At 44.0% G+C, this 144,179-nt stretch overlaps 6 protein-coding genes across 8 annotated transcripts; 3 read left to right on the plus strand and 3 right to left on the minus strand.

The window, feature by feature from the left end:
* Positions 1-594: 594 nt before the first annotated feature.
* c19h1orf216 (chromosome 19 C1orf216 homolog) lies at positions 595-3,547 on the minus strand. The gene is made up of 2 exons (XM_079175633.1): positions 3,466-3,547; positions 595-2,120 (listed from the first exon to the last, which is right to left on the minus strand). The coding sequence occupies exons 1-2, from the start codon at positions 3,468-3,470 to the stop codon at positions 1,013-1,015; spliced, it is 1,113 nt and encodes a 370-aa protein (XP_079031759.1). The 5' UTR covers positions 3,471-3,547; the 3' UTR covers positions 595-1,012.
* Positions 3,548-8,043: 4,496 nt separating this feature from the next.
* clspn (claspin) lies at positions 8,044-18,756 on the minus strand. Its single transcript, XM_079175725.1, has 24 exons — positions 18,572-18,756; positions 17,590-17,707; positions 16,822-17,249; positions 16,259-16,411; positions 15,992-16,054; positions 15,832-15,904; positions 15,574-15,676; positions 14,700-15,265; positions 14,403-14,591; positions 14,150-14,313; positions 13,884-14,053; positions 13,624-13,679; positions 13,295-13,488; positions 12,336-12,873; positions 12,176-12,209; positions 11,877-11,967; positions 11,642-11,793; positions 11,314-11,475; positions 11,060-11,181; positions 10,693-10,820; positions 10,377-10,497; positions 9,573-9,649; positions 9,230-9,391; positions 8,044-8,570 (listed from the first exon to the last, which is right to left on the minus strand). Exons 1-24 carry the CDS (start codon positions 18,596-18,598, stop codon positions 8,445-8,447), a joined length of 4,017 nt encoding a protein of 1,338 aa, XP_079031851.1. The 5' UTR covers positions 18,599-18,756; the 3' UTR covers positions 8,044-8,444.
* A 1,427-nt stretch (positions 18,757-20,183) lies between these two features.
* On the plus strand, positions 20,184-39,493 carry ago4 (argonaute RISC component 4). Of its 3 annotated transcripts, none has more exons than XM_079176172.1 (19): positions 20,184-20,357; positions 26,773-26,944; positions 27,203-27,323; positions 28,163-28,344; positions 29,376-29,512; positions 30,386-30,520; positions 31,470-31,557; positions 31,753-31,900; positions 32,073-32,192; positions 32,780-32,941; positions 35,045-35,193; positions 36,121-36,305; positions 36,482-36,641; positions 37,120-37,300; positions 37,415-37,585; positions 37,984-38,118; positions 38,215-38,316; positions 38,819-39,018; positions 39,216-39,493. In XM_079176172.1, exons 1-19 carry the CDS (start codon positions 20,339-20,341, stop codon positions 39,322-39,324), a joined length of 2,676 nt encoding a protein of 891 aa, XP_079032298.1. In that variant the 5' UTR covers positions 20,184-20,338; the 3' UTR covers positions 39,325-39,493. The 3 variants fall into 3 exon arrangements, with proteins under 3 accessions (XP_079032298.1, XP_079032299.1, XP_079032300.1); XM_079176173.1 differs by having other exon boundaries at positions 37,120-37,291; XM_079176174.1 differs by having other exon boundaries at positions 35,060-35,193.
* A 5,561-nt stretch (positions 39,494-45,054) lies between these two features.
* Positions 45,055-46,978, plus strand: cldn35 (claudin 35). Its single transcript, XM_079176057.1, has one exon. It carries the CDS (start codon positions 46,280-46,282, stop codon positions 46,967-46,969), a length of 690 nt encoding a protein of 229 aa, XP_079032183.1. The 5' UTR covers positions 45,055-46,279; the 3' UTR covers positions 46,970-46,978.
* Positions 46,979-47,663: 685 nt separating this feature from the next.
* Positions 47,664-49,708, minus strand: airim (AFG2 interacting ribosome maturation factor). The gene is made up of 4 exons (XM_079176058.1): positions 49,259-49,708; positions 48,362-48,541; positions 48,154-48,272; positions 47,664-47,793 (listed from the first exon to the last, which is right to left on the minus strand). Exons 1-4 carry the CDS (start codon positions 49,540-49,542, stop codon positions 47,753-47,755), a joined length of 624 nt encoding a protein of 207 aa, XP_079032184.1. The 5' UTR covers positions 49,543-49,708; the 3' UTR covers positions 47,664-47,752.
* Positions 49,709-49,822: 114 nt separating this feature from the next.
* On the plus strand, positions 49,823-54,219 carry cdca8 (cell division cycle associated 8). The gene is made up of 11 exons (XM_079176740.1): positions 49,823-49,899; positions 50,197-50,289; positions 50,886-51,014; positions 51,129-51,169; positions 51,253-51,328; positions 52,024-52,091; positions 52,220-52,302; positions 52,392-52,490; positions 52,951-53,080; positions 53,257-53,343; positions 53,460-54,219. Exons 2-11 carry the CDS (start codon positions 50,199-50,201, stop codon positions 53,493-53,495), a joined length of 840 nt encoding a protein of 279 aa, XP_079032866.1. The 5' UTR covers positions 49,823-49,899; positions 50,197-50,198; the 3' UTR covers positions 53,496-54,219.
* Positions 54,220-144,179: the final 89,960 nt, after the last annotated feature.

Here is a 144,179-nt window from a genome sequence, read left to right on the forward strand (position 1 = left end):
GGGGCGCAGACAGGCAGGCTCCCCGGGGTGGGAGGGGGGTGGGGGGGGGCACCACGACCCGCTCAGGATGGAGATTATAGGGTGGCAATGCGGCTGGTATCTCTCTGAGACACACACACACACACACACGCATGCACATGGAAGGAGGTGAGATGATCTCGGAGTGCCCGCGGCGGCAGCAGCCAGCCATGCCCATAAAGATTGACGCCCAAGCCTCACACGGCTATCACACTCCCCGCAGAACACACACACACACAAACACTCCCTCCCTCGTGTGATGAGCTGATACAAACCAACTTTGTTCGGCTGACAAAGAGGCAATTGTTCGATGAAAGGTCATTTGCCCGGAGGGCTCCAGAACAGCAAGTACAGCTCCAGAAGATAACAACTGGCCTTCTTTAGTCATATCTGCACTGAGGGAGCTTTGATAGACCTGCTCCTTGAAATCAACATGCTGAGCTGTTATGAAACGAAGGCTCTGGGCTCATAAAGTGCTATACAGCCAACTCATTGGACTTCCCCTCAGATCTAAATCTGACTTTCATTAGGTCAGATCTTATGAACGTGCAAACAAACAGACAACACAAACAAATCTGATATATCATATAACTTTATTCTTTGAATTTACCTATCATCATCTCTATATATACACACAGCATGGTCTCAAGAGTACAAATCATCTCCAACAGTTACATCTACACAATGTTCTTTTTTTGTTCTACTTTTTTCCACGCACAGGTCAAGACAAACAAGAACAGCGTACGGACAGAACAGTTTTGATAAAAACATATTCTCACATTAAAGTGTTCTGGTTTTGGTGTTGATACATGTATGTATTGATGCTCCGGGTGGGACACCAGTAAAGAAAAACCATTACAATCAGCAACATCAGTGTGAAGTTTAAAGACGTCTGTCAAGACGATGGCGAAATGTCTGAAGGATGGAAGCAAACAGAAGAAAAAAACATTGTTTTTAACCACTTCCTGATCCTCCCATGTCTCTCTCTCTCTCTTTACGACTGGCCGACGGCGGCGGCAGCGGGGGGCGCGGTGTTGGCCATGGCGGCGGCGGCGCCCATGCGCAGCAGCTCCTTCCTCTGCGTGAGGATGACGTCGAAGCTGGACTGCAGGCGGTTCTGCTGCTCCTGGATGCGGCCCTGCAGGGTGCGGACCCAGCGGATCAGCGCCAGCCGGCGGTACATGGTCAGCTGCACCTGGTGCTTCTCCATCTCCTGGGCCTTGAAGCGCTCGCGGTCTCGCAGCGTCCACACGGCGTCCATCAGCTCGGGCATCTCGCCGTCCGAGTCCGAAGACCGGTCGGCGCCTTCCTCCTCGGCTCCTTCCTCCAGAAGATTTCCCAGGTTGCTCGCTGTCAGCGACTTGCGGACGGAGCTTCGGCGTCTCCCGGACGGTTCTCGGTTGCCGTTTGTGGTCGGGTCGCACTCCTGGTGGTTGGATTTTGGTTCCCCGACCCCGATGCGGTCCCAGCCTCCCATGAGCATCCCTTCGCCTCCACTGTCCATGTTGAGGGAGGACATGCTGCCGCCAGACCGGTTGCTGAACTCAGACTCAGAGTCGCTGTCGCCCCATTCGTCTCCATCCTCCAGCAACGCCACGTCTTCCTCTTCCTCCCTTGCCCTGCTGCTTTTCCTCCCCTGCATCTCCATTTCCTCCCGCTGCTTCTCCTCAGCATGGCTCATCATCACCTTCTTCTCCTCCTCCTGCATCCTACCTTCCTCGGCTCCGTCGGGGGGCACACGGCCGTAACCGTCATCCCCGCAATCGATTTCTGGCAGGGGCTCCAGGCGGCTCCAGGGGGGGTGGCGGGAGCGCGGCGACAGGACCCCCGAGTTGTGGTGATAACCGGAGGACGAGGAGTTCGGAGGGTCGCGACCCAGGGGGCCCAAGTTGCGGGGACGCACCGGGTTTCGGTTCTCGTCCCCTCCTCCTCCGGTGCCCTCGTCGTCTTTGCCCGGCAGGAAGTTGAAGTTGCCGTCTTTGTCACACTTCCTGTTTTGCAGCGAGCAGGAGGAGCCATTGCCGGAGCCTCCTTTGCCTCCGTAGGCCGAGTTCAGAGGTTGGTCCCGGTGGTGAAGCATCGCTGACCTCGAATGAGCCTCGCTGGAACGACATGGGACAGAACATTAAAGAGCTTAAAGAACCGCAGATTCACTTTTTGTTATACAAGTTCTTGCATTTTAGCTTGTTTGGCAGAAGTTTGGCTTGTTTTGTTGTATAAAAAAGGTTGTTTTTTTGTCGAAAATAAAGATTTTGATCAGGTCACTCAGGTATCAAACAATGTCCAATGTTACACAGACAACCAATGATATCTAGCAAGCAAGTCTTGCTGTTGTTTGTCTCACAAGTGTAATATCCAGAGACAAAACACAGCTACTACTAATACTAATGCCGTTGCAGAGTAAAGTCTGGAATCTCTGGATGGCGGCACTTTCGGGAAGCTCAAGACTTCCCAAAACAAGCCAAGCCTTCCGCCTCACAATCAGCCAACGATAAAGTGAAGTTGATTTTGTGTACAAGCACGAGTCAAAACCAGCAGCTGCATAGAAGATACGCAAATGTATCATCGCCCCCCCCCCACACACAAAAAAGCTATGACACACGTTTGGAAAATGTAGTAATTGCTAAAAAAGCTGCATTAAAAAAAAAAAAAAAAAACATAAATGGATGAGCGGAAACAATAATAAAACGGAGGACACACACGGGTCGCACTAAAGTCCTTGTTTATAACGTCTAGAAATACAGGCTGGTCTGCACACTCCACTTCTATTAGCATCAAATATTTACATGTCTCCTCCGAATGGAAATTACTCTAATCCTGACTTCAGGCTGCTGTCAATCAATCCCCCTCTCTTCTCCTCTGCTCTATGCACGCGCGTTCACGTGGTGCTGAAGGACAGCGACTGTGGCTTTGTCGGGAGCGCGCGTACAGCAGGCGAGAACTGATGCTTGCCGGTCACGAGGATAAAAAAAAAAAGCTGATAAAAAAATAAAACATTGTCATCGGCACAGAGCTGAATTTTAAATGTAAATTAATCAACAATGTGGTAACAAATAAAGCGTAGTCCTGTTTGGGAAAATATTTTCTTTAATATATCTGTATTTTATACAACAACAACCTCGGCACGCGATGAGAAAGAGGAGAAAATGAATACCAAAGGCGTCCTGCTGCCGGATGGGTGTTTCTTATCTGCGCTAAAAGGAGCACGTCTTTGCACGGACGACGGCAGAAAACACAGAAAAGGCGACCAATGGCGTTCAATGGCTGCATGTTCACGGCTTAGTGATGAATGTACGTACGGTTTAAAAACCACACACACACGAAACACGATAGTGGTTCTAAAAAAAAAACCGACTCGGTATCTCCTCTTAACGGGATACAAATGAGATGAAAACGCAGAGAAAAACAGGAATATTTGATGTGCGCTGGGCGTTATGTAACGCTCACCCCATATCAGTGCTGTCTCCTCGCGCGACTCAAAAAAAGATTTAAAAAACAACCTCCTCACATCTGCTAAAGTCAAATGACTGCCACACAGCCGTGTGACTACATTAGCGCCGCGTTCTGATTTATTCTTACCTTTTCTCTGCCGGTTTGCTTTTAGGTGGAGAAGCTGGACACTGCCCCTCCTCCTCCGACCCTCCTATGTGATGTTTATTTTCCTCTTCCTCTCGCCGCCTCCTCCTCCTCCTCCTCCTCCCATCCTCTCACTGCCTATGTGATTCTGGGGGAAAAAAAAAGAAAAACACAGGAGTGGCTGGTTAATGGCACTTCCTCCGCTGGGCTGGGAATGCAGGAAAAAGGAAGCCGTGGAGAATAGAAACAATGTGAGGACAGAGATGGCTGTCATGTTACTGTGAGGGGTTTTCTTGTTTCACAGGTTTGACTATATAGATATATATATATATATATATATATATATATATATATATATATATATATATATATATATATATATATATATATATATATATCTATATAGATATATAGATCTAGATCTATATATCTATATCTGTCACAACCCTAACAGCCACATGATATCATGGTGATGACCTGATTGCAAAGTTACAGTGAGGTCTTGTTCTATACTTCAGCCCTGTGGCAAAAAACCCCACAGGCAGTTGTATAACCCTTCTAAATTTAGCTATTTAGTGTTTATAGCCTGTCTGTTATGACAACCAAAAGAAAAATGGTTGAAAAGTTTTTTTTGGGGGTGGTAACTCCTTCCCTTTTAGTATTTATTAACAGTATGGGGGTTATAGTTGTGACAAACAGGTTAAAAACACTTGTGTTTAATGCTACATATCGGGGTATTTATAGGTTATAGCCTTTGTTTTAATGGTATTTTAAGTAGCTATGTGAATGTGAAGTACAGCCCAAGCTACATGTTAAAATATTGGTTGAAATGCTGTTCAAACAATACTTATGCATTATATAACCAACCAATTTTCAACCTTAATCCAAACTTAATCCAGTCACTTGTATTGTATGTGAGCATGCGTGGTCGGTTTTAGCACATGTTCAGCGTGGAATGAGCGAAGATACTGATCCGGGCATGCGCAAAACATTCACAGCATGAATGAACTATTATGTACAATAATATGTGCATGTGGGGAGATAGTAGATATGTGCATTATTATGTATCGCTGTCAGTCTGCAATGGGAGCTTCCAACAATCATACGAGAGGAAACAGTGAAAGGCTTTGAAGCTTCAGCAGACTTGTAGGGATGACACTCACTCTCCCCATCTGTTGTTTTTTTACTGGGCTAATGCCATTAATGTTTCTCTCTCCACCATCTTCTTATTGATCTCAACAAGGCGAGCGAGGCCATGCCAGTCCTCTGGTGGTCGCCCAACAGCATTCTGGGAAATGGAGGAGACTTTGAGGTAAACAAATCACAGAAAATGTCAACACTTTCTGGTCGGCGTCGAGTATATCGACATCAAGCTCCGTGTCGGTCGGGGGATGTTTTTTTTTTCTTTTATAAACCTTATCGCAACATATCTACAAGCACAGGTGTGTATGAGGCTTTGAAACGGCTACCCACAATGCAACACTGACGGGGGCAACGTCACATCTGCGAGGGCTGTTGCAGTGTTTCTCCGAACTGGCGGTGCCTGATTGCTTTTGTGGTTGTCAATCTCAGATGTAAGGGCACGGCAGGCGAGTGTGTTTTCTAGAGGTGTGTGTGTGTGTGTGTGTGTGTGTGTGTGTGTGGTATAGAGGGGGCTACATCAGACAGACTTAACAAGTGTTCACTGTCTCCCTCCACCCTGCTCTCATCCCCCTGACATGTCGTCGCTGGCGGCAGAGAAAAAAAAAAAAACTTGCGTCCTCCTCCTTTCCACACACACACACACACACACACACACACGCACACACACACACACACACACACACACACACACACACACACACACACACAGAGTTCTATCCCTATCTACCCCCCTCCTTCAACAACATCCCCATTCAAGTGCATCAGCTCCAGGCATCCTTCCTCCCTCCCTATCCCCCTCTCTCCCCCCCCATCGTTCACCAGTAGCCTAAGCACATAAAAAATACATCAAACACAGCCGTCCGCCCAAGGCCTCGTCACACGCAAAATCATCTCTCCCTCCATCTCTCTCTTAAAAAGAAAAACCCAAGTTACAAAAGACATCTACAGAGGACACTGATAGGAGGAGAGATAGACTGAACTCAGAGGACTGAGGGTCATCTGTGAGGCCTCTTGGGGGGGGGGGGGACATATTATTGTAATGTTAACACTAACCACATCTTACCCCCCTTTCACTCACTCACACACACACACACACACACACAAACGAAAGAGTAAAAAAGACAAAACAGGGAGCATGACTTACCTTGTGCATAATAAGACCTTGTTTGGATTGTACACAGCCTGCAGCACCCTGACCCACTTCCCTCAGCTCAGCTCCACATCTGCTCCGGCACCAGACCCGGCTGTGACAGCGGCCGAGGGCGGCCGGCAGCACCCACGGGCCACGCTGTCAGATCCCCGGTGCTGAGATGCACAGAGACCGTAAAGAGAAAAAGGCCTGCCGGACCTCCAGCTCACAAGCCAACGCTCACAACAACAACAACGGGAAAAAAAAATCACCCAAATCAGCCGAGACGTGCTAAATTGAACCGCCAGTCCAGCACACGGTTAGCTTTGCGGACTAATTATACACTTTTATTTGAGGCATAGATGTGAGCAGACACACGCGTACAGTGCATACGTCACGACACAAAGCCCCACACACACACACACACACACACACACACACACACACACACACACACACACACACACACACACACACACACACACACACACACACACACACACACACACACACACACACACACACACACACACACACACCCCTTAGGTGCTGCGGCTCATGTTTCTCTTCAATTATTCCACCCTCTGCCCTCTCTCCTCCTCATAATCTGAATAAAGCCAGATCCGTGTCCTCTAGATATTTAGAAGCCGGGCCTCGGTGCCAAAACATGTAACCTTCCTCCTCTTTCAAGTGGGGAGAGAATAGGGAGTTCAGAGGAGGAAGGGAGGGGGGCTTGGCTTTACTGCGTTGACCTCGTAATTTCCTCTCAGGGGTTAGACAAAGTTGTGGAATTGAGTTTGGAGAAGTGGGTAAAAAAAAAAGAAAAAAGAAAAACTTGCAGACACTATTCCTATTAAATTCTAATTAGGATTGATTTCTTGACCCGGCAAACAGGCCCTCAGGATTTGGAATCATGTCTTAATCTTGGTTAATTGTGTTGTAATGGCTCAAAAATGAAGACAGAAGCAGCTCCACACCAAATCATATCGCTCATTTGCCCAAAGCTTCTGGGACTTTTTCGACTCTTGAGACAAACAATCAGAGCCGAGGTGGACACACGTCGACAAAAGGTAGACCTTTGACAACACCGGGATTACGCTGGCCTGCCTGCAGGTACGGATGCCCGCTGTGGGCGGGGCCCACCATGGGGTTCATTCCAGAGCCTCGTGGCGTTGGCCCCTAATGATGTGTAATGGGGCCTCCTGCGCCCATTCCTAACCCCGGGACCTCCTCCTAATCACCGTGGCTACTAATGAGATGGAGAGACATGAAAGGGCTCGTTAGAGGACCCTCCCTCTCATGCCGGCCTATTATTAGCCACTTACCAAATCATTAGTCTCTAAACTGCGATTACGCTTTAAAGCTGGAAGACAAAGTGAAAGAACGAGTGAAAGATTTACAGCAAAGGACAGGTGGAGAAGTGGAGCTCTGCGACCCTCGTCAAAACCTGGACGTTCTCCAACGATGAGGCATGAACGCTGTGGAGCCGTTTTCTTCTGTGTATTACGATCTCAATTAGTCGTTCACACTGGTCACCAGCGGCCTTTGGCGTGCAGTCTTTAGAACATGGACTACTGTCGTTTGAAATTCCAGACCATAACAAAATTCTTTCCCTTTGAAAAGTATCGAAAGGGAAAACCCTCCAAAATTATAGTAACAACCTATCGAGTCCCAAACACACAAAAAACTGTCTTTACAGAGGGACCATGTTCGTATTGTACACGTTTACACAATGCAGGAGAGAATGACAAGCAAGACTGAGTCTACAGCCATGCTAGCTGCTGTGAGCCTCTACCAGCATATTAGCATGCTAACATTTGATAATAAGCACAGCTGAGGCTGATGGGAATGTTATTGGTTTTGCGGCAATTCAATCATAAACCAAAGTATTGGATGAATTTTAATGTTTGATGGGATGGAGGCGCTGGATGAAACGCCAAGAGGATCAGCGAATTTATTACAATTCATCCTGATCATCTTGGATCATGGACATCAGGGCCAAATTTAACGTCAGCCCCTCAAGGAGTTGGACATCACACCTGTTGCACACGCACACGCACAAAAAGACCACTCGCATCCAGTCCGACAACAGAAGACAAAAGCAATGTCTTAAAATACACTTTTATTTACAATGTAAAACAAATCCATTTAAATCATCATACAACAAAAACCTCCCTAACCATTAAAAACCAAATCAATCCTATTTACATGATAAAACATTTTTAAAATGGACCTCCGTCATTAAGTCAAGTAAGGTGTGACGGATGATTGCGTCTGTTGGCGGAACAACAAGCCCGACTAGAGAAGTGAGTGCGAGGAAGAAGAGGGGCCTCAGTGGTGTGCTTTAGCTTGCCATTTTAAGGCAATGTAAACATGTAAACGCACATCTGTATTCGTGTTTCACCAGCGATGCAGAGGACGTCTACCGGGCACCATCGGCACGCAACCGTCCTTTTACCACCTACTTCATTTTTGAGGTCCTGCTGGCTTGTGAAATACTGGATGTGGCCGGTCCATTCTGGCCTTTCGTCTGCTGATGAAGAGGATCATCATCATTCAGCCGGTAGTGTTCGCGTCCTCAGTGGTCCAGGAAGTTGAAGATGCTCCTCTGGGGGCCTTTAGTCTGTCCTGTGGGTCTGTTCTCCCGGCACACCCTCTTTGATGCTGGGTTCACCGCTTCCACCGGCCCCCTCTTCTTCATCGTCTGAGGATCAAAACAGAGCCAAAAGGTGAATTGTAAATAAAAACAACTAAATAAAGTGGCGTTAATGATGAATCTTGTGGTAAAACATGCTTGGAAGAAGCATTGTGCTCAATAGGATCAAATAGAAAACAGTGGCCTTTGGCTCCACCTAGTGTCCTGCATCTAGAAGACATCCCAATCTATAAATTCCCCCACCACGCTCATATGACTCTCACACTGAGCAACCTCTGGCCATGATCTTTGGAAACTATTTTGTTTTTGGGCTTATTTTAGAACAGCGAGATCAAAATAACAAAACCAGACCGGATAGGGAAGATCAAAGTGGGTGACGGCCAGGGGCAGTAAATCACTCTTTTCATTCAAAGAAACAGCTGGAAAATAAGACTGAGGATTTTTATTTAATTAGCTACCAAAGTGGCGTTTCCATTAAAAACACTAAGACTTTTTAAAGAGCAGAGGAGAGTTTTATGAGCCTATTGTTTTCAACATCGGTGGTGGGGCAACTTGTTGTCATGTGGCCACGTTTCACCCGTTTCTCAACAACACGAGCTGAGCTTTTGAAGCATTCATCATCCTTTGGACCCATGCACGAGCGTGCCAGAGCATATGGCGCTTCCTTCTGTCCCAGCTCCAACACCTGCGCGAGTGCGAGGACTCACCTGCTTCTTGGGAGCGTCCGACTTGGACTTGTCCTTCTCGGGGGACAGAGTTTGGAACAGGAAGCCTCTGCTGTTTCTGGGCGCCAGAGGATTCCCCTCTGAGATGGAAGCCAGCTTCTGGAGGACGGACTGAGGCTGACTCAGCAGGGACCCTCTCCTCACCTGGAAGCGGATCAATAAAACACAAGTCTCACATTGATCTTTGAGAGACATAAGTGAAATAAAAACTAACGTTTAAGGCTCATCGCCGACATCCACTCGTGTTTTGTTTGTTGAACAGATCTGATGTGCACAAAAGGAAAATGAAATGAAACCAAGAGTCACTATTCTGACGGCGGTGTACCTGTGAGGGCTGCGAGGGTCTCTGGAAGGGGTTGAGAGCCGGTGTCTTCTTCTCTGGCTGTGGTGCCACAGGGGGCTCTGGTATGAAAAGGGGGAAAGTTAGACAGCGAAATATTCACATTCCTCAAATGTTTTCATCATGATACACCGAAAAAATTACTTTATAGGTGCGCTTTGTATTAAAATAAAGACGCTAATTTATATCTTCAGTTGACTGAATGCCCTTTATATCAGACTGATACCCTGTTTATATATCCTTTGTCATTTGGATCTGAGTTAGAGTGGCCAGTCACACAAACTCATAATTAATAATCACCGTATCACATGCAGCCACTCAGTTTTAGTCACATTTCTTTCTTTCCAGGAACTCAAGAATGCCACAGCGGTGTTGAAATGAACGTTCTGAAGTAAGTTGACATTTAGCAATGATGGTATCGGCAGCAGCTTCCCCTCTGTGTCAGGGTTAGTTTAGTTTGCTGGGAGACATGTCAGTGTGTTTTGGTGCAGTCGGTCTGTGTGTGTGTTCTGCTTTATCTCTAAAGCTCTGTAGCACATCAGGTGAAGTTATCGACAGTCTTCTCAACTGACAGCGCTGAGCAGATCAAAAATCATCTCTCCGAGACTCTAAGATTAGACTTCTTCTCTTTGCTAAAAAAATAAATCTGGAAACTGTTAATCACACCCTCGATGATCATCAACCATCCATCTGGTGATTGTGTTGTCTATCTGTTTACTACAGAAGTCAATAACTGGTGTTTTATTTGAGGTCACGGAGTCTTCTTGTGAGGCTTCACAGCAAACAGACCTTTTCTCTGCAGAGTCTTGGCGGTCAGCTTCTTGGCCAGCTTCATAAAGCGACTGTCTTCCTCTCCGATATTCTCGTCCTCCGCATCCAAATCTTCCCCTTTCTTGGCTTTCTGCTCAGACTGTGAGAGGAGACGCAGAGAGAGAGAGAGAGAGAGAGAGAGAGAAAGGTATGAAGACAAAATGACAACATCCCCTTTCGTACGTTTACTGCGTTGACTTTACAAAGAGTTGAATTCTGAAATCAGTCGATACTCCAAACGTATTTTTGTTAACGGCTCCTCACTATTGCCTGCGAGTAAGGACTCTAAAGCTACCTGTTCTCTGAGCCACTGTTCTCTCTCCAGCCTCTCTTTCCTCCTCTGGACCTCGGACAGGTCCACCTCTTCATCGCCCTCCTCTTGCTCGCCCTCCGCTCCCGTCCTGTCCGCGTTAAAACCATCATCTGGGAGAAAGAATACAGAAAGAAACGCGACTTTGAAGGAAGCTATATTTAGAATTTTGGATATCTAAGCTTATTGCCTGATAGTTAGTCTGTTGATCTCGGTGGACTGAGTTCAATTAAAATAAGTAAAACTATGAATCCTGGTGTTCACACACTTGGGTTATGTCTTCTTTTAACAATTACTGTCTCAAACCCAATCAAATTCTAGTTTAAATCACCAGTTTATGATACGAACTCACCGATGTTTTTCCAGCGGAAGCGACGAGCTCGTCCCGGGCCGTCAGAGTGCAGGTCTCCGTCAGCGAGGTAGCGCTCCTGGTAGAACCTCAGTGCTCGCTTGTCATCGTCCATGATCTGCTTCCTGTAGGAACAACACCGGTAGAACAAAAGCTCACATTTTCATCCCTCGGTTCGATTTCTGAGGCAAGACATCCGACTTGCGTTATTACGACAGTCTATTCCCAATACTTCGAGCTCGGGACGCTGCACTCACATGTGGATCTTGTTGACCTGGTCCTGCAGCTCTTGATCGGCGGGAAGCTCCTCGAGAAGCTCCTCCTCCTCGTACTCGTTCTCATCGTCGCCGTCCTCGTCGTCGCTGCCCAGGTCGCTGCCGGACAGCTCAGCCTCCGACTCCATGTAGTCGGTCAAACGCCTGTGAGCAGCAGACAAGAAAACTATTAACATCTGTGGATGCTACAGCGTGGATTATGTGACGAAAATGATTTTCCTATATCGTCAAACGCCAAGAGAAGAGTGTGAAACATTAGCTTTGTGTGCATATGTTGCTACATACGTGCTAGGTTTAATTCTATACTTACATTTTCTTCTTCTTCTTCTTCTTGACCCGCTGAGATGTGAAGACACCCTGCATCTCCTCCTCTTCTACGTCATTGTCTCCGTCCGAACCAGCCTCGTCCTCCTCCTCGTTTCCCTCTGCACCATCCTCATCATCATCATCATCGTCGTCCTCCTACAAACCCCACAATCCACTTGTCATTTCCATCACAAAGACGTACATCCAGCGTGTTATTTATACTACAGAGACAACCTTACCTGTTCACTGGGACTTTCCACATCTGACAGAAGCCGGAATTCGCAGTCCTCTTCCTCCTCCTCCTCTTCTTCTTCATCTGGCTTCTTTTTACTTTATACAGAGAAACCACTATGAGAACCACATATTGATATTACAATTAATATTCACTTAATCCTTTACCAGAAGGGACTGAAGTAATAAATAAAAAAAGTAACAAGGAGAGTAGTTTTGTAAAGAATCATAAACATCATTTGATAATTTACAACTCAATAAATCTAAATCTTTCTGATTTGGATTCTTTCAGGTCTTTGAACTGTACCTGTCTTGTGCTGACGAGGCCGTGTGACCAAAACCTAAAATTGGCAGCAAAAGGAGACAAATCTTAATATTGTGAAACTGGAAGTCAAAACATTTTCAAACCTCAAAATGTGAATGTTTCGCCACAGAGTCTACAGGTGGAGCAGCGAACAGTTGTTTACCTGGACTAGGAAACTTCCCCGAACACAGGCCCAGCAGCTGATCCATGGCATCATCAGACTCCTCGTCCCGTCCTCTCGCCTCCCTCTTGTCCGTCTCCTTCCGCTGGCCTCCCGCCTGTGTCGGCGGAAACGCTCCGGAGCACAACCCGAGCAGCTCGTCCTCCTGCGACGCTCCGAGGCCTTCTCGCCCCGCCCCGCCGGAGCCGCTCTCCGCTGTCCCGAAAACCCCCGAGCACAGCCCAAACAGCTCCCCCATGTTGGCGTCCATGGCATTCTCGTCCAGGCTGTCCAGGATCAGCTGTCTCTTGTGGGAGCGAGGCGCAGCGGACCGCGGCCCCACGTTCAGGAAGCCGTCCGCGTCCAGTAGCTGGGAGTGCGTGTCGTCCTCCAGGGAGAACCGACCTTGGGAGTCTCCTCCGGGGCCAGAGGCCGCTCCGCCCAGGGGCCCCGAATCTGCTCCTGGGGACGGAGGCGCATACAGGTCTTGGGAGTCCTCGGTGGGGAGGCAGAGAGACGGCTCGGAGAGTTTGCCTGAGCTCTGATGGAGGGAAAAGAGATCGACGGGTTACTGTATGCCAACATACTGTATAAATGGAGAATGATTTTTTTCGTTCTGTAGTTGTTTTTCACCATTTTCAATTAAAAAGTCATACAGCTTATGTTGCCACGAGTTATTCTTTAAACTTACAGCTTCCTACCGTTCCTGCACAGGCTCTCGTCTTTTTTAAGTCATGCAAATGTGAATATAAGTCGGTGTAAGTGTGACTGTACACTTACAAGAATGTCTGAGTGTATATCTTATCTTTATTCTGTTTTTAATTAACAAACAGATAACTAAATGAAATAGTGACAGTAAAAGTGGACAGATACGTGGATTTAATCCTATGCAGGTTTGTGAGAACTCAAACCCTTACTGTTAACATTTGGGTACTCTCAAGTGTTACATTTCTATATCTTACCTTGGAGGCAGAGCCGAGGAAGCTGGGCCTGAAGAGGCAGGGAGAAGGGGAGCGGAAAATGGAGGAGTTGGAGATGCTCCTCCCTGCGGAGCGCTGATGACTGATGGGCTGGTAGGAGGTTATCATGGATCCTGCCAGCTCAAAGCTGCTGTTGTGGCTGTTGTCCTTCACCAGGTACAGAGAGTCGTCGTCTTCTGGAGACGGGGAGGACGAGAGAAGACCACAGAGGGGAGTTAAGGCGGATTCAAAACTATTTTTGTCACTCCTTTTAAAGCATCATCTCTCATGAATAACTAATGATAACCGTGCTTTCGTCTCACTCTACCCACCCATCTTATTGCTGCTGCTGTCCTGTCCAGAAGGACCAGACCTTCTTACGCCATCACTGAAAAGGAGAACAGTGCAAGTGAAGCTTTACCGCATGGATACACAGTGCATTCAAATATGAAACTACAAGAATTATAAATTGTTACTTTTTTTTTGTGTGGCTGAGAAACGCCAATACGTCACTATTTCATGTGTTTTACGAGCAGTTTTTCCCCCTAAATAGGACAATACGGCAACGACTATAAACTCAGACTGCACTTACCCGGTACGAGAGCAGGAGTTGCCGGGGAACAGCATGAGCGTACTGTCTGAGGGTTCGTTCCGTGCCACGGGAGACGGACTCCTCATACTCTGGGCGACACTGCCTTCCTCATCGTCATGCTCCTTCTCTTCTTCCTCACCGCCATCACCTCCAAGTAAGTCATCTAAATTCTGGTTTAAAAAAAAAAAAGACCGGGCTTGACGTGAGAACAATGTGCAAAGCAATTTGATTGCTCCAAAGCAGCAAAGCAGTAAACCTCCCCTTACCTCTTCCTCCTCAGACTCATCGGTCATCTCGTCCTCCTCCTCTTCCTCCTCCCCACAGTCTTCGTTGTCGAGGCGATTGAGCTCGGCCCTGCGCACCCTCTCCTCCTGCCTCCTTTGGGCCATGGCGAGCTGCAGGCGCTGCTTCAGAGTCAGCAGCTTCTCTCCTGTGAAACGAGGAGACAGAGGAGGTCAGCGATGCCGCTAACAGAGGTCAACAACCTGGTCTCCCCGAGTCTCACGTGGGCATCCTCACCTGGTTTGGTTGCCGCGGGCTCCTCTGCTCCGTCTTTAACGGTGACGGTGATCGACTCGGTGCGCAGCTCCTCCTGGCCAGACGGGGCGCTGTCTTTGCGGACGATGTTGAGCTGCATGGTTCGCTCTCCCTGAGGGCGTGCGGGTGCCTTGACGTGACGGAGGTAACGCTCCTTTAGGGCCGCCACACCTGGTTGAAGAAGAGAGGCGATAAATGGGATAGTAGACGGGTTCATTCTGATTTACTACGCTTTGTATCCTCTAACTTGGCTGAAATCCTAAAAGAAGCGGCACTCACCGGGGTTGAGCGGCGGAGGCTCGAGCTCAACGAAGGCGCCGTCATCTGAACACAATTTAGCGACGGGCGGGGGGTCCAGTCCGAGCCTCTTCAGTCTGGCCAATTTGTCCTCCCTGGATTTGGTGGGTCGCTGTGCTGAAGGCTGTGCTGAAGGCTCTGCTGCGGCCAGATCGGACACGGGCTCTTTCTGCAGGGCCGCAGAGTCAGACAACACCGCAGTCTGGTTTTGCTCCGAGGGCGCAGGAGGCTTTTCCACTCCAGAATCAGAAGCAGGTTTCAACGCTCCGTCGGCTGAGTTGGACTCCTGCAGACTTTCGGAGAGGTAAAGCATCGGCCCGGATTCCTGGTCGGGATCTGGGCTCGCTGTTGCCCCTCCGGCCTGGTTGAGGCTCTCCTGCTGCGGGGACGAGGTGGCGGCGGGGTGAGGTAGGGGCTGGATCTGAGTGGAAGACAGATCTAGAGAGGGAGAGGAGTCCTGCTCTGCGGGTGGCTGCAGAGGCTCACTGGGTGGAGGAGGAGGAGGAGCCGACGGCGTCTCCAACATCATGGCTGAATACTTTGTGGATCTGAAGGAAATGAGATGATCATTCATTTGTTTATTATTAAGGAAGCCTTGAAACTTGATTGAGAATTGAATGAATGTTGATTGTGTGCGTATATGACAGGAATGAATACAAAACTCAACGTTAACTTAATTAAATGTGAAATTAAACATGTCCAGCAATTAAATAGTGACTTTGGTAGTTCCCTTGTCTTTTATAAAATCAGATTTTTGGGGGTCAAATTGTGATTACAGATGGACATTTTAGGCCTCTGCGGCTAACTGTTGCTCTGACGCATGTGTGTGTGCGTTATCCGTTGTGTTTGTCTTTACTTCAACAGCGCCATGGCAGGACCCTCCGGCCTGGCTCTCTTCCTAAAGAACTGGTCGATGGTCTTCGGCTCAGGGACGTGGTAGGGCAGGCCGAGTGTGGACTCTAAAACAAACAGACGTGTCAAAGATGGCGTCTCAGTAGCACATGAGACTCCCCTTTTTAAGTCTGAATCGCAGGAATCAAATTATAAATAATAAACAGGAAAAATAGTTCACACGTTGCATCAATAAAAGTTGTAAAGTTTGTTGTAAACTGACCTCTGACCAGCCTCTGAGACTCACTGTGGAGCTGCTTCATTGCCTCTTTGCTGGCACGCGCAGCTTTCCTCTCCTGAAAACATCACACGTTGAGAATCGAACAGCTTTTTCTTGGTATGAACGTGAAAGAATTAATGTAAGCATTTTTGCCGCTGCATACCACACGCTGGGGTTTCTCTGCTGGATCTTCGTCTTCCTCCTCTTCCTCATCCAGGAAAGGATCCTGCAGCAATATTTCAAAACACCGATTACAAAAAAGGCCTGCCGGGACAACATCGGTCATCACCACAGCATTTTCCCCAAAGTGTCATTAGCAACATCTGTTCCCAGTATTATGAGCAATGGCATAAATTCCGGCTGAAAGCTTTTACATGTCAACAAAGGGCTTGTTCTGACCCGTAATATTGCAAACAGTCTATTTTTGTACCTTGTGTTTTTTCATCTTTTGTTTGACAGCAGCTCGGATTGCCTCCAGAGACTCTTCCTCCTCCTCCTCCTCATCGCCCAGACCGGTGTCAAACAGGTCTGTGTCGCCCAGCAGACACCCACTGTCATTCAGAGCCCGAGGGAGAGGCGAGTCCTGGGGAAATGTTGTTGTTTTTTTAAATATGGTCCACGTCAAGGATTATTATTCTTTAACAATTATTTGATTCTGCTTCTGCTTAGTTTAACATTTCATTTCCTTTGTGGAGATGTTAAGTGTTTGATTTGATAATTTGGGTTCTCCACTTAAACGCACATTGCCATATCCCTGTTTACATAAAGAATAATTCCAATAGATACAAATATTAGAATGTGAAATATGCAGAAAAATGTACAGTAGTATGTCATTTATATACAAGACAAGGTATATGTGCAGTTTCTAAACTCATGACATAGAAGTCTCAGAATAGTTTTTTTCTCTGGACTAGAATATAATAATAAGAAGAAGAAGAAGAAGAAGAAGAAGAAGAAAACACCACTGAGAGAAAAAGGTCGAGCTTCACTAACCTCATTCATTTCAGAGAGCCTCTCCTTCTTCTTCAGTTTTTCCACAGCTTTGCTTCGCTTCTCCTTCTTCTCCCGGTGCCTCTGGCTCTTCTCTCTCTTCTTCGGTTCCTTCATCGATTTCGCCTCCTTCCTCACCTCCTCCTGTTGCTCCTTTATTCCTCCACTTTGCTCCGGCTCGCTGTCGTCGCTGTCAACGGGAGCGCGGCTTATTCTCTTGCTCTTCTTCGGCGCCCCACTCTCTTTCCTCTCATCCTTCTCTCCCGCCTCCCCGGTCTCCATCTCCTCCCCGCTGGAAGCGGATAAGACCAGCGCTTCGGCCATGTGGGCGCTGTTCTCCGCAGCGGCCTCCTCCTCCTCGCTGTCACTGTCTCTAATGGCGTTGCGGTGAGGCTTTCTGTGAACCGTGACGTCTTCATCCTCGTCAGAATCTGGAAACAAAATAACAATTTAGAGAACAGGGCAAATATGAATTGCCACCAAAACAAATTTCTTTCTTTTTTTTTACACCTTTAGAGAATTTACACAGGAATATTTGTCGTCAGGAGATTATTGTAGATCACTTGATGGCAGTCAAATAGTAATTGGACTGATGCACCTATTGTAAGCTTTGTGATTAAGTGTCCGCTATAAACACAAACTGTGTAATGTAAATGGAATTTCACTGTAAGTGTAGAGACATTAACATTACTGTTATCCCTCATTTACACAGCCAAAGTGTCTCCTGCGCTGCCTCAAGCTGGATTACCATCCATTGTTTTGGTACTTCACCTGGAAGCTCTTCCCTTTTGTCTGCCGTCTCGGTGACCATCTCCTCTGCTGGAGAGCCCATCCCGCTGTCTGAATCACTCCCCGTTGCCGTTTGGGCCCCAGCCGGGAGCCTCTCAACCTGGGTACAATGAACAGATTTCACCCATCATGAAGCACATTTTCTATAGTCTGGACTAACTGCAGTCGGTTTGGGATGATGTCTGTTTATAGGGAAAAGGCACATACTGCTAAATTACAGTGTTCAGGGTGGCTTATCTTGCTTTGTGTAGGCCTACTGTAACCATACTTTAGTGAAATCTAAAAGGAACTGGGTATTAATGGCACGGTTAACGGACTGCAAACATCGATGGCTGCCCAACTCGCTGCATGACCTTCTCTGGGATGCCTAACGTGTGTCTGGATTTGTGAAAAAAAATATACACGAAAAGATAGTTTCTTTGCAAAGTCAACATGAAGCCTGTCAATCGATTGTGAGACTTTAAGCAGCCAGAAGGATGTTAAATTACATTAGTGGCACATTGTAATAAACTAACCAATGAGCACGTAGGTTTGCGACATTGATTTCTTTCAACGATTGTAGGTAACTTATCCAGCTAATGTTACATGCTATACACACAGTATATATAAAAAGTGATTGATTTCCGTGAGTAATCAATCGCCCAAGATCATAATCTACTTAGATATACAATGTTAACAGTGTAGGTTAAGTACAATCACTAACATGTATTTAATAGACGTGACCAGGCCAAGACTACAACCACCATCCCAGCTGGCTAAACCTAACCTAGCAAGCTAGCTAGCTGGCTAACGCTAACTAGATCTGCAACTAGCACACTATTTTAAAGGAATGCTACGGACCGTGGCAGTCGTTGCCCATTAACGTTACTCATAACTAACAACATATATGTCAGACTCATACTTCCCTGTGAAATAACGTTAGATGTCCCAATATAGCGACCGATATGTGAACTCGTTTCCTCACCTGTTGCTGAGAAACGACCAGGCTCATCTTTGTCCGCCGGGCTAGTTTACGCTCTTTAGTAAAATAAACCAGCGGACACAACGCTTCGTCGAATGTCAGCAGACGTCAAAAAGCAAATGTCTGCGTGACAAAGTCTATTTCAGACTGTTAAAGCATATTTAGAAATCCTTAATCTGGGCTGTTGCTCTTCCTCCCGCCTGATCCATACACACCGAATAGAACGTTAAATTTTGATCTTTCGCGCGCCGTGACAGCTGGCCCGCAGTCTTTCCTCACCGAGGTGTCAATCGCCCTCTTCTCGCAATCCTATTGGTCTGTTTGGGACGTTTGTATCCGCCCAGTTTGACGACATTGGCTTGGTGTGAGCTGATTTTAAAGACCGGGACTGCTCGGGCGGGCGGGGCTCAGGGATTTTGCATTGCAAAATTGTTGTGCAGCAGTGGCGATACAAAGTGGGTAAAAGTGCCCATAAAACTAAATATAACCAATAAGAATAATCAGAAAGATGCTAAATCAAATGTACACAATGTCAGAGATGTCAACAGGTCAACGGTATGTGTCACAAATATAACTGGGTAATAGTAAGATGCAATTCAAAATATAAACGTGCCAAAAAAAATATACACATGTGGGTCATGGATATAACAACACAAGATATTAAGAACTTAATTAATACTTATTTCTGTCCCCGGTGTATACATGATCCCTCTGCATAATTCTATAAAAATCGTTTTGAGAGATTCACTAGCTTCAATAGCTATTAATGTGGGAATCAACCACATGGTTATGTGGGGATCCGGGCGTGCACCATTAATTCATTTACCTGTTGGTTAGGATATTTACCAAATGACCAAGGTAAAGACTGAGAAGTACATCTGTGAAGGCCGTAAAACATTGATCTAACATTGACAAAATTATCTTCTTCTCTGAACGTGCACGTTACACGATAAGAATTGCCTCTTGTGTAATATACATTAACAATAGGCTCCTCAACAGATGAACACGTTGTGCACATTCAGTGGGATGTCTGCAACTTGCAAAGCAATAGTCTGAAATAGTCTGTAACAAGTAAAAGTTTACAAGAATAACCTTCAAAATATACTTAAGATACCAAAAGTGAAATGAATCATTACAGAGAATAGCCTAATTTATAAATATATGACCGTATATTATTGGATATACATTGGTATATTATCTATCAATGTGAAAGGGACAATTTAAGTTACTTTATAACCTGCTAGTTAGTTACATTTATAATAATGCGTCATAATTTATTCATAACTAGCATTAAACGGAATCACTGAAGTAGCCTAATTCAGTCGGCTATTTACAAATGTACTCAATTAATTGAGTAATAACTCAACTAGAATCAAAGTACAGTATTTGAGTGAAAGAGCTTTACACTATTTAAATACATGTTTCACTATGTACATATATATACATATATTATATATACTGTATATTGTCTTATATTTATGAGGTTTACTGTATCCTATTATCCCGCATCTGCTATAGCGGTACAGCAAATTACGCATGCGCACAGCAGGCTCTACGACTTCTAACCAGCGCATGCGCACTTACAAATCCCCAGATCCAGCAGTAGCGGCGCTAGCTCAGGTCAGTTAGTTCTGTCAGCAGTCGTCCACGCATCTATCTATATTCCCTTTTCTTAAATTAGCCACTTTAAGCTTCGCGATACCGCCCCCAATAGCAGCCTCGGTACGGAGCCGCCAGGCCGGGACAGAGACGGAGAGAGAGGCCTCGGCCATGGAAGCGCTCGGACCCGGTAAGAAATATGTGAAAATAGAAAGCTAGCAGCGGGGAGAGCGAGCCGTGTGTGGGGCGCGTGTGCACAAATGTCGCATTACTGGGGGCCGCGGCTGCAGCGAGGCCTCGAAGCTCTGACGGGGAAACAAACCGAGGCCCAGCCCGTGTGTGTGTGTGCGTGTGTGTGACTTTATTTACACCGAGTGGGAGCCACGTTTTGTGCCTGTACAAGGAGAGTCCGAGTTTAAAATGGGTTATCCAGAAATGTCTGCGCGGTTTTATTTATCTGAAGCACGCACTGCTCGTCGTGTCGGGGCTGGCATTGTGTGAGTGGGGATTTAACTAGGACCTTCCTTCCTTCCGCGTCGTGGTGTGTTTACGTTGTTTGTTCACGATGTGTTTCGCTTTGACCATATACTACGACCTCGTTCCTACAACGAGGCCACACAATATCGTCGAAATTTGTCAAAAATATCCTACCTGTATTAAAAATGTCCTGCTAAACCATCTACATTTGTAGCATCGCCATCAGGAACAGCGCGTCTCTTCGGGCTGCCCTCCGTCCAAGATGACAGCGACGGGTGGGAAACCAAATAAACGGCAGTAAAACGCATGCTACGGGCGTTAAACGAGCCGACGTGGGTGTTTTGTGACAAGTAACATTAATATACTGATTTTATGCAAGACTGTCATTGGTTGACTTGCCAAGCCACTGTTCCGAGCACAGCAGGGATGGATGGCGCTTTTATCGATCAGATCTGCAGGCCAGCTCCATATTATTCTCCTATATGATAACAAAGGCACTTATTTTGCAGCGATGCAGTGATCCAATGATAAAGTATGCGAAGAGAAATCAGCCATACACCTGTGCATCCAGCGATACAACGCCTTTTTATTAGCCAAAATATGTTTACCTCCATTTTTCTCCCCCACATAGACTAATTTTGTCTGTGAAATGCGTCTTAGCATACATGAAGAAATGAGTGCAGCTTGCAGAGCCCATCACGTTGTCTTGCCACAGTGAAGATATTGTTTATTTTTTTTGGAATCTTTGCATTGTTAACACACACATTGCTCACATGAAGAAAGGTGGTGGCATTAAGAAAACCCAGATGCATTTATTTAAGGAGGAAATTAGCTTAGATACATGTTGAATACAGGCATGGTGCTGTGTGAGCGTCCAGCAGAATGTTTTGGAGGTAACTATATTGTACAATCAATCACAGGTGTGTGTGTGTGTGTGTGTGTGTGTGAGCCACACAATCAGTGAAAGCCATCAAGATCTTATCACTGATAACAGCTGCTGCTGCATTGATAAATTCACCTGGTACTTCTAGGATGTACACGAGCCAGCTACATTTCTCTGGGAGGACTATTATTTAGTGTTTAATTAATGTTTACCTTGTAAAGGGGAGGGTGGATTTAGGCTTTCTATAGCAGACATTATTTCACATAAATTATGATAAATAGGAACACATCAGTATACGTCCGATACCAGTGTCAGACCTTTTACACTCATGTTGGCTGATTCCAGGGTGCATATTTACAGAGAGAAAAAGAGACAGAAGAGGGAATTGATGTGCAAAAACAAGTTAAAGCTTTTCAGAATTCCTAACTTTCTCAACAGTTGTATTAAGTGGTGAACACTTTGCAGAATTGAAACTGATCTTGTCAATTTGCTAAGTGATTCAAGAGTGATGATGCACTGTTTTTTTTTTAAAAGCTGATTGACAACCTACTAATAATATCTGGCACTGCAAAGAATGCGCCACTTGAGAAATTAGTGTTCACGTTGCAGATTTTCATTTGAAACGTTTGGCGCTTCTGGTTCAGTTGTTCAGGGGATTTCTTCAGAAACATTTGTGGCCTTTGCTTCAGTGTGGCTGGAACTCTTTAGGCTTGCATGTACTGATGTGATGTAGGCCTGGTGTGCCTTCACAAAGCAGCTTGTTTAATCTGTTCTTATTGTTTAGGTGCAACTGCTGAAGTGGTGCTCAGAATTGAAGCAGTCGACACAAATGCAGAGGTTGTCACAGGGAAGGCGTAGATTGGGGGTAGACGGACAACAATTCTCTGTGGGTGGCGTGAATTGAGCCAAAGATGAGCCCGTTCCAGTTTAATTTGTAATAACTTGAGCTAGAAATTCCCGATTATCCTGAAATATATATATTTATACGACTCCACTGCGTGCAGAGTCAAAAGCTTTGAGGAAAATGAATGACTTCAATTTGCGGTGAAATGTGGGAACGATTGATGATGATCTCAGCATGATATATTGCACATAGACTAGATCTGTGTTATTTCAGCATTGCTCTGCTGATTGGATCTTAACTCATTAGTTGAAGTCAATATCAGTTGCTCCTGAAGCAACAGCTAAGAATTATACTTCTCTACACTGAGGGAGGAGGGGGTGTATTTCCTGCCTGTGAATGATATCTAGCTCTGCCTTTTTCACAGTGTAGTACCTTAATCCAGGTGATTTGCTGGTGTGGGTGTCTGCGTGCTCCCCGCTCAGTGCTGTCGGTCTCTGACTCATCACCAGGCCACGCCATCATCCTCATGCTTAGCTTAAGCCCAGCTGTCTCTCTGCTTGATAACACTGTGGTTACCAGGGACACGCATAGCATTGCTACGCTCGACAGTGCACAAGTAGTAAAACCCTCTCTCATCAAATGTGAGTACATCACACACACACACAATCTGACGTTAGCTCAGCGTAGATTGACAGGCGGGCGATTATCTTTGCGCCGTGTTGTGTTGCTCCTTGAAGATGTTGTTGGTCAATTTGTAGCCACGCGAAAAGACTTGTTTGGTGCCAGCGTAACTGTCATTTTCTGCACCAGGGAAAGCTAATTTCACTTCCTCTGTGACTCTAAGTAGCTGCAGCTCTGTCTCACTTGGAGCAGATGCATAAAATTACACGAGAAGCTTGATTGACGGGCTGTTTCAGTAGATGACTAAATGCCACTTTGGAATGTCTCTTTATGGGAGTTCTATTTAAAAATGTCTAACGTTATTCTGATAAAAACAAAAAAGGATTTACTTACCTGTTCAGGTTGAATTAGCGTTTTTCAATAGTGCATGACAAGGCTGTTAAAGAAGTATAAAGCACACAATTGGCATAAAAATGTTTACACTTTTATTAGAATATGCTTGTGACAAAGATAGACGGGCGTATTCAGGAAAGAAACCCCGAAAGAGAGGAATGTCTTCTAGATGGATGTAATGTTCTTCTGCATATTTCTAGCTTTAATTGAATTTCTCTGAAATGTTGGATGGTCATGTGATCTTCCTCCTGATTTTTTTTCATATTAGAAGCTGCTATTTTTAAAGCAGAAATTGTGAGAAAATGCCAAACATTCCCTGGTTTCACATTCTCATCTTTTTTTGATTTTTCGTAAACTAAACGGTTAATCGTATTAAATAATCAGCAGATGATTCAACAATCCTAAATTGCAGCCATACATGTATTGTCTTTTCCGCTGCGTGTTCTTTCGGTTGTTTTTGTATCCTTTGCTTTTCACTTGTTACCATTTTGTTTGTGCTCGTAAACTCATCTGAGACGGTTCTGACTGAAGGAAAAACAACAAACCCGATCAATTGCAATTATGTTTGAAACGCATTTAGAGCTGAAACGTATCGTCCGTTTATCCATTGATGGAAAAATAATGGTGACACTGTTTTGATAATCAACTTAATAATTTCAGTCTTTCTTATATTTAAGCCAAAGCAGCCAAACACTTCGTAGCTTCTGCTGCTCAGTTGCGAGAATCTTTTTTTTTTTTTTTTTTTTCGTCATATGAGAGAGTAAACGGAATCTATTTGGACTGTTCGCTCAGACAAACAAGCAATTTGAAGATGTCAATTTGGGCTAACAGACATTTAGACCAACATTTTATCTACCAATCAAGAAATGAGAATATTTTGTTGGTTGCAGCAAAGTGTTCATTGAACACCCTCAGTAGGTGGCGTTGGCTGTGGTCAGTAAGCGGGTTGTGGAGGAAGGATGACTTCAGGCATTTCAATTTGAGACACTCGTATCTAAGTGTGGTAGTGTGGCAGCTGAGGAGGCTATATATAGGCGCATCTCTGGTTTTGGTGAAAGTAGAAGAGGAAGACCTCAAACTCAGTGCGCTGCTCACCACCAGAGTAAACTCCTTTCTGTCGTGCCTGTAAATGCATCCATTGAGCGGAGAGAACCAAAGTCCAATGTCGTATAATTCAACAAGTCTTAAAGGCGTTTCATGTCGTTTCCTTTTTTTAAAAGGCCTGAGAAGAGAATTAAGGAATTGTTAAAGATTGTAGGCGCTACAATAAATTGTATGCCATATCATCACTACTGGCTTTCCATTATATTTTGATAATTTGGATGGTATGATCGAGAGCTGTAATGATTGGACATTTAATCAATTGGTCATTCTTCAGAATATTTAATTAAATGGTTCGTCATTTAAGTTGTTTTTGAGCTACTTTACAACATTTTATTGACTGAAGTGTTAATCCAATATGTCAGATGAATAGATAATGAAAATTAAATTTGAAATAGATGTTAAATTACATTCTATATGGTGTTAAAAAGGTCTTAACGTCTCTGCAGAAACCCTGTGTGCAGCAGTCCTGCAATATGCGCTAGATTTGTGAAAGCTTGAATTTGTGTGAAAGAGCTTTTGACTCCACTGTGTGTTCGATGTTGTGGTCATTGTTTGCATCAAACTACATTTTATTCAAATTGTTTTGTCCACCCCCACGTACCTAAAACCAAAGACGTGTATTCCTGCTTGCCAAGCTTTCTGGAGACGACGTCAACGCTCCAAAATGGAGGCATAAAGGAATGCACTTACATTGAATTACAATGCACTTGGAAAGCGTCCGTGTGCGTTTTGATACATAATGTAGAATTATAGGAGCACTCGATATGCCTTTTGTTGCCATCGGTAACGAGGCCAGCAGGACAAAGTGAATCATCAGATGGTTTTAATCCAAGTCGTGACAAAGAACAGCCGTGCAACAAATAGCTTCTCGTTCGAGACTGTATCATAAGCATAATAATGACGCAGAAAAGCGGATTGATAGCGTAGTATATAATCAAGCTAATGGCTTGTTTTGTGTGACGGGGATGGAGGGGTGGGTCGTGGGGCGCAGGGGAGGAGATTTGAGGCCCAGGCTGGATGAGGGCACGTTGGGAAGCGTGTTTTCAGGAAGCGATGGGGAGGGTCCCGATTGTCCGTGCTCTCGCGCTTCACTTGCTAACTGGAGCGTGTGGGTGCATGGAGTTCAGGAGGATCCCCGCAGTCCCTTAGCTGTCAGTTAACAAAAGCTTTAAGCGGCCCCCTCCAACCTCCTTCAATACCACCAACACAATGTTATTTTAATATCGTCTGTATATATATATTTTGACGATGATTTCAGTCCTGGTTCAGAGTGATGCATGGCCGGCCAAAACGACAGATCAATTTAGATTTTGACAGATGGAGCAGCACTGTTCCACCTTCCGTCCATGTTACTGTAAATATGTAGTGTTGATGCGTCATCAGGTTCACTTTCAGCTACAGGAAGCCTGCCTTCTTAAACCATTGAAGACTTTATGTTCCTCTCTTGCCTGCAGCTTTTTACACAAAGACTCACAGGCGCCACACCTGTGTAAAGCGCCTGTGCATATACTGCATGTAATGTGAATGCGAGAGAGCTGCGTGTGTGTGGTGTAACGGCAATCCCAGACTCTGCGTTGCACCCCCCCCCCCCCCCCCCCCCCCCCCCCCCCCCATATGGCCCTGCTGCTGTCTGTCTGAGAGGAGCTCGCTCTTTGTCTCGGCTTGAGGGGTGGGCGCCCTGTGTGTCTGGGTGGAGCTGGGGGCGGGCCGAAGCATAATTGGAGGTCATTGTTTCGCCAGCCCCTTGTTGACCCATGTAGGTCAGGGGCCGGAGTTACGGATCAATCAAACCGCGTATGTGCACCGCCGGGTCTGCGAGGCCGATTCAGTGCATTCAAGCAGGTGTCACTGATGAGATGGGTTGCAACAAGCTTGGCGTTGCGCCGCCCACGCTCGTCTCTAAAATCGGACATTTAATGCACAGATCAGCGCAACCACTGTCGCCACCTTTGTTAACGTACAAAATAAATGCCAAACGTGGTTTATTTGAGGCGGGGGGGGGGGGGGGGGGGCTCTTTTGTGGCGAGGAATCCATGCATTTCTTTCAAGAGGCTGGTAGATTAAGCCCTCACTGAGAGGAGGAAACTGACGAATGTTGTAGGAATCCAACATTTTATAATTTAAGAAAGTTACTGATATTCTTATGCAAAGTAGAGACTCGCATGTCAATAACAGCCCTTATACTGAACTTAGGATGACCATTAGATATTACTGCACTAACTGTTCCTCCTGGTTTCTTGGATGGCGGTAACTCACAGTCACTTTTCTCTCTGCTCCCTCCAGGCCCGCCCGCCCCTCCCTCTCTGTTCCAGCCTCCGCGGCGTCCCGGCCTCGGCACGGTGGGGAAACCCATCCGGCTCCTTGCCAACCACTTCCAGGTGCAGATTCCCAAGATTGATGTCTATCACTATGATATCGACATCAAGCCTGAGAAACGGCCTCGGAGGGTCAACAGGTAAATCCTCACAAACGGGTTTTTGGGGAGGCGGGAAAGTTTTGTCTTGGATGTTGAACATTTTGCATCTGTAGCTTCAATAAACTCAGAATGCCAGAGGAGAACATTGTCTCCTCGGGAGAACAAGTTTTAGATGCTAATAAATGGGTAAATTGGGAGAAGAAAGTATTTAGATTTTATTGCTGTGAAGTCACCAAAAATGAGTTACCGGTATGCCTGTGTTTTTGGCTCACCGCCCTTTCGTCCTCTGTCTTCTAGGGAAGTGGTGGACACCATGGTGCGGCACTTCAAGATGCAAATCTTTGGAGACCGACAGCCTGGCTACGACGGGAAGAGGAACATGTACACAGCACATCCGCTGCCAATAGGGAGAGATAGGGTTGGTATTTCAAACACTTGACCCTCGTGTCATCAGCTTGTACAGCCATTAACTTGTGCGTCTTTAAAAAACATTGTGGATCCTTTAGAGTCGACTGCTTTTACAACATGACAAAACATTCACAAAGGGAGAAATTGTTTCCATTTATGACACCCAGTGATTTGTTCGTATTACGGTAGAGGTGGCGGGCATGCAACTGGTTTACTGGATTTGTGGTTCTGTAAGTGGAAGGTTGCCAGCTGGATCAGTCTGGACGAGGAATGTGAGACTAGTACTGATCTACTAGGACCTCTAATGGAAGATAGAGACCCAGTCCTGTGAATGGTCTTAGATTTCTTTTTCTGTTCAGTTTATTGCGGTCTAGTCTGGCTTTATATATTTTTTTATATATATATATAGTTATAGTTTATGACCAATTCTAACATCTGTTTTAACTGTGTCAAGTTAGGCTGGTTTATAAAAACCTGCAGTTGTGGTTATAAATGTTTTCTTAAAAACAAATGGTTATGAAGTATTTCATATTTGGGCTCCTGAAACCAGATTTACATCAGAATTAACAACATATTTCACACATTTTGGCTTCTGGTTTACACCTGTGGACTGTGGCTCTACTAGTATGTTTTAATGTGGATCCTTTGTCGTTCCAAAAACCAATTCAAGGATTCTTTGTGCGTTGTCCTCTTTATTTCAATCTACTTTGCCCTTGGGTGTTGATTGCGTTTTTATCTCTCCATGTCAGCTGTTCTTCAATCCATTTCCCTCCGCTTATCTTTTGTTTCATCTGCTCCCTTTGTACCCTTCCCTTCCCTCTGTGTCCTCCTCCCTCCCTCCCTCTTTAGGTGGATCTGGAGGTGACTCTACCTGGCGAGGGGAAAGATCAGACGTTCAAGGTGTCATTGCAGTGGGTGTCTGTGGTCAGTCTTCAGATGCTGCTGGAAGCCCTGACGGGTCACCTCAACGAGGTCCCGGAAGATTCGGTTCAGGCTCTGGATGTCATCACACGTCATTTGCCTTCCATGAGGTACCGACACCCTCTGCCTCGTCACGAACACGCCACCCGCGTCTCTTTCACATCTGTTGACAGAGTTATTGCTTTTCCTCTTTTTTTTTTTTTTTTGTCTGCATTATTTAATTTCCTGCGGCCGTGTGTCTTTGCGCTCAAATCATATTAAAATGATTTTAAACTTCATCCTTCATACAGTATCCTGTAGTGGCACCAGTCGTTCCTTTCATACATCATCCCGATCCTGGTTGTGATCCCGGTGCCGTCATACAGCGACAATTCTATGAGAATTGCTGTCCTGTTCTCTGCCCGCCGCTGAGCAGAAGACTGAACTTTTAGCAACATTTTCCGTCCATCTCTGAAACGCTTCGCCGATATTGTCAGACTCTCTTTTTGATAATGCCGTCTCCCTTTTTTTTTGCATTGCCTTGCTGTGTAGGCAGTTGTGGCCAATGCCGGAATAGCAACTTTACCGGCAGGATATTCCAATGTTGAGCTAGACTTTTGTCACCTGAAGGGGCGTGCACCTGCATCAGCGTTTGTAGAACGGCCAGTAGGAACTCTCTGAAATGACCTGTGATTGGCCAAAGTACCCCGTCAAAATCCCGATTTTCTAAAGCCACTAGGAGGTGCAGAAGTCGTCTCTTCGACCCCTTGACTTACAGTATTCCAAAAGGTTATTATGGATCTTTATTTATTTTTGCCCCATGATCCCAAAAATATACTTCCCAGTACCTACCTCAGTTTTAAGGGCAAATTTATAGACACACTTTATATCTTATCTTATATATTTTATAATTTATATCTTTTTATGTTAATTTGCAAACATACAATGTGTCTCAAAATGTGTTTTTGAGTTATTGCTATATTTCACATCTGTCTGTAAAAGGCTTTACTTTTTAGCCCAAATATTTTCCATGATGAACAAATTTGAAACTTAATCTGACGGATTATTAAAAATTAATCTTGTGAACATTTGATTAATTGAGGTGTGACTCCGTTGATCGATTTTGGTCCGTTATTCAACCTCTCTGTCTTTGTGTGCTCAGGTATACTCCTGTGGGGCGCTCGTTTTTCTCCCCTCCGGAGGGCTATTATCATCCTCTGGGTGGAGGCAGGGAGGTGTGGTTTGGTTTCCATCAGTCTGTCCGTCCTGCCATGTGGAACATGATGCTCAACATCGACGGTAAGACCTGAGTGTGATTTTAAAATGGGCTTTGAGTACATTCATTTCTAAGCGTTCTTCATGGGGCTGACGTTTGATGTGGGTGGTCACTGACAGATTTAAGGAATGTTATGATGTCTTTAGCTTTACCCAGCAAGACTTAATGTATTCGTATGCACACAATCACTGACAATCAGCTACTGATTATCTGGAAAAACCCACAACATTTCAGTTTCATTTCCACCATCAGCTACTGCTTCCTGCTATGCTTAGACTGTAACAGCAGACTTTACAAATGTCCCACTGAATACATCTACTGCCATTGGTTAGAAAATGTTATATCTGCTCAAATAATGGTTACATACAGCCTTAGAGCCTTGAAACGCCGCTAATACTCAAATTTACTTCAGGGATTGTATTCCATTGTGTCTTCTCTAACAATGCCTTTTTGTTGTCACCTGTTAAGTCAGTTGAAATTGTAAAACTCAGTATTTCACAAGGCATTTTGTCACTAAAACCAGTTCCTATATCTATTAAAGGTGAAGCGGGTAGATGAGATGTCCGCTTGACACAAAGACCGTCTTACTCTATGATACAGGGACTTACTGTCATTTATAGTACTTGACTGAGATGGTTTGCTCAATAGATGGTGTTTGTTTGTATCCACTCGGTAACATTGAAGAGACTAAGTCACTCTTGTGTAGAGATACTTAGCGCTGTAATGAGATCAGGACATTCATTAAGGCTGCATGAATGTGTTCTAAAGCTCCCTTTGTTACTCTCCAGTTCTACAGTTTGACCACACTCTACGTGTGATATACATTTGGCTTGCGTGCAGTTATTGGTTTGAGGGACTGATTGGCTGAATGTTGTCGTGTCTGTTCCACCCCTCAGTGTCAGCCACAGCTTTCTACCGCGCTCAGCCTGTGATCGAGTTCATGTGCGAGGTGCTAGACATACAGAACATCAACGAACAGACCAAACCACTGACTGACTCGCAGCGCGTCAAATTCACCAAGGAAATAAGGGGTAAGTACTCGACACACACACAAACGTGTGTGTGTGTGTGTGTGTGTGTGTATATATATGCCGACTGTTACCAACAAGGACAAAAGGGTCGATGTTAACAGACATGCACACGTTGTATGCAGAACTACTGTGACTCACTGTGTATCAAATATTTCCAGGCAGAGATTACAGATGGGCGTGGGCCTGCAGGGCACATGCATGTTTGTTTTTGTGCAGAGTGCAAGAACTAAAGAAGCTGCACCCACTCACACATGATTATGCTGTATACTCACGACACACACACGCACACACAAACACACACACACTCACTCACTCACTCACTCACTCACTCACTCACTCACTCACTCACTCACTCACTCACTCACTCACTCACTACTTAGCCTACACGAATGCTGAACACTCGTTCGTAGCCGCGGGGTGACAAAGAATTGTTTCTCAAATCAGAAAATATGTCCATGAGATTCACACAAGTCCTAGGAACGGGTCTCCTGAATACAGCTTTTGTTCATAACTTGCCGATATGTTTTGAATGCAAGAAAATACTGCTATTTCAAGCAACTCCAGGCTCTGTTTGTCTTCACTCCTCTTTAAATACACAAAGAACCACCAAATAACCTCGCAGGAAATAATGTGATTTTTCAGATAGTGTGGAATTTCAGCTGCATGTTTTCTATGGCAGACGCATGTAATCTTTCTGAATTCTCCTTTTCGGTCTGTGTTTTGGGCCGAGTCGTGACAAATGTGTAAAGGGAAGCTGCAGAGAGCTGAACACTGTTCGCAGTCGGCTGCCATGTCAGCATTTGTCTTTATCATGGCCTGAAAACGACAGAAGAGTACGATTCCAACGTGCTAAATTAAAAGATCTCATAATATTTGAAATTGCAGTTGGTCGATAAAATGGCACCGCCTCTTCACGTGCCTCTGACAGTTCGCTCTTTGAATTCAACAGGCTTGAAAGTTGAGGTCACACACTGTGGTCAAATGAAGAGGAAGTACCGTGTGTGCAATGTGACACGCCGACCTGCCAGCCACCAGACGTAAGTGTCGACACTCGTCAGCTTGTTCACCATCGTATGTAAGCGAAGGCAACGGTGTATGTGTACGGAAATGTCCTAATTAGTCATTGTAAAGAGACAAAGAACCATGTAAAGATACAACGAATGAATCCTTTTTTGTTTTATATACTCGTGGACTTTCTGTGTGCTTCGCTCTCATTTTCCATTCATTCACAGGTTCCCCTTACAACTTGAGAACGGCCAAGCCATGGAGTGCACAGTAGCACAGTATTTCAAGCAGAAGTACAATCTGCAGCTCAAATATCCACATTTACCCTGTCTGCAAGTAGGGCAGGAACAGAAGCACACCTACCTTCCCCTGGAGGTGAGAACGAGGCTGTTTTGATGTTTGATATATGAAGAATCATTATTTTTTGTTCAGGGTTTGGCAATCCTCACCAATGGGAACATTCTCCCTTTTTAATTTCCTGCTGTGGTCCCTCTTATCTGACTGGTATCTTTGTTGAATTCATGAAACGTTCCTTCCTGCTCTGTAGGTCTGTAACATAGTAGCAGGCCAGCGCTGTATCAAGAAGCTGACGGACAACCAGACATCCACCATGATCAAAGCTACAGCTCGCTCAGCCCCCGACAGACAGGAGGAGATCAGCAGACTGGTGAGTGCTGTTTCCCTCTTGGGATGGGAGTAAAACATGACATGCGGTTGATTTGTCTTTCAGGACTTGTAGTTTTTTTAGTTCTAGCCACTCAGGCCTAGTCCACACGCACACAGGTATTTCTTTTTTTTAAACTTAGGCCAAAACACTTTCAAAGGCTTTCGTTTACACCCCGACTGTGCATTAGGTTGACGTTGAGCTTTTTGCGCGTAACGTCAGTGTCAACTGTTATCTTTTGTGACTTGTTGTCCAACGGCAGCATAAATGCATCCATGATCGAAGGAAGTGGCCCAATAACCTGCTAAAATGACTTATTTCATATGTACACATACATGTACAGTTACTCTTCCACTATATTGAGGAACAAATGTGTCACAATGCACTATGGAGGTCACTGCTACGTTATTCAACACTGGAAACGGACCCTTCTGGTTTTACAAAGGTTTACAAAAATACCTCTGTACATGTGGACGAGGCCTCAGTCTTTCCTAAATGCCAAATAAGAGACAAGTCAGCTTACATCTTTTTTTTTATATTTGTTCTTTTTTTATTTCTCAATCCAATTTTTTTTCTTCTCATCTCCCCAGGTCAAAAGTAACAGCATGGTCGGGGGCCCGGACCCTTACCTGAAGGAGTTTGGCATTGTGGTACACAATGACATGACAGAAGTGACAGGGCGTGTGCTCCCAGCGCCCATGCTACAGTATGGGGGCCGGGTGAGTACAGACACAGGGCGAGACTGTGGCAGGGTGAGTACTGGACGGGGGCGGCACTCTGGGGTTGCAAGCATGACTGGGATCGCACAGGGTGGGGGACATCAGAGTGAATGCTGGCTAAATAGGGGGGCGGAGATCCAGGTTTGCAGAAGTTTGATTTATTGAACAGTGGATTTATGTTTACTTATGAACATTAGGTAACCCTTAAGTTAACGACTCCCAAGGTGCATTTCTGTAAGAAACATCCAATCACAGAGCTGTAGATTCTGTTCCGTTTGCCGCTAATGGCAAGCAAAAGCTTCAGATTACAGTGTTGTAGTGACGATACGATCTGCACCTAAAATGAGCTCACTGGCTCAATTTTAGATGAATTGTGCTACATCTCTGATTTGCGCCTCTGATTGCTTCTTCTCCATGGCAACAGCGGCTGAGGCTCGTGGGTATTGTAGTATTAGGAGAGCCGTCCACTATACCAAACAGATGCACAAACAGGATTAGAAAAGAAGCGATTTTCCTTTTTGTTCAATGTGTAAATTTGAAGGAGCCATTAAAAGGAATGTTTCAATTGGGAACACAGATTCTTTGGGAAGGGAAAAAATCAACCTCATGACCAGCGCCTCCTCCTCAATTTTGTATCTCTCTATACAGTATATTTATTCAGGTAGTGACTAGATAACAGTGTTTCACTTAAGTATATGCAGACCTGGAACTTGCCCCGTGCTACACTCCTGTGGTGCATCTCTGCAGTCTGTTAAGTGCACCTCTTTTAAATACTCTTTCCCTTCAGACGGTATATATTGCGGTGCCTGTACAGTAGATAGAGGCTGAGGTTTTCACCTGTTGCATTCAGTAGTGTCTGTAAGTGAAGGAATGGAGAAGAGGAGCAAGTCACTGCAGACTGCTGAGATTCACCCACTGAATCTCAAATCAGCATTTGCATCCAACTTGTCAACAGAAGACAAACAAATCAGCATTTTGTCTGAACGAGAAATGTTCACAACTCTTAACATTTACTGGTTGTTAGATGAGAGAGAGAAGCTGAATTGAGATTCAAGGATTTTGCGTAAATGAATGGATGTGCTGCCAACAGGAGGCCGATGAGACTCTTAGCGACCCAGCATTAAAGTAAAGCCTGTCTGAAAGATTCACTTTTTACAGCCCGTTAGTCCCCCATCTGAAAATGAAAGGGTTCATATAAATACTAACGGTGCTGGAATACAACACCCCGTTCAGAGGCAGCGTTAAATGATTCTTCTAACACGAGATGAAACTTTATGGATCCCTGCAGGGTAATTGATTTAGTGTGTGGGCCAGCATTTCCCTTTATACCCTCTGGGATATCGAGTCTAATCGGCTTCCAGTGAAATGCCCTTAAATGCGGACTGAAAGCTTCTCCCATTTCCGTGATCACTTGCGATGAATGAAATAAACTCCATTTTAAAATGGCGCGCTGATGTTTGTTGGACATATATAGTCAGATCAAAGTATTCAGAAAATGAATACTACCTGAACTGACTATGTACAACATGCGAGATGGGAGAAGCGGCTCTTTCCTGTGTAACATGCACTGTGATGGAGTTTTGATATTATCGACGACAACCCCGTTATCATTTATTAGGTTCAATCCTGTGACTTTGATTATGTTGAAAATATTTGAGACGATCTTGTAATGAGGTGGAGAAGCTCCTGACTTTTCCTGGCACACCACACTCGGGTAGTTCATTGTGGTCGCTTGTTTTGGAGAATAAAAGCTCTTAATGGCCTTTGGCAAATCTTGTTAACTTAATGGAAAGCCTCTGCCCTTTTGAGTTGGTATTCACAATCACTCTCGTAGTAGGAGCACTTAACTAATGAGGTGTCTTCTAATAGAGGCACTACTCTCGTTCGCTGTTCATGTCAGGACTCCTGATATGGGAAGTAAAAAAAACCAGGATATTTATGTGCAATAAAGAAATGAACATTTATCTCTGCTAAATAAGTCTCAGTATGCGATGCATGGACTGTGTCTGTCATGCATAGATTAATACTTGTAATGCGTTAGGTTTGCCCGTATATGATGTGTCAATCAAAGCGGGGGTTGGGCTGTAGTATCTTTTGTATTGGCTCATCCAACCGGGGGGTTGACTAAGAGGTTAGGGACTCTCTCCGCAGAATAAAACCGTGGCCACGCCCAACCAGGGCGTGTGGGACATGAGGGGGAAGCAGTTCTACGCCGGCATCGAGATCAAGGTCTGGGCCGTGGCCTGCTTCGCCCCCCAGAAACAGTGTCGAGAGGACCTGCTCAAGTGAGTCACGGCGTCGACTGTTGTGGTGTCCTGTTTGGCTTTTATAATGAGTCCTTTCTCAGAAATGTACACAAGAAGGGCCAAGCTTGTGGCGTGGCTCTATAGTGTGGTGCAGGAATGAATCCTAAAACCAGGAAATTATTCAGCGTTTTTTCACTCCTGGTTCCATTGTCTCCAATTATTTTTTGGTTTGATGCCTGAAATAAGGTCTGTGGTTAACACAAGTTTAGTGCATATCTTTATCTTAGTTTAAGTATCTCAAAATAGGCTGTTGCTAAAAAGTGGCTTAATGAGACTAATCTTGTCTGTATACTCTCACTCGTGTGCCTGTGCTGTAGTTTATTTATAGCCCAACGTTAGCTTTTTACTTCTGGCGATTGGCATTTACACTTCTAAAATCCTGAAAGTGGTGCACATTTGACGATTATCTTGCTGAACAAATTTGGAAGTATCATAAATGTGTGTTTACCACAGAGCTTATTTTCTGCAATAATCCAAAATCCTATTGGCCTCCTCTTGAGGAACCAGTGCGACGCTAATTTACTGGTTGGGCTACAAGAATGTGTCATCCCTGCAGCGCACTATGGATGGAAATGTTTGTTGGTCCACCACTTTCCTGGTCAGATGATGTATTCCAATGACTTATGTGATCCTCTGGATTTTCCTCCACCATAAGGTTTACCTTTGTCCTTTCAGGATGAACTGTAATAACTTTGCTGACTCCTTAACTGCACCATCATTGTCATATTTAGAATTTGTCCATTACTTCAGTTTATGATGTATCCTCATCAGCCTCATCTGTACTTTTACAGTTACAATGGTCTTGCATTCACTTAATAAATCTTTCTCCCTGCTACGTTAAATCGTATTAGATGTTGTCTGCTCGTACTGCTGATTTCTGATCAGCGTTTAATGCTTTTTCAACAGGAGCTTCACTGACCAGCTGCGAAAGATCTCCAAAGATGCTGGGATGCCCATTCAAGGCCAGCCATGTTTCTGTAAATACGCCCAAGGAGCCGACAGTGTGGAGCCCATGTTCAAACACCTCAAGATGTCTTACGTAGGTCTGCAGCTGATCGTGGTCATCCTGCCCGGCAAAACACCAGTCTATGGTAAGAAAGTGGCGAGCGCCAATTTAGTATTTTAGTGAAATTGTGTAGTGCCCGTTTGGAACAGACGCATATAGACAGAGAGAGATTCCTTGCTTTATGATTAAGTGAGGAAAAAGATTTTAGATTTCGATCATTTTTGTGATATTGAACATGGTTCTCTCCGTATGTGTCTACAGCTGAGGTGAAGCGGGTGGGCGACACCCTCCTCGGCATGGCCACCCAGTGTGTGCAGGTGAAGAACGTAGTGAAGACGTCCCCTCAGACCCTCTCCAACCTGTGCCTCAAGATCAACGCCAAGCTGGGAGGCATCAACAACGTTCTGGTGCCTCATCAGAGGTCAGCGCGGATTTTAGTCATTTCTTCGTTTCAGTCCAGATGGGAGTCTGGAATGCTTCTTGGCTTTGAATGATGTAGACGGGTCGGATGCTTTCTGAATGCAGATAGTTCTGGTAAATCGTGTGGTGAAGAGCAATCCAAGTTGTAACAATAATCTGCATCATTTTCATATATATTTTTGTCTGGTGCTTAGATTCTGAGAATCTAAGTCAGTTTTTTCTCTTCGTATATTGATATTTTTATCTTTTTTCTCACATTTTTCTAATATTACATTTGTAAACAGAACAGCGCTAAGGAATAGTGTGCTCAGGCCTGTAATGCAAAGTCTCTTCTCTTTTCTCTTTTGTAAGACGAGGCGAGATGAAAACCTTTATATCTCGAGGGAAATTGTTTTGCAGCAGCTGCAATAACAAGTGGGCAGAGAGGAAATATAAAAGTCCAAGATAACCATCAGTGCTGTGTCCTGTTCTCGGTTCAGGCCCTCTGTGTTCCAGCAGCCCGTCATCTTCCTGGGTGCGGACGTCACACATCCTCCAGCAGGTGACGGGAAGAAGCCGTCCATCGCGGCGGTGGTGGGCAGCATGGACGGCCATCCCAGCCGATACTGCGCCACGGTGCGAGTCCAGACGTCTAGGCAGGACATATCCCAGGTAACCACAGTAAGTTTCCATCGCGACTCCTTTTTTTTTTAAAAATGCATCACTTTGGCACAATCCAGACTTTGTTGTTCACCTTCGATCTGAAGTTTACTCTTAAGTTGTTTTTTTTTATAGCAGTGCCCTCCTCCTCCAACCAATCAGGAGCAACTCTTCAGCCAGGAGGTCATCCAAGATTTGACTAATATGGTGCGAGAGCTGCTCATCCAGTTCTACAAGTCCACTCGCTTCAAGCCCACTCGAATCATCTACTATCGTGGTGGTGTGTCTGAGGGACAAATGAAACAGGTGAGAGCTTTGCGGTACTTGCGAGTCCCAAGAGTGATCTACGAGGCAGGAATGGCAGCTGTGATTCATTTTGAGAGGAGGCTGTCAAAACCTGTATGTAGTTTGGACTTGCACCTTATTGTTATCTCAGACTTTTTATATTGCACACTTTTATATTTTCACACATATCACTTTGTATTGCAGCAGTTTCCCTCAGCATAAATACAGTTTTATCTTAGAGATGACAGTCCAAAAGCTGCTTTAGTCCAAAAATGGTGACGGGGCCACAAAACAAGTGCCACAGGAAAATGATATGCAATGCAATAGTAGTATATCAAGGCAACATGTTGCATAGGATACCTTTTCAAGTGTGTGTGTGTGTGTGTGTGTGTGTGTGTGTCTTTTGTTTGTATTTTCAGGTGGCGTGGCCGGAGCTGATAGCCATCAGGAAGGCCTGTATCAGCCTGGAGGAGGATTACCGGCCGGGCATTACCTACATTGTGGTTCAGAAACGTCACCATACTCGTCTCTTCTGCTCTGACAAAGCTGAGAGGGTCAGTAGGAGTTCACCCTTTTAAGATATGTGTGGTATTGTACAACGCCGTGTCGTGCGAGTCTTCACTTTAATCCTAACTGATCATCCACTGCAGGTGGGGAAGAGCGGTAACGTCCCAGCAGGCACCACGGTGGACAGCACCATCACACACCCGTCCGAGTTCGACTTCTACCTGTGCAGCCATGCTGGGATTCAGGTGAGGGTCGCACACATGTCATAGTTGAAGTTTTTCCAAAAAAAAGCTGTGTGCTAGATTCAAATATTTCAATTTCATAAGCAAACTAATGCAATTGTGCATGTTGTCCAGTTCTCCCAAGTCTGGATTTGGCACATTTACACAAGAAAAGTTATAAATTATTGTTACGGCCCATTATTTCAGTCTCTCTTCAAGGATAGGGCAATTTTGACCACGATAATGATGCTTAATGACAATAAACGGCCTAAATTGGATGTGTCTTCGACCCATCAGAAGGTTTGGCTCATATTTAAAGTGATACACTGCCCACAAATGTCTTCAGTATGAGACGCTTGTTCCCTGTAAAGTTACAAGATGGCTGTATAATGTGGCTGCAGACAGACCCTTTTTAGTGGTCTGTGCACATTACAGCATATTACTGTGTCACCAAGTAAATAAAGTGCACTTCATATGAAGATGTCAGGACAGTATTGACATGTCATGTCCCTGCGTCCTCCCTCAGGGAACCAGTCGTCCGTCCCACTACCACGTCCTGTGGGACGACAACTGTTTCACTGCCGATGAGCTGCAGCTCCTCACCTACCAGCTGTGCCACACCTACGTCCGCTGCACGCGCTCCGTCTCCATCCCAGCACCGGCCTACTACGCCAGGCTAGTGGCTTTCCGAGCGCGCTACCACCTGGTGGACAAAGACCATGACAGGTGAGGCCGCCCTGGATATCTGTGGCTCCAGTTCAAGGAAGAGAATTCATTGGGATAGTGTTTTTTTTTATATATATCTTATAGTTTGGATGACATTTATTGAGCACTTTCTAACATTTGTTTGAGGACAGAGACTGGACTTATTGCCTCTTGATTCCTGACGGTCAAACTAAGCTCTGCCTCTCTCTGTCTTTCAGTGCTGAAGGAAGCCACGTGTCGGGCCAGAGTAACGGCCGGGACCCCCTGGCGTTGGCCAAGGCAGTTCAGATCCACTATGATACCCAGCACACCATGTACTTCGCCTGAGCTAGCGAGCATGTCAGCCAGTCCACCCGCGGATTCCCTTTCTTCTTCTGTCTTTTTAATCTCTTATTTGCCAGTCTCTCTCTCTTCTTGTCCCACATCTCTCTCTTTGTGGTCTTGTCTCTTTCTCTTCACACTCACTCTACATTTTCTGAATCTGCACCAAAGCGGCTCTCGGACAGGGGGGGGAAGGGGGGCGGGGGTGGGACCTGCTGTGTCTCAATATGTCCAGCAGGTTGGGTTTTTTTTTTTATTTCAAGGAACAATCACCAACCAGCGTTCCCAATCGAGCCGCCTCTCAAACCAGCAATCCAGCACTGCAAACCTCGAGGGGTTTCCAATGCACAAAAGGAGGAAAAAAAACAAAAAACAAACCATACACACGCGTATACTACAAGTTGAGCCATTATTTTTGAGTTTGTTTTTTCTATGTGAATGTCTGCACTCTTGTGTTTGTAAGATACACTGAGCAAGGGAGTGGACTGTCACAGTGTGTGTCGGTCAGCGCAGCTCTTTAGCTCTCCCAGCTAAGCAGGACTCTTATCTACTTTTACCTCAAAGCCCCTTTGGGCAAAATCTGTCACAAAGTCTTGGGTTTATTGGGTGGTCGGGAGGGAACTCTACATGAAAAGAGACGGAGGGGAGTCGACCTTTTGAGAATGATATATATATTTTTGTTTTCCTTTTTATGAGTGTGTGTTTGAACCTTTTTCTCCTTTTACGGTCTTTAACAAGCGAGGTGACCTGGGTGTCCATGCCCATTTACTGTTTTCCTCCCATCTTAGCGAAGAAGACGCGAGTCTGTACGTGTGCGTGCGCATCTCTGTATATACATGTACTGCTGTATGAGTGTGTGTGTGCGTGTGCGTGTGCGTGTGTGTGTGTGTGTGTGTGTGTGTGTGTGTGTGTGTGTGTGTTTCATGGCAGGCCACTGAATTGTAAAGGGAAATCAAGGAGATAACTGCTGTAAATGCCTCAGATTTGTTTTTATATTCACACATACAGTACATATAAGCATATATTTACATCTATAGAGCAACTTTGAGACATATGACTTAAACAGGCCTCCTGGAGGCTGCTGTGGGTATTTGTAGCAGCCCTGGGTCACTTGTTGATTGGAATGCTTTTGAGTTACTTTGTTTTTTTTTTTGAACGGTTGGGGATTTGCACATTTGGGAGCCGGTTGCTCCTTTTGTGCCTCAGAGTGTCTTTTGGACCTCAGAAAAAAAACAGTAAACTAACTCCATTTCAAGCAGCAAGTGAAGTCAGGTCTGACTGTGTAGCAGTGGTGACCGTGGTAACCGTGGTCGGGCCCGAGGCTGGCTCAGCGTCGGGACCTGTTGAATGGCTGAAGGCATTAAACACAGAGTATGGTCTTTATCAGCCTTGCTGTCTGTGTCAAAAGCAGGATCTTATTTTTCTTTGGACCTGATTATCTGAAAGACTTTATGATGACACTGCTGGACGTGGCTTTTCATTTTCTTTTTGTTTTGTTATAGATGTAGTATCAAGGGCCGGAAACCAACGTAGTTTTTTGAGGTCTCCTTTGCTAATATTGGCCAATTCATTGCACTGACCCGGGACGCTAGGCAAGCAACAGAGGGCACTCTCAATCTCTCTTAACTTTATGCATTTATACATACGAATCAACAAAGCAGATTTGTAAAAGTTTAATATAAGATGTTTTGTGGTTATCTGAAAAACAAACAAAAAAACCCAGTTGTTTAGAATTAGTAGTTTACCATGGATGTTGTTGTTCTCGTTGTTGTCAATGTTGTTACTATCGTGATGAAATTTTATGGTCGGCAGCGAAGCCAGTGATGTATAGTTACTAGTGCGACTTCAGGAATAGACATCAGTTGTTGAGCTGCAAGTTAGGGCGTAGAGCTTTTGGGTTTGGACATTCTTTTGTAGCATTCTGGCTAACGGTGAGAAGAAGTAGGCCCCCGGGGTGGATGAGTCCATGCTTCCTCTGTTGGTTCTGATGTGCGAGTGAAACGCAGCGGCAGGTTGGAGTTATTGTGTAGCACTCGGACTGGTAAATCAGGTCTGCCGCTGCGTACGTCGCTCAGCTGGTATCGGTTGGTTTTGATCAGACAGATGGAGACAGTCGGGAATTGTCATCAGAATGAACCTAGATTAAGGGATTTGTTTAAAAAAAAAAAAAAAAAACGGTTTGCGATAGGCAATGAGTTGAATTTTTAGACTTTTTAAAAATGGTTTCTATTACTATGTGTGTATTTGAAGTATACCCACCTTAAAGTCTCTGCTATTTGACGGTGTTTGTTTATTTTTATGCATTTTGAACACTGGATTAAATGAATTGACAATAAGCATAAGCACTGCCCATGGACACCCCCCCCCCCCCCCCTCATGCAAACTGTCACCATGGAAGCCGTGGCTCGCTGTGGTGACGGCTGCACACGTGGCGCCCCCTTCAGTCGCGATCGGGTGAAGCGTTTTTTAGAGAACCGGTCGACGTGCACGCCTCATCAGGAGGGGACCGCTCAGTGAAAACCCTTTTGTAATAAACCACCCGTAAAGCAGCAGGTTTACTATGAATGAGTTTGAGCACCTGCCTGTTGGAGGCGTGGGCGTTGGCAGCGGACAGGAGCAGAGAAGCAGGGTGGCGGGTCGGATAGGGAGGGCGTCGTCCAGGCATTGCATGCAATAAGTTCTAGTCTCTATTGAAGGGGGAGGGGGGGGGGGGTCAGTTTTTAAAACGTGCACTAGTTTCACCAAGCCACGTGGGCTGTGATTGAACATTCATGTGGCATCTTAGACGGAGAATGATTTGTCCTTAAACTCGTCGTCCGATACATGAGCACTCCCTTTGTTTGTAACATGACATTGCAAAGCAATATTTACCCAGTTGTAATTTTCAAATGTGGAAAAACAAAGCTATAATTCTACTCATTGTGGTTGTTGGTCTCTCACTATTGTGTATCTGTACTTTAATTTGTTTATTTTGTTTGTTTCTTTTGCTTGTATCAATCAGTGGGAATGTGCATTTGGTGGAATAGTTACGTAGGCTTTAGACAATTTTCTTTAAAGTAACAACATTTAGACTTTGCTCGCCTGCATGCCAGAGTTTTGTCCTTTTTAACAGAAAAAAAGTTTTTGGGGATCATATTTATTATGAGAAAGGAATAAAATAAATGCTTTTGTGGAGGGGGGGTAAATGTTTATCAATTTAGTGGGACTGTTTTAGGCTAGCAATATCTGTCAAGTCTCTCTTAAGATGCTTTTTAAAGATTCCTACACAAATGTCAGTGATTTGGGAGGTACAAGCTCTTCTCTGGGAGGGGGGGGGGGGCGGCTCTTTACGTCACGTCCATATTCAAACGAGGTACTTTCTTCAAACGTGGACCCGTTAAAGACCCAACCCCTCTCCTCTTTGCCAGGTTACCGTAGTGAGTATCCATTTAGTCTCCTCGTTCCTGGTTTGTACCTGTGGCCACGCCTCTAGGTGGGGGGGGGGCTCTCCTGTCTCCATGGCAACTCTGCTGACCCCTCACAAATGCACTTCCTCTTTGTGGAGGGGTCCCCATGGCATCAAGGGAGCAGGATTACCTCTTTTTAACCTTTTTAAAAACGATCCATAATTCTTTCTGTGCCCCAATAGAGAGCATGAATTATTTTAAAATTCCTCTCACTTTGATATATTGTTATATCTTAATGGATTTGTAATTTGACATTGTGTATTGTGTATGTTCATTTTTCTTTTCCCTCTTTGGTTCCTTTTATTTTGGGGGGGGGGGGGGGTTGTTATGGCTCTGCTCTGTTAAGTTTGTTTGTTTTTCTGCTCGTGGTCTCTGAAGCTGCGTGTGAGTGTCTGACAGCAATAGAATCATAGAATTGGAACATTCCAATTCCGTGAATGGAACGCTCCGATTCTGTGAATGAACGGAACCCTTTCTGACCGGTTGTGAGGGGGCGGGGCATGTTCTTGCTCCGCCCCCCCTAACAGAGAGCCATTCACTCGCTGTTATTGCTATTTTGTGTTCAAATACTTTTTTTTTCTTTTCTTTTTTTTTTTTTTAGCCTGCAGGGAATTCTTGTGTTAATGTGCAAAGTAATAAATTGGTATTTTATGCCTATAAACGTAACTGTTGTGTTCTCGTCATTGATAGGACTCCTACAGTGTGTCCTGATTGACCGTTTAACGCCACGGTCTGAGTGTGCGCGTGTCTTGTCACTAGATGGCATTCTTCACCAGGGGACGTACATGGGATCACACGAGTACTGAGAACAGTGAAACATTAATGATCTATCCTCTTTCTCGCCTTGACGGTTATCTTAGAGCAGCTGAGCGATGCATGAAGATATCCAACTCTTTACACACCTGTGTTCTGTCCACAGTGACCAGCGTAGTTAGTGTATGGACCTATGGGCTTTACCACACTAGAACACTGGTGCTCGGGACCTAGGCGAGTCTAATGCTAAAAAATGTATTAATGAATCTGCCGGTACTCTGGCAAAGGAAGGAATAGCCTGTTCTGTGTTTCTTAATAATAAATATTAGTGCTTTATCAATCTGTAACCAAAGTCCACTGCATTTACAAAGTATTCAAATTATCCCCTTACAGTTTTCTTTTTACTAGATCATACTTTTCTTGTTGCCTTTATTACATAAGAACAACATGCAGCACATAGCTGCAGGGGGACCTGCCCCCCCCCCCCCCCCCCGTGGTGCCTCAGGTAAAAGGTCATGCAGTCAGCTGGTATGGCCTCTCTGGAACAAGAGAATTCATGTGATTCCCAATAATTTCACTATAGTTAAGTAAGATGTCATTAAACCTAATGGCATTTCCCCACGTGGTGCTAATAATGTACTCATGAATGTAAGGCTGCGTGGCATCGACTGCACTGTCCATCCGTTCACTATCGATAGCCGTCGTTGGCATGTGTCACCTTCCTCTGCTTCCCTTTTGTGAATCATCCCCTCCGCTTTCCTGTGTCCTGGCCGGTTGTCATGACCACCGTTTCCAAGGAGAGCGGAGGCTACAGAAGAAAGGAAACCCGAACCTCGGATCTTGATGCCGTGATATTTAATTCATCGGCACACCGAGGGTTCAGCGTAATGCAGGTGGAGCGTGAGCGCTCTCGGGTAGAAGGGACATTTCACAATGCGAAGACAAAAGAGGGGCTGTCAGATCCTTCTGTTACAGCCGGGCTCTGTTTTCTTTTTTCCTCCTCGAGCTGTTATGCAATAACCAAAATAAATAAACTGATACAGACCAGCCAGTTGGTGTTTCAGCCACAATTCTGTGAAATGTAATGGAAATGACACTAAACAAATCGGATAACACAAAAAAGTCAAGTGCCAGAATTCAGGGTTTTATTTTCTTTGTCCAGATGACACAATCGTACAATACTTTTTTTTTTTTTTTTTTCTTTTTTTATAAACCTGTGGCTTTTCAGCATTTCAACCAGTCGGCGACTAAACAAAGAAACCTACGTCCCCTTTTGTGAAGCAGTTTCTCCCTTTCATTGCAGACAAAAAGGGGGTACGTGAAAGGTCATTTTTGTGAAAGCGCCTTTAAAACACACGCCAGTTTGTGTAGTCAAAGTGTCTAATCCTCTTTGTAGAGACCCCCCCCCCCCATGTTGTCTTTGTGTTAACTGATCCACCTACAAACAGCGCTCCATCCTCGGCCATTCCCTCCCTCCCTCCTTTGTTATCTCACCCTCTTTTGCCCTCTCCCTCCCTCCCACAACGTTTTTCTTTTTCTTTCCTGGGGTTCATTGTTGCTCTCGCAGGGTTGACTGTAGAGACAGCGGTGCTGAAGATGGGAGGCGGTGAACAGATGCTCTACTGATTTGTTATCCGCTACCCTTGTCTGGAACCAGGACTAACCCATTTGGGCTTGCGTTGCTACCGGAGGAAGCGGTTGGGGGGGCAGGGTGAAGCCGAGCGGCAGCTGAAGTGGCCTCGTCGAGGCTTGGACCTCAGCGCCTTTCATCGACAACAAGGAGATACTTCAGCTGGCAGCAGCAGTGTCTGATGACCAGATCTGCTGGCTGTTTTCCTCTGGAAACCTGTGCTCTCTTTTTGAATTGGAGACGGATTTAAAAAACAGTCTCCTGCGAACTCTTTGGGGGGGGGAAAGAAACCTGGAATAACCTCTTTTCATTGACTCTTAAACAGCCGATTGTTCATCTCAACGGTATGATTGTCTCGTTCATTCCTTGAGGACCAAACATTTGATCTCTGTCAACGAGGTAAAAAAAATGTCGTTCCGTGTGATCTCCCTTTTTTAACCTTGCTGTGACAGGATACACTCATAGCTGCATCGGTGGCCTTGAACCCAAGTATCGGGTTGTATCAGGCTGATCCATCTCGGTAAGGCTACACCATACCAGGAGTGTGATACTCAAGCACACTGCAGCTCAACAATTGGCCCTCTGGATTAGAACCAGAGCTGAAGGCAAAGAAACTTCCACTGGGGGAAAAAAAGAAAAACTGTCTGGCTGGCATCCATTTCATCCACAAGGCCGATCGATCCCGCTACAGCCGGCTGCCACAGGTGGCTGCACAGCTATCGGCTACTCAATAATGCATTGACTCAAAACGAGGGATGAGAAGGAGGAGAGTGCGCCTCTGATCCTTTTGGGAAAAAAAAAAAAAAAAAAAGTGCATGACTGGAGAGAGAAAGCGAGTGATTATTTCTGAGTAACAGTGATTTGAGGCCACGTGGGAATTAAAAACAAGTGAGCAGATGTTGAAGAGGAAAAGGAAAAGAGAAGAGAATGGCTGCTGACAAAGTGGCTTTGGGGCAAAGGCCGTAGGAAGCGTGTCCAAGCCATACAGGAAGGGGACAAGGAAACCTAAGGAGTAGACTTTGAATACCACAAAGAAGGATAACTAAGGAAATAAGAGACGACTAGTGAACAAAGACCTGTGATTCCTCAGAGATTAGTCTTAAAAAAAATACGTTTATATAGATTTGTCATCATGGTGAACACCGGCATGCAGCTGATCAGCTTCACCTGCGCGGTGACCGGCTGGATCATAGCGATCGCCGTCACGGCGCTGCCCCAGTGGAAGGTGTCGGCCTTCATCGGCAGCAACATCCTGACCTCGGAGATCAAGTGGGAGGGCATCTGGATGAACTGCATCTACCAGACCACCGGCTTCATGCAGTGCAAGACGTACGACTCCATGCTGGCCTTGCCCCCGGACATCCAGGCGGCCCGCGCCCTCATGTGCCTGGCCATCTTCATGGGCTGGCTCTCCTGCACCGTGTCCTGCTGCGGCATGAAGTGCACCACCTGCGCCGGCGACGACCGCCGCGCCAAGGCGGGCATCGCGCTCTCCGGCGGGGTCCTCTTCATCCTCACCGGCCTGTGCGTGCTGATTCCCGTCTCCTGGACCGCCAACACCGTCGTCCAGGACTTCTACAACCCCAACGTGCCGCTGATGCACAAGAGGGAGCTGGGTCAGGCCATCTATCTGGGCTGGGCCTCCGCCGTCATCCTCATGATCAGCGGAGCGGTGCTGAGCAGCACCTGCCCCCTCATGGAGAGGAGCGGCAGGTACCGCCGCGGCTACATCGGCCGGAGCTTCGCCAACTCGCCCGCCTCGGCACCGGATCCCCCGAAACCCATCACGTCTAATAGCGTACCATTAAAGGAGTACGTATAGGAAGAGGAGGAAGGAACACCAGTTAAAGGGTTGATGCTGTTAAAAACTCTTCTTTTCCTAAATGTACTCAAGTTTTAAGTCTGTCAATTTTACGCTTTAAAATGAAATATATATTTATTAATATATCCATCCTGTATTTTGTATATCTCTTTGTGATGTTAAAACGTGTCTTTGGTACTTTGACGTTTGTTCGCCGCGCTGTGACTAACAGTAGTGCCTGAAGAAAGCCCATCGCCTGTATCGTCAACTCAAGTTTGACCGTGGTGATGGCTTTAATGATGGCCTGTGTTGTGAAGTTTGCAGTGAGTTGCTCAGAAGCGGTTCTCTGACAAATGTCGTTACCCCTCCGTGTGTCACGTAAAGCCTTGACTTGATTGTGCCTGCGTGGAACGTGTGAAATAAAACCAGTTTGTTACAGAGTGCTTCACTCACTATGTCGTGTCACCGTCTTTGTCCCTTTGTGTTCTGGTTGTTTCTCTAAAGTACATTTGGTTTGGGCCATGAAATGACGCCACAGGGTCAATTTTTTTAGTAAAAATTTTTACTTTTTTTTAGTAAAAAAGTAATTTCCTCATGTCCTTATAAAGTCTGGTACATGCACACACCTCTCATCCAAGGCCGCGGATAGGGACATTTATTTGACAAAATAAAAAAAATCCGGTCACGTCCACGGGGTATAGGTCCATGTAGTCGTGTGTGTTTGCTCTTCTCTTCCAGCCCCGTCGTATAAAATCAAGTCCGATTCAGAAGCTCAGAGTTCCACCTGTGTCGCTTTTACTCTCTTCATTGGGACTCTGTAAAGAAGGACACTTTGCAAAGTGTATCTGAAAGAAGACAGAGAAGCAATTAGTTCACCTACAAATCTTTTTGCCCCCCCCCCCCCTTCCACTGACAGCTAATGAAACAACAGCCATTATAGATTTGGCAGAGCGTTGGCCTCTGGTCAGCTTGTATTAAAACACGAGTTATATAAACTGACAGACTAAATGAAAATGCTAGAGAAGGTAATGTATCAAACAGACGTTTCTGGCATTTCTGCTTTAGGATTCTAAATAAATGCAAAAAGAAGGATACTGCTGCTCCAGACTTTTCATATTTTGGCTTTTTATCCATGACAATACACAAATCTACCAAAAACCTTTTCAATACTTGATAGTGGCCAGACTATTTTAAACTCCATTTACCTGTGATGTGGTCCTCTGCACCGGGACACTCCAAGGATTTCCATCTTTTGGGAGCAGATTCTAAAAGGGACAGATCATCTGCCCTCAGTGTCAGCAGCAGAGTCTTCCTCCTCAGAAATCTGAGCACATGAATTTAGGTAAAAATATATATATATATATTTTTTTAAAAGACCCCAAACTCCAATGCAAACATGAACAGAAAGGATACTGCTGCCGATAGTGCCGCTCGGCATCCTGCAGCCACTCCAGCATGTCGGACACTGACGGGGTGGTGGCCGAGCGCTCGGTTACGGCGAGCAGGTCCAGACTGTCTGTGTTCTGCTCGTAAAGCTGGAAGACTGCAAAGACCTGGTTACTGATGGAATCCCTCACGGACTGAAGAGAAGACCTGAGGGAAAGAGACGGCATTGATGCCCATGGGTCAAAATCCAAAATGTAGTTTTGTTTTTTTCTGGGGCAGAATATAACGAAGTAGCTATGAATAATCTCGTCAGTCATCTGCACCGCACCTCTACGTAAAAGACGGTGCGAGGAACGGGGTGTGATGCTGATGCGTGGGATGCTGATTCAGACTGCAATGTCGCCGCCATTCTACTGGGTGATGGCACTTATAAACGGTATGTCGCTCACGTTTAATACAGCTTCCCACATGCCAGAATGGTAATTCTTACTGCTGCATGACATTTGAGTGATTTCCCTGTTACACAGGTAGATACCACGTTGAACTGAGGATGTGTCTATGGTCTCGTGTTCTGTCGTCACATGTCAGCCCAAAGTGATGCCTGCTAGTAAAACAAGCGCGCCATAATATTTGTGAGTGACGTAACCCAGCAAAAATAGTAGCAGCATACCAATGATCAACCGTGACATCACTAAGACAGACTAGCATGCCATCAGCCAGTTTAGGGGGGGGGGGGGGGGTTCGGTAGAGCCCCATAGCTGACAGAGCCCCTCTAGCATGTAGAGCTGGCCCTGCATGCCTCCTGTTAAAACAAGTGATTATTTAGCAACCACAGTCTGCTAGATGCCAAAAATAAATGTGTAGATCTGTGTGCATCATCACTGCAGTCTTGCAGGCTTCATTTGTGTTGCACTATTTACTTACATCTTCTCATTGAGTTTGCCCAGCACCGTATCCGTGGCTTGAGAGAGTTTAAAACGCAGCCGTTCCTCCAGGTCAGGAAAGTCTCGGAGCGGCGTGTTGGAGATTTGGACGTTGGAAAGGGCTCGCGACTGCTCCGCCAAGTTCCCGAGGGACCCCATCAGAGGGCTGCAATCGGCCAACACACTCTTCCATACTTTCTGGTTGCTTTCGAGAGTCTGGAAGCTTTTCCTCAGCGCTTGATGAAGTGGCGTTAGCGCAGGTTTGGACATTTCAGGTGTTTTCATTTGAGCACAAAATCAAAGCCGCGCGTGCCCAATAAACAAATCTTAGTATTTCAATTATTTTAGTCAGTTTTTTGATCAACAGACTACTTTCCCACGTTCAACCATTTAAAAGTGAGGTAATATTAGCCGCTAATAACATCTCTCTCTACCATGCTGCGTTGCCTGAACCCACTTCCGTCCTCCTGATGTCAACACTGACGTTTGGCGCTACTATTGGTCGAGAACCATTTTCCGTGACGTAAAGCAAACGCGAGTTGTAATTGGCTAGCGTTAGGTCCGGCCCCTCCCCGCGCCGACATTTGAAAACGGCTCTGTGAAGAAAAGAAGGGTGTCCGACGAAGAAAAGAACATAAACAGGTAACTGTTAATAAAATGTGTATCACCAACTCATTATTAAATGTGTGCGTGTGAGCAAAACTGACAATAAAGCAAGTCAGTCAAACTGCGAGCTAGCGTTAGCATAACAAGTGACGTTAGCTTTAACCGTTAAATGTTAGCTTGCTAACGTAAATTAGCTCAACTACCAGCCAGCCGCATGTCGGTACAGTTAACTTGGTTAAATTATAAAGCGTCACTTTGTATCCTGTTGATATTACTGTCTCGTGTTGTTAAACGTGGGTAAATGTACTTTGTTTCTGCTGTCTGTCCGTGTAGACATGGCTCCCAGGAAAAGGACGACCAAACAACGGAAGATCAACCCCAAAACGGCCAAGCTGGAGGCTTTTCTGGATGATTTCGACATTGATGGTGAATATATTTCTCTTGTTTTTTTTCCTCCCTGCTGTTTCTTCAGCATACATTGCTCTTTGTAAAGCAGTGCTCTGTGAAATAAGAGAAATTAGAAATTCACGTTGACCACCAATCTAAGGCAGGCCCGCTGTATGTTGCTGGGTATAAGCTCCTCAGGACCATTCCAGTGGTGTTGCTATGCAGAATGAGCCCTTTATTCATGCTAGATCATTACAGAGCGTGGCACATCTTAGAGGGCGACACAGGTATAGACACTGGATGAATATTGTATGATATACATACATACACATCCATTATTAAAGAATTGTGACCAAGATATGTACTGAGCCTGACACTGTACAGTTGATATAACCAACAAAGCAGTACTCTGGTTGATAAACTGTAATGGCAGTAGTGTGTCCTTTGACCTCGCTGTACTGCTAACTCAATATATACTAATACTGATGTAGGTTGTCTGTAGCAGACTGAAATCGGCCGATAGTATCCATCGGGTTTATATATCATTGTATTATCATTACTGATGCATTGTCACGTGAGCCAGTTTGAACTAGGACTGGGTTGTGTAATCTAAACTTCTTGCTGTGTTTTCACAGTGAAGACCAGAGTTGGACAAATGAAAGAGAAGATCAACCAGCTGCTGAAAGATGTGGACAACAGCTACAACATGGCAATAATTAAGCTCCCCAAGGCTGTCAGACAAATGACCTGGTTGGAGCATTTCAGTGAGTTGACACAATGGAACCGGGTGTTGTTTATATCGCTTAAAATGAGAAACCGTTACTTGTATCCTTTTAAACAAAAATTGAATGAAAAACATTTGCCCCATCTCTTTGTAGGGACTGAGAAACCAACATCACCAGAATTGGACAATATAAAGGTGAGTTGATTATCTTTCACAGGCCCGCCCTGTGCTGCACTAAACATCCGTTCTGTTCTTGATTCATGTCTATTCGTCAACAGAGACAAGAGGAAGCTGCTATTGTTGAAAGCGTTGTGGCCGAGGACCACGCAGTCCTTCTCAAATCAGTCAAGAAAAGTATGTTAAATCTGCCTTTTCCGTTTTCTTTTTAAGACGGGACACCCCAGAAAAACAGTGTTTCATGCACTGGTCAATCTTTGAGAGTTTGCTTCCGTAATACACCTTTAAGTGTTTATCTCCACTTCAGCAGCACTTGCATACACCAAACTTTCCAGTTTCATTCCGATCTACAATCTGGAGGTTTTTACAGAGGAGTCTGTTCATATATTATTTATAGAAAGTTTCATTCCAAAATATTATTTTCTATGGCTGTTGACGGTATTTTCTGATTGATACAAAGAGATATCCAAAATTCCATCAGTAGAAACCTTTCACTCTAATGTATCAAAGAAATGTACAAATTCCTTTTGCACCTGGCTTTATTCAATGGTCCAGTTTCTGTTCTGGAAATGGATGCAAATCAGCACATATTTAAACATAACGTTTCAGACAATATAAATAAAAACTGCTTAATGTAATTAACCGGGGAGGTTTCATGGAGTTATCTATTATTTCTTTCTCCTATTCTCCCGGGGTGTCTCCCCATAAGTATTTATTTAAAGGACACCTGTCTATCAACAATGCATTGATGCTACTTTGGACCGATATAGACTGAACAAATTCTTTCACTCCAGTCAAGAATTTAAGGTTTGAAAAATGAACTACCGTTTTGACGTGGCTCTCATCCGCTTTATTTTGTCTCCAACTCACAGCATCAAAGAAAATAGGTGGCGCCAAATCCAGGTCAGGGGATGAAAACACCCCGAGCACAACACGGAAGGTAATGGCTGGTTTTCTTTCTCTCCATTCAAACATGCATATGAGGAAGCAGCGTGTTTTGAGAGCATCATTGATCATAAATATCAGAGTGGCTGCCACTTTATGTGTAACCGCTTGTTCCTGATTCAGGGGAAAGCAACAAGGAAACCTCCAACTACATCAAAAAGAGCAAAGGCGCTGTCGGTCGCCATGCAGAACACCTCGATCAGACGGTGAGACTTTTCTGTCGTTATCTCGTCGCCCCTTCTTGCACGTTCAGCGTCTTCGATGACGTCGGACCAACATGTCTGTCTGGTTTCAGATCGAGCAGGAAGGCGTTGATCACTCCTGCCAGGAGCATGCTGAACTCTTCTTTGATGATGGGCCCCACCCCCCTCATCACCCCGCGCTTCGACCCAAGGTGAGCAGGCATTCCGGTTACAGCTGCCGGTTTGTTGTATTGAAATACTACTGCTTTTCTCCTTGTTACTGCAACAAAGGATGATTCAGTCCCTGTGAATCAATGCAGCTCATATCAGGTTGTTATTTGCACCAATGTAATTCTGGTCCGATAGTTGAGGTTAAACGTCTCCGTCCAAATGATGTGATGAATAAAAACCAGAGAGCAGCATGGGAAACTGTCTCCTAAATATAAGCAAGTGCATGTTTAAACACCTAAACTATTATATCAAATCTCTGGATGATTTTCAAAGCGCTTTGCTTTCTGTAAATCTGATCTGCAAGTGGATTTAGCATCTTTCTTTTATATGTATTACATTATGTAACGGAGTAACTAGTGCAATTTGAACTCACCTGGATCTTCTTTTTTGAAATCGGAGACATCGCACGCAGCGCTCACCATTCAAGCTTTGTTTACTCAGGCTTCCTAAGACCCCCGCCGTGAGGAATCCCCGCCACAAAGAGAGGGTTTACAGCATTTCAGTCAACGGCTCTCCCATCGCAGCAGGAAACGAGGACATCGTCATCAACCTCCCCATCGGCAACGGAGAGGTACGACATTGGTTACCTGTTAGGCTGCAATAGAACAGTGCATTACTGACTGCAACACGATGCTCTATGACATGATAACACGTTAAGTACGTGTCCTCTGTGTGTTAGGCCTGTTCTTATGGTTATTTAAACCATTGTGTTTAATTTACTGCATGTCTTGTATTATGTTGATCCAGAGCGTCCAGCTTCTGGCCAGTCAGATGGACTCGGTGGACCTGTCTCAGCTGGATGAAACCGCTCTGAGGAGCATTCGGCTGCTGCAGGTAAGTTCATCACTTGTGTGGTGTCTCTGTGGCCCTGGTTTGCTACACGAGTCAGTGTAGCATTAGATGTGAAATATTTATATATCATTGTTTTTTTTCCCCCCACTTCTTGACAGAATCGACTCACAACCCTGTGTGGAACAGCAGAGTGACCTGACCGTCTGCTGTCGACTTGTACATTACTTTAAAAAATATGTTTTATTTCAAAGCTTTGTGTCCTCTGCTGTGGTATGGTGTGCTGTTTCTAAGCTTGTAGGTGAGATAAACGTGGGTTCACATGTGCTGTTTTACTATTTTGTTAATTTACTGTTGTAAGAATGTCTAGTTAGTGGCCTTACTTACCTCACCTTTCATTTTTAAATAATGGGTATTACCTCTTTTGTAGTCGTAAGCTTAATCCTTTGGGGCTTTTCTGTTCTTCTCCTTTTTATTGCTTTTCCAGTCTTTTATTCTTTTGGCCACTCAGACGTGTACATTTTGAGTTGTATTTGTCCTGCAAGTTAACTCTGCAAATATGATTTACTGCTCATTCTTTCAAGTACACTCTAATCTTACATTTTTATTCATGTGATTCATTTTGTCATTGTTGAATACACAGTCCATGTACATAGATCACTCTTTGTCTGCAAGAACTGATAAATGATTTAGCCCACAGCTCTACGTGTGTGTGTGTATGTGTGAAAGGGTTTATTGTTGATAGGAGCGTGGATGGGTCACTTGATCCCACATCCATCCACGTAGTGATTTTAAAATGATGCTATAGTGAGGTGTCAGTAGAATTTAAGAGGTTCTCTCCAGCTTTTGGACAAATCTGTCCTCACCAAGCCGTACCTTTGCATGGTGACCAGTAGGTGGCAGCATTTCTCCATCGAAGTTTTACTCGTCTGTGCTTTCTCTGCAGTTGTATCCTGTCCTCAGTATAAAAGCTGTGGACATTAGACCAACATATTAAAAGCTGTTTCAATACTTTTCTCCTGCTGATGATCACTCACAATCTTGGTATTCACTTTCAAGACGCTTTAACGCCTTAATGTGATTTTACTTCAATGTACATCATTATATATTTATAGGAAACCAATAAAACGTTGTTGTGCTGCAGTACACCGCTGATCTTTGTTTAGCTCATGGTGGCTGGCTGCTTGATAGAGTGGCTCTGCATTGTTGCTACCATAGCAGTTATTTTCCTCGACAGCTGAACAAGCTCTTGCTTTTGCTTGTGTAAGAAGTTCCTCTTGTCCTTTTCGCGACTTTGTTTTTCACAGAGGGACGGGGGGGGGGGGGGGGGGGCGGGGGTCACGTGGCGTGCTGTTGGCAGGAAGTGGCAGCCTGTCCAACTGCTGGCACAGGAACCTGCACTCTGACCTTCGGGGACATCATAACGCTGCCAATTAAGGGGCTCGTTAAGCTTCGTTAGGCCTGATGAGCTCGTTAGGGTTTCCACCTGGGATGATTGTGGGTCAGGCCGGGCCTCACCGTGGGCCCGGACAGACAGGTATAACTCTTTGCTATTCCCGCTGGATTCTCGTGCTTTATATGCTACCAAGCCACGGCACGAGGAACTCTGTGCCCCCCAGCTGAAAGCTGGGCCCCGGTCCCATCCATCTGTATCCATCTGAAGCGCTTCATCATCTGCTGTCTCTCGCCATGCAAACTGTGTTGCAGAGGTAAAGAGAAAACAGAAAACAGAGCTCTGCATACCCACAACCGACAGATGTTGTGGTCAGCGGTGCGTGCAGTTCAGCTCCCTCGTTAGCGGGGCACCGAGCCCTCGCGCACCTGCTCTACATATCATAGAATATTCCTACTTTTGCCTCTGAATGTATTGGATCCTTTTCTTTTTTTTTCTCCCTCCATTCTCTAGGTGGGTGGAAAATTGCCATTTTGCACGGATGGCTTGGTTTTCAGTAAGCACGCAGGCAGTGGCACAGTGACAGGTGCGGTATGGATGGGGCGGATTTTGAGGTCACAGAGCAACACTGCTACATAAATCATCCGCCGAGATGTTCAGGATGAGGGACTTGAGCCTGAGATAGTGGAAGGGAGACGCACAGTACAGAGGGCCTTCAACACGAGCAACTCTGTGTTTCTGTCTATTCTGTGCAGTCCAAAGAAAATGAGATTTAATGCACATTCGTGCAAAATGGGTTCATTAAAGCAGCAATACTCAATATCTTTATATTTCTGATGCTGCAATCATTGATGGATTACTGAACCGTAAGTGTCATGGCACCCCAGCCCTGGTCTACACCTGCAAAATGTCACTCAAAGAGACATACTGCAAACAAAAAAAACTACAAATGGGGGGTGAAACAACCACAAAAAGAGTGCTGAAAAATAACTGCAAAGACACACAAAACGGCAACAAAAAGGGGCTAAATAAATATACTGGGGCCTGTCTGTGCCCAGGAGCCCAATGTCCCCCCCCCCCCCCCCCCCCCCCCCCCCCCCCCATGGCTACGATATCTCCAACTTGGTAGACGAGCTACAGAAGATTCAACAGACCTCTAGCAAAGTTGCTGCAAAGCCAACATCATCGCCAGTTACATTTAAATACGATCTGATAAAGCAATGGATGTAGCTAATTTAAAAGCAGCTGGACACTGTTTGCGGCTCCCTTCACTTGGGAACGAAGTGCTTCAAATAGGCGACACAAAAAGTTGCTAGTTTAGGTTAGTTATATATCTGGCAGTAAACGCGTTTTCCTCTTCCATAAAAACATTTTATTGCGTATATTGAATTCCGCAAGAAAGACTTGTTTTGTCTCCGGTTCGCGACCTCTACTTCTACTACTGTGTTTATATTTGACTCTACGCAATAGCTTCTGACGCAACTTGCGTCGGGCTGAGTTTATATAACAATAACCTCATTTGCATTAATTTTCTGCAACATTTCCAAAGTTCGCTTGACAACGTTTTTGTCGGCAAGATTATGTCAAAGTTGTGTTTGCAGGTCGTTCCGAGTGGCCAAACTAATCAACTGATACCGCTGTAGGCTGCGTTAGCGATTCCGTGAACCATTTCTTTACCCTTTATCCTTTCGTCCCCTTGTTCCACAATCAGCCCCACCAATCGCTCAGCCCCTAACCCCACCCTTTCACCCCCTAACCTCACCCTCCCTCAGTCTCCCTCATTTTGTATTCCCGAAATCTGTTATCATTAACACACGTGTCTGACACACGTATTTCTCAATAAAGCTGTTCCCTCCCCAAACTGCTGGAGCCGATGGTTAATTGAGCCCCCAGACCTGGGGAAGCTGCCAAATTTGCTGCCAAGACGAATGAACCTGGCAGAGGCATGTTCTTCTAGCGAAATTAATTCTCTGGTGCGTCGAGGCCTCCTATAAATCCCATCCGTCAAGTGCCCCACTAATCAATTTATTCATGTGCCCACACCTCCATCTGCCACTGTCTCTCACTCAATTCGCACTGAGGCGGACAGGGGTCGAGACCCATCTTTCGCTAAAGTCGGTTTGTCAGCGCAAACCCCCCCCCAAAAAAATAGATGACGGTGGACGCTTTGTTTTGTCTGCTTTGGTGATGGAGAGTTAGGAGGACGCAAGCTGATGGCAAAGTGAAGTAGCAGACGGGAGGAAGAGTTAAATGGGACTGAACGGCCCCCACATGATGCATTCTGGGCATGTGTTCGTCTGGTGGCCAGCAGGGTCCTGATGGCGTTTTGATGGGCGGCCCCTCTGTCGCTCAGGCACCCCTGACGATGGGCGGGGTGGAGAGGAACATCTGCTGCCAAAAAAAACTGAATCCCGTGGAAATGAAGCCCTGAAACCAACAGGCTACTCTGAGGAAAGGCAGGAGGTTAATGCCATTTGCTGATTGCACGGCTACAAATTTTTGCTTGGTGGCAGACCTTTGTCCACGAGGGACGTGGGCTATATTTGTTTGTTTGCACTGGGTGCCAGAAGAAGTTGTAGACATTAAACCTATTCTGTGATCCAAGAAAGGGGTAATTTCTTGATTTGTGTGATTGTTAGTAATAGGTTGATGCCTTTTATTTGCGGTGCGAAAGCTCAGAAAAATGTACGTTGCTTTTTTGCGCGCGTAACATTCACGTTGTATGTGAATGTGTTCATGTGTGTTCAGGCCTTAAGTGTAACAGATGAAAGCAGTGAAAGTCTTTTGGTATCAACTAAAGTGCCAGTCGGTACTCTACGTACGAAGTGACAACAGTTGAAATTGTGGTCGAAGTGTAAGCACTGAAAACAGTTAAAGTGTCAGTTTTTAGGAGTTTAAAGGCATATCTTCCCATATTGAATTGGATATCGACGCCGAACATTTACATTTATTATCTGTCCCTTCTTCTATGTGTACTTTGTTTCTGGCCACGAACAGTCAAGGGCGCAAACAAACTTACACTTTCCGAACAGGGCGAACTAAAGCCTGCATGCAGAGGGTTTTAATGTGGAAAAGAACTGACAGTGGAGGCATTTAACTGAGCTTTGTGCTGTCATTCATTCCAATGCTGCACCTGGCCTGGGCAGGTTGAAAACAAGCTTTTCTTATTTGCTTAGACGAATATGAGATGCAAATATTAGGAAGGGCGACAGAGCAGGGATGAAATAAAGTGAATTCTCACCCCATTCATTACCTCCATCAAAGACAGAGAAAAGGAAAGTGACCATAAAATGAGCGGCGGAGCAGTGGCTGGGATTGCCTTTGAGAAATAATTAAAGCCTCTTTGTGATGCTCCCCAGCCTCCAGGAAAAATCCCAGTCTTCTCTACGGTCCACAATTGATGTTTAGTTTACCAGCCCTTCTGTATAAAGCAGACCTTCAATAAACTATATCACCCTATTTGTGAGAGTAATACAGCCCAGTGCGGTCCTCAATTAGGTATAAATGACACAGCAAATTGGAAAATTAGGAGGAGAGGGAGGGATAATTTGCTCCAAAACAGGCCAAAACCAATTCATTAGGAGACCAGGAAGGAGACAAAAGGGTCCGTTTCTGTCCTCCAGCAGAAAATCCCACTTTAACTTCAGATGCCTTACCGTTCACCTTGCTACAGGCTGTGTTTGGCTGATCTTATCACTTAGTATGACTCATATGTGATAAATGGTGTGCGGGGTTACAGGTTGCACTAATGGGTGATGTGTGAGGAGGAAAGCCAATGGAGCCTCCCTTGTAAATGCTGTATGTTTACCAATCAGACAAATCTTAATCATAGTGGAAGAGGATAACATCCCCTGAATAAATATGAGTAGTACACACTGTCTGTCGCATTTTCAGATAGTACATGAATCTATAAAAGACGAAGAGAAAAGAAAAGAAAGTATCCTATTGCCTTGCTGCAAGGGCAGCTTAGGAGATGCGCCAAATTAATACATTAGTACAATGTAAAATATTCACAAGCAGCTAAGAGGTTAAGACCGAGGAAAAGTTATTCAAAGACAAGGTAACCTGTGCATAACAAAAGTATTGAAAGTGAAATCCATAGCCTGTTTGCTTTTCATTCCGTCAGTCGTCATTAGGTCCACCATTTTGGTCCGGACTGTGATATCATCCATGTTTATTCCACTGGATCGTTTTTTTTTTTGTATATTCATGGTCCTGTGAGGATGAATCCTACCAGTGGTGGGCCGTCAGGGCCAGCAAGGCCTTCTCTGCTGGCCTAGACAGAATCACAAAGTTATAGCTATTTTATAATTGAATAATGTTTCATAAATACACTACATGTATTATAATTCTTTTTCCCCATTAGCCTATTTTCTCATTGCACAGCTACTGTCCGCTCAACAGAGGCAGCAGATATTGGGATTGTCACCGCCCAACATGTCACGCTAACCCACTGACCAATCACGTATGGCTAGGCCAGCTAGCAGGCTCTGGCATCTTAAAGAATACGCCCAACATGTCAAAATAAAGATCTGATTGGTTGAAGACTATGACAATCAACAATATCGTCCCCATTCAATTAAATTGCAAAGGGATTCACTTGTAATTCTGCAGGCCTCGGGCCTCTCTTCTTACCTAGAAACACAGAGGTGAAATCTGATTGGATAAAAGCTCTACTTAAAACAAGCTGCGCTGGAAGCAGAGCAACTGAGGAAGACAGTAGCTGTGCAATGAGAAAATAAGATAATGGGAAAAATATTTTTATAAATTATAATACATGTAGTGTATTTAAGAAAAATTATAAAATTGTAAAATAGCTATAACTTTGTGATTCTGTTTAGGCCAGCAGAGAAGGCCTTGCTGGCCCTGACGGCCCACCACTGGTGTACAGGAAACATTGTATTAGGTGTGTCGGTCCCTGCTCGCTGAATGCAGACGCTGTGTGGCGCTGTGTACTTGTGATTCTGGGCACAAAGCAATGCAGATGTGAAGTTAGAGGTGATTCCATTGGTGCTGTGAGTCACTGATTATACACACACACACACACACACACACACACACACACACACACACACATTGGCTTATTGGATCATTTGAGAAACACCTGTCTCTCTTGGATTCACGGCAGCAGACCAACATGATAAAATAAGTTTGGGGATCAATTTGTCTTCATTTCCAGCCTCTCTTTTTATTAGATGCAGTGGTGAGTGATATGATTAGGGGGGTCCGCTTCAGGAGCCGCTGCACAATGGGCCCTCGTCTTCCCTATTTCGCGTAACGCACACACACACATTTCAGCTCAGGAAGCAAGTCTATTTTTACAGAAGACAATAGGATGTAATTTTGGTAATTAATATTACTCTCTATCATTTAAATGTGAAATGAATCATTTGTATTAATTCTCTTTGCTTTTGAATGGCCTGCTGAGGGTCGGGCTGGTCTCCATCACCAGTTAGATGTAAGGAACAAATGTCATGCACCACATACGCCAGCGTCTAACTCCATGTAATTGTAATAGCAGACAGGGGAACACCAGAGCCTTTCCATTAACCGGTCACACCGCAGAGAAAAGAGACACACAAAATGAAGCCAAAGACGGAGGAATGGCTGACAGCACTTCTGCTGCTGAAGGACTGCATCGGGCAACTTTGAAAACTCCATAACTGTAGCGTCCTTTTGAAAGCAGTTTTTTTTTCGGATCATCTTTCAATAAAGAAATCCCTGAAAGAAGGAGATGTTTTGACTTTTTTTTTAACTTTGGGAGTTTTCAGCCGAACATGATGCACTTATTGATTCAGCCTCTTCCTTCTTAACGGCTGTTGCTCCACTGAGAGAGAGAGAGAGAGAGAGAGAGAGAGAGAGAGCAGGAGACAGGATTTCAATGCACAACAACTCTCTGCACACTTTGAAGGGTCGGTTTACATTACTAGATATCCACAGATATCCCCAAAATCCCCAGACATTTAGCATGCTAAATATCTGGACCTTCTCAGCCAATGAGAACACGAGACACAGGTTGTGGGGAAAGCTGGTGGAGGGGTCGCCTGTAACAATAGGAGCTTTCCTGTATGTGTTGCATTTGCACCAGGGACCAAAGTTGTTGCTGCACCGAGGGTGTTGGATACCTGCATGAATAAACACATAATAACACAGTGACTGATCTGCATAGGGGCAATAGTGACGACAACATCAACAAGCTCGACTACGCTCGTGACACTTGACGTTTGTTTTCGTGACAAAATGTATTTTGGAGACCAGACAGATTCCTCCTGGGTGAACAATATTATAGTGGTTCATAGTGTTGTAGTCCAGACCACCTGAACCGAGACCAACCCATGACCAGAGTGTGTCAAGACCTTGAAGGGTTGAGACCCAGTCAAGACCAAGACCAGAACAGTGGATCCACATTCACATAAAAACAGAAAACAAATGAAGATTTTCATCTCCTTTATTGCCACTTATACAGTAAATGTGTGCATGTATGAGATGAGAACTTTCTTTATAAAATACTCAATATCCACGCAGTCTGGACCAGTCTTGAAATATAATCCAGAGTCCTTTTCGTCTGAGACGGAGACAAGACCAGAGTAAAAAGGCGATCGATTCCGAGATGACACCTTCAAAAGGTGGCGTTGAGACCGATATCAAGTACTTCAAAACTACTGCGTGACCCTGTGACGCCAGTCAGTCGTACAGTGAAAACCCCAGCGACTTTAAGACTTGCGATTACAAGGCAGAAAGTCGTGTAGTGTGAAAAGTACAGCGACCTGACGACTGTGAACATCGCGTACTGTGAACTTGGCTTTAGTCATGTCACCCTGTTAATATAAAAATATTGATTAGAGTGCCTTTAACACACACACACACACACACACATTGGTGTCACAAGCAAGATAACCCCCCCACACACACACACATAAGTGAGTGAGTACAGGCTGCTGGCCCATCACTCCCCTGATGTGTCTGCGGCCTCTGAGCAGGAATCCAGAGCCGAGTAGTTCGCGCAGAGCGAAGTGAGTAAAACGCTGACACCGGGGGGTGCCGTTAGCAGAGAACCCGTCCCTCCGTCATGCATCACGGAGCTGTCGACCTTCAGGCCGCCGCGTCCGCCCGCTCAGTCGCAAAAAAACATGCAAAGTGTTTTTAAGTGCCCGGCCCTCCGGTGTCTAGTAGCAGGTGGCGCCCGTGTCCTCCGCCTGTTTTCCCGCTCAAAAACACACACAAGAGAAGCGGCAAGAGAAGCACATCGCGCCTGTTACAGTAAGTTGCTGAGTTGCAGAGTTTCCCCCATCCTGCACATTCAGTATACATCACATTAACAGCGATGGGTTGGGTGCATTCATTTGAGTATTCTCTTCTATGTGGCCTCTAAGAGGAGGGACAGACACCGCTGATGGGACAGATTACGAGATTCCCGGTTCAGTGAATTTAAACAAAGAGTTTGAGACCTGCTTCAAGTCAACGCTTGAACATTTGCACGACATTCGCAGCCATGCGTCGCTCTTGTCTGTGTCTTCGAATGATTCCCCTTCTCCCTTCTCTTTTGCAAACAATGCAGCTATACAGATTCCAGCACTGCAAAAAAACATGTTCATCGTTTGCATCGTGATTGGTTTTTCTTTTGACATTACGGCGGCAAGAGAGCAGAGTCAGCGTTCCCCCCCGGTAACGTGGCGGGAGCGCGAGTCGTGGCTTTCTGAAGTTTCCCGGCGATCATCGCTACGCGGGGCTTACCCGAACTGACTGAGCGCGGCTACAGTGTGGTTGCACCTGCCAAGAGCTTCAGCAATACAGCAGCTCAGCAGGTTTAACACAGATTATTGCTGGTATCCTGCCCTTTCTCCGTTTTCTGTGTTCTACTTTTACAAGGACCGACAGTTGACATGGGGCTGCCACGTTTCGTATTCTTGCAGCGGAACCCACAAGAATAAAAACGTAGTGAAATAAGCAATTTTTCTTTTTTTTTCCATTTCAATTGAGCTTTTGGGAAGGCGAACACTGATGTGATTTAAATTGACGGAGGATGGTGTGGAGTCTCAGGTGTCTCCTGCACTGAGACTGCTCATCCTTCTGCCTCAGCACTGTAAAGTCATTCTCCAGCTGAAACCATTGTAAAGCATGTTGTGTAACCACCTCGCATGGTGGTTTAAACCTTAAGAATGAAGCGCCTTCACGGTTCCTTGTTTCTACTTCTCTTAACAGAAGAGAGGGATGCCATATGCAGTGTCATATGGCCGTCTGCAAATATATGATCCAATAAAGAAGTCTCAGTGCAACACCCTTCCTCTCTGTCTGTGTCCATGTTGTTATTTTTTATTGGGGCAGCTGCTTTTGCAGTAATTAAAGCTGCTACTTACTGCTTTGACTTAGTCTCGCTAGCTTTTTTTCCACCGATGAGCTCAAGATTGAAGGCCGAGTTTTACTTGTCACACGCTCATACAACATGTGCAATGAAATCAGCTTCAACATCCCTGTAGGCCGCCTGGCCAGGATCACTTGTACAGAAGTAGTCATTTTCTCATAGATTTCTATATAATCAGTCGCCCCCTGCTGGCCATTAGAAAGAACGCAAGTTTTAGGCACTTCAGCATTAATGTCACTTCACAGACCCAGAGATTGCCACCTGGGCTGTTTAAGTAAAATGGACTTGACCTCCCACCTGCTGTCCCCATTCTCTCACCCCTTACCTTTGCACCACAGATAAAGGTTGCAAAGGTTTAGTTGAAAAAGCAAAGCGCATGCGTTCTGAATCAAATTAAACTTTACAGAGAAAGATACGGGCATGTTTGTGTGGACTGACTGCAGTGAGAGTGACTGACTCCCACCCTAAGATGTGGAGGTGGTTGGGGGGGGGGGGGGGGTGTAGCAAAATCTCTGACGAGTTTGACTTTTCAGTGACTTTGCTCGTGAGTGGCAGGTTCGTTCCACTCGCTGCATAATAGCACTGCGTCAGAAAAATGTGGGCAAGTATAAAGGCCAAGTCGAGAAATAAATCACTGCCATATTATCATACAACGGCTAATAAGTCACAAATAAAAAAATAAAAAAAGTAATTTTGGGGGGCATTCATGTGTGATGGCAGAAATTATTTAAACCACTTGAGGACTTGATGTTACAGAAAGGGAATTTTTGTGAGAGCCGAGGAAGTATTTGTGTATTGATTCGGGGCTGAGCCCGATGGCAGTTTTAATGCTCGATCGATACGTGTCAGGGCTACTGTATGTGAACGGGCAACATTAAGTGTCAGATGGAGGTAATGAGAGGAAACTGTTTGCTGTCAGATTTGACCTTATTGCCAGGCCCAGTTAAGATAGGTCAACGTGTCCGCAGGTTATGAGTTCAGGTGTAATCATTAACTGTTCAGCCAGCAGGGGAGAAACACATCAAAATACACCTTTATTATAAGGTTAAATAACACATAATCAATACCGTTTAAAAAAATGTAATAATAATAATAATACGATTTTTTTAGGATAACAAGAAATAAAAGTTTTTTCCGCATATAATAAGGAATAAAAATATCTTTCATCTTCTATATTCCTTACCTCGCTCCTATCCTTATTTATCCCCAATCCCCTGATATCTTGGTGGCGATATTACACAGCTGAGTCTATCTTTGAAGGAATCAAGGCAATAAAAGGCTCTATTTACTCTTATCTCGAGCAGACCCCTCAAAAAACTCCACAGTATAATACAGACCGAGACACTTTGAACAGGCGGTGCACAAAAGGTTCCATGTCCTGTCTGCTGGCAGGATTTTCGTCTTATTTTCCTTTTTATTAAAAAGTCTCATTCCTTGTCACTGTGCATTGTGCGTTATTGCGCGCCGACTTCTTGGAGGGAATCATCTCCCGTGAGCTGGCGAGGCTAACGGAGGGAAAGAATCGAGGAACGGAGGAATGAAACTTCATGTTGCTAAATCAGGTCTTGCCTTTGACCACTTAATAATAAAAAGCAATTACAGGCGGGCTTCTTCTTCTTTTTATTTATCAAAGAACCCCACCAGTCCTGGATGTCAAATGCACGTTGTCAAGGAGCATTGCTTTATGTTTGGTAGTTCCACTGGCTTCAGTATCAGCTTTTTTTTTAAGTGTCTTCAAAACATGATAGTCTTTCTTCTGTTGTAAGCTTTGTCATTTTACAGTGTCGTGTGTTTCAACATTTCAAAAGGACATTCACATGCACGGTCCACTTTATAGGCAGCAACATTTGGTGCACGGATTGGTTTGAATAGTTCTCATCATTTCAGCAATGGGAAAAGGAAAAATAAAAAAAATGTAAACTTTCTTATCTTTGTCATATACATACAGGTACATATGTGAAATGTGACCCCTGCATTTCATCTATTCGATGCATTTAAGGAGTAGTAGTTCAGTGTCTCGCTCAAAAGCACTCAGGCAGTACTCGGACATATGGACAGTAAGAGCCGGCGATCCTTTTGGATGTGATTAGACTCACTATAGCATCAATGTTTTACTGTTGTTTGTCAGCAAGATGTAATTTAAGAATCAGCATAAAGGTATGTGGTTATAAATGTCAGGAATTGATTAATATTATGGTCTTATAATAAAAGTTAGGGGATCACAAAAAAGAATAAAATTCCTCCGGAGACATGTCATTCAAAGCCTGCAAATGTCAACCTCATGGTGGCCTTAGAGGCAAAGTCACTGAATCTCCAAGGTCAGTGGGTTTCATCCTCTGGGGACCACGAATGTCTGTAGGAGATGTAATGACAATCCATCCAATAGTTGTTGAGATATTTCAGCATGTAGTGGTAAACTTACTGACCGATCAACATTGCCGTGGCTAAAAAAGAGAGACAATCCTGTTGAAAGTTGGTGTTGTGTGTTGCATTGCTGATATTACCACTGGAGGAAGCCAGTGAATACAGGTATATTCAGAGTAGGAGGAAAAGCAATGGGTTGGAACATTAAAGCATGTAAACATGTTCTAGTAGAAACAAGTGAGAACCTGAAAATGAGCATGATGTCTCCTTTAAAGGTCCCCTCATCGACTTTACAAATATGAATATCAACAGTGAGCTGTGAGGCTGCTGCTGGGCACTAAAGTAACATCAGGGAACAGATCTTCAACAAAGACTGGCAGCCGGCCTGTGTGTAGCACCTGTCGATAGCCTGGGGAGTATATTGTCTATAGTCATTAACAATAAAGCAATAACTCCACCTGGCTTTGTGTTAAACTGTGCCGCTCCTGCTGTTTTCACTGTGAACCCTCGCCGCGTTGCGTAAATATTCAATCCTACGGTGAGAGAAGCCCGGGGTTAAAGAATTCTGGGATGAGTGATTTACGGCAGACGGAGCTTTTGGCAAATTGTGATGACGCGGGGTGACCTTGTTGCTCTTGGCATTCCCGCACAGAGATAAATACATTAAAAGTGGAAAAAGCCACCCGGTCCGTGTGACAGCCACCTCTGCGTTTTCCTGCGAGGTGTGATGGATGGCGCGAAGCCCTTCGCAGCGTGTCTTTTTTCGCGAGCTTTCCACGGCGGGCTCGCCGGCGAGGAGCTCGCGGCGATGAAGGTCATTTGGAACCGAAGTGTCTAATTCACTGTGTGAAACGCGAGGGAAACCGAACCCTTGTCAACAGAGCAATGATGATGTAAAAAAGAAACGCTCAGAGCGGCCCTCGGTCAAAGACAACACACCAGGCCGATGTTCATCATGGCGCGTCTCCCTCGCAGCGGCGCTCACGCTTCACTTTCTAGGTTACGCCTCTTGAACTCAAACACACACTTTACCTCGATGGCCCATTCTCTGTGCAGCCTCTGCAATATAAATAGAGAGGATTGTAGTATTCTGTCCCACCGGAGGTCCGGATATAACCTGCAATTTGGTCCCTTGAAAATACCTGCTATTGTAGCCTTTTATTGTCCTTGGACTGTTTCCGTGAATATGGACCTTTTTCCTCTCCTGTTTCAAGCCAGGATGACTGGAATCTGCGCCCTTCATGTAAATATCCCCCCGTGACGGGGCTTCAGAACAAAGAGTATCTCGTGAGCTACCCTTGCTCCGAGCCGCGGGTTGAGATATTCCCAATGGGGCCAATCTATCACCATGTGATTTATAGGCTTTATGGGGTGGGGGTGAGAGAGAGAGAGAGAGAGAGAGAGAGAGAGAGAGAGGGAGAGAGGGAGGGGGACAAAAAAAACTAGAGGGAGGGAGCAAAATGGAATGCAGAGATGCATAGTGTATGCGGTAATAATTAAAAGTCGAGAGTAAACACGCATACATTATTGTGTTGTTAACGATGAGCTTTATTACAAACGGATTAACATCTGAGACGAGAAGAAAAAGGCGTAACTGTAAATGAATGCTGCTGCGGGCGAAACGCCACACACACACACACACACACACACACACACACACACACACACACACACACACACATCATATCCACAAAGTTTAATTGCTGAAGGTGGGCCGATTAGTTTTATCACGTCACAACAACAGTTGCAGTTTTAATTGCACATTGGCTTAAAATGCACTAATAGGGTTATAATGAATAACATTATATGAGTCCGTTTTGTTCGTTTGGATGTGATGTGCACACTCAGCGCTAAGGTGTTAACGAGAGGGGCTGCTGCCTTTTGTGTTTTTCTCAAGGGTGGGCTTGTTTCATGTCTGCTGACAGGATATCGCGGAGTCTGTGGAAATGCTGTTGCAAGACAGAACCGTCCTTGATTGTGAAACATTGCTATCGATCATCATTCTTATTAGGTGGCAGCCCTGTCTAAAAAGTATACGTTCCCATAGAAGGAAACTGTAAATTACATTTCGAGATATTATTTTGCTTCTGACTGCTAATAAGTCTCAAACGAGTATGCATAAGAACCAAGCACTGTTTCAATTGTGTGGCCACTTTAAGCCATTAAGGCTGATGTGTTTGTGTATTCTACCTCTCATTCGTGGGTCTGGTGTTATTAGAACAGTCTAAGGCTGATCATCGACGTGCTGCGAAATGAAACCTGCAGTTAAAATAGAAACCGAGCTTGATCTTGTTTGTCGCCTGTACCTATTTGTCATTTTTTTGTATCAACATTGGATAAATAAAGCGTTCATATTACGCTGTGTGGGTGTCATGCTAACTGCTACTGATGGGCTGTTACATGAGGTTTGATTTGACTTTGTGTGGTTTGATATCTTCACCAGTGGTTGATCTAAATATCTGTTTCGGCAAAGTTACATCTGTATATATTTCCGTGGTCATAATCTTTGTCTCCCTTCAAGCACCCCTGGTCCCTCTGCATGCATGTTAATGGGAAAACACATGACAGGTGAGTTAAAAGCTGCACTCAATGTGGAAAAAGTCCTTCTTCACCTTTACATTTTGTGAGTGACGTGTAGGAGAATTATGCACAATTTAACAGCTTTAGGTTAAGAGTTGTTCTTCATATTAACACATATTGAGGAAAAGCAAGCATTTGATCTCTTTTCTCAATCAAATCATGAACTACAGGCTCCGAACTGAGTTCTGATTTCAGGTAAAACTGCCTTTGAATACGATCAAATTGATAAAATGATACAATATAAAAAGTCCCGAATGCACTCAGTACTGTATATCCGTCTATATACCTGTGCACGTACGCTGCCGTCCTTCCCTCTTCACCTCCCAGACAGAGTGCAAACCGCCCCCGCTGTGACCCAGAATGATGACGGCGAGGCTATCAGTCCCTGTCAGGCCACACAGCCAGGCCCGCTCCCACTAAGTCCCAGTCAATCACTCGCCTCTGTATCACACACTCCCAGATGGCAGTCACCACCTCGGCGCTGTCCCAATCCATCATGCGTCTCATTCTGCGAGGCAGAAGGTGTTAAAGGTTTTCGTCGGGGTGGGCTTTTCGCTGCCCCGCAAAACCCACAAATCTGCCAGAGAACAGGTGAGAGGTTACTCTGCCGACAGCTAGGAAGTCTTTGACCTCGCCCAGTTCACTGTCCATTACTCCGAGCTACCGCTCACCAGGCTATATAACCCCCCTTCACACCTGATGTTACTGCCCCTCTCAGCTATTTCATTGTGCCCTTCTAAATGCCTGTGCCATTCACACACACTGCTTATTAAGACAACATAGAGCGGAATTGGCAGGTCAGTTTACATGTATTTACAGACCGTCTGTAGCGTGAGTATAAAAATGAATAGTGGAGTAAAGATTGCTGGCAAAGTAGATGTAAAAAAAGAGAGAGGGAGATACACACAAGCTGCCATCTAAACTGCAAGACTACTATCTTGTATGCCAGTTTCAGCTGTTTGGACAACACAAAATAATAATAAATAATAGCTTTCCCCACTTCCTACTACCGTTTAAAAAGTTGCAATAAATATCTTTATAAATGGTGAACAAATCATTTAATAATAAATCACCTAATGAAGGTGTCCCCTCTTCTGGGGTTGTAAAAATTTAGTTTTTTTTATGAATGGACTTTGGTCTGGATGCCCTCGTGTTCTTTTCTAGGAGCCAAGTGTCCACCGGAGACATCTTGATGAATTGAAGAAAAACAGCAGATAAAACAGTGAAATATCCTGACTTTTCTGCGTCATGTGCCTGCAATCTTTCTTTGGTGGAGGGGTACACACACCATCCAAATGTTTAACATCCTGGCAACCCAAAAGTTGCTCTTGTCAATGCTTACTGTCAACTGATTTATAAAGATTCAGTAAATAGTGCAATAACCATAAATAACAGCCATTAGTGACAACCTATAAATCCTTTATAAAGTATGTGAAATTAGACAGTGGTAGATTTGTAATGTTGGCATATGTAAATAACGACAGATGGAAGTGTTTTTGTACTCTGCATGCATCTTTGTGTGCGTCTATCTCCCCCAAATACCGCCTGTATTGAAAGCATGTGGACTGCTAATATAACCAAACAAGTTTCCTAAAAATTCGGAAAATCCATTCAATCAACCCACACATAAAGCCTACATGCACACATTCATGCATGCACTCACTACATATAGTTAACCCCATATGAGGGTCCCTTTCAGAGTCCCGGCCATTTATTATTATAATCAACAACCAACCTGACCCCGTTGTCCTGGTCAAATACTGTTTCACAATAAGAAGGAGAGAGGATGTATGGAGAGATGAGTGGGAACGTTATCATTAATTGTGCTTTTACAGGCGTCAGCAACATGTCTGCGTTCCTGTCGTCTCATTACTGTCCAGCGACTGCAGCAACTTCCTCCGGATTATGGAGGTTCCTACCCTGTTCTGTTTGCACATTCAGATTATTAATAGAGAAATATAAATCAATTATGCATTATCATAGATTAAGACACCCAGGAGTGTATAAAGCCATTCAAATGAACTTTACTTAGCGGCAACATTAAAGTGATGTACATATGAATGCACTAATTATTATCCAATGATATAATATACATACAATACATGAAATGAGCCATTCTGCAGAAAAAGTACCTTTACTTTTGGTGCTTCAAGTATATCTTTCTGTTATATTCTTTTACTAAGTAGGATTTTGAATGCAGGACTTTTCATTTTATTTCTATTCTGTAGTATGGCTATTTTTTCTTAAGTAAAAGATCTTTTTAGGCTTCTTCCACCACAAAAATGGAACATTTCAACTTTCTTGAAGGGTGGATTTGATGGAATACATTTTTAGTATCTAATAATCTGTGTATCTTGGCCCCTGGGGTTCTGGAGTTGGCCAATAAAAAGCCAGCACTCCGTAATATCAAATATAGAAGACATAACAAACACATTCTAGTACCTGACACTTGCACGGTTTAATGTCGTCTCTTCGAAAGAGTGAAACAGCGCCCTCTAGAGTATGACCACCTGTAGGTATATGTATGGCAGCCTGTATGGTCAAAAGCGATATTGCGCTTTTTCACTCGAGGCAGCCAGGTGAAGTTGATTAAAACTCAAAGTATGTATTAATCAAGCGTTAAATAAACCAGTTGCAGTCCCCGCCATTACATTGCGACAGAGTAAGTGGAAAAATTATCTTAAAATTATATGTGAGACATTCTTACAGCAAAAAAAAAAAAGATTAAAGATTCAATAGTTTCCCCACCTTTGTCAGCGTTAATTAACGTGCACGTGGTTCTGCTAATTGGCTAGCTAGCAAGAAGAAGACAGGAAGAACAGGACTGGCGGCAACGGACTACCATCAGAGCAAGTAGTGCAGTGGGACATTTCATGACGTGGACATGGACATTCCTCCCCATGCAGGAAAGGACAATGGCTTTCGACGTCAAATAAAGTAAGTTATTGCTAAATGTTGGTTGCAAGCTGGTTTTGTTGTTGACATGTTTTGCATTAGCTGTATGTATTTCAGTCTTATGTATTACTGGTGTGTTATTGAAGCTGACAGAGGATGTTGATATTTTGAATATATTATCTTTATTTCTGCTTTTATTGTTGTGCACAGCCACCCGTTGACTGATGTTTGATACAGGCATTGCTACTTTATGATGTGAACATATTTCTCTTTATGATGTGAACATATTTCTAATGAGTAGTGTGTTATAACAGCTCCGCAGTACTGTATGTACATTTGTTTTCTTATGATAGATGGCAATGTGTAAGTGTATGTATGGATTATGGAGCCTTTAGGGGTTCAGTGTCTTGCTCAGGGACACTTCGACACAGGACACGTTCCAGTCAAGGATCGAACCGTCGGCCTTACGGTTACCAGACAACCCTCTGAACCCAGAGAGCCACGGTCGCCCCAGTTTTGCAGATAACTCAGTCTAAATACTTCCCATAGAGCGTCACCTCAGAGTTCACCACAACAGTTTCACTGCTTGGCATTAACAGACTTGATCAACACATATACACGCACAAAGGACCGCGTGAACCGATGTGGCTCTAAAATCTGAAGCCGAAAGAAGAACACGATCTTATAAGTTCAAAGTATGAGTCACTTAGAGACACAGTGTACGAGCTTAAAGTGCAGTGAGGGTGGGTTGTGGGAGTTGTGTGAAAATGTGCAGCTAAAGTGTGAAGATTCATAGCTATAGTTAGTTTTTCCTTCTTCTTGTACAATAATATAACTTTCACTTCATTATACTAATGTGGCTCTGTAAACAACAGATGTGACTTGTTGGAAGTAGTGCTCTCAAGGGGTTTCCGCTGCTTTCAGATGCAGAAGAATAAACCGTCTCATCTCTTATTTTGCCTCTTTTGTGACCAGGAAAAAACAAAAGGCGCCAAATGTTTGAAGTCTCATTAATTGGCACAAAAACGAGATAATGCATACGAGAGTGAGAACAAGCTAAACAAACTGCCCAACAGAACAGAAAGGCCTTAGAGAGAGAAAAGAAAAGACAAAGCTCTGTCTCCTCAATGTAATGATCTGATACAAAAGGACTCCCGATCTGTCTGACTGACTGCAGTGTTTCTTTGCTTTCTCTCCGTCTTCTGAACCGTTCACAGCATAGAGCTCAGCGGTCGGGCTGAGGGCCCCTGAGCCCGCACAGCCCGTCTCACTTCAGATTCTCTCCGTTTTCACCTGGACAAAGACTTCATTTCCTGTGAAATAACCTCTGACAGCTGTCTGTTACTCTACACAAAAAGAACACCATTCAAGGAAAATCACAATTTCTGATCCGCTTCCTTCCACCAGAGTCCTGCCCGCCAGTCTGACCTCAGCCTTTTGATCTTCACCGGTGCAAGAGCTTCACCCCCCAAACCCTCAGCCGTGCTAGTCTTCTCTCTCTGAGCTCTGTCTGTCTGTCTGGTTACATAGACGTGTTGAACTCTCTTGATTCTAAGATGCATCTCTATTCCGACGAGAACGTCTCTGCATCGATACAGTGACAGAACATGATCGGGAGTTTGGTTTCATTTCAGCTCACTGTCTTTACGGTGCTCTGCTGTCATTTTACCGTCTGTCGCACTTGTTTCCGTTGTCTTTCTTCCCTCCTCTGATTTCTGTTTCTTAGAGGGCGGAGCTTACACACACGCCTCGTGCACGAAGCTGAGATGGTACTCGGCAGTCCGCTAGCTTGTTGCTCTCGCTACCAATATTAGCTGCTCTGTTGTCAACAATGTTGTCACCAAAAAACAAAAAAATACAAAAAGTGCATGCAATTAAACCGTGGTGTTGAATGCAGTGACTTGAAGCAAGAAAGAGAAGAAGTATTAGATGAGTAAGGACAAGTAACTACCTAATGTCTGCAAGCTGCTAGACTTTAGGATGCAGCTCTTTATATTAGATGGCTTTACTCTGATTTTCAAGAGTTCAGATTGATCTGACTGCTTGTGTTAATTCATGAACAAGTAGCCATGTATAGTATATAGTAGTATAGAACTTTGAGCATGCTCCACATTGAAATGCATCAAGAGGCACCAAAACCTCTCTAGCTCTGCTGGCTACTTTAGCAACTCTTCAGCTGCGCATCGACTTACTCCTGAAGAACCTCCTGTCTGTCTGTCGTTGCTTATTTTTCCCCATAAATTCTTACTCACTAAAACATGCCTCTGCACCTGAGCAACACTTGCCGGCTTGACCCCGGTCCTCTCTCGCTGAGCCGCCCACACGTTTGCCGTCTCCACTTCTTCAGGCTGTCAGCGGATGGACTGACACACAGGCGGTGGAGGTGACAGCTTTCTGCTCGTTTATTCCTCATCCTTCCATCACAGTAAGGAGGGCAGAGGGCAGCCGCATCAGAATCAGCACTGTTGATAAATAAGGAGGCAGCCTGTCTGTCTGCTTGTCTTACTCGCAACCCGAGGACATGTGTATCTACTTATCTGCCCGTCAAGATGTTTCATGCTTTTCTTGACATCCGCCTCTCAAGACAGCGTTTCCTCCGTCTCTATTTTTCGCAAAAGTCCAGTGTGCAGGATTTAGGTTACCTTGCGCGGCAGCTGGGTTCTGGCGAGGTCAAGAGGTCACAGGAAAATCCATCTCGTAAGGCTTCAAGTAATTAGTTTGTGTTCGGTAAGCCAGAGCACGGACCAATCGGCATCCTGTGAGGAGCTGCTGCTGGCAGCGACAGGCGTGGCTTAAGTGTGTGAGAGACGACACTGAGAGGCGACTGTTACTTCTAAACAATAATGTCTGCTCCTGACTTGGGGGCAGAGAAAACGAGCTGTAAACACTGAGCACCGCCATATTATCCACTTATAGGTTGATGTGGCAAACGGTCGCTTATTTACTCAGCAGACATAGAGCAACATTAGCTCTCATTTGATGTTGTGTTTTATCTACCTGATTATATTTCCCTCAGGAGTTGGAAGACCAATTAACCGAGAGAACCCCTAAAACGGAGTGAATATTGGACTTACATTTCACCGACCATTTGCTTCAGCCAACGAGTGAGATGATTTACTGGAAAATGTAGGCCTATTAAAAGCTACTTTCTGGGAATACTCTGAGCAGCAGTCTTTGGAATGAACATAATAGGCCGACGTGTCTGATCAGGTTTGTTGTTCTAAATGCTGCAATGCTGTTGGCTCCGTTATTTTAGCCAAGAATGATTGTGCTGCCAACCGGCCGCTGACGTTAACTATCTCTCCTTTTGCAGATTTTAACAGATTTGTTGTTCACAATGTAACATTATCAGGGATCAGCAACTAGAAAGGATTAATTCATTTTGACTGAATATCGGCCGCTAATAAAGATCACATTTATTCATCAAACTTGCCCAATTGGACAACTGCATGAGGTTTATTGACCTTGGATCTAGTTTTTGATGCACGGTCAATTTTACACAACACTGAAGAGCGCTGACACATTGCCCAATGTTGATTTCCTCTTCAATAATAACACTTTTGCTGCTGCAGTCTTTTGTTGAGATTCAGGAAGTTTTATAGCTTCAACGCACACACTTCACATTTCATCTGTTCTGTAGGACTTCAAATGTTGCTGTAACAGTTGCTCGATGGTACGCTCTACATTCTTTATCCCAACCCCCAAACAACACTCCGTATGTGTCACCCCTTCCTCCTACTCTCCCTCCTTCCCACACTTTTTCCTCTCTTCTTTCGTCACCTCCAGACTACTTATTTACTAATGATGTGCTGCGAATGCTTACTCTTGTGTTTTTCGTGCTGCACTCTCCACCTCCCCTCTTCACCTTGCTCCCTCTCCATACCTTCGTCCCCCAGCAGCCCCCTCATCCTGTTCCCAACCTCTGACTCCACCTCTACCGACCCCCTCAAGGTGAAACCCGGGTGGCTTTAATTGGCCGGTATCAATTAAATTGTGAAAGCACATGAACTCACGGGGGACAAGTAAGTGGAGTCCGCCCCAGCTAGTTATCTCTGCTTCCTCCTGCTCGTTCGCCTCCTTGGACCCCAGGACCTCGGCTCATCCTCCGACATGGTATTGATGCCTCTCGCTCCCGCTCTCCAGCCAAATCTTCCTTTTCATTACATGGCCATCTATTTCTCCACGCGTCTCTCTCTCTCCGTTCCCCCTATCTCTCGCTTCCCTATCCGTTCTTTACCGCCACTTTTAAATAGATCCCTGCGGCAGTGACTGAGCCACACACGGCCTCCATCATGGGACCAAGAGGAGGCTAATGCCTTTTTAATGAGGCCTCGGCCACAATGTGACACAGTAAAGTGGCAGGAATCGGCGGCTGGTGAGCCCTTGGTCCAGGGTATTTATCACCTAAAACCCTCTGATCCACTGTGCCTGTGGGAGGGAGGGAGAGAGAGAGGGAGGGAGGGGAGAGAGGGAGGCACGCAGAGGTTGAGGAGGAAGGAGAAAGTTACCAGAAAGGATAGAAGGTGAAAAGAGATGGAGGAGAGGAAGTGGAGCAAGTGGATGGGAGGAGAAAACAAAGTATATGGAAATAACATATTTTTCTGTCGCCAAGAAAAAAACATTATTATTAAAAAGAGAAACAGGCAGAAACAGAAGAGTAAGATAACCAGAGGAAGGACAAGGAGGAATATTTCCTGGCACTCCTTATTTTACCTCCTTATTCTCCCCGTCGTCTTAAGTGGCTCGTACCTGTTTAGCATCTCATCTCCGATTGCCCCAAGAAGCTGCATAATGTGAAATCATGATGATAACCATAATGCCTCGACAGTAATTAATATTCCTCCACGCATATTGCTGCAGAGTCCTAGAGAAAGGCACTGACAGTGGTTTGCCTCCAGTTAGGGGAACTCACATTATTATATTCCCACTTCATTCAATATTAATGCCCATTGGGCCCAGTATTCTAATATGAGTTCTGGTGAAATGGCCTTAAGTGGCTGAATAGCAAATAAGATAGATTAGCAACATAAGAAAAGCACGGATTTTATTATTAACGCAGAAGATTTAAAGTAATGGGTGAAGGCGTGAAATCAAAGAACCTCTGAAATATGAACTGGTGGGATCTCCTTAAAGTGCGCTCGCTAAGGACTTCAATGACGGCCTGTTATTGCTCTGCACCACATAAAAAGAGTGCGAGGTCCAATAAAATGGCCGTTGTAAAACTCGCCCATTGAAGTTCCTTGCTTCAATCTTGCCACACCGCTGCCTCGAGCTCTGAAGCGACGCCATACGTTCTCTCACACAACCCGCTGCCTGTGAAGTCATTACCGCTCATTATGCTTCCTCAAAGTAACAGACACTTTATGTTCTTTGCAGCAATATGTCTTAAGATTTGCCATTTAATTAAACCCCATTTTTGATACTTTGGATGACACTTTTTTTTTTAAGGAACAGCCATTCAACGTATTTCATTCTAGAATTGCCGCTCCGTGTAGTCTTGAGTGTGGATACCTGAGCTATGCAGGACCCATTGGGACCTGGTGCGGCCCATTGCATAAGGTTTTTCAGGGTTGGGTATATTTGATATGGTGCTTGAAGATATATATATATATATATATAATAGTATTAAAATGATGTGTGAATGTGGGATTTCAGCTGTTACTCACACATTCACTCTGCTGCTCAAAGGACGCTCTGCCGCTGTGAGAACAGTCCAGTTTGTGCCGAAGTGCGCTCCGGCACGCCCAGCGCTTTACGAACGCACCCTGGTAACACAAACTCAGTGCTTCAGCTTTCATTAACTGTATCTGGCTCAGGTCGGTTCGTACATAAATAACTGAACGTCTGTCGGGTTCTTATCGGGCTCCGTTACTACTCACTGGGACTCGGGTCGGGTTCGAGCTGCACACTAGTGTAGTGGTTTTCATTGTTCACAGGCAACAATGCATGCATGTACTGGATGTGATGTGAATGACAAACGCCGGTACTTGGCTTGTGGAAAAGAAAGCGTAGTTGTTGCTGACTTTCTCAGTCTTGTTTTATTAAACTAAGATGATGCAATGTATACTCTCAGACTATGGTTTTGTTTGGGTTTGGGGCTGCACTGTGAACTGACACAAGTTGCTTTACTGCTGTGTTTCTGACATAGTAGCTGCTCAAGGCCACAAGTAACTTCAGGTGAAACAAAATCAACCAGGGCTGATCTCTCAGCATCGTAGCTTTTAAAGCTGTGTTTTAAAAAACAACAACTTCTAGCCCACAGTCCTTTGTTCACCCATAAATCTATATACTCTTTAACTTTTATAGTATAAGTAGTTCCACAGTAGCCTCTAAACCTGTAACTTATTGATCAGATAATATTCTCCAAGTACCTGTCTTACATGTGTGCTTTAAAATATATACAGTTATATCCTCTAACTACTAAAGTCCAAAGCTCTACTCTAAAGATTATATTTTGATCTCAGCTTTGTCAATTTATAGCAGGTTACAAACTGATTAGCTTTAAAACGAACCTCAATGATTAACCTTAGAAAAGTAACATTTACAGTGAGGACATATAGAAATAAACAAAGCAAGGCACCATGCTGCTGCTGAGAGAGATGCAAGTGGAGCAGAAAATGGCTTGTGACAGGAAAGTTGTTGGTGCAAATCTCAATCCGAAGTGACTCAGCAGCTACCATCAGGGTGCCCTTGAGCAAAAGCAGTGAACTGGCAGTAGACCGCTGTAAATGTATTGGACAGGTCCCAGGTGTATACGTTTGTAATGTGATGCTGGGAAACCTCACACAGGACAAAAAACAACGGAGAAAACAAATAGAACGTGTATTCATCTGTACAGGTGCAGCTCTCCCAGAGGTCCCACCGCCGCTGCACTGTTGCTCCACCCTCCATCACGGACTCTGTGCATAATTTGTGACACGCAACAGACGAGAAGTATTCTGTTTAATATTCGCACCGGATGTAAGATGAACTAGATACGGCTGATTCTCCCCATGGGGGAAATTTGTCTCGGACTGCATTTCCTCCAGCAAAGGTTTTAAGCAGAGAGATGCCACAAGAGAATTGGTGTAATGCTGTCCGGTGTTCACAAGAAACCGTACCAGGGTTTGTCCCGGTCAGATACCAGCTGAGCTGTTCCACGGTGTTGGTATTGGTTTTAGGATACGAAGATATGCCCTTCAGTTCCCCGCTGCAAGCGTATGTTCCAGACAGTCATAAATGTTGTATGAGTCTGTGGAGGGCCTGGGGAGAGGAGAGGAAGCGATGAAGTAAAGAAAAGGAGGACAGCATAGGAGGAGGAAAAGGAAGGAGAGGAAGAGCATATGAGGAGAAGAGGGAGGAACAAAAGTTGGTTGCAGTAGAAGGGAAGACACTCGGTTGAACAGACTCAAGGCCAGGAAGTACACTGAAATGAATGCAACGTGCCTTTAAGGTCTTTAATAAGTCCGTTTTTTATGTGCGTACATGATTTTACATATGCTGTAACTTCAGTGGTTTATGTTGTTTTGGGATTAAAAGACGTGAACTTGGCCTCAGTTCAGAAACTAATGAAATGTTTAGCGAGATGAGAGCGAGTCTCAGTGTGTCTCCTCCTGAATCAAAGGGAATTTGGTTTTGATCAGCTCCGGACTGCTGTACCGAGCGTTGGAGATTAAGGAACCTCGCTCTGTGCGCGTACATGGTTGTGAACGAGGACATCAAAGTAATGATCTGCCTTGCATGCTCATGTATACTGCATGCTGTAGGTTTAATCAAGCACTCAGAGGCACAATAAGTTCTGCTTGTAAATTAAAACAACACTATTTACATTCATTTACAATTCCTAGCAGCTCACGGGTTTCACAACAAGCTGTCTGTTGTAACCGTGGCGGGCATCAATTTATCACAATTTGTTCAGGTGCTCAGAGCCTGCGACTCAGTGGCTGTTTTTATTCTTGCTGCAAGTGTAACATTTGGAGAATCCTCGAAATATATTTGGAGAATCCAACAAAGTCGACAACAAAGTCGACTTCTTTTTTGTCCCCCCCCCCCTTTTTACATATTCTTTCATCCATGTTCTGCAACTATTGTAACAACTGTTTCATCTATGATTAATCTACAGATTATTTTCCTGATTATTAGATACATTCACTTTAGTCTACAAAAATGTCATAAAAGTCCACCACAAAGATATTCAGTTTATTATCGCGTAAAGAAAAGCAGCAGATGGTTTCATACCCAGCCACTGCAACATATTCCTCCCGATACTAATTTGTTCTCATTTCTAATTCATCTAATATTTACCTTAATGCATTCTGACTCTGCTTGCCTCATCAGTCATTATTCTAAATTAATTGCTGGGAAACCAGGAGGAAAAAAAACACACATCCAGAGGCAGAAAAACCACCAGTCTTGGCTCCAAACCGCGTTTCTCTCCGGGCTGATGCGGGGCAGTGATGAATACGACGGCTTCCCTGTCATTAATCAGACCGCAGCCTGTCTCTCTCTGGGATGGCCCCACGTCCAAAACACCCCGGCCCCCCCTGGAGGGGCCTCGGAGGGGGGCTCAGCAGAGACTGCAGAGCTCCCTTTTTTCCTCCTCCTCCTATCTCCCCCTCCTTCCGTCCTCCTCCACCTGACAGCTATCACCCCCATCCTGCAGTCCCTCTGGTGACGAGGTGCTCCCTCAGCGGAGATGCTAATAAAGGGCCTGGTAGTGACGCTGGGGAGGAAGAGAAGGTGAACAAAAAAAATGTAGAAGGAGTTTAAGGAGAGAGGGATGGAAAGGGAAGAACAAGGGAAGGAAATGAAGATGGAGAAAAAAACCTTGGAAAAACTAGTGGATGTGGCGCAGGGGGATATCAGGGTGCTCCTCTCTTTGTAAACCCCCCGACTCACCCCCTCCATCCACCGACACAACATACTGGCCTGTCTTTAACAAGGCGCCTGTCCTTGGGAGATTTCTCTCATCATCAATCAACTACAGCCGGGGAGTCACAGGGCAGAGAGCGGGCGAGAGAGATTGAGAGTATGAGAGGAAAGCAGAGAGAGAGAGAGAAATGGAAAGAAGGAGAAAGAGAGATAAAGAAGAGGGTGGAATTGATTTAATTAAGAGATGGAGGAAGCAGTGAATGAGGTGAAGGAATACATTTCAGAAAATTCTCTCTGCTATGTCTCCGTTTCTCTATGTCATACACCGCCAACAACAGACTCGTTGAATATGAAACGGCCACTACGCGCAGGGCTGTGGTGCAGCAACACGTCGAGACAAAGCACAGTGCACCATCAAAGCCACCGGTGGTGTTTTCTGAGGACTTTTGTTCCTCAGATACGCCGGGTAAAGAAGTTTCCACATCGATTTATAGCCCTGATAGAAGTTGTGGTCTCTAATCTTTTTGTTGTTGTTGTGTCTGCTCACGTTTGATGGCGGACACCAAAAGAGAATCCAAGTTTACCGTCCCCTTTTTTTTGCCCCAGCATGTTTTAGAGCGAGATTGGACATCTGCCAGCGCGGAAGAGATTGTTCAGGTTTTGGAGAATTTTGCTTTACTCCCCCAGTGTCAGAGAAACGTGACTCGCTCATGTCTTTTTTTCCGCGTTTCTGCATGCAATTTGCAATGATGGTGCTATTTGCATATTTCAGCAGAATTACTGCCATTATTAGCATCTCAGATCTAATTTATTTTAACGTTTCCAAAGGCAGGTCCAGAACCGGTTATATTTTACATTTAGTTCAGTCAATAATATTAGCAGTAAATCAAAGATGCTTTAATCAGATACAGTCAATCAATTGACTGGAATTCAGAAGCTACACACACACACACACACACACACACACACACACACACACACACACACACACACACACACACACACACACACACACACACACACACACACACACACACACACACACACACCAGATTCTCTCTGTCTCAAGGTTCCTCTGCTCTGATTGACAGCTTGAAAATTTCCACTGTAGACAGAAAACAGTCTACTGTGTGTTCGTGCATGTGTGTGAGTGGTCGGTGGCAGTGGGTTTAGATGTTGGAGACAGCCCTGGGTGTTTGAGTGTGACGACTGTCATAGGAATCAGGAACACGTAATTCACCAAGAACAACAGCCGTAGAAGAGCTGGTGCAGAAAGGCATCGCTGTTGTCAATTACTGACAATAGTGATGCCTTTTTGAAAGGATTTCTCATGTTGTGTATCCATACATTATTTGTGCCTTTCATCTGCTGAGTATTATTGTTTAACCGATACTAGATTGTTCATGCAAATTGTATGTGAAAGCATAACATGAGCAAATGTTTTTGTCAAGAGATGCACCATTAATGTACTTGCAAGCTAATATCATCCACCAAACAACAAATCGGTCATGCTCTCTCGTGTGTGTGTGTGTGTGTGTGTGTGTGTGTGTGTGTGTGTGTGTGTGTGTGTGTGTGTGTGTGTGTGTGTGTGTGTGTGTGTGTGTGTGTGTGTGTGTGTGTGTGAGATCCAAACCCTCCACCCACCAGTGCATAGTAATCAGCAACCATAATGTCCCGTCAAGGGAAATACAAGATAAATCAGTTTGGGTTTGACTTTGTAGTGAGACAGAGTGTTCTGGGAGACTGGGCGGTAAAGAGAGCGAGACACACACACACACACATACACACACACACACACACACACACAGCTCTAAATGCAGACCAGAGATGTAAAGTGTGAACTATTTCCTCTCCTCCTTGGCGGCACATGACAACCACCTATACATCCACGTCTTCACAGCCCTCTCTTTTCTCTGTTCCCTCTTCTGTTTCCTCACCCCGCTCTCCCTTGTTTGTCCATGCCCATCTGTACTTAAACCGAGCCGTGTGCTGCCTCTCATCTCACCGTCTGTGTGTGACTCTACCTTTTGCCAACAAGCTCAGGCTGGTGTCCAAACACGTGACGTGACTCACAGCACCAAGGAGGTATGGCCCCGTTCCCGAAAGCCTTGTTTCAGACCATATGATCTCCTCCTGGAGATAGTGACTGGCTGTCACCAACCAGAGAGGACGCATACAGACAGATGTACATATGTATGCACAGTGTCCTTTTTTCCTATAACGCACACACACTGCCTCAGACACGAGCACTGGCCACACACTTGCCACAGGCGGAAAAAAATGATGACATTTTATGCCAACTCTCAGAAGCGTGTTTTTTTTTTTCTTCTTCCCATCTTCGGTTTGGCCAAGGCGAACAGAGCATGTCACAACTCCCGCACTGCCCTCTGCAAGTTCATTTTCACGACAGCACAGTCTAATTGCTGAGATAATTAGATTAGGGAAGGCTGTGTTAAAAATAAAAGCCTCTCATGTTTCTCAGCACTTTTGCCTCGGTGGGTAGAAGGTGTTTGAAGGCGACATCCACGGGGGCCGACAAAGTGCTGGGCCGCTCGCCCCTCTCTTCTCCTCTTCTTGCTGCAGGGAGAATGGCACTAAAGAGAAACTTTGTTTCACAGAGCTTGTTCTGGTCGGTTTCCTTAGAGGAACGGGGGGTCAGAGTGCCAAAAGTCCACACTCTTCTGAGGGGACGTTTTGAAGCGAGGATGTATAGTCCCGAGGAAAGGGATTTTGATGTTATCTAACAGCAACCCACCTCCAAGGGGAGATACATTTCACTTTCTCTGTGATGTATCTTTTGTTTTTTCTGGGTTGTGTGTGTGTGTGTGTAAGGCCATAGTGCAGCAGTTTGAATGTGGGTTGTTGTGTGGTTCTTGTTTGTAAGTCTGTGTGCTGTGAAATCCACACACTGCCCATAACAACAGATATCATGTTAAAACACAATCTCTGCAGTTTTGTTTTTTTGCAAAACTTTAAAACAATATTAATTGTTAATTAATTAATTAATTACATATTTCTGTCAATTATAACGATGCGTCTCAATAGCATTTTACCACCACATCTGTTATTCCAACTGAGGCAAGAACTGTGAGTCCAAAAATCTTCAATTAGAAATCTCAGGCGCTTATCCTTGACTTTGACCTCAGGTAAACACACAAAGTAATACCCTGGACAGCCCTGTTGCTGCTGTTTTGGGTTGACTAATTGAAGCGGTGACATTGTGTGTGTGTGTGTGTGTGTGTGTGTGTGTGTGTGTGTGTGTGTGTGTGTGTGCATGCGTCTTAACTACTAAGCTACCAGGACAGAATAAGTGGTGGTAAACACGTGAACATAGTTTGTATCTGTTTGTGACCACTCCGGGTTCAAGCCCTTTTCGCTCAACAGAAGGAAGCAGCCCAGTTGCCAAAATAAAAGGCAGCAGCAAGCGGGTTTGGGCTTCATCAAGCGGAGCAAAGTCACTTCAGCCGGTTTAACTCTGTCTGAAGCAGGACTCAGACCACTCACAGCCTTTCAGCAATTGCACACTCAAAGTACCGCCAGTCACATTTCTTCCGCATCCATGGAGCGTGAGCGTTTTCTCTAACCCCGCCTCCTAGCCGTCGGTCCAGCCTCCTTTTTGGGCTCATTCACATGAACGGAGGAAGGAAAATAACTGGCTTTGTTCAGATTTTAAATGTATACTGCATGCAACAGTACGAACTTTAAGGCCAGCTGCAGTATGTACTAAAAGATAAAAGGATGCATTATGCAACCTTTTCAAAGAAGATGAATTTGCATGCATATATAAAATATTAGCATAAATAATTGCTGATCGAAACATTGAGTTATATTTTTTGTGTCAACATTTTGACTCTGTTAAGGTGTGTTCACACCAAACGCGATGAACGCGTCGAGATTACATACAAAGTCTATATACAGACGCGAGAACGCGATGGCGCGGCGTGTTTGACGCGTCGAAACGCCGAAACGCCCCAAACGCAGAAGTTGAAATATTTCAACTTCTGCGAAAAAATCGCGTGACGCTGCAGCGCGATAGCCTATCAGCGTTGAGTAGCTCCCCACGTCATCAGTGAAGTCCTGCTGTTGTTGAATCAGGAAATAAATGCTGTAGCCGCCATGTTCACCCAGAGCTCTACGATACCTCATATCAGTAGAGACCGGACCAAACTATGTGTATACATGTGTGTGTGTAAACCATATGGTACAAACAATGAAATAGACGCTGCCGTATTTACGTCTATATAACGTTATCGTGAGTGTTGATGGAGCTGCTATAATGTTAGCATAGCCTAGCACCGGTCGATCCGAGCTTCATTGATAAAACAAGTACAAATCGGCATCATTACGTAGTTATTTCGGAGTCCCTTTTTGTCGGTTTATTGCTGTTAAATCACAGCCAAGTCAGTTTATAGTGTGTTCATACAGCTGTAGTAAACAGCCGACGTGTGGCTCGCTAGACACAGTGAGCTCGATGAAATCCACGGAGCTCCTCCGGACTATGTAATGAACCAGACATGACGGCGTTTAGTTCCCCGTGATATCTGGGACTTCCACAACACGTACTGAGCAGAAATAGAGGCTATTTTTCTACGGTTGATGGCGGACAGTTGAACAGCTTTCAGGCCGATAAGCCACGCCCCCTCTCCAGCGCGATTCACGCGATGCACGCGAATGAACACAAATAGTCCCCGGCGATTCCGGCGGCGCGAATGACGCGATGAACACGATTCGCGCTGCGTTCATCGCGTTTGGTGTGAACACACCTTTAGAAAGAAGTATTGTCTTCTAGGAAGAAACTCAGGTATTTATAATTGAGACTTGTTCATTCACCTTAATATTGACTTCAGATGGCTTCTTTGACCTTGCAGAAAAATACGTTTTCTGCAATTTTTGGAGGATTTTTGGAAGTTGTGAATCAGAATCTTGATTCTTACATGAATCGATCCCCACCCCCACCCCTAGTAGGCGCTGTGTGTGTGTGTTCCCATGGGTGTTCCACTGCTGCATACTAGTGTGCTCCCCTGCATACATGACAGAGCCCCGTCTCTGTATCTACTCCCTGTTTTTCTTCAGGTGCGAAGGCATCTGGATCGATTGCGCGAGTCTCGTACTTGATGCCTGGTGATTGATGGCGCAAAGGTGATTTATTAGTCATGTCCGAGGAGCAGGCAGCAGGGGGAAAGCTCTTTTGTCCCTGTCTTTTGAGGGCCTCGCTGTTGTTTTTCATTTTGTGCGCTCTCTTTCCCGGCACAGCTCTCTCTCTGTCTCTCTCTGTCTCTGTCTTGCTGTTTTATTGTCGCCCTGCAGTGTCCTTTTAGATCTGGCTGTGAAATCGCCTTGTAGCAAGCACCGCTACATCTCGGATGTCTTGCCCTCATACTGCTACAAGAGTGTCATTCTATAGAAAGGGACGGAAAAGCGCTATAGACAGGCAGCAGCGTTTTCTGTAGTGTTTTTGTCTCACTCCCTCTTTGCCCTTATCTTGTTCTCGCCGTCTGACTGGTGGCCTAATAGCTTGCTAATCATAGGCTTCAATAGGTAACCCTGGAATGAGTAATTTCCTTTGAATCAGGTTTGATGGGGAAGAAGTCAAGAGGGAGAAAAGGGATGAAGAAAGGGAAAAGCAACAGGTTGGCAGCTCTCATACCTCTTGTATCACACTAATAGCTAGCAGAATAGCTGAGGGCCTAGGTCTGAATTGACTGGCTTCTCATAAGTGGCACTATGGGGATAGTTTCCACCCGCTTTACCCAAGTTCACACTTAAAAAAGACTCAAGAGCTTTGTGATACAAGTGTATTCTCATTAATCAGACTCTTAATCAAACATATTGTGTTTAATCCATTCCATACACTTTTGCTCTTGTGTTTTTGGAAAAGCTAATATTAGACACCTCCCTCTTTAAAAACTGAACATGGTTTCTACAACAGCCTTATGTAATTTGTTAATTCTGCTTTCCATCGCCTGACTCCCATTCACCTGTGACTAACCGTTCAGGGTTTAGGTCAGCCGGCATATACCGGTATCACGTGTAGTTCCCCGGTAGATGAAGTTATCAGCAGCCAAAATGTCCGTTGGTTAATATGCCAAATAATTAAATTAATTAATAGCGTATTAAATCGCCTAATCGGGAGCTCGGCGGATGCATTGCCGACAGCACCACGAGTGTACGGGGGATTGAAACTCCACACGGCCTGTAAAACGGTCATCAGGGAATTCTGGGAAATCTATCCCGACTGGGCAAAACTGGGAAAGTTTGCTAGCAAAATTCTTGTGTCCAGTGCAGAGCATGTGAGCGGTTAGAATTTCTGCTCCTTCATTGAAAAAACAGCGTTGGATTTTAATTAGATTTATCGAATGCCATTTTTTAAAAATATAAAAAAATCTTCCATTGAGGTTAACAAAAGAAGCAATATATCACCCTAAAAATAAAGTAAATCCAACTTGAATATGGTGCCGCATTTTAAAGCACCACCCATTCAGAGGTGCTGTAAATGTTTTTAGGCTTTGCTGAAGGTTATTGCAGCATTTTGGTCGCGTCACCTCTAAGGGTGCTCTTAATCGATCGGCAACCCATCATTATTGGCTGATATATAGTTTGGTCTCTAAAAGGTCGACCAGAGAAGCCAACGCAACGGTGCCAAAGCTTCCTTTCTACTCCTGATGTTGAATCAACCTGTAGACCTTGAATTAGTCTTTAGACTGTCCTGTGTAACCGGTCAAAAGTGATCTTGGTGGTAATCAATTGGTGACCACGTTGACATCCCTACACTAAACATATGATGGTGAGAGTTTACGGCTTAGAACTGCTACCTTTTTATTATTACAGGTTACAGATGAGCATCCTTCCCTCTAGAGTGATATGTTACACATCTCAACATATGAACAATGATCCATTTCATGACTGATAGATTTCAGGCTCGAGTGGTTTGATATTGCCGAGTTTCAGTGTGCGATGTGACATAATGTGGAATGATGTGATGTGATTCAATAAAGCACAAATAGTTCCACTTTAATTCTACATTTTTAGATCTGTTACAGGGGAAAATAATCCTGTAAACATAAATCAACTCAGTGCAGTTAAGCGAGAGAAACATTCAAATGGGCTCCTTCTCATTCTATTTGCGATGCCATTTATTATACTGGATGTTTCTCAGCAGATAAAAGAAAATCATTTACCGTAATATTTTCAAACAGTCTATTGTGTACTGTATGTAAATGATTTGCTGCAAAGTTTACTTATACAGTTCTAAAACAATATATTGACTGCCTATGTGGCAGCAACCTTTCCACTGGGACTCCTCTGCAGACTGCCAATGCATGACAATAAACACAACCTTGTAAAGGAAAAAGAGAGACGATACGTTTGTGATGTTTTGGCTGAGAGGTGATGCATCTGTGGTGCAAAAGATGAATCTTCCTGTTCCTATCCTATGCAACATCATCACGGCCATTAAGCAAAGACTGCTGTCAGGAAGTTAAAGTCAGAACTCACTGGCAGGTCATCCTCATGCAGCTGGAGGTGCTGCTGTAGTTGGGGCCTAGATTGGGAGCAATCATGAAGATGGGTGGGCTTTCTTCCTCACAGAGGAGTGTGGTTTCCACTTCATTTGATGAGCACCATGGCTGATTGAGACCGGAGGATCAGTGCTTCAGCCCATCTGTGCTTCCTGCAGTGCAGTGAACACAACCGGCTGCTCCTCCCAAAGAAGTCCCAGGGGACGCTCTCCAGCTTCAGTAGTGCTTCTTCAGTTTACCTGTAGAGCCAGATTTACGATGCAGCGATACCTTCGTGTTATTTACAAGCAAGAGGGTGGCATTACAAGCTGTCAGTGCCACCCGATCTGCATCTTCCAGAAAATCTATTATTTCTCTCTCTTTACATTTTAATAAGTTTGGAGATGGACTCTATGCCTTGGCTCCGCTGTTGAACCTGCTCATTATCTATGCCCTTATATGGCAAGAAAAGTATTTTCTGTAGTTCTGAATCTAAACAGTAGATAGCTATTTGAGAATTGAACACAAATTAATAGTTGGATAAGCATTTCTGATGCTACGTTACCTTCACTGGATCTAGTTTAGTGCCCGGATGATACTGCGTTTGAAGTTAGTAGCGATATTTTATAACTAGTAAAAACAGATAACACATCGGAGGATGGTCATGTATTGGACAAAACAAACATTTATAGATAAGAATCACATCGATTTTTCTTAAAAGAACCGTGACCACAACATTTACTTGGTGGAACATTTTATAGCTGAACAATAAACTCTGCATTACTCGCTGGACAGTTGCTACACTGTTTCTAAATGGCCTTAAACGCAACACATTTCTGTACAGTCGCTTCTTGTTACGTTTTGTTGGTCTATCTGCTATAAGCTAATGAAGACCAATATATCGGCCCAGCTGATTAATGGTCTATATCTACTCTAGCTTAATCACAACAGCTTTTCAGTATGCTATGGTTTTTCTAAATCTGGGATATTGCATTACATGAGCTATCAATATCATGCAAGATACTGCAAGAGAGATTCATTTCAAAGGTGGGTAAACTCTACTTCACAAGTCAAAGGAGGGAAACAAATTGAGGAAAGGCTGCAGAGGGGTCACACGCTCATTGGTATTTTTTGCAGCAGAAGTGGAGTCTCTCATTGGAGACGACTCGGTAGGCAGGCAGCTCGACAGTTGTGAGTGTGTGTGTGTGTGTGTGTGTGTGGAGGAGAGGGGGATAGAGGGAGGGCAATGGGAGTGTTGATTCAGTGTATTTTAAGTGGAATGGAAGTGGTGCAGTCATACCTGCAGGTAACCTTGACAGGAACTAAAAGGAGCATGTGCAGTGATGTTGATAGGACCCGCGGGTGGTCATTTGAGTGGGCCCTCCATAAAACGCATGTTTTTTTTTTTTTTAAGTATTGTTAAACTTGTTTTATGAACATAATTACTGTTGTATTCATGTATGTCTAGTGTTTCCCCTAGGATTTGTTTTCCCAGCAGCGGTGCTGAAGTGTGAGTTTTCATTTTGCGTCGCAGGAAGATATTTAGCACGTTCATTGACACGAGAAGGGCATTAAATACGTACGTACTACTTGTAGATGTTGAATTGGGTTAAATAGCAACCTCAAGACTATTGAAGAATATGCACTCATCTAACTCATATCATATAAATGACGTGGAATCTAATCAAATTATAAAATCTAAATGATGCAAAAAAGAGGTCCGTGTCAAAAAAGCTCAGTGCATAAGTCTCATCCGGCCTGGGAGCCTTTTATTCCCTGATGGTGTTGGGCGGTATGACCAAAAATGTGTATCTCAGTGTTTGTTGTGGCGGTTTTACGGTATATCACTGTATTTTATGTCTCCGTATTACTGAGCTTTATATATGCTTTACGGTGGCTAATTCTATACATAGAATATTAAAAACATTTAATGTCATCATACTGAAAGCTGTAGTCTCACAAAATCATATCATGTAAAAAAAAAAAAAAAAAGGAACTAAAAAATAAATTATATATGCCAATGACTAATCACTTGAATTGTGTGTTTTAATGCTAATAATAATAATATAGATAACAAAAAAAGGCAAAGGATAATATTAAACATTTTTTACGTTAAGCATTGACTTCAGGGCGGTTCAGATTAATTTCCGTACGGTGGTGAAAAAAAGTTCTGGAACCGATTTATAATTCTTACAAAGAATCAGCAGGTCAGACTTTAAAAAAATTGGAAATCCGAATCAGTCAACAAAATTGCAATTCTTAAAAAATGCTGTTCATCACAGTATAAATAAATGTTCCCACAAAGCAATCTTGTATTCCATGAATCAGGAGCGTCGGTGATATTTAGATTGTAAGAGCAGAATTACTGATGGTAAGAGGCATACCTACTGTTTTAAGCTTTCACACATCTCCCTTTTTTAAAAGCATCATCAGGAGCAGGTGTCATGAAACGAACACCAGGTGTGCCAGCCGATTGCTCAGTTGCATCAATGAGGGCGATGATGTCACAGGCCTGAACGGTTGCACCAGATTGAACATCAGTGCACATGAACACCCAGCTCGCTCAATGTACTGTAAACACCGTCAGCTCCTTAGCAGGCAATGAGTATTGCTCATTTTCTCTCTTATAAAGCGTTTAAGTCTGTGACATCATCAGCCTAATTGATGCAACTCAGTAATCAGCTGGCACACCTGGTGTTCGTTAGCTGTTTCTCCAACACCTGTACCTGCTCCCAGTGACGACGATCATCTGTGGAGTAAATTTGGGGACATTATCTCCTGTCTTTTTCATATTTTGTGCATCCTATAATTAAAGTGACCCCTCTTTTCTCTGTCTAACCGTTGTTGGCAACCCGTTTTAAATAGCTGGATATAAGACTGAGCGTGCATATTAAAATCTTTTTTAAGTGACCGATGCCAAGTTGTTTTTCCAGGGATTTAATTAAATTGTATAGAGATTATGAAACCTCTCTAGTTCACATCAAGTGCAGTGTTTATCCTCACATTTCATCAAGTGATGCAGTTGGTGCCGGTAACTCTCTGGTCCGGTCTTTACTTCCCCAACTTTACACTCCCACTTCTCCGTGCCTCTGACCTTATGTTGCCTCTCCTTTATTCCCTTTCACAGGCTCTCATTTAGACTGCCTCTTCCTCCGTCTCTGCTTGTTGGTGTTCATGAGAACTGGTTGTGTGATTTAAAATAGAATAGCTAATGCAGCAGCAGACATGACCGCATCTAACAGTCCGACTTATTATTCTGGGCTGCATTCATTTGACGAGACGTTTTTCTTCATTGTCCTGAGTCCTCTGTTATACTCCTCTCCTTTATCATTATTTCATTCAGCCCATTCAGCTCTCTGTTGCTTATACCTTTTACTGTAATCCTCTATCACTGCTGCACCTCTGCACCCCGTCTCCCTGCTCCCCCGCCTTCTGGAAGGCAGTCTCACATCTCCCTCAGTCACTTCTCTCCTCTTTTTTTTGTATTTCATTTTCATCTCTGTCAGAAGGAAGATCATCTTTCACTCTGTGCTGGCAAGAAACCTTGAAAGTCCCTCCTATAAGAGCGATTTGTGCTATTATGAAACTGATTTGACTGCTTAATGACTGACTATACTCCAGAGTGGCGTAGAGCAAACAATCATGGCACTACTTTATTACTCCACAGAGGCAGCTGTTGAAAGACTGCAACGTATTTCTTGGCATCATCTCCTCCAAAGCAAATCCGTATTATGAATATTTATCTGTGCGATGGAAAGGTTCCAGATTATTGTGATCCCAGTAGTTTCTCAGTATTGGCAGAATTTGCAGACACGGTTTTAACGTTTTTTTTTGGAATGATTTAATCTTTGACCTTTGTGACCCTTTTGTATCAGGATGTAGTTTGCTCAGGGACCTATAGAGGGCGCCGTATAACTACAGTGTCAGACAAGCATGACCTGGCACTAAAGAACCAACATGATGCACCGCAGAGTCTCTCACACACACACACACACACACACACACACACACACACACACACACACACACACACACACACACACACACACACACACACACACACACACACACACACACACTCTATACCTGTCATGCCCTGGCTGTAGCCAACCTCCTTCTCTCAGGAAAGGAGTGATGAGGCGGGGGAGAAAAAGTGATGAGAGGCGGTCGGGTGAGTGATGAGCACGGGGAGAGATTGGCTCGATGGCAGATGATTCGAAGATCATTCTGCCCCCCCGAAAATAGCTCTCCAGTTACGAAGGTTGTCTGAAAGCATTAATAAGTAATGAAGGACCAGTGGCCCTGGCTTTGTGGACGCATACATGCACGTGTGTGTGTGTGTGTGTGTGTGTGTGTGTGTGTGTGAATTTTGAAGGTTTTTGTCACAAACGTATGTTTGGTAGGCGTGTGTGTGTGTGTGTGTGTGTGTGTGTGTGTGTGTGTTGCTCTGGGTATTTGATTGCACTTGTGAAAATATCTTCCATCTAATTAGATTTGATTCTTTCTGTTTTGTGCCTGTGATGTGTTCATTAGCTCTTGTGACATTCAGGTGAATGAACCTGTCTCAAAATCTAATCCGATTTTATACATTTTGTGTGTGTGTGTGTGTGTGTGTGTGTGTGCCTGTGTAAATGTCATGCGCTTGATATGAATAATATTCACACACTGTCCCTGACTCCCATTTTGAAAAGTAGTTTTCTCAGGTGTGTCTTCAGAGGAAAGCGATGTGAAAGTGTATTAAAGGCACACTTCCTAATCTAAATGTAGATAAAAAGGTCACGCGGACCACCGAGGATCCCGGCATAAGGCCGGAACACTTTGAATGTGGTCGACGGGTCTTTTCAATATTTGCCCCAGAGAAACTTGTTCAGTCGAGGTTGTGAGCCGCCGGAATCCTCACGCGTCTCTTCTCATGATCACATGAGTCAGTAGATGACGTCCTAAACCACAGCCGCACTCATTAAATATATATCTGCTGTGTGAAATATCACCTCTGCTCTCTTGATCACGCTGTAAAAGGTTTACCCCTAGTCATGGTTTTAACAGAGGAGTAAAATGGGTATCCACATCTTTGATTGGGATCGGCTAACAAACACTCAAATCATGGATTTTTCACATATAACTCACAATCATTGATTTAGCATTTAATGTAAACATATTGAGACATATGTGCTCAGTAAAGTTACAGATTGAGGCTTTTATTAATTATGATGAATTATTAAGTCATGCTTATGGAAATGTTTTAACATGACATACGGTTTGGGATGGGCCCATTTGTGTAGCCAAGAAACTTGAGTGGTTCACACTTTCCAGCTAATAAAGAGACTCTGTGTGTGTGTGTGTGTGTGTGTGTGTGTGCAAACTCTGGACGTTAAGCTGCTTTATATAATGTATATATTGTAATATGGTAACTCTCATTTATTGTGCTATATCCTTTATATGTGTTACTTTGTATTTGTATGTTTTTTTTTTAGGCTCTGACACATGATAAGGGAATCAGATCAGACAATGCTATTTGTTGTTTATGGGCAATTACAAGCTACATATTTAGTTTTTTAATTCAGAGTTTTTAGATAGGATGGAATCGGCACATCAGACAACTTAAAAACATCCCACTGAGTCTGTTACAGCCTTCATATGTACACTGGAGTTGACAAAGCCTTCTTTATTAAAAAAGAGGAGAAATAATTGCGTCTTGTTGGCCAATAAATCCCCTGCTGAGTGAGCAGGAGTTCCACACTGTTCCCCTTTACATTCATGTGCTGCCAGAGCTCCTACAGTCTGTAGGTCTTTTGTGTAGTGGCCATTTTGCATTTATCCCTAGTAAACACTCAGTTTAATTCGACTGGGGACTCAGCATGGCACAAATTAAATCAACTCCCCGTGTACAGTCATTTATTTTCGAAGGACGGCAAGAGCGGCCAGTGAGAATAATGCGAATGGATCGTAAATCTCCCGCGCAACCTGACTGCAGAGCAGATAGCAGGCGCAAAACCAGAATGATGTAATCTCCAAACTGTCATGTTCCTTTGTCCTTTGGTGCATAAAGAGACTTCATCTAAATCTACGGGGTGTGTTGTGAAGACCTTTTTAGTTCTGATCGCTCAATAGGCCAGAGCACCTGGACGGCACTAATGGACACAAGGCTGTAATTTGTCCCCGGAGTTAATCAGCCCTGAGTGAGGGAGAAGAAGAAGGAAGGTGAGGGTGTGAGGGAGGGGACAAAAATGTACAGATTTAGTAAGTGGGGAAGGGAAAGCGGAGGGAACCCCAGTTGTTCTACAGGGAGAGGATGGCTGCAAAGAAAAAACCTGAGGCGAGAATAAATCAAGTCATCATGCGTGGCCAGTAATAAGCCATTTTTCTTTAAATAAATGACCTCCACGCGCTACATAAATATGTTACCCACACAAGTGTCACGTCCACTTTATCTCCTGCCAGCTAGAGACACACGGGGGGGAAGAGGAACGAGAGGAAGTTGTAGCGGTTCGCAGTATCTGCAGTGAAAAGGATGAAGGGATACATGTGTCTACATGTGGGTGATAAGAATTCTGGGATCGGGCTACACGATATCAGGCAGAAAATGTCCCGATCCAACAGATGTGGGGTGACGGGAATGAAGCGGATGACGGGTAAGACAATTTATCATAGTTTCCCATGTTTAGGAACAACCCATTCTGCATCTGGAAAGCCACGCAAGGTTTAAAAATACAAAATCAAGCATTTTTGTACATGAAGGGCTTCGTGTCTCTGGCCTTTAATTTAAACGTTAATTTATCTCTCAGGCCTATAGTCACACTTTAAATTGTCATTGTTTTTAATAACACACTGCTGCATACCTCTCGGCGGCTCCTCTGAGTTGGCTTTACGACACCTTACAGCACATTGATCTACAGGGGGGGGTTAGCCAATCGTGGTTTGTATTTATTCAATTAAACAATACAGCAGTGGTCATTGCAGACACAACTGGTGGAGGTCTGCCCTCTACTGAGTGAACCTTTATAGTTCTTAGAAAATAAGATCTTCAGAACTTAATTGTACAGAAAGTGTAGTTTATTTTGCAGTATCATTTGGCATAATAACCCTATGAAAAGACATATCTAGCCTGAAGCTGTACAGTATACATTTGAAATGTTTTAGGATAAGCATCACACAAGCATAGTTCAAATGGTCCAATATGCAGAAGTGTGTGTGTGTGTGTGTTGAATGTGTTTGCCAAGAGGCATTCTTCTTTCGGACGTATGTGAGTTTTGGCGTATGAACATGTTTTAAATGGGCCATCATGTGAGGGTTTTGTCAGGGAATGAAATTATTTAATTTCACTTGTCAGGCGAGCGTATTGGGCGTGAGTAACGACTCCTCGAGCAGACTGACATGTTCCTCATCATCCTCGTCCTCCAGGGACGTACTCGGCATTAGTCCTGCAGTTTCTCGTAGCGTCTCACCCCTGAGCCTCAGGGGGGGAAATGCTTCATTGTTCGCCATGATGGAATCAAAACGCACAATGATGATTTCCTGTCATGGTTCCCATTGTCTCAGAGATGTTCTCTTAATGCTCCCACAACACCGTGAGTGTCTTCGTTCCCAGGCAGACGGGAAGGGCAGGGCAAAGCCGCAGAGCTCCAGATCGCATCATCTTACGTCGAGCATTACATGTGATGTAATTACTGTAACATGGTTACAAATATTATGGCCGAAATCTGCTGCAAATACTGGGGAAACAGCGTGGTAATCAAATGTAGGTGTTGTCCCATGATTCCTGCAATGTTGTTAGATGGGGCTCAAGCAGGAGGCCTTAGAAGAGAATGTGGAAAGAATACACACTGTGGCATCTCAATGAGAGGAGATCATTTCTTTTCCTTAGTGGCTGCTCGGGGAAAAAGAAATCTCCAGGAAGCGTTTGTCGTCATTTGTCAGAATGTTATGTGGCAAATGCAAGCAACGTTTTTGAGCCTCTGTTTGGGATGCAGCCTGTAATAAAGGCTGTTTTTTTTTTTTCACACGCCCACTAAAGCTTTAAGCATAACTGCCTGAGTTGTGACTGGTTGCAGTTAACAGGATTACACTAATTTGATGTGAATACTTGAGGAACTCTGGCCTGTAACAGGCTTTTACTGATTAGAAATAGCGTTTAGTCTTCAAGCTAAGGAGTTTAGAGAATGTTGCCGCTAAAGGCCAAACTATGCCGATTATTATCTTGACTAAAAGAAAATAGTGAATAAAGGCGCATTATAAATTCAGGAAGCCTGAGGCGACGTGTTGAAATAGCTTCTGACCAACATTCTACAAACTAAAGGTTTTCAGTTTACTCTCATATTAGACAAAGAAAAACAACAAATCTAACATTTTAAGGTTGTATCCAAGAAATGAGTCACTTTCTTGCTTTAAAAATTAATAGAAATAGCTGTTGATTGATAAAAAAGGATCTACTAATTGTTTTAGCTCCAAACTTATAAATTATGGCAAACATGTAACACTTATGGCACGTACAAATTGTCATGACATCGCACCTCACATCTTACTTATTGAGAATGTGCTTGTTAATCTGATCAGTCTGTCACTGTGACCTGAACAACACACCAGCTATGGGAGGACAGAGTGAGACGACGTAAAAGAGACGCACATTCAAAAGCGACACAGCCGCAGGAGACCTGTGTGACGGACGTTTTCAGGCCAAAACAGGAATGCCCAGAGGTGTGGTCTCAAAATGTCAGATCCATGGATATCAACAATAGCAATGACATGACAGGTGTGGCAACCGAGCAACGGGAGAGAGGAAGAAAAGAACAAAAAGTGAAAGTAGGACCAATCGGAGAGCGGGACAGAACTACTAAGTTGAAGCGATCGTGTCTAACTCTTGTCTTCCGAGAGCAACAGACGGTGAGGCGGACTAAACTTTAAACGACTCCATCCTCTTTTCAGTCGGTCCCCATGCTGGCTCGATGCGTTATAGACTCCGGCACTGTCAAAGCAGAACAAGGGGAAAGAGAGTCAAAGACTGGAGCCTGAAAGCCATTCAAATAGCTGCACTCTATTTCACCCTTTTCACCGCTCGTCCTTGCCTCCCGTTTCGTTTTGGATGTCTGTTTCATTTTTCTTCTTCTACATAATATCTCTCTCTCCTCTCCGCTCTTCAGCTGCCTGATTCTGTCTCCCCTCCTTGCCTTCGCAATTTTCGTTTTTCCTCTCTCTCTGCTCCACAATTCCTGCTTTTTTCTTCTTCTTCTACTCTACACATTTTCCCTCTCTACCCATGTGAGATTGGGCCGTTTCTTCCATGAGTGTGCTCCGTAAGTGGCACTGAAAATGTGTGTGTGTGTGTGTGCATGTAGTCCAGCCATGTGTGTATAGAAGCCATCTCACAGCTGGCTCTATTCAAAACAATATTCAGCAGCGGGGTAATTTCATCAGTCGCTCTGTGGTCCAGGGGTCAACACTGATTCAGAGCCATTTTCCATCTCTCGCTCTCTCGCTCATACGCTTCACTCATGCCTCAATGCATGCAGAGACACACACACACACACGCCTCTATCAGAGCCTATATGTAATGGTAACGCGAGGGCGCAGTTTTCCATTTCCCTTGCAGGAGTACTGCTCAAATCATTACAATATTGTGTTTTTGATGGAATATAGGGTTCATTCATGTATTACACAGCCTATGCTATGTTACCTTGTGGTACTGAGCATTGGCATAGATTCTCCGAATTTAAAAACCCAAACAAATCAGAACTGGAAATATGCCACTCTTTTATGTGGATGGTGAATTCAGTCCACTGAAGAAATACATTCGCCAGTCTGTGCAATATTGATCTCTGTGCCTGCATGTAGCAGGATGCATTGCGTGCGAGCGCCGACTTGGCTAACTCTTATTTATATATATATATATCACAGAGCTGAGACGGGCCTAATTGTCTTGTTGACTCATCGTAAAACATACTTCATTGTAACAACTATATCTTTACATAGATGATAGTTGTTTGCTGCTATATTAATGTTCAGAATGTTAAACACAGCTCCTTTAACGGTTCCTACGGTTCATTTCTGAACACACCACTCTCTCCCTGTACTGTAAGACTCACTCTTAGCACCGAGCTCACCGACTCTCGGCCGAACGGCCGACTACACGTTCTAGCTTCTTCTTTGTATTCATTATTGGTTTTAATGAAATAGTTTTGATTAACAACTTGCGATTTGCTTTGTGTGTACATTTTAAGACCCGTAGACTCCGCTTCAAAACAATGGGAGCGTTAGACGGACTCACTCCGGAAAACACAGGTGGCAGCCACATAATTAAATTTAAAACCAATACATAGCGTAGATAAGGAATGTATTCAAAACATCCTCCTTATCTTCCAATAACCATGTTTCTTTCCCTTAAATATGTGAGTGAGTGCATTTATGTTTCGAGTAAAACAATTAACAATCATTGTGGCATGTCCTGATAAACCTTACAGTGAAGGGGTCATTAGATAATTCAGTTATGGTCAGTCAGAAATAGGCCGGGTTTTATCAATATCTCTATTTACTGACTGCGGGAAGAAGCCTAATTCTCCTTTCCAATAATTCACTACATGTTGACAATAAAGCCTGTAAACTGCAGTAAGCAATAGTGCGGATCGGTATGATGGAACAGTGACATTAGAATGTGCAAGAGGAACCAAATCTGTGCTGTTACGGGCAAAACCTTTGTTTTTTTCAAGCATATACCACAAGCCTCCATCACATGGTTACATGATATTACACTGTCAATTTTGTCCGTTCTAATTATTCAAATGAAACAGATCTGAGACAGCTTTTAGATCTAAATCTACCTGCATTAAGTGTTGAGAGGTGGCCCATGTAGGTCACTACTATGAAAGAAGTGTACTGTGCAGTACTCGCCTGCTACTCCTTGAGTTGACAACCAGGGTTTAGTACTTTTCACCACCATGCCAGGAACAGTGCAATGCTCCTTTTTAATATGACTCCTTCCCTTTGAAAGCTTCATTTACTGCTGATTTGCGTTTAGAAGTCTTTATCACTGTCACGGTGGCCTTTCAACGGAGCGTTTTAGCACCAGTGCCGTCCTCTGGCCGCTGCCAAATGTCTGTCTCCTAAACGCTCTAATTCAAGTCTTTGCGAGCAATCGGGCCCGCTGATATTTTCTATCGACCTTTTAACAAGAGATTCATCACGGATCACTTTTCTCTGCCCAGAATTACCCCTGGGAGGCTGGTTCTGTCGGTTCACTCTGATCATGCTTCATACCACGATTACTGCACGTCTAGCCTTTATGCTTTTGAGATATGGCTTTGTCGCTGTAACGTTACCGTCCCCGTATTAAGTAATGACTACGAGACAGGAAACCAGCACATGACAGTGACCACTGTGCATCCTGTTCTTCCCACAGCGTATGCAGCGTGAAGAAATATGACACAAGAGTCCCTCAAAATTGTGATCTTATCACATTTGAACCTAACCTGGCAGGTGTGATTTAAAAAATATATATATACACGCATGCTGATAAGCTATCAAGGGACAGATCACAATTTAAGGAAACGATATCTTTGTGTCCGTTGTTCTAAAGTCAAAAGTGTATTTTGGAGGGAGAAATTGAACAGGATATCAGTTTGTGCCGTTGTTATCTGTGTTCATTTTTCTCAAAAAGAGATAAAGTAGATGCATTTTGATTTTGCCCAAACTGCAAAGTTGGCTAACACTTTAAGGCCGTGTGGGCGTGTCGCTAAACGTGCTGGTGTGGAAATGAAATGTGGACCAGGAAGAGCAGTTTGAGGGCTTTTGAGACACCTTTACAACACTGAAAACTGTACAATGCTGCAACTCGTGTTCATATATGCGTTCTTTACTCAAAAACTAGTCCCTCCTTTCAGCTCAGCACCTCAGATGATGAAATCATCCAAACCCATTTTTACCGCATGGATTTTCTGCAAACCCGTCTCTTCTGGGCTCGTGATGGATCTCAAACGGTCAAAATATGTCGTACAAGTGTCGGCAGTGCACGTACTGCCCATGTTTTCTCCTGACAGTACACATGTTCACTGTCGTATAGACTCTGGACCAGCGTACATTGTGTAAATGTTACGCATAGACAACACATGTTATCAGTGTCTCCATGTTCAGCCCGGGCGTGTAGAGAATATGAATTCTACATGCTAGTAGTGTTTATCTCCTCGTCAGTAGGTACATGATCTAATCAGATAAGTGACAGTCAGGTCAAAGCTGTGTGTGTTTGTGTGTGTGTGGGGGGGGGAGCAACTTAAGAAGAAAACTGGTTTTAGTCTGTGGAAGGAGGAGGAGGAGGAGGAGGAGGAGGAAGAGGAGGAAATGGAATTGAAAGCAGGGGTTGAAGGATGAAGAGCAACAGACGCTGAAGAGCTAAAGGTGGGAGCAGAGGGAAAATGGAGGTAAATGGAGGTGAAAGAGGGTGAACAGCAGAAAGAGGAGCATTATGAAAATCAATATCCATTTCAAGCTGACTTTTTACACATTTCAATGTTCTTCAGAGATATGGGAGTCTCCATGGCAACGCAGTGATGCCTATATCACAGACAAAGTAAAACGCCACCGTACACATGAGCCTCAGCTGCAACAGTGTGGAGAAGAAGCCAGGAAGAGGGATCTAAGCTGTAGGTTCATATTTTCTATGCAGCTTCTCATCTTTCACTAATGATTCAACTGTAAGTCTTCTGCTATCAGTTACCGAACATTTCATATGGACAAATGAACACAAGTCATACTTCCATAACCATGGATGCCCATAATCCACCCTCCGCTACACTACTTTATTAGAGCTGGCCATGGAGCACTGGAAAACCTAATACATGTTGGTGAAACATCAATAATATGCTGCATGGACATACAGAGATCTCCCATAAAATGGAAGGGATATGAAGGAAGTGGAAACTGAAGGCAAGAGGAAGAGGAACAGGAAGAGGAAATGAAGCTCAAGTTTCAGTTAACATCAATGTTTATCCAAAATGTCATCAATTCATCATTTTATCCTGTTAGACGTTTGTGTGAAATTGTCATAATTAACGTATCAATTCTTGACAAATGAATTAGTTTATTTAGGTCCAGGTGGATGTTAATTTAAAATTTGAGGAACTTTGCTCAAGGTGATTGTGAGGTCATCGTGACCTTGACCTCTTGACCATCAAAATCAAATCAATTACTTCTTGAGTGCCAGTGGACGTTTATGCCAAATCTGAAGAGGAGGCGTATCTGAGATATTGCGTTCACGAGCCGGGACCGGACGGACGGACGGACAACCTGAAAACACAATGCCTCCATCCGAGGCTGTCACCGGCGCGGAGCATGAGAAGGAACACACAGATAATGGAGGTACATGGAAGACGCTTATAGCATATAGGTGAAGCAACAAAGCTGGGATGAGATGAAAGCAGATGAAAGAGCCAAAGAATATCAGGAGGAGGAGGAGGAGGAGGTGTGTATACGCTCCCAGCTCATGACTTCCCCTCTCCACGAGGAGGTCATCGCCATCATCATGTGTGGAGGAGAGCAGGGTTACGGATATGAGGGAAGGGCCCCTCTCCGTAATGGATTGCTATAGACCCACAGCACCCCCAATTCTCTTCCCCCCTCCACTTTTCTCTCCCCTCCCATTATTTCCCTCTCCCTCCATCACCTCCTCCCCTCCATCTTATCTCTCCATCTCCCAGACGGTCGTTCATCTTCCTCCGTGTGCCGCCGCTCCCATTTGTTCTCTCTTGACATGGCCTTTTACCTCAGATCCAATTCCCACCATTTTAATCGAGACAAAATCGCATTACGGTGGGCTGCTGTTCCTGCCTGCCTGCCTGCACCAGTGTGCGTGTGCTCGCCTGTATGTGTGTGTGTGTGTGTGTGTGTGTGTGTGTGTGTGTGTGTGTGTGTCCCACCATTTTGTGTTTGTGATGGGGTGTGTCTACCTGCAGCCTAAATGCGTCTTTTCTGCCTTTTTAATCTGTAAGAGTGTATTTTTTGCTGTACTCGTGTGTATGAGCAGGCCAGTGGTGCAGAAGAAACGGTAAACAACATTTAGTACATGATGATGTTCATAATTCCTCTCCATTATATACAGTTTTGAGTTATAATCACCTTTTGCTTTTTAACTTTTTTCTCCTCTTTTCTTTCTGCATGTGCTTTGGCAGCGAGAAATTAATTTAACATGTCATGCCAATAAAAAACAGGAATTGAATTGGTAAGCGAGCGAATCTGTCACCCATTTTATGTCTCTGAGAGACAGATTTGGCTCCGTGCATGATGGCATTCTGCAGTGTGAATGTTATCTGATTGGCTGCGATACCTGTGTGTGCCACATGGCAAACACAGTGCGTTTGTGTGCTTGTGCATATGAGGTTTTGTTTTTTTGTGTGTGTGGTGTTTATCTCTTCTGGTCTCATATTCCCGACTATTTCTTTGGCAGTCTGCTCAACGGAGGGAGGAAGAGAAAGGGCAGGTGCAGGAGGACAGAAAGGGGGAATAGAGAGAGATGAGTCTCTGGAGCAATCACTCATATGCTTGTGAGAGAGGAGACACTGATATCACCGAGTTTATCAGAGGAAGTCTCTCTCTCTCTCTCTTTCTCCTTGACCACCTGTTTTTTCTTCCCCTTTATCTGTCTCTCATAAAGCCTCCCGCACTGTCTGTCATGTCCGTATCCTCCTCATCTCTGTAAAGGGGCTGAGACTTGTTGTACTTCTTTTGTTTTAGCAAAACCGTCCTTACCGGAATAGACGCTTTTGTGTTGATCCATTTTGGATTGTTTTGGCACACGATAGGATGTCTCGGTAGTGAGCACAGTCTTTACTAATTGCCCTGTAAAATCTCAGTACTTTTATATATGAATCTGAAATTTGATACACTTCTGGGTAATAAATGTGGGAACCAGGAAATTATGATTGTTTGTTTTGTATTGAAGCTACTAGAATATGAATTATAAAGCTCCTTAAATTTGTGTTCTTTTTTAAAAAATATTTTCATGAAGATAAGTTGATTTAAAGTTACTGTCAGGAACATTTGACTGTTAATGAAACAGTCTTCATGTAATACTGATGCCTCTGTATGACCTTCATCAGCGAGAATGTTGGCGATCTCTATATAGTTATTCTTAATGTTCGTCATCGGGGCCTCTGAGTCTGATTCTGTGCAAAATCAGATGAAATCATGCAGGTTCACCAGAAACTCCAAACCGCTGACAGATCCGACTCCGCTGCCACCTTCCACCTGCAGTCTGAAGACTCGTGTCTTCTTCAAGTAAAGCCATGCTTGTGTGGTACATGACAAGTGATTTAAGGAAAATGTCACCCTTAAAATCACCATTTTACATCAATTACCCACCAAAAGAAATGCATTCTCAAAAGCATTCTACATTACTACTGCGTTTTGTGAGCTCTTTTGTTTCATTCAAAGCGTGCAGACTGAAACATTATGGGACTTTTCTTCCCCCAACACAGTTTGTAGCGCATAGTGTCTTCCTCTTTGTATGGAAAGGGCGAGATAAAGGGACATGAAGGAGTGTCCTTCTGCTGCGGTTAGTTGAGTTGTGCGATAACTCCGAAGATGTAGTCTGTCTGAAACATGGACACTCTGCAGGGTGTGATGCACAGATTCATCGCTCTGCTTAAAGAGGGATAGATAATGACGGCGCTGTGAGAGGTCTCAGAAGACACGGCGTTATCCTTAGTGCTCCTTTCATCCATTTCTTTACACGTAACGCATGTCTGCCTCTTTCTACTCTGAACACCATGGAGGCAGCAGAAGCTAAATGAGGACAGAGACAAAGGGGTGATCCTCTTGTTGTGATTAGTCTCATCCTGATTACCGAGGCTCTCTGTGCTGCACTCCCCCCGCCTCTACGCCGGTCTAAACGATAGATAATATCTCTTTACTGAATGTAGTGGAGACAGAGGGATGGATGAACAGAGAGAACGAGTGTGCCCCCGTTGTGTTGACGCAGTAGATGTCTGCAGCACCTTCTCCCCTCTGTCTCTGTGAGTTTAAAGCACGGATAACATCTGCATATCAAAAGACAGCGAGGCTGAGGTATGATACAGACGGAGAGAACGAGAGTCCTCTTCCTGTTGCCTGTAGCGGTGTCCTCAAGCTGAGAACAGGCTGGATATTTTGTAATTGGATAAGAGCTGCCCAGAATCCAGATAAGAGCCAGTTACGTAAGATTCATTTAGTGACACAGCTCTTCAAGAAAATTGGGGAGATTGCAATAACAAAAAAAAAAGGCAAAGTGCCCCAGAAATGTCCGTATTGAATGCACCCTGACTAAAATAGTAACTCATCTCCTAGTTCCTGCAGCTTTTCATGAAATCTCTTACGTAATGCAAATTGGGAGATGGAAAAATGATTTTTTAAATGTGGCTCCTCATTCCTGCTTCTGCTAAAATAACTTATGTAACATTGTTAGTAAAGTATAATAGAATAAAGAATATGTGGCGGTTTCTGTCATCATTCAATATCATCTTATCACACCTTCCTCGGACTCCTGAGGGCCACCTCAGTGAACCCCTGTCCCTCTAATGTACCTGTCTGCAGGCTTTGTTGGCGCCATAATACTGTGCACGCTTCTTTCTGTGTGTGTGTGTGTGTGTCTGCACGGAAGTGTGTGGATGTGTCGAGATGGGTTTGCGAGTATGAAGAGGGTGTGTGAGTGAGAAAAAGGCGAGGATTGTCAGTTACTGTGTGTGATGAGTCTTTGTACGTGTGTGTGTGTGTGTGTGTGTGTGTGTGTGTGTGTGTGTGTGTGTGTGTGTGTGTGTCGTTCTTCTGTGTGCAGTACACATTTGACAACGAGTGCATGTGACCCATTTCTGAGTGTCTTATATTTTTTTTGGAGCCGCTCTCTGGCCTCCATAGCGGTGCACTTTGTGTTAAACTAAACTAGAATTTAATTGTTAACTTTGAGGGCTGGCTGTTTGTCCCCAGACGCGACTCCTGACGATATGACTGTGTTAAAGGAACAGTGCTACATTTTACGCTTATTTGTGTACTTGCTTAAAGTCAGTCAGATGAGAAGATTATCATTTATGTCTGTCCGCTCAGTATGAAGCTGGAGACAGTTAGCGTAGCTTAGCATAGAAACTGGATACAGGGGGAAAAGGGTAGCCTGGTCTTTTTGTGTCAGGAAAAAATCTGAGGCAGATGCATTACTTAAAAACATGAACACATACAATACAATCAAAGCTAGGTCGGCTTGGAAATGCCGGCTCGTAAAGGCCCGAGGTGATGGTGGCTCGCTGCTCCAACTGTGAGCTTTACAGCCCCACTAGCCTGGACCATGCTGCTTCCCAGGGATGTGGACTTGAGTGGGCACAGTTCTCACATTGTGATTATAGATGGCGAGGCTAGCGTAGCTTGCTAGCGATGTGACGTCAGCGGATGAGCGGTTGTTCGAATCAATGACGGACAAAACACCTATCTCGACATTCGCTGGTAGAAAAAACCTTGTTACATAATTTTTGCCTGATTTTGGCACAACATTATTAACATAACTACAGTTTCTGACCATATATAAGACACAATCATTTCCTTTTCTGCTCGACAGAGAAGATATGTTTTTCTGTAATTTAGGTGAACTTTAAGGTTTCGAGAGAAAAAAGAAAAGGTCCAACACATTGTCCTCACATGTGACGAGAACAAAGTGTGTTCACGCATGTGTGAAGCCACATTTCCCTCCTGTAACTATTTGTAATGTGTAGCGTACATGTGTGTGTGTGTGTGTGTTCATCGAGCCTCTTCCTGCCCTCTTGTGACTGTGTGTGCGGTGTAACTTATCACTGTCTCTACTCGTGTGTGTGTGTGTGTGTGTGTGTGTGTGTGTGTGTGTGTGTGTGTGTGTGTGTGTGTGTGTGTGTGTGTGTGTGTGTGTGTGTGTGTGTGTGTGTGTGTGTGTGTGTGTGTGTGTGTGTGTGGCGGTACTCCAGGCCCTCCCACGAGGTGGCAATGAGAGTGAATGAGCACTTCCTCCCCCACGGTGTCCAAAGGGGACTAGCATCTGTCAGCGTGATGCACTCCCAACCGGTACAAACTCCATTACCCAGTGTCCTGCTTCTCTGTCACTGTCAGCAAACCTGGTAGCACCCACACCGGGCACGTTCACACACAACTGAGACCAGAACACACACACACACACGGACACCTGGTCAGTTGTGAACACAAGCATGTTGGCTACACGTACACATTATGGGACGCTATGATAAGTCAGATGTGTGTATACCCATGTGCAACACACACACACTTATGCAGAAAAAGAGACAAAAATAAAAACATTTGGGACCTCCATCAGTACTCTTGTCGAAGATTACCCAGAGATTGCACTCTCCCTGCTGTCCATCCATCTCTGTGATTCTCTTTCGCTCATTCAGTCACTCATTCACTTGCTGGCCTGTACTCGCGCACACACACACCACACTCCCACACACATTACCTTGACGAGAGCTCATCGAAGCCCCTCTCTCCCTCTCTACATTTGCAGGAGGGCTCACCATAATGGCCGCACAAGTCCGGAGAGCTTTTCTACAGCCACTCATGTGGCTCTCTCATTAATGAACACAACTCCCTCATTTTTAAAAAGCTAAAATTCCGTGTTTTTACATTTTTCAAGCCCTTCATGCTCACTTACTGCATGGGTTGGAACGTATAGAAAGTGTGTCTAATGCAAAAGTCTTCTTACTTAGACGGAAAAGGGAGACAATTGATTGATTTCCCGTAGTTGTAAGTGCAACCTCGAGTCTTTTACGGGTGATTTAAGAGGTTCTCAAGCAAGTCTCAGGGAAATCAACAACCGCTTATTAACTCAATCTAATTTGCTAAACTCAATCAACTGCATCAGAACGTCGTCACCATTCTCTCAATAATTAGTACCAATTCCAGGAAACTATTGGAAGTTCTTTGGAAATTAGGAGCCCGCAAAATAACCCCTTACTAACTGCCCTTTAAAGAAATGTTAACTATGTATAACTTCATATCCTGGCATGCACCGTCCTTCGACAGTAAAGTCATCGTGACCATCGTACCACAACATCAGTGGCAAAAAACGAGTTAATGTTAGTCCGTCTAATTGTTAAAAATCAGCTTCACCCATGCAGTGCCTCCATCCAGTTTAGCTGTGAGTGAACTCCGGAGAAGGCCACGTCCAGCGTTTTCAATCCACTGAGTCCGACGAAGACAAACGTCCAAATCCGTCCAACAGAGACGGAGACGACTCGTCCAGCTGTGTGCTTGCATTTATTTCAGCTTCTCTCTGACGGACAGTGAAACTAAAAGGCCGACACAAAAACACCATCAGCCGGTGACAGTTACTGTACACCACGAGAATGAAAATGAAAAGTAATTTGTATAATAAGTGGACCATGGTGTTGAAAGGAAATCTTTTATTTCTTTCTCTTTTTTTTCGACTTCGTGCTTCTGTCTCTTTTGTCTGCCGTCGCTCCGTTTTCATTTTGTCAGTGGAATGAGATATTCTATCTACCATATTCTTCTAAAGCGCTTCAGATAAGTGTGCGATTGTGGTGAATTGCATTGAAATAACTACCTGAGTAAAATGAATTGGGGCATGATTCTCATTATGCTGCCGCTGTCTCTCTGTCTGTCTCTGTTTCTCTGTTTCTAACATGAACCGGCTTCCATTTTCATCCTCTGTGTCATATTAAAACATTTAACAAAGATTATAGGGCTCATGATAATAACCTGAGAACCACAGAATCACCATAACTGCTAAAAGGTATCTGTAAAATGACACGTCAGGTAAACGCAGAACTTTAAAGAATAGAAACGCATCTAAATTTCACATTGAAGGATTTATCCATAAAGAGATGGTATTAAATATTACAACGCTGACTCAGCCCTCCAGAATAATAGCTTCATTTGAGAATTAATAAAGATCCACTCAGCACACCTGGCTGAAGCTAATGTTGTCTAATGTTTTTGGAGGTTACGCTTCTGTCGTGCCTGCTGTTACTAAGCAACCAAAAAACCTGCACGCTGCCACGATGACGATGATGAGCAAGTTGCAGAAATTTAGCCGTGGAATAACATTTCTGCAAGTTATTTTAATTTCATCACATTGTTATTCGCAAATGTTCCCTTTTTTCATTTTGGCAACTGATCCCTTGAGAGTTTTGTGGATTGAGCAGAAACACTGCAGCGTGACAATGAAATGAAAAGTCAGGTGAACGTGCTCCGTGAGAGGAGGACTTTGGCTGACATTGAAATAGAGTTTAAAAAGTAGAGATGCAGAGGTCAAGCTAATCTGTGTTTCCTGTTCCTTTTACAACAAAATCACTTTGATTGAGGATCCTGTTTAGAGCAATTTACAAAGCAATGAGTCTGTATTTCAGCTCAAGGACACTTTAACGAGACGTAAATGGTCACGGATGAACACACATTGTGTATTACCAGTGTGAATACACGGAAATGTGTTTGTTTAGACTCTGTCGTGATTATAAAATATAAGATGCTGTTCACTCAAATGCCAATCCCAAAGCGATGATTAGTTAAGTCTCACCGTCTCGCCGTAAATGAAACTTTGGCCACTTTATTTGCTCCTGCTGAGATCAGACTTTTACATTTTACAGTTATGGGATGGTCTCTGCTGCTTCCGCCCTCCATGTTCAGCCTGTTTATGTCATGACCTATTTGTAGTGATGATCAGTGACTCGGTGAAGGCCATTTATCTGCCCGGGCTCTGGAGCTACAAAGCTGGATCCTCTGACACCCGCTGCTACTGTTGTCCACAGGTCCACACACACACACATGCACAAGACACACACTCTTCTTATTATACAAAACCATGAATGCCTTCATGAACACCTATAGTCCATGCATATGAATATATGCATGTATGCAGAAACCGCACACACAGAGTAACGGTGTGGATATACCGCACACACACACACACACACACACACACACACACACACACACACACACACACACACACACACACACACACACACACACACACACACACACACACACACACACACACACACACTCTTATTGTTGTCCGCTGAGTGGTAGGGTGACAGAAACAGATTGGTCCCGGCTAGCACTTTAGGGAGGAGTGGCCATTCATCAGCCTGACCTCGTTGTGGGACCGACACACCTAATACAATGTTTGCTGTACACACAAACTTACGAATACACTTTTAAACACACATGCGTGCACAAGAGTGTACGCTTGGTTTCAGAAGTAGGGCCACAATGTTGTTCAACCAAATGCATTTAAATACATTTATATTAATATGGAAAGAAACACATAATGATGAGATTGTACCATTTTATAATAAAGGCAGTAAAACTACATTTAAATCTAAATGAGGGAACTATCAGTCCTGATACTGAATTATAAATTGTTGTTCATCTCTATTAAAATAGCACTTTATTACCTTTTTTTCTTTTTTGATGTTCATTTGAGCCTTCGCTAAGTCCCACCCCCAAACGCAGACTGGCCAATCATAGCGTAGCATCAGCCAGCTCCCGACAAGAGTCCGACAACAATCACGCAGTCGTTTCAGGTTTTCTTCGTTTCCAGCCTGGTCCTGTGGATTTGGAGCTAGTCCTGGTTAAACGTTGTGTAATAGTGATACTTTTTATAAACATTACGTTTCCAATGGAGCTAACATTAGCAGAGTACGTTACCGCCTCATTAATTAGCGTTAGCACTCGCTAGTAGTAAATAAACATGCTGCTTTTGCTTTTTAATGATTGTAACAGTGAATAAAGACAGACCCGGCTTTACAGGAACGGTGTTATCGGGAATTCATTGTCTTCTGTCTCGATCTCCGGTTGATGTGGTGGTTCACTTTAACACTGAGATCTGTAGCTTTAGCTTCTATCTGTATCTTTTTAACCACTTTTCACTGCTCAATCAGTTTGACATCCTAAATGTAGCCTTCAAACACATATTGTAGACCATTCTGTCTGCTTCTCCCTGAAATAGCTTTTTTATTTTTACAAAAGTTGGATAATATTTCTTCATGGAGTGCAGTTAATGGCTGTGTGGGCTCCATGGTAGCGCTGACAGCTTGACAGAGTATAGCAGCGGGGGGCGGGGCATAGCGAACGGTCAGTTCCGACGTCCTTTTAGGATAAAATGAAGGGGTGTTGGGTAGCTTTAAAAGATATGATTTTGAAAATGGAGGGTGGGCATGTTCTTCCCATCCCAGATGGAAGCTATGGCCTTGCATTCTGAAGTATGCCCTTTCCCCTCCTTCCAGAACCATCTCACTCGGTCGTCTGTGCCTTTTTATTTGTAATTCATTTATTTTTCACCTGTCCCTCTCCCTCGCTCGCTCGCTCCGACTCCACCAGCAGCTAACATTAATGATGTCGGCATCACGGGGACGAGACACTTCATTGTCCTCTCGCCAACCCTCATCCGCCTGTTCCCTATTTCCATCTTTATTCATTTAAGCCTGTTCCCTCTCTTCCCCCAAGATGCATATTAATACTAATGGCCGTGTGATGCAAATTCATTGATGTAGAGAGCGAGAGAGAGCGAGAGAGAGCGAGAGAGAGAGAGAGAGAGAGAGAGAGATAGAGAGAGAGAGAGAGAGAGAGAGAGAGAGATGGGATGGGAAGAGGGACGCAATGATTGACTGGGAGAACGCTAGCGAGGATTAGAGGGACAGAACAAGGGGATGAGGGATGGATGGGGGGGCGGAGGAAAAGAGGAGAGATCAACATGGCACTAATTGTTTCCTCTGCACCCCCGCTGAGCCTCGATCAGCCATTCATCACCCCGCTACAATCGGTCCAGCGCCGACACTTTGGCAAATGAGGCCCTCCTCTCGCTCCATCCGCTAAGACAGCGGCAACATATGTAGGTGTGTGTTTTATCCCGAAAGGAAGACGGATCGTGTGTGCGAACGTTTGCGCGAGTGTATGACATACAAAGAGATGATGGTGTGTTTGTCAGTGGATGAGTTTCTCTCTTCCTGTTAGAAAAAGAAAGACAAAAAACCTCAAACACATCTTTCATTTTCTTCTCATTGGGGGCAACGCCATCAATCAGCTGAGGTAAATCAAGTGGAAAATCATCGGCGAGAGCTTTCTGCATGATGCTGACGCCGACATGCACTCTGGTATGAAAGGCAAGCAGACATCAGGTGGAGAATTAAGCTCGGAGCCACGCCACTGTAAAACACGGCCTCGGATGTCATTGCTTTTATTAAACGGCGGTAAGGAAGCATCCTAATGAGCAAGGGAAAATGAGCTTAGCTCCAGCTCCGTGGCTGCCAGCTGCGAACGTCTCTGGAAATGAAAATGTGACGGGAGGAAAGAAGTCGAATCACTAATAACAGCTGCTAACATAACTTCACCGCCAACATTACTGCTTTCATACAATCAGCACGTCCTACGTTAGAGGCTAATCACCTCTAAAGCATTAAAGACAAGCGTTGGATAATTCTCCACAATCAGGGCTCAACACTTTTAATAGTGGTTACAAGCTAACAAGCTAGCAACCGCGCATCAGCTTTTGGTTTGGTTTGGATCATATGGTTGTCATTTTCGTATTTTCATTAATAAAGATACATGTTGTGTACTGTGTTATACTTTAGCTTATTAAATAAACATTGTAAGATAAAAGAATAAAAGCTTTACTACAGTAACCGAACAAAGTTTTATCTGATATTTCACAGAATTTGAATCTTAAGTATTATCCTCCCTCAACTCCTGGTATACGTTTTGCTCTTTGCAGTCCCATTTCTTTATGTGTTAGAAAGTGGTTTCCACTGATGGCAACCAAAGACCAAGAAGTTGCTGCCAATTTCTCATGCAACCTGGCAACCATTACCGTCGAGGCCCTGGTGATGTAAACACATTCGTCCCTAAATGACACTAAGAATTGTCTTTTATTTGACTGTAATTGTAAAAGAAAATCCTTTTACATGTACTTATACAATAGAGGACTTACTTAGTGTTCCTGAAGCTTTCAGAAACATCAGATACCGTTTATTTCTTCAGTGAGGATGGCCGTGAGATGTGGCTGAAAGCTTTGGATACGTCTGTAAAGTGTGCCTCCTCGTGACAATTTATTTTGTGAAACTGTTATTTCCAAGAGTAGGAATAAATCTTCAAGCCCAACTGTTCCATTCTCTTCTCTGCAAACAGCCTTGCAGTGAGTTCCTTATGTAACTAGTGTGCATGACGTCGATTACAAATACAGAGCAGACTTTTGAAGGATACTGACCACTTTGTCTATGACTGGAATTTATTTATTCTAAAGCGCCTGAGATTGATTGATAGCAGAATATAAATCACCAGTCATTTTGAAACAGATTGCTACGACAAATACACGTGTGCAATAATCCAAACAACTTATTATTATTTTTTTTTAAGACCGGTGTAAAACTGCACACATATACTGTATATATGAATATTATAATCTGCAGTGTAAGATGGGCAAAGGTTGTTTTTGCCTCCAATTGAGAAAGAATAAATAAATCTGACAACCTACAATATACTTCTGTAGATATCTAGATAAAGCAGCATACCATGCACATATCTTGCGTGAACAGCAAATGTCAACGATGTCAAAATACAGTTGAGTTACTAGGTGGTTACAGGAACATGAATTTATATCTATGGAAATGATGGAGGTCGTAAGACATGTCTCAAGGCACGTTTTATTCCCCCGGCATCCTCACAAACTTGATGTGCTCCGTTATGTGAATTAATCATGGTGCACATAACCAAAGTGTGCAGGAGCTCAGTCCAAGGGTACACGCGTGGGTGTCTTCTTTATACCTCTCCCCCCCGCCTTTCTGCTTTTAACAATCCAGTTAACAATATGATAAAAGAGAATGAAGACATGTGGTAACGTATCATGACGTGACACATCAGCGGCTTCCACAAACAAAAACGCACTAAAAGTGATGTTAAAAAAGAAATGGAAAAAACAACCTTCAAATCCTGAAGTGAAATCTAGCTCAGGTGCAACAATTTCTGAACCGTCAGTGATATAGTGTTCAAATGCAGAGTTTTCAGAATGGTGGAACAGCAATTTCCAGGTCCGTCACGTGATGCCATGGGGCCCAAAACATTTTCTTTCCATAGACTTGCATTGGAAAAGCGGCGTCTGTAATCTTTTTTTGGAGGTAAAGCAACTTCCCAGTACGAACACTGGAATGTCCCTCATTTAAATCATTAGGTTCTGAATCCAGAGTTATTTTTCTTCCACCGTTCATGTGAATGAGCCCAAGACCGAGGGCTGGGAGGCGGGGTTAAAGGAAACGCTGGTGAGCTTGCTCTATGGAGCCCCATAATGCGGAAGATCTGGGGAAATGAATCTGAAATTTATACTCGCAAGTCAAACTTTTTTTGCTTCATGGTGCCGCTGAACAACTTTCATAAGAGTGAACGGGGCATCGCCCTCTACGCTGTATCTAGTTCTCATCACACACCCATGGACTCCGCCAGTGAAAACCTGGATCTATCCTCCAGGGCCGTCAATTAGTGCTCACCCTCTCACATGCTGTTCCTGACACTAACATCATCACACACACATGTACATGAAACGCCTCACATCTTTTTTTTCATTATCTCAACGTAAAGTGCACCCCTTCCCTGCGATCCAGCCTTAATTTAATTTTCAGCGTTCTAAATGAATTACGGCACATACGGAGAGGAGTTTATTTATTTATTTATTTATTTATCGCTCGAACATCTAAGAAATTGCATTAGATGGGATGAGGTGTGGCCCTTGGGAGCCTTTTCTTCCAAAAGCTGGTTGATAGTTTGGAATGTAATCCACATTGGGTTACATGGCAGCGCTGCTTAAAAAAAATAAATACAAAAAATGTAAGGGGGCCCCAATTAAGGCGAGATCGTGTGGAGAGACAGTTGACGGGAGGGCAACGAGAGCAGCGATGGCGTGTGAGACAAAGAGCATGTGTGTGTGTGTGTGTGTGTGTGTAAGCATGTGAGTGATTAATGTGCAAATTCAATTACACGTACATGCTTGGATAATCTGCAGTGAGGAGAACGTATAGACAAGAGCCGTTGGCAAGAAATACAAAGGCATCATGGGAAAAAGAGAGAGAGGGAGGATCATATAGGCGTTCTGAGATTGTGAGTCCCTTTGACTGTCAGCATTGTTTTGAAAATCACACTGCGCCTATAGCGGAAGACTCTTTTTTTTTTTGATGGTACAAGTCTCACTGATTCCTGCAGTGGGAAACGCACAGGATGGAAATGTAAATGGCATCGCTGTACGATTGGTTATCTGTGCGCCGTCCGTGTTTGCGTGCGTGCCCTATGTAGATTAATCAATAATGCCTTGTGATGCCACGCCTCGTGTTTGAATGTAGCGCTACTGGCTTCGCCTTTTGTTAGTTTCCTGCTGCGGCGCAGAGGGCGTACTGCGCTGAAAGGGAGGACAATGAGCTTATCACACCAACTGATCTTTCCTTCTCCCATAATCCACTTTGTCTCTCCTCCTTGCTCTGATCTCACTCCTTCGCCAAGACTGAGTAACCTTGGAGCTGCTGTGTTCCTGTCTGTGAAAGAGTCTGAATGAATGTACTTATTTGTCTCGTGGTGCCAATGTGGCCTTCTCCCTTTTAGATCTCTTGTATTTTATGCCTTTCAGGTTAACAAGCATCATAGCATTAAAGAGAGATTGAGTCTTTTACAACAGTGTTTAACTCAGTTTAGCTTCGCTGTTGGCTATGATAGTTTTATTTATTATTTTTTGTTCTTTCCTATCTCCAATTTCTTTCTGATCCAGGGCTCTTTAGTCCAAAAATGATCCATCTTTTTGAATAATTGAATACATTTTTGTGTCTTTACATCTGGGACTGCATCTATTATTGATAAATCTGTCGATTCTTGATTCTTGAGTCAGGCCAGAAAGTAGAGGAAATGCCCATAATAATTTCCCGTAGCCCGAGGCGACATATTCAACTTGTTTTAGCCAACAAACAATATTCATTGTATCATCATATATGACAAAGAAAATCACCAAATCCTCATGTTTTAGAACCAGGAAATTCAAAAGGCTAATTGTTTTTGCACCTAATATTTGAATGACTAAATAAAGAAAATCTTCCAAAAGTGCCGGGACAAATCCTTCTTTTTAATAAGGTGTCGTTTTCATTAGCTTTTTTTAATCTGCAGATACCGACACATTTCTAACCGACATAATGGAAAAACACAAATCATGCCGGTTGAATTATATCAACCCACTGGCAGAATTCTTTATAGTTTTGAGAAAGATAAGATCCTAAGCCTGAATACCAGATGAAATGTCTTGGTGGACACATTTCTTTTTTGTGCGGTGCACGGAGGGCGGTGTCCTTGGCGTGCCCTTGTGTTTAACAGTGATGAGGTAGATTTATGAGAGCCTCTCAGGCACACGGCCGAGGCTATCATGTCATAAATTAGTGGCTGGTCACAGAAAATAGATGATGCAGTGATAGAGAGAGAGAGGGGGGGGGGGGGAGAGAGAGGGGGGGAGAGTGTGAGCTTTGTGTACACATGCTGTTGGTTTATCATAATCACGTCTTTATCCACCTGCTCCTGTTCTCCTGACATTTCTTTTTGTCTTTCCCACCTCAGCGCCCCTCAGTCTCTCTCCCTTTCTCTCCTCTCGCTGCCTTTTCCCTCCCCTCCTCCCCTCTGACCTCTCCTCTCCTCTGCGTTTGAAGGTGTCTTTATCCAGAGATAAAACTGTAGCATTGACCCATCACACCTGAGAGGTTCTCAATTGGCTTTGTCAGCATTATAAGGCCCGCCGGAGAAAAGACGGACGGGGCCGCAAAGCGATGAAGGAAGAAGATGAAAGAGAAAATGGGGTGGAAGGAAACGAAACGTAAAGAGGTGAAGGTTGGAGACCAGTCATCGGTATTGGCACGCGATTGCATCAGTGCACGTTAACATGAGTGTGTGTGTGTGTGTGTGTGTGTGTGGGATGATTTAGGGAGATGGCAGCAGCAGCAGGGGACTGATGCGGCGTGCTGCGGCTGTATTTGTATTTGGCAATCCGCAATAGATAAAGCAAATGTAGCGTGCTATCACGCACACTGAAGTCAGGAGGGTTAAATATAATAACCAGCCACACAGGGAGGCTACACAAAGATAAAGAAGAAAAAAAAAACTATTCAGCTCCATTCCAAACACGCAACTGCACTATTTCCAATTTAATCCCAAATCCTCATCCTGTGATTGTTTTTGTTCATCGTCCCGTCTTTTTGTGCTCAGACGCAGCTGAATTTAGCCATGCTCTGCTTCCATTAAAGCTTTTTAACTCAGGAACAGGAAGTGTGTGTGTGTGTGTGTGTGTGTGTGGAATCAAAAAGTAAGTGAATGTGTTTATACTGAATACTAGTCAATTTAAGCAAGTGGAGCAGAGATGCAACTCTCTCTTTATTGCATATGTGTTCCAGTGCAGGCGTGTGCCTACAGTAAGATGAAGATACCTCTCGTTCCCTCTGTGTTATTCTCCCTCACATCTCTCCTCTTCTTCTTCTTCTTTTATTTTTTTTGTCGTTCTCTCTCTCTCTCTCTCTCTCTCTGCCAGCTGTAAGAGATAATTATTTCTAAACAAGCGGTCCCCTGGGTGAGGCCGTATTATCCAAAGCTGCCTTCATTAAAAATTCCTGCAGCTGCGTGGACGTCTTCGCACTGCGGTGAGGGGAAAGAAGGCGAGATAGATGGAAAGGGTGACAAGAGGCAGAGACACAAAAAAAGAAAGGGAACAACAGCAGTGTCGCCTGAGCTGGGACTTGTTTAGTGTCCCGTCTGAGACGGCAACGTTACAATTAAGCAAGAAGAAAAAACAAACAAAGAGGAAAGGTATTAATCAACTGTGGGATTGGTTTATCAAGTACAGCAGCTCGGCATATGGCGTTACATGTGTCTAATGGGAGCCATCAATACTTTGAGGCATTGTTGATGTCCTTTGTCTCCAGTAATCGTTCCAAATGTCCTTGTGCGCTAGCTGCAATTACACTCTCCCACACACAAATCCAGCACCGGCATGCACAGCAGCACAGAAACAACGTATTCTGCAGGTAGATTTATGACTAATCCCAAATGACAAGATAAAATGTAAATGATGCGTATATATATCAGCCATGCACACACACACACTCTCACACACGCACACACACACACACACACAAGCAGGCTCACGTCCATGAGAGTAGCAAGAGGAGCAAGATATTTACATAATAGAGTTGGACAATGCATAGCGTGCAGGTAATGCATTCCCGTCCTATGTCAGCATAACTTCACATACAGCACGAGTCGGTGACGCGGGGCAAGAGATTGGCATGTCTGAATCGATTTGCATGCAGAGGGTCTGAGTGGGGTTGAACACGAGGCGGAGCAGGGGTACCCACGAAAGCTGCTGTGACATTAGCATCGTGATTAAACCGCTTGTTATTGAACCACTGTTACTGCAATCATACATAGAGAACCTGATGTTTTGGCCATTTGGGGATCGTGGAAACGAGCTGTAAACACTGACTTATGATCGTCTTCTAAGTCGATTTATGCATCCAACAGATGCAGAGCTTCTGGCATTTGGAGTCGTGTTTCTGTCCCCATGGCAAATGTAAATCCACCATTCACGCTCTTTTAGCTCTGCGTTTGGTCTCCGCCAACTCCCAAGGGAAATATTTGACTTTTTAGCTTCTAAATGCTCCACTGTGTTCAGTAGCTAGATTTGAGTGGTGTTTTTTTAAAAACATTTTCACTGAAAACAGCCGCCTGCTCCATTTCGGATACACAGCTGATGAGTCACATTAGGGAGCGATCATGGTCATGGTTTAAAGACACCTACGTTGCCTGTGAGCAGGACACAGGAAGCCAACAGTGGACTTCCATGTCACAGTCTGACATTTTGTTGACCAGGGCTGCACAATATTTCCTTTTAGCATTGACATTATGATGTGCCTATGCGCAAAAGTCACATCGCAAGACATCCAACGTCCAGTAAAGGAAATGAACTCAAACACTTGCACTGCAGGGTTTTTGCCCGAGCTAAGCAGATAATGTATTTTTAGGTTTTTAAGGCTAAAATGTGTTATACAAGTAGCAAACTCCTCAATGAATGACTCGTTAACGATAGCGAGCGTGTGATGAGAGAGAGGTAGATCCTGTGTCTTGCTGGTCTCCTGCTGATTTAAAGTAAAGGTGGTTATCCCCGAAATTTAGTGACAACTTCTTCCCAAGCTTACTTAAGGTGGACTGACCTTTTTAAGGTGAACCAGCTGTTCTTATTTTAGTAATAAGCCGCTCCTCCATTGTATCGGTAATATATCGGACCTCCTGGATCCCTTCTAGATGCCACCTCCATTCACAGTCAAGCCCTCTTATTTTATGCTACAGGCAACATGCATTATTAATATCATGACATGTCAGATCATTGACTTTAGCTTGGATTGATAGAGTATTATATGAATACATTGGTGTCATGTGTATTAATGGTGTCATGTGTATTAATCTACCTAATTTCCCAGCGCTCACCTGCTTTTGCGTTTGCTGCGTTGTAACCAATTATAGATCATTTAAGATGTCGCTAAAGAAAAGGCCTTTTTAGTACATTTTAACATTTTCTGAAGCTCCTGATGCCGTCGCTTTTCTTGAGAAGACATGTCTCCAGATTTCTGAAGGACACAGGCATCACATGTGCGGACCACTAAGCAGCAGCAGCAGCAGCAGCCCAGCTTCCAGTAAAATCCATCGTATCCTCCAGACTTTGTTAGCAGATTTCAATGACATCCCAAGGCCATCTCCTGCCCTGAGATCTGACAGGGTCCAAATCTACAGAGAGGAGGGAAACGTCAGAAGCTTTGCTGAGCGTACAAAAACCGCTGGATCAGGATCCGGATCAGCTGGGAGTTTCCAAGGACAATGATTGTGTTTGAGGAAACTACAATATGCTAAGATTTAAATCCTTGGTAAATCGGACTACATACTTAAAGGACGGCGAGTCAAAAATGCTGCCTGGGATTTAATATTATTTCATATGAGAATTTAAAATGGAGGAAATGGTGTCATGCTTATTCAGAACTCAAATAGTGTGTCACCTAATGCGGTTTACCTTCGCAGAAGCAATTATTTTCTGAACGTAGGTGTGACTTTTATTCATGCTGGATATCTCACTTTTGGAATGAATCCTGCTTCATTTGCAAATTGCTGGTAATTTTATTCAAATATCCTTCCCTATTCAAAAAAAAGTAACCACACGCATGCAGACACACAGGCAAAGTGAACTGATTGTGAACCTGAAATATCCTTTGTGTTGTAAATAGGTGGGTAGCACCGCCAAAGACAAACGCTGCAGCTGCTTTTTTTCTTTTTTTTTTAAGAAGCATTCAAGCATTACGTCTTCCCCCTCTCACTCAGTAAACTCTTTCACTAACTTTCTCCGCAACTTGAAGAGTTTCAGATTCCCCAAAACTAAACCGAGTGGCTTTGAAGGCATGTAAAGAAAGTTTTTTGGGTGATTGTCTCATTGTTAAACTTTATGGGAAAAGTCTACAGCACAGCGCATTCCCCTGCTGGGCTTCACGAGTTTACTTCAGTGTACTTTATTTCTCCTTTCAGCCGACAACGATTTCCATTCTGTTGCAGAGGCCAGGAAGTCCCAGTTTGTGGGTCATAGTTGTGACCAGTGTGCACCGCGGCTGTCCAGATGGGAGAAATCAAATCCTAGTTTTGATGTGCTCTGGTGTCACAAAGAGCTCACGAAGAAATACTGATCATGAGCATTATTAGTATTATTGCAAATCGACCGCATGTTATTAATAATGGTCGACTTTTTAACGGACTGAATGAACCGACAAAGTACACAGAGTCGGATACAAGCACAACAGTTTTAACAGCTTTTGAGCTAATAATCAGGTCAGAATGCTGGAAATCAAACGGAGCTATATTTTAGGGATTATAAGCATGTTGTCAGTTAGAATGTGCAGCCTCAGGTCTTTGGAGCTGGAAGCTTAGACATAAGTTAGGTGTTTGCAACGGAGTTCCTGTAAGTGTGCAGATGTTTTAGTATCTGGAACCTTCTTGCTTTGTGCTAGCGTTGGATAGTTTTGCTCCCCTATGACCTGGCTAATGATCGCTGAACCTCAGATGCGTAGCATGTGTGAGAGCAGAGTTCTAAAGAGAGAGAGGCATGTTGGCTTTTCTAAAGCTTTCCGTTTTACTTTAAACCTTCTCGGTGTCATCTAATATCATCTAAAATAAGAACTGTTGATCTTGTATTCAATTTAGATAAAACCCTGAATGGTGCACACAGTTTTGTTTTGAACCTCTTGAAGTACTGAACCTGATGGGAGACTGGAGTGGGTGATGTGTGACTGTGTACCACTCAGCTGAGAGAGTTCCAAAAACAATTTGCAAATATCCAAAATGACAGAGGCCCATCGAAACGTCAGTGTTTTATGAAGCTAGCGTAAATTCATGCAGGACACGGAAGTTATACGCCCCAGCTGTAACCAGCTGACAGCCAGCCGATTGAATCATAGCTTCCGATCGGCCACGCACCAATCACAGCCCACTCTCACTTCACGGAGGTTTATTTAAATATGGCTTCCTTCTCACTGATTCATTCTACATCTACGCTGCTACAGACCACACTGCTGGCGAAGCTTCGCCTCCTCCACCCCAGCCTCCACCTCTTTGTTAGTTCATCTTCTGGCAAATGTTTGAAATGTATTTAAAAAATGTACCTCTGTCCTGTAAACCCAGGGGGGTTATTGCTCGTGCTCCCGGTCTTAGCTCAGTAGCTGCTGGCTAATCCGGGGAGCATTCAAAGAGCGGAGCCATTATCGCCAAGTTTAACTGTATTCCATTTGTTGCAATAAATGGTTAAAATCTATAACGAGAGTGTTCCTGACTGAAACTGGTTAACTGGACATGAACATAATATTGAAGATATTATTCATGTCGATGTCCTATATATATATATATATATATATATATATATATATATATATATATATATATATATATATATATATATATATATATATATATAAATAAAACAGCCATAACAGGCCAAAGCAGCGAAAGGTGTTGAGTAGTTTATAAATTCAACTTTTTCTTCAATCATTTCCCATCCTGCACTCTGTATATAAAGACAGGTGAAACTACCTGGAGACATTACAGATGTGTAAAATGAAAGGGGAATTGTGTATCTCTGTGTGTGTGTGTGTGTGTGTGTGTGTGTGTGTGTGTGTGTGTGTGTGTGTGTGTGTGTGTGTGTGTGTGTGTGTGTGTGTGTGTGTGTGTGTGTGTGTGTGTGTGTGTGTGTGTGTATGTGTGTGTGTGGGAGTGGATTTATCTCCCACTCTTCGCATAGATGGAGGAATGGTGCAGCGGGGCCACCGGGGCCTCCCCTCATCCTCCTCCTCTTCTACAGAGAGCAGGAAGAGAGACATCTACTGCAGATGAGAAAAGAGGAGAGACCGTAAGATGAGGGGTGAGGAGGGGAGGGAGGGGGGCGTCAACAAGACGGGAAAAACAAGAAGAGAGGGGTGAGAAGGGAATATGGAAAAAGCAGGTGGGGGGGCACCGAGATGCAGCGATATGCTGAGACAGAGAGGTAAGATTGAGTGAAGAGGGGAAAAGGGGAATAAGAGAGTAAATAGTAGAAGAGGGGGAGACCGAGAGAGGTGAAGAGAGGGGGAGGAGGAAGAGGGAGACAAGGCAAACAGTAGACCAGACAAGCTGGGAATAGAGTGGAGGGAGGCGTTTAAAGAGGTGGACGAGGTGTGGATCAGCAAGGAGGAGGAGGAGAGTTTGTGGGGCATCGAGAGGCAGACTGTGTGTGTGTGTGTGTGTGTGTGTGTGTGTGCACGTGCGTGCGTGCTGTGGAGAAAGAGTCCGACACAGAAGGGTATTGCTGCATAAGCAGTCTGTCCAGCTGTCTCGCCTCCGAAAACCGACGGAGACGAGTGATGTCAGGACTCCTCTCTTCAACATCTCTCTCTGCTCACACTTGCTGCTCCATTTCTCCTCTCTCTCTCTCTCTCTCTCTCTCTCTCTCTCTCTCTCTCTCTCTGTCCTACAGTTAGTCTACTCCTCGCTCGACCACTGCCTTTCCATTCTTATCTGTTTTACTACCCATCCCTCTTTCTTCCCCCTCTCTCTCTCTTCTTGCTGTTTATTGGTTTATTCATGCAACGTTCAGATGTCTAGCAGTTGGGCTCAAAGCTAAAATACGAGGTCTGCATGCTCATGAATGTAAGCGTGTGCGTGTGCAAGTGAGCACACACAGTCTGAATGTGTATTTATGGATGTTTTTATCGTATGCATTTCTGCCTCATGGCACGTGTCTAAGGTGTCTCATACTGTATACTGATGTCCTGAGTAAAGCGAGACATTTGCACGCATGTTTAGTTGTCCCCATGGTGTCATGTAGCGGAGGGAGCGGGCGGGCTAATAGGCAGCAGCAGTTGACCACATAGACGCGTACTGCACCATGCAGAGACATTAAATTGGTTCTGGGATGGGAGACGCTGCTGATTTCACATTGAGCGGGAGACAATTATGGAGAGAGAGAGAGAGAGAGAGGAGAGAGAGGCTTTATGTAAAATGATGTATGTAAAGTGACAGAGGGAGTTTATGCCTCCTCGTGTGTGTGTGTCCATGTAACGTTTCAGAGGATTGTTTACAGTGTGTGCGAGAAAAAGCGACAAGTCCTCCTAACATGTCCTTCCATTTGCCCTTTTATATAAAAAAGATCTTGAAAAAGGAAAAAGATCTGCCACCACTGTAGGTTTGGTTAGGTTCCGTTTGGTTCGGCAACTAGTTGGTTAAAGCTTAACATCATTGGCAGGTAAAGACGGCGGTGTGTGTGTTCAGACGGAAAACAAAAGAAATGCAATGCGCTGCTTTGGTGACCTCTGGCATAATTGTGCGACAGCTGTGGCCAGAGGCATAATGTTTTGGGATCGTCCATCTGTCCGTCCCATTCTCATGAACGAGATATCTCAGGAGCGCCTTGAGGGCGTTTCTTCCAATTTGGCACAAACGAGGATGGATGGTGAAGATTTGGTGAAGATTTTTCTTTTGATCGTCCGAAGCAGCACCTCACTAGATGAAGCAAAAGTTAAACCTTTTTCACCAGATGACCCGTAAGAGGGCTTACAAACAAAATGTAAAGTAAAGGAGCCAGAAGACCGGCATAAACCTACCTACACAATGCTGAGGAGGAGTTGTAATTCACTGTGAACTCATATCTCATATTCATGGACTTATTTCTTTACAGGCCCTGTATAAACCATGTTTGTTTGCTGGTGATTACGGGGGTTATCGCGAGAAGGAGAGGCAGTGTCACACACGTTATTATTTCATCATATCACTTATTATAAGGGAAGGTTTTTACATTTGACTTTACTTTTACTTCACACATTCCATTATATTTGCCTGATTTTCATGTGGACAGAAACACAAACGCACAGCGGTGGTGCACCATCTGCATGGACGGATCCATGAAAGGGGAATTTGATCGTGCTTTATGAGATTAACAGTTTTCTGTTCTTGTGCTTCAGATACAAATAAAACACAATAAAAATAAAAACAATGCAAACACATGACAAAACAGAACACCCAACAGTTTGACGTACAGGCGGCAATCCTCAGGTCAGACGTCTCTCTCGCTCTTTGTGCTGAAAGATGAGAGGAAACTTTAATAATCCCCGAGGGGGCTTTGTCTTATCGCAGCAGCAAAGAACACAATGTAAGAACACAACAATCAGAGCTCTGTGTCACTGAAGATAGCGCCGTCCCCGTCAGACCAAAGCCTCGTATCTCCACAATGTCAGTTACAGTAAAGAAAAGAGAATATCTCCTCATCATCAGTCATCATCATCAAAAGCAGAATTAAATAGACAGAGAATCCCCGGGAATGTAATAACATGTTAAAAATAAGTAATATCACGAGGAATAATTGCTTCTATTTCTGTCTCTATTCGGCTCTAATAGCGTTTATCAACATAGTCATTGAATATGACAAATTCAAGCTGAAATGTGGCAAACTCAAAGTGTGAAAGTGGTGCAATGTGGCAGATGGATAAAAGGAAATGCTGATGTGATATTTGGGCACTTAGATCATTTATGAGTTGGTGAATAAACACACTCAATGTTGTGCATATTAACTCATTTGTTTCTGCTGATCATTTCTGCTAATAATATTAATAATTCAATATTTTACTTGTTGATCTGGTTAGATAAATGAACATGTTGACTATGAATTGCACCCAGAAACAAGCTCCACCACAGCTGAAGATTATGCTTTGAAATGCATCACACACACACACACACACACACACTTCACACACCCAAACCTCATCCCTCTCTCTGTCTGCTGTGTGCTCATCCATGTTGAAATGCTGACCGCGGCCGGCTGTGTTTACTGTTATTTTCTAGACCAGTGGCATTCACTTTCATTCAGTAGCCGAGCGCGGGATGAAGTGTTTTCTCCAGTGTGTGTGCGCCACCGCCTTCTCTTCTTCTGTGTCTCTGTCTGCGTGTGTGTGTGTGTGTGTGTGTGTGTGTGTGTGTGTGTGTGTGTGTGTGTGTGTGAGCTTTTACATGTGTCACATGTACATATATACAGTATATACATTAGACATACGTGTAAATGTATTCATGCATTTAAGCATTCACGTGTTTATACGTGCTAAAATGAACGTGCGTGTTGCATACTACGTGTGTGTGTGTGTGTGTGTGTGTGTGTGTGTGTGTGCGTGTGCGCGCCTCTGTGCAGCAGTATAGGGTTTGGGGGCTGACAGTTCCAATAAACATCAGCATTAAGGCAGAACCGGGCAGGAGAGTGGAACACCCATCTTCCTCTCTCCCATTTCCCTCTCTCCTCCCCTCTCCGGTTCTTTCTCAGTGTTTTGCTTCACCTCTATTTCTCCCCTCCCTCTATCATCTCCCCTTTCGCCCATGTTCAGGAGATCCAGAAATGTCTTTAGCGGTATACACAGGGTGGTAGTTGCTGCGCCGCTCGGTGTGGCTGAAGAGGCCTTTATGTGCCAGGAGAGGTTACTGATAGAGTTACGGCCTGTTCCGGTCGACACGTCTGCTAGCTTAGCTTAGCTCCCGCGGGTCTTCCTTATCGCCCTGCACCACGCCGCTGCCAAGAGAAAAACGCTGTAAATCACATTTTTCATGGTTTTCTCTCTATTTTACACTTCTGTTGAAAAATATAGATTGCCTTTAAGATGATGTGTAAGTGCGCTGCCCCCGGGTTACCCAATGGGATGACACATGGAGCTGAAACTACATTTCTTCTCTGTGTGAACTGGATGTTCACAGAGCAGCAATGGCTGTTGGGTAGGAACCTTGCTGTTGACATTTTAATCAGGGGATCGATTTGTCGGGGAACAAGGAGGGATTACGGCACAGCGACACTGATAGAAAGGAACAGCTCAGCCCCCAAACTCACAGCGCCGTTCATAACCACTAACACCGCCTGTCAGTCAACACTCTAATGGGAATATTTCCTGCAAACACATTACTGTTGGCTTGATTTCAAATAATCATCATTTAGGAATTACAGGAGATAATTAAATCTGACTTTTGAGGCAATAGTGCAGTTCACAAATACTCTGTATAAAGCAGAGAAACGACATCCAAACCATTACAAAGCCATGCTGTGCAGCCAAACGTTGCTCAAACATTTGAATCGAAATTACAGCTATAGGGTGGTTAATGTATTTGTGTTTCTGTTATATTTGTTGAAAGTCTCGTGGCATCCCGACAACAACAGATAAATAAAATGCTCTGCCAAGAAAGATAAAAAAGTCTGGTATCTTTGAATGTCGCAGGACTGTAATACACCAACCTTTGGAGCTAGTGCTGTTATTTTCACTGGAAGAGTTTTCAACACTGGGCTGTTTTTTTTTTTTTTTTTAGGGTGAATCATTTTTTTAATCTAGTGTACTCTAGTGTACTTGTTGGTTCTCCAAAGTTCACTACCCAAGCTTTAATGGACAGGAGCCCCCCCCCCCCCTCCCCCTGTTTTGGGATGGACTTCTTCTTTTATGAGAGACAACTCTACATCCTGGCTGTCTGAGCACAACTCTGGTAGACACAAGACCTAAAGTGGTGCTCTTGTGTAATTCTTGGTGGAGAAACTCTGTTTTAAATATGTGCCAATTAAATCAACTAATCGATGAGTCGACAAAATTATAGTGTTAGTCGTCTAGGAATTTCATATGCTCGGCTTAACTCTTATTTATAAGGGAATAATTACATTCCCAATCTGCAGTTTTAATAATTCCACTCTCCTATACTGGTGCACATGCTCTCACAATGGCACTTCAGCAGCAGCTTCATCATACTTCCCTCAACCAGAAGCCGGTACTATAGTAGGTTCAGAATCTTAAACACCGGCTTGCCTCCACTCCAGGCTACTCCCCCCCCCCCCCCCCCCCTTGTTAACCACGAACAAATGTTCGGCTGATGTTGGCTGTCCTACACGTCAGAGTCGGCACAGCTGCCCTGGCTGTGAGTCACAGCCATATGGTGAGGCGAGAACTAATGTCTGTTATTATGTTGCGGGGATCCGTAATGCCAGCCGTTTAGAATATATGGCAATAACGTACTGAACGTGACACAGGCAGGTGTGCGTGTGTGTGTGTGTGTGTGTGTGTGCTGGAGGCGGAGAGCAGTGGCATATTAAGAGTAATACATATTCTGTAGTCTGGCTCTGCGTCACCGCCGTGCGTTGAGACGACTCACAGCAGAACAAAGTTCCAATATGTCCGAAGTGAGAGCGCTGCTCCTTTAAACTGGCCTTAAAGCAATAACAGTGAGACGAGGCCAGGCACGGTTCACGCAGCAGGTTCAAATGCACACACAGAGTATTAGAACCACAGAGCTGGTAATAATTTAATACAAAGTAGTATTACACAGATTTTTCAAGGAGGTACATTTTCCACAACAGTATTATAATGGTGCTCTCAGGCTTTGTGTGTGTTATTAGCAGTCATTTTTAAAAAATAAGCTCCAGGCTAATATACCTCATTACTTACTTTAATGGGCAGCCCCTCCTCACTATACTGTATTACTTTATATTAAAAGCTCTGCAAATTATTACTGGGCCTTTTGTACGAGCTGTTTGGAAAAACTCGCTGTAGCGGGAGAGTCAGTGCCGCCAAGTGAGTAATCGTTCGCTGGATTGGATGAACGCATTGCGAGAATGCTCAGCAAATCTCACTCGTGTATATCGAGCAAGCTACTGTTCAATTTGTGTTTATGTTTTACTCAACAGCATGCAGTTTCACCCATTTCGACTCCAACTCCAACTTGGTAACAAAAAGAGAAATATACAAGATCAAAATAACATTTTAGTTTGTCTTAATGTGTTGGAAATAAATGTTTTACGGCTGCATGGACGATGAGCGGCGCTGACTGACTGTCTCTCGTTTCCCGATGACAAAACACAGTTGCCTCGTCTGCATCTCCATTTATTTTTCCATCACTCCCCCCCCACAATACTTCCCCCACCCCTCCTCCCCTCTCCTCTCCCTCCTCCCCGCACGCAGACAGCTGATGTTGGCGTGTCAGCAGTATAGTTATTTTTCAGGTGCAAGCTGCTGCTCCTATAGGAGTTAGTACGTGTGTGTGTGTGAGATAGAGCCAGTTTGTGTGTGTGTGTGTACTTGATGTCTATATGTTTTTGCTGTGTCTGTGTGTGTATTTGTGGGAATGTGTGTGTGATTGTCCCTACATATTGCTTGCTGCTGCATCAGGCAGCTGGATCCCTCTCTACCTGCATTTGCTGCATAAGGTATCTCGGCGGTGTAACTGTACACTACACACAATGTGACGCATTGGATTGCTTTGTTGTTTTGCTGCATCGAGCATTCACACAGACCCGTCTCCGTCCCTGCACCGGGGCCACCTTCTGCTTCAGTGTCTCTGCATCGTAGCCGGACGCTTCAGGGCGTTCGTGCTGCGAGCGGCAACTGGGATCTCCTGCACCTCCCTCCTGCTGCATCTTCTTAACTGTTTCTACTTGACTGAATGTTCAGCAGGATAACGTTTAATTGTCCGGGGAGAGAAAAGGTAGTGAGTGTGTGTGTGTGTGTGGGGGGGGGGCCGTGCTGCTACAGAGGCACCCAGCAGAACGGGTATCGCCCCGACACGATTGATTCACATCCAATGCGTATCATTATAAAAATGCAATCTTTCTGCTACCGTTCATGCAGACATAGTGGGCTGCCAATTCCGGTTTTAGTGCTACGGCAATACCTGGCCTCATGGTGATTCAATTGAGTGTGGCTTTATTGGCGGGAAAGTTTCAGAAAAATTCTGGAAAAAAAATGTCTTTCTTTTTTCTTGTTTTAGGAAAAAGTGTGCTGGTTACCAAATCCCCACGTTGTATGGGCAAATGCCCTAAGTTGGTACCAGAGAAACAGACAACAAAGACCTGCAAACTAGCGTTGATGTTGTGCTCCGCTGAAGCCTTTCAAAGTGGCAGAAACGCCAATGCTCTGCAATCACTAGTAAACATTTTATTGTCACATTACTGTTGATGTGATATCCTCAAAACCACTGAAAACCAATGTACTGCATTTGTTATGATGAGGCCGAAATGAAAGTGTGAAATATTCACGGTTGACTACCTGCTATCTACACAACATTGCTTTATATAATCAGTTTACACAGCTGTCAGTGTGGCTTTATTTTTCTACTGTGCCATTATACTGTAGTATTTTTCAATTATTCCTCAAACTTTTGTTGGTAATGTTGATCTTGGCCACCTCTTGCGTTTCGCCATCTGTCTTATGCTCGCTAGGTAGTGTCTGGCAGCGCTGGTTATTTGCTCCGTCGCCATGCAACAAGAGATTTGTGGCATCTAACACTCGCTCGGAGAACTGACAATGTAGATAAACAACCCAGCCATTCTCTCGCATTTGAACACACGGGCCCCACTGTTTGCAGTGCGTGACCCGTGTATCCCAGAGACTGTCTTCCATGCAGATGATCACATTATTTCCAGCATCCCTCTAAACCGGGGGGGGGGGGGGGGGGGGGGGGAGAGATATGAGCATCAGAAAACAAACTCACAGCAGACATCCCGATCTCCTCATGTTGTTATACTCACTCTGTCACTCCCTCTCATTCTCCCTCTGTCATTCAGTCGCTGTCATTATGTTTCTCATTCTATCCAAATCCCCCCCCCCCCCCCCCCCCCCCCCAGTCTTTCAGAGTAGTGGAGAAGTGACGGATTGACTGTCTCTCTGTGGGAAATGAGCCCGCTAATGTGGCGAACCGGGCTTGTTCCATATTCATCTGAAAGCCTGTGAATCACCGTGCGACTATAGAGGATGCCGTGTGCACAGAGGCACATCTGCCTCCCTTCCAAAAAGTCAAACGGAGCGCAAAATGAGCGGTGAATATAAATCCATTTCCTGTCTCTTTCAGGTCTTCATCAGTCCATCTCTCTGCTTTTCTCTCCTCCTCTCACGATCTTCCTCCTCCAGTGACACCTCTCCATCTCCCCTTTCACCCACGCCGCGATTATTTCCTGCCACTATTGTTCTGCCCCCCCCCCCCCCCCCCCCCCTCCCTTTCTCTTTTAATCAGCCCGTCCTTCATCCTCCTTATCTTCCTTTTAACTGTCTGCACCGTCACCCACGGCAGTACAAAAGAGAGGTGGCTTTTATGAAAAGGTATCGGTGAGTCGGGCAGACTGGCAGACGCCTCGCCAGCTGGCATTGAGAGGGGGAGTGCAGGAGGGAGAGAGGCTGGGAGTCGTTAGGGAGGGCTGCAGGGATTAAGGTATAAAGCATCCTCAAGTCAGTCAGACACAATAATGTGGTCCGGTGCAACAATCTCAGCCCGAGCCGGCGCGATAGCTGGGCAGCAGGCCAGTTTTAAAGTATAATAGAAAGACAACACGAGGGTAGCAGGTCTGCTACACGAGGCCCGCTATCAGTGAATGTTAAGCAGCTGCACAGTACAGCGTTATAGCTGAGAGCACAGCTGGGAAGAGGTCATTTCACAATAAAGGCTTGTATGTGTGATATGTCAGAAGGTAAACGGGGTTATCCAGAGTATTTTGGCCTTCATTGGTCTGTAGTAGTCACCATAAGTGTCTCTCCACAGAGTGAGTTATTGAAACAGAAGAACACAACCCTGTGTCCAAATAGTTTTTAATTTTGTTTTGAAAGATGTTTAACCAAAACAGCCAGAATGAAAAGTTTTATAGCAGATGGTGTTTTGGGGAGTTTCTGCGGAGAGTGTGAGATTTGAATGGAGGCTCGTGTTGTTTTCTGATTGCAACAGATGGTTGCTGTGGAAACCATGTATGTGTAGAGCAGAGGTGAAGTACTGCTACTTTTTGCATATTGCTCAATGCATGAGTTGACGTCGTGAATCAACCACCACACCTTTTTAGTAGCCATGCTGCACCACTTTGGTGATGATTGGAACCTTTTTTTCTTTGACTGATCAGTTGTAATTCTACCGACTTTGTAAAATTTGCTTCAAAACCCAGCGCCCCGTCTGGGGGTTGAGGCTTTTGAGGCTTTCCCATCATGCTAATGTTACAGGAAGTAGCAGACAATGGAGGTATTTTGAGGTGATTTATGTATTTTTCAACCTCAACCTTATTTCTTCACGTTTTTGTGACTACAAGTGAAAACGATTTCCAAGCCCCGCTCAAAGACGAGTCTCGTTGTGAAAACTGAATATCCGTATACTCGGGCTCAAATAAATATGAGCGGCAATTTGAAATGAAAGACCTCATCCACATAGTATACATCAGCTAAATATTCAGCCATGACAATGAAAATACTTTACATAAAGCCAAGTGACGCTTTTTGTACTCCAACACTTCAAACTCTACCGGACTTGGCCGGACTTGTCTTCAGACAACACTTCATCTGTCGAGATTTTAGAACTAGTCATTTCCATCACAGCAAAATCGAGCACTTTTAGTGGACATAAATGGCGGTGCCAGCTTGCCCCAAACAGATAACATTGCAGCCTTTTTAGCAGCTGCTGTCTCCAGCTTTATCCCTTAAAACTGGACCGATATTCTCTACGGAAGCTCTGATTCTCAGAGTTTGGACATTTCTTTGATTCATGATCCCTCTGTCGTGTGATTGGGGGTCACAGTGGCGAGGCTTTTATGTCTGCCATGTTGGCTTTATTACATTTCAATTTCAGTGACTCATCCTGTGCCAGCTGGGGCGACAAACAGGCAGCCAGCACAGGCGACCGAGAGAATTCACTTTCTCAACTATGATTTCTTTCGGCAAGTTTGCAGGTCACAGTACTGCTGAGGGCAAGTCCTCCTAACACACACTGTCTGTCTTTCTGTCCCAGTCTTTTTCTCTAAATGTTCCCTATTTCATGCTTTACTCTCTAGAGCAACTTTATACAAGAGAGGTTTACTGCATCCCAGTAGCAGGCCAACACTGACGTCAATGTTGCCTTATCAGTACCTGAGAAAATCTGGTTTAAAACAAACGAGTCCCAAATCAAAAATAATAAGTAGGATTTGGCCCAGATATGATGTATCCATCAGTCTGATGTAGTTCATCTGTCATTTTTAATCTTTGGCTCTAATCTGGTTTTAGTTACATATTAAAGGCACAGGGAGGGAGAGAGAGCGTCTCATGTACAAAGACTATAAGTCCCTCCAAATCATGAGTACGTTGTCTTGTGTGGTTTTGGATTGGTTGAAATGAAAAGCACAGATATCCTGAGCATAAGACTTAAGAGAATACATGTCACAAACCATGTTTTCATAAACTAAAGTAGCTGTCTCTAGTCATATGACACACACACACACAGAAGTAACAGACGCACAGTGATGGATTATCAGACAGAGTATTATGTCCACAGTATTATGCAAAGCTATTCGTGACTGACAATGTAATGGGAATGGCAAATTAGTCGCAAATTGGCAGTGTGGTGTCAAACTTGTGGAAAGCGATATCTGTTTTCATAAATGAGTGCTTATGGTGGTTCAAGCGGGACACACGGTCATTAAGCAAGGAGGGCTCCCCGATGTCCCCGCGTGTATAATAACATTTGTTATATTGAATATGATCATTTATGGTCAAGAGTTGGCTGTGGTATAATATGAATTTTGTTAACGTGAGTCTTACTCCTTTGTGTATAGTAATTGGTGCTTCACACCTGGTGCTAATCAGCCAATCAGTGACGGATAGAGGAAGTGGTGTTGTGTGCTCTGTTCGGGCTTCTATCAAAGACGTCGTGTGGAAATGTCCTGCGCTGTGTTTTGACACAGAAGTTTATTTTACGAGACTTTTTATTCATATTTAAGAGGTCTTTTAACATCCCCCCGTTCATCTTAACAAAACAATTCAAGCTTTGTTAAGTTTCATTGGGACTGTGGGTGATCGGCAATATTCAAGTCCACAGGAGCTTTAAAGCCAGCATTATGGGTCTCACTTTTAAAGGAAGGTAGTTACTTTCTCATTTGTGCGGTACGGAGGAATAGTCTACAAGCTTGTATGCAGCTTTTTCTTTTAAGTGCTCAGGACAGAAGTTTTAATGAAATATTAATAGTCTTGTCTTCCAACACTGTTTCGTAGAAGTTTATGTTCCCATACAACTAAGCTGCATTCTCAACTATGATCGAGGGAAGCAAGTTTTTCTCCCGGCTGCCGTTTTTAAACGCGTGGTGAACGTTGTAAACCAACAGAACAAAAAAGCAACAAAACCACTTGGTTCGGTTTAGTAAAACGTCATGGTTTGGTTTAGAATAGGTATGTTTGTAGCATTATTTGTGTTAATAAAATAAAGTTGATGTTGACTTTTAGTTTCACACGGGACACGAGCAGCGGCCTCCAGGGGGAATGTCTTGTGTTGACCCGTCCTCTTCCCCTTGCACTATGATTAGAAATGTATTTGTGAAACGTCAAAAATAATCGTAATACTGGTCAAAATAGGTTTTCTTTTTCTTTCTTTGACTGCAGTTTTGGTGTGTGGGAAAGCAGACCGTGTCTTCAGTCTTTGTTCTCTTTCCCTCCATCACTCCTGTACTTTCCATCATCGACTGTCCTCTGTGTGTTTTCTTGAGCCTCTGACATCTTCGAGAAGAAGCAGCAGTCGTGTTAACATGATTACATTTTACAGTGAAACGGCACCGCGGACACCCAAACGCCCTTCATCAGCAAGCTCTTAAACAAATCAATGAATTTGTTAATTAATCAAACAAGTGCATTGGTGTTGTAAGTGGACATTGATCCACACGCACACAGTCCTCACTACCCCACTGCCCTGTCCCAACACACACACACACACACACACACACACACACACACACACACACACACACACACACACACACACACACACACACACACACACACACACACACACACCTCCCATTCTCCTCTGTGGATCTCAGTTTGAAAGGGTCCTCCGCTCAATTCTAATTTAATCTCCGATCTCTTTTTCACCATCGATCTTCATACACCCTGTGCGCCACAAAGTGATATTGAGAGGGGGACTGATATGGAGATGGACATTGATTTGGAATAAAGAAGAAGAAGAAGAAAAAATGAATAAAAGAAAGTGTTGCGAGAACAGTAGAAAAACAGAGTGACAGAGATGGAGGGGAGGTGAAGAGCTACGGCGTTGATTAGATCGACTTCTGCTGATATTCCGACGCTATCGGCTCCGTCCCATTTCCTCTTCAAGTCGGAGAACTTCATCAGGAGGAAGTTAATGTGGATTATGCAGTGGCCTTGTCGGGGATGGCTGACAGCTTGTTCTGCCTGCCGGTGAGGGTTTCTGCACAGGAGCCTCCAAATACTAGCCTGAGGTACAGCGCTTGTACATCAGGGCGTCTTGCTCGGGATTCCACTCCACTTTGTGTCTGCTTGTAGGGTTAAGATGTAAAAGCCTGCTGACAGGGGAAGCGATAAATGTGGTGGAAAGGTAAGCAGCCTCTCAGGGTTTTTTAGTTTGCAAAGCTGCTTTCTCACCGAATCTCATGTCTGCACAGGCAACCGAAAAACTGCTCCAGCAAAATCAACCACTGCCATTGTACAAACCCTTGAGTTTAAGTGTCCCCTCAGATTATCCACAGAAAAGAACTGTCGGCAATAAGTAAACATCAGCGGTCATTTCAAGATTAGCCGACTACATTTCTTAACGACGTTTCAACATTTAAATAACCAGCAACTACCGGTAATGACAGCTGAGCCAGACATGTTTACAAAGAAACCCCCAGCAAACGTCCATTCTACTGCAATTAAGCTGTGGAGGTCAATACTTCCAAATAGCAGCAGCTGCCTCGCATCGAGCGCTGCAGGGTGATTACACTGCTACTCAGCCCGGCCTCAATCAGGAAGTGGACTTCAGAGGAATAAACCAGGTTGAAAGAGGCAAAAGCATGCACCAAAACAATCAAAATACTCGAAATCTGCATCACAAATGTTCGCCCGACAATAGAGGGATCAAATCCGTCTACCCAATGATGTTTACTTTGAAGTAGATGATCCAGATGATAGGTGCACACATCAGTCAACGCCAGTCAGGCCGGCTCCGCATTAACCTCCGCATGTACGCGATTCTCATTTCCTCTTGACATTTTTCAAAGCGCGCATGACTCTCCTTCAAGAACACGTATTTTAAGGATAAGCGAGGAAGTAGAAAATAACACGCATGCAGTACAATTGCGGCACTGCAAAGGTTTGCACAAATGGATGTCATGAGCGTCTCTCCTGCGTTCTACAGCAGCCATCCCGTGTGCTGATTGAGACAGAGTGCAGACACAGAGGAGACTGCACATGGGGACCATGTTAAGTCTCGCAGTCGGCCCTGAGAGCTGGAGGACAGATTAAGCAGACAGTCCTTTAAAAGGCCCATTTGGCAGGTTTGTATTCATCGGCTCTATTTCTTTTTTTTCTTTTTTTTTCGAGATGCTGCTTCAAACAACTTTGGTGGCCTTGAACCACATTGGTGAAAATCACCCCGTGCCGTAACAGAGCTGCCAGATTTGTATTCATGATTTTCCTTGACTTTGGCAGTCACCTGTAACTCACTATGATCTCCTCTGGCAGAGCTCTCTGTTGTATCATTTCAAAATGAAGGGCGAAAAGCAAAACAAAGAAAATGTTTTTCAAAAAAAGGACGGATTTTTAGGAAAATTGGCATTCAAAGACAACGTAATATGTTATTTCTGCATTTGGACTGGCTACATTTCATTATAATGTAGCTTTGAATAAATAACAAAAAAAGCAGCAATCTTTAAAACCATAAAATGTATTTATTTACAATAAGAGAATGCTGAATGCTTTTTTGATACGCTACAAACAATGCGGTAAAGCATAGAGAAGGCAAAAAGAGATGGAGAGAGACAAAATTCATACCAGGCGTTGCATAATTGAACATCGTCCTGTTATCGTGGCCAACCAACATTATGTTGAACACTATATCTCATCATATGGCCCAAGCCGATCCTGAACATAGTTATTTTGGTGATTATCAAACTGCTAAGGGATTAATATTACTGACATAACACGGAGGCATACAAATGTCATGGTATACCTTCACTTGTGTGATGGGCTTTGCACTCAGCGGTGGCCTTGGCCCGACTGAGCCGAGGCCAGAAACCTGCTGGGCTCACTTCACCTCCCCTGCTTACCCCTGACACATCTGAGCCAAGGAGACAGAGGGGGGTGTGGGGGAGAGATGGGAGAAAATACTCTTGTCTCCCTTCCACCTCCATTTCCCCTGACTCCCATTGATATCCGTCTCCCCTCTGCCCTTCACATCCTCTCCCGCGTCCCTCCTTCCTCACACTAGCCTGTTTATTTGCAGTGATTCCTGTCTTGTGTTTTCCTATCTCCTTCTCTCTCTCTCTGTCTCTCTCCCTCTTTCTCATTTTCTCCTCCACTGCGAGGGGGTCAAGAGGTAGAGGAGAGGAGGGATGGAGAAAGGGTCAGGTGGTTAGGATGAGAGAGGGAAGAAAAAAACAAACCCAGTAGCAGCTAAAGCAGATAGATGGTCTTTTCCTCTGCCGTGGGTGTCCTTAACCTCGCTGTCGCCCTCAGCGGGCTGTGCAAGCCCACTTCCTTGACCTCAAGGTTGTTCTGCCCAGCTGCATGTGTGTGAAGATATATTTCACGAAGCCGCGCTCACCTTGCAACTGCTCTCACTCAGTAATTACAATAACCTCTCATCCCCGTCTCCCTATGTGAATACATGACTGTGGAATGTAGAATATTCTGACTTGAATCCGAAAGGGAAAACAAGAAACGGGGTCACCTGCTCACGTGCAGTATTGACTGATCCTGAAACCTCATTAGGAAACAGCTTATTTATAAGACTAGAATTGGAGATGCTGTCTTTTATGGAATTTTATTGAATTTTCACATCTGAAAGCAGAATATAAAAACAGTATAACGTAGAAGAAACAGTGGTCATAGATTAATCAGAAGTGGATATCAAATTGTTTTACAAGATATTTAGTTGGCTAACTGATGATATGAGTGTTTGTGGTCATATTCTCAGTTGCTACTTAAGTACACTTTAGGAACAAATATGACTGGGGGCCACGACAGAAATTTTATTTAATATTCAGGTTACTCAGCCTTAATTTGGCACATTGACCAAACACGCTCTGCACATGATCGGGACGGTAACACCTCCGCCTCATTTCGAGCCAGGAAAAACCTGCTCACTGCTATGTACCTTTTTTTTCCTTCCGAAGCTGTCAACTCTCTTTCACAGATAGAAATGGGGCAGACTAAATGCAAACGAATCTCAGAATACCATTCAACAGCAACACAAACTACAACCCCCAAAATTATCATGTAAATGGTCCACTTCTCCCATTTGTCCAAAATGTAAAAAAAACAAAACATTTTCTTTGACTCTGACAAGGAAGGTCAGGTCTTCTTGTTTCCAGACTCACTTTACAGCAACTCCTTGTTATAACTATTACAGAGACCGATGTATTGCTTCATGTTAGTCATGATCTCTTTCTTCTATATCATTTCTATGTATACACATCACACAACAATTGTTGTTTGAGACTTTTCAGGATAAATACACTGAAAAAAACGATTCGGCCCCCTTGTAAATGTTACATGTCTTAATCTAGTTTATTTAATCGATTTTAATGTGTAATTGAATCCTACGTATCTTTTTTAATTAATCTCAAAATGTTCTGCGCTCGTTTAAAATGAGTTAATTCCATTCAAGGTAAAAGTAATGAGAAAAAAATATGTACAATTTAATTTCCACACGTTTTCCTGTCTGCGCATGGGCAGACTGCGGCGGGATTGTTTTCACTCTGGGGGGATTTCCGTTAGAAGCTCCCGCACTGCCGTCTGTCCACAGGTCTGTTTTCGGTAAGTAAGCAATTTATAACCATATGTGTGTTATATTTGTTCTAAAACAGAGTTTTCGTTACACTTTAAAACAGTGTTTGATAGAAAAAAGCATTTAGCTGACAGTATCAATTGTGTGTTTGCTACTTTAGCTAACGTTACAACAGCTAACGTTAGCTTAGTTGCTACTTTAGCTAACGTTTCAACAGCTAGCTTAGTTATGTAGTAACATAATGTGAAGGTGATATGTACGTTAACGTTAAGCTAACATGATATTGCGCTCAAGTGTAATGCTAGGTGAATTCAATTGTAGTAGTTTTTAGACTGTTTTAGTAGCTTGTGGACTTCACAAACATGCATGCAAATGTTAATGGACTATTTAAGGAGTGGTAGACTGGCCATGCTGATTGCCAACTGTCACGTTATATTCCTGACTGGTTGCAAGTATGTTTTTAAATATTTTTAGTATGGTAGAATTAGACAAAACGAACTGTGAAATCACGTTCGTAAATGGTGTTACAGATGCTCTCAGACAGCAAGGGGTTAATGTTACCGTTGCAGCCCCGACACGGTAACGTTAACGTTATATTACAGCAGCAAGCTCCCGGTAACGTTAACGTTATATTGCAGCAGCAAGCTGCCAGTAACTTTAACGTTATATTGCTGCAGCAAGCTGCCGGTCAGTCAACACAATGACCCTGAGTGGCAGACAGAGCAACAGCAGCAGCTCACTTTGTGCAAGTCTTAAGTCAGAGTTCACCAGAAGCTTCAGTAAAGTGAAAGTAATCACCAGGTTGTGCTTTATGAGAATAACTATAAGTAAAAGTAGGGTCATGTACGCAGAACTAAGATAATTAATTATTCCATTAAGAGAATGTATAATGAAGTCAGTGTATTTTTTAAGGTCACTATAGGTCCTATATATATTCTAGACATTTTTTGTAATTATTGATGTTTTGAGGGATATTTCAACAACTGTATTTCTTTTCTACAGGAGACAAGTGCTTTCAATCTTAAAGGGCTGCCATCCTCCAGGCATCCAACTTGAGGAAGATGATGGGCATCTCATTCTGAAGTATATGGTAAGTCACCAGCCACATGTACTGTTTTGTATTACAGAACATGTTTTAAGATCCTAATATCACTAATAGTTACAACAAGTCATTGCGACAGCACAAATAACTCAGTTCACACCTGTTGAATAGGTACAGAACATTTCTGTGATTTTGAGTAACAAAAACAATGCTGATTTAACCTCATACTCGACTGTTGTCTGTATGTAATTAAATATATAACTTAAACACTTTTTTCTTTTTTCTCATATTCTCTTTCAGTATACAGGACATCAAGGAGACGACATCCTGAGAGACCTGAAGATATCCACCATGTGCATACATGTCATCAAAAGAGGGTGGAGAAGCTGGAAGTTATGATGACAGTGACATTAATGCTGAAGGAGTAATCATTCTGGACAACATTGGATCCGTAGCCCGAGCTCCTTACAATGAGGCCAGGAGTCACCTATGCACTGAACACGTGAATTCATTCAGAAAGTGCTTTTGCTTTCCCTAAAAGTACTTTGACCAAAGTCAGTGCTGGATTGGTGAATTTCTTCAGCCATTCATGTGAACTCTGTTAATTAAGCTGCATTATTATTTCTGATTTGGAGGTGATGGAGAACATTTACTGCTTGAGCCATAATGTGGTTTTGTTGTCACTATATTTACTATAATGTGAAATGCAGCTTAAGAAGGTGTTGCAGGCTGAAAAACATGTGTTGGACTGTTGTATTAAGACTAGTGTGAACCCTGGACATAGGGGCTTGTTTTTGTGAGACATTGGGTATTATATTCAATGCATCCTTTTGATGTACGTGTTCGCTGTCTGGCAGCTATGGTACTGGTGCATTGTTTTTTTGTTAGCAATGGCACTGGTATAAGTAAATGTCCTGCATTCCAAGTCTTAAGTAAAAGTGTTGTCAGCAAGTATTCTCATCAAAATGTACTTTTACATTTACTGCACTATCAAAAGTATTGTGCAGTAAATGCACAATAGAACTTTAGTTTCTTTTCATCTGAAAAGAAACTAAAGCTTTCAGACGAATGTTAAAATACAATATTTACCTCTGAGATGTATGGGAGGAGAAGTGGAAAGTATAGCATAACATAGAAATACTCATGTAAAGTAAAAGTACCTTTATATTTTTATGTAAGTACAATACTTGAGTAAATGTACTTATTTACGTTGCTGGTAATGAAGATAATAAAATTGTAAAAAGTGAGTATTTTTGTTTGCTTCATTTGTGTAAACATGGAATGTATTGAAAGTTAAGACTAGTAATAGCTAAAAATGTTTAACTAAATCAAACTTAATTTTAGTTTGTAGAAATGAAACCATTAAATTGATCTCAATCTACTAAAACAAAAAAGGTAAATAGTAAATGAGGTTACATAATACATTTGAGTATACTGAACATGAACATAGTGAGTAAACTTTACTCAAAATAGTTGAGGTAAAATTATGAATAAAAATTAAGTAAAGTCAACTTAAAATATATATCTGGATTTAGATACATTTATTTCGTGCAACCACTTACCTAAAAAAAATTAAGTAAATCCAACAACATTTTTTTCAGTGTATCCAGTAGTACAGATATGTGACAAACAATCTCAACACATGCTTATTTACTACTTTCTCTGTTTCCAATGGCATGTCGCGATCCTCAGCCTCGTTGACATCGATACGGTAGACTAAATGTTTAAAACACTTCAGTTCATCTAGACAATTTAACAGCATCACAAACTACAGAATCCCCAAATGACCTCTCTCTAAAGTAGTTTGATCAACAACATGTAATGCACAGTCTGTCTGTGACCTTTTAATAAAGGTCACAGACAGACATACACAGACATAAAGCTTGTAAAGCTGAATCTTTAAACATGACCATCCATTGATTCTTTCAGAAATGTGACAACACCACAGCTCTTAATCAATTATCCCACAACGTGATGGATTCACTTGTCAAAAAGTCTATTAGGGATCCAATAGCAAAGTTCAATCTAAAATCTACAGTATTTCCTGATGAATAAGCTAAGTGACTGGACTGGACAGCTCTGCCGTGTTATATTCGACAGATTTAAAGATTGTTTTAGCTTCCATATATCTTTGGATCCTTTTAGAAGTTAAAGGCTGAAAGCATTGTTGTTTTATTGGACTATCGTAATGATCGGCTATATTTCCACCGGAGCATTGCGTTGTTAATGCGAGATTTATCGCTAGCTGTGGTCATACGTTATAATCTTTGTCAATACCCATAAACATAAGCTGGTGTTATTGTGTCCCACAGCCAGAGAGGTTCTGGGAACTGTTTACAGTGGGAGTTATTAGAGAAGAAGTCCAGACGTTCTGTCTACCAGACGGCCAAACGGCCTTCTCCTCTAAAAAGCCATTAAGACTTTAAGATGAGGCCATAAAACCAACTCCAGCCAGCTCTATTACTGGACGCCCCGTCTCTGTCTGTCAGTCAGTCCGTCAGTCGGTCGCTCTATCGCTTCGGCCCTCACATGTGGTCAGCATAAGTATCACTGCGGGCCTGGATAATTACCGAGTTATTATCTCAGTAAGTCCACATTGAATTTCATCCCAATGGAAATGCCATGTAAGTGATTTTCCACAGCTATGGGAGGGGTGGAAAGAAATCCAGACCTCTAGAGTGCTCTGCTAATTATTTTTCAATCCGTAAAATCCATCGCAGAAGTCTGACTCATGCCGCAGTGATAGTTGATGTTTGGAATTGGAGAAATTAATATTTTCTGACTCTTGCTCGATCAAATCACTTCTGAGAATGCCCGCCGCGAGGGAGGACACATCAAGATGATTAGATTCATTTTAGCGAGTGGTGTGAATGTCGCTTAGCATAGACGTCAACAGTAAACTCTAGTTACGCGGAAAAGAAAAAAGGCCAATTACTTTATTCCAGCTGGAGTTACGATCTCTTTTTTTGATGACCTCGGGGGAAATTAGTATTTTTGTGGGAGTTTTTATGTCCTCTGTTTCTACCGAAACACACACACACACACACACACATATGCACAATGTCCGTCTGCCTGAGTGACTCAAGCTTCCTTATTATCCCTCAATATTCCCGTTCGACTTTGAAAAGTCCCATTAAACGTGAACGAGTTTTATCCCCCCTCTTCTGTTTTGACTCGACTCAGCTGAGCACCAGCCTCCCCAATCTTTCACGATGCTAAGCTGCCATCAATTAGATCTCATTTGACACACCCGGTCTGACGGCGCTGCGTGCCGTTGGCGGCGGCGGCGGCGGCGGGGTGGGACGCGGCCCTCAGCAACTCGCTAATTAAAGCAGTAATTAGGCCTAATCCTGGGCTTTGAAATGAACTCCTTAGCGAGCCAGGTGTGCCAGACGGCAGTGAAGGACGGATATCCTTATTCATTCCCTTGCTCTCTGTCAATTTACACACTCGCTTGCTATTGCCATCACATATTCGTTACAATGGCTGAAGAGTGATTCCTAATAAAAAGAAAGTGACGACGGACGGTGTTTTTTATTTTTTTCTCCCTCAATGCGGACCAAAAGTGCGTCATAATTAAGTCGACTAAAACTCTCATCAAGCCCCAAAGAATTGTTGTGGAAATGATGCGTCCCGCCCACTCACACAGTTTGTTGTACAGCACCGGCTGGAATGCTTGCAAGGAGACACACAGCTGTGCGTCTTAACCGACCGTGCAATGTCAAACACATTTTTTTTGTCCTTGCTTTTCAAGAGACACACTCAGGAGGGGACTTGGTATATAATAAAGTATCTGAATGCCATGTTCTGCATTTATATGCATCAATCCAGCAGATGATACTTGGGCTGCAACCAACGATTATTGTCATTGTTGTTGCTTGATCGGTTATGTTTGGTTTATGTAACGTCAGAAAATTGTGAAAGATATCCATCGGTGTTACCCAAAGACCAAGATGATGTCCTCAGATGTCTTGTTTTGTCCACAACTCCAATTTATTATGCAAAGTAGTTTCCGATTGATTTAATAGTTGACATCCATCGATCAATGGATGGATGTTTAACCTCCAAGTGAAACATTGGTGTGAAATTGGTTGTGTTCATCAATAGAGACCTCATACTTTATAATAGAGAATACATATATTGGTAAAGAATTAGTGAGACTTCTCTGGAAATTTCTTTTGGTGATTACGCGCATTTCCTCTCCCCTTTGGAGAATTATTTAAGAAGATGAAGTATCTGAAGTATCTTTGACTTTCAATAGCATATTTTTGAAAGTGAGCGAGAGATCACAGATCATCATGTTGACTAACGGTGACGGGCACGAATCATTGATTAAAAAGTCCAGCCCTGTTTCCTACATGTACTGTTCCTACACACTGACATGTTGTCAATGAAGTGCTGGTGAAACAATGCTTATATTCAGTTCAGGCTAATTCAACTGTAACCCTGACACTCATGGCAAAAGGAAACCCAAAACCTGGACCTGAACCCGGGAACCTGTTGCTCAGTGGAGCCCACAGCGACTTTTACCAAAAATGACTTATTTTTCTTTCTTTGCGATCGACATCCCTTAATATTAGTAAGACTGAACACGCCCATGTCACGCAAGCATATTTTACTGCAAGTGAATGCGTCCTGTATGCGAATAAATAAGCACACTGTGCCTGTGTACATAACTGCACTTCCATCTGTTAGCTTTAAGTGGAAGAGGGAGCGGGCATCGTAGCTTGTGATACTGGCACAGATGGTCTGTTCTTTCTGATAATGTTTCGCAGTCGGAGCCGTCAGTGGAGAGAATGTGTGGACTTAAAAGTCCCAGTTGAATTATAATAAACTCGCAGTACGTACATCTCTGCAGGTTCTCAGCTATGATCTGTAGGGTAGAACTGGCCGAGGGAGGGAAGGAAGTAAGGAGATAAAGAGAGATGGAGAATTGGAATAGAGTGAAATGTGTGTGGGAGGTTCTTTTTATCTGGGAAACGGAGAAAGATGGCGAAGAAAACAAATACGAGAGCTAAAAAAAAAAAGCGGTGCATTCATTAAGCGAGGTAAACACGAAAACCGGTACTTTGTAAGAAAGACGGGGTGACGGTGGCGACAACCGTGTGATTTCTAGCAGGAGAGATGATGTTAGAGGGGAGGAGAGGCAGGCAGGTTAGAAAGATTAGTGGTAAGAGGCGAACAGGAGGTGAACAGATAGAGGAGGGATTACAGGAATCCCCTGACCTCGCCAGGCAGCCATTAGAGCAAAACTAATTACCAGCCAACGACCCTGGAGATAGAAGTCGGTGCCCCCGCCATACCACGGTCCACACACACACACACACACACACGCTCGCACAAGTGTGTGTGCATACTTAGTTTCCTGCTCTGCCTCTGTCCCTCAGACCCCAATCCATATGATGTATGGGAGCAAAGGGAAATGTCTAATCACCCCCACGAACAGAGAGCGAGGGAGAGAGAGAAAGAGCACCTTCAAGGGACATTTGCTGTCCCTCCCTTCATCGTTTCCTTGTACAGCCACAGCGCCATGCCTTGTGCTGTACTGTGTCATTAGGATTTTATCGACACTACTAATTTCATTGATACTCCTTATTGGTTTCAATATCAGTTATTTTTCATTATGAAATATTTGCTTTTAAAAACTATATATTATTCAAAAAAAGACTAAATTCAGAGCAGGATAAGAATGTATTCATACATTGGATATAACCAAATGTTTCTAGGGCAGCAACAGTAAAGTCCCTTCATGGACCGTCAATGCAGGAGATGCTAATAACTTACACCGGAACGAGTGTTGGATACATTGCCATGACATTTGGTTCAAGCGTGCCCAGGAGAATGAACGGTGATCCCTTAACTTTTCATCTAGCGCCATCATCAGCCTCGGCTGTACTCTGTGTTTTGGGCTAATTTGCAAGTTACCAAATGTTAGCATGCTAACTCATCAGCTTGTTAACATCATAAATGTGGGCATGTTAGCTTGCTAACCACGATCATACCAACCACACCCATTTTTACATTTCTGCTAAGCATCAAAGACAAACTCTGCACCTTTAATCTAACTCTACATAGAGCTGCTAGTGGCTGTGGACTCTGATAACTTGGTTATGTTTCTTTATTTCTGAAACATTAAGGAGTAACTGCACGCTTCAACATTTATTAGCTATTAACTAAATGATATCCGCATTTCTATTGTCACAGCACAGCACAAGCCCGTTCTAGCTGATTAGCTTGCTAATTCATGTTGGAACGTTGCACTGGTAACGGCGAGCTGGTGGCCACTGATAAACAGTTAATTCCTCAGCTCAGTGCCCCATGTGTCACTTTTTTCCGAGCTACTGTAGTTGTCATACTTTGTCATACAAAGGCTTTCGTAAAAAGGTCACCTCGTTTCGCAGTGCCAGACGTCATTATGTATATGTTCATAAACGCACACATACACCGTACATCTGTATGTAGACACGCCTCCATCACTCTACAAAGTGAATATACAATCATCACATCATACGAGCACAATATGCCTAAAAAATCAAAAGACAACAGGATTGAGAAACCAGAGTGCCCGAATTATTACTTGTCCAACAGAAAGAG

This window comes from Pholis gunnellus (assembly GCF_910591455.1).
Source record: "Pholis gunnellus genome assembly, chromosome: 16".
NCBI lineage: Eukaryota > Metazoa > Chordata > Actinopteri > Perciformes > Pholidae > Pholis > Pholis gunnellus.

Bases quoted from the DNA above. Each gene is read 5' to 3' on its own strand.
- clspn (XM_079175725.1), bottom strand. From the start codon at position 18,598: ATGAGCCTGGTCGTTTCTCAGCAACAG. The intron at 11,968-12,175 runs GTACAGTTCAAA...CTCTGTATAAAG, and splicing joins GCCTCGTCAGCACAAGACAG to TAAAAAGAAGCCAGATGAAG. The intron at 11,182-11,313 runs GTGAGTGCAGCG...TTGTTCCTACAG, and splicing joins CAGGTCAACAAGATCCACAT to GAAGCAGATCATGGACGATG.
- ago4 (XM_079176172.1), top strand. The intron at 29,513-30,385 runs GTAAGACCTGAG...TCCACCCCTCAG, and splicing joins CATGATGCTCAACATCGACG to TGTCAGCCACAGCTTTCTAC. The intron at 30,521-31,469 runs GTAAGTACTCGA...TGAATTCAACAG, and splicing joins ATTCACCAAGGAAATAAGGG to GCTTGAAAGTTGAGGTCACA.
- cldn35 (XM_079176057.1), top strand. From the start codon at position 46,280: ATGGTGAACACCGGCATGCAGCTGATCAGCTTCACCTGCGCGGTGACC.
- airim (XM_079176058.1), bottom strand. From the start codon at position 49,542: ATGAAAACACCTGAAATGTCCAAACCTGCGCTAACGCCACTTCATCAA. The intron at 48,542-49,258 runs GTAAGTAAATAG...TCTTTCCCTCAG, and splicing joins GGCAAACTCAATGAGAAGAT to GTCTTCTCTTCAGTCCGTGA. The intron at 47,794-48,153 runs GTAAATGGAGTT...GTCTTCTTTCAG, and splicing joins TGCAGAGGACCACATCACAG to ATACACTTTGCAAAGTGTCC.
- cdca8 (XM_079176740.1), top strand. From the start codon at position 50,199: ATGGCTCCCAGGAAAAGGACGACCAAACAACGGAAGATCAACCCCAAA. The intron at 52,092-52,219 runs GTAATGGCTGGT...TTCCTGATTCAG, and splicing joins CCCCGAGCACAACACGGAAG to GGGAAAGCAACAAGGAAACC. The intron at 53,344-53,459 runs GTAAGTTCATCA...ACTTCTTGACAG, and splicing joins GGAGCATTCGGCTGCTGCAG to AATCGACTCACAACCCTGTG.